Source organism: Anabrus simplex, chromosome 3, assembly GCF_040414725.1.
Source record: "Anabrus simplex isolate iqAnaSimp1 chromosome 3, ASM4041472v1, whole genome shotgun sequence".
NCBI lineage: Eukaryota > Metazoa > Arthropoda > Insecta > Orthoptera > Tettigoniidae > Anabrus > Anabrus simplex.
The window spans coordinates 13,494,068-13,638,246 of record NC_090267.1 but is presented as its reverse complement, the minus strand read 5'-3'; the positions used below and the strand labels follow the sequence as shown (position 1 = coordinate 13,638,246).

General features: G+C 39.9%; 1 protein-coding gene across 3 annotated transcripts; it reads left to right on the top strand.

The window, feature by feature from the left end:
• Positions 1-69,419: 69,419 nt before the first annotated feature.
• On the top strand, positions 69,420-134,531 carry LOC137498983 (gastrula zinc finger protein XlCGF57.1-like). 3 transcript variants are annotated; one of them, XM_068226955.1, is made up of 4 exons: positions 69,420-69,498; positions 81,647-81,771; positions 104,823-104,905; positions 133,377-134,531. In XM_068226955.1, the coding sequence occupies exons 2-4, from the start codon at positions 81,709-81,711 to the stop codon at positions 134,443-134,445; spliced, it is 1,215 nt and encodes a 404-aa protein (XP_068083056.1). In that variant the 5' UTR covers positions 69,420-69,498; positions 81,647-81,708; the 3' UTR covers positions 134,446-134,531. The 3 variants fall into 3 exon arrangements, 2 of the variants coding, with proteins under 2 accessions (XP_068083056.1, XP_068083057.1); XM_068226956.1 differs by having other exon boundaries at positions 69,427-69,498; positions 81,650-81,771; XR_011017957.1 differs by lacking the exons at positions 69,420-69,498; positions 133,377-134,531 and adding an exon at positions 121,283-121,352 and having other exon boundaries at positions 81,649-81,771.
• Positions 134,532-144,179: the final 9,648 nt, after the last annotated feature.

The window sequence follows — 144,179 nt, the reverse complement described above, 5'->3', positions numbered from 1 at the left end:
ATATCAATGGCTGTATTTCATCTCGTAGAATCCGCTACATGTGCGAGCAGCCGTTCTGTCTTTGTGCAATGGAGGTTCGAACTGGAGACTATGTTCGTCTCCATCAAAGATCCTGCAATCAAACCCTAATTTACCCTAATCATGTGAACACTGTCATACAACAGAAACATCTACATTGCTTCGTGGTTCGTGGCTTACGGCATATGTGGTAATTACAGAACTCTACTGTCTTTATTTCTCAAAGGAAAGGCAGACCGTTAGCACGACCAACTTCTTCGCTTGTGCATGGACCTACCCTCACAAGTCTCTCACCTCCTCGCTCATAAATCACGGCGGTCATTCTTTCCACTGTATGGAAGCTGAAGACACCAACCAACCTGCTTACATTAGGACATTGTGTCCATAAAATTTAATTCATTTGAAACTGGCGCAATCTATTCATTGCTCAAGCCAGCCCATACACTCTCAATACACGAGAATTATTTCTCAAATTCAACCGTTAACTCACATCAAATTCTCTCATATCTCTGGAGGTCTGGGGTTCAATCACAATTTCTCTTCGTCGTCCATTTAGCACAATACCGCCAACCGCCCTGTTCTCTGCCTTCTGAGGCGAGATTGTGTACCTGTCATACTCTAGCCTGTTCCTCGAAGTATATCGGTATAAAATCACCGATCAAATTACCTTAAGATAATAATAATAATAATAATAATAATAATAATAATAATAATAATAATAATAATCTAACCTGTTGCTCGAAATATATCGGTATAAAATCACCGATCGATTTACATTAAGAAAATAATAATAATATTAATAATAATAATAATAATAATAATAATAATAATTGTTACCGTGTTTTAGCGGTAGGTAGAGGTGAAAGAAGGTGCGGGTGTGAACGGGTCTCAAGCTTCGAAAGTAAAATTAATTTAAAATTTAACAAGGTTATATTTTCTTTTCAAAAATAAAGAAATAACAAGCATGGCAGATACAAAGTAGCAAGTCCAAAGGGTAGTTACAATATTTACAGGATTTGGGCTTCGCGCCCTGACTTCACAATGCTTGGGCAATCAGCTCAGTTTTACCCCAAACACAAGTTTCAACAGAGGGTCAGAAAACCCCATTCATGCCTAGGAGCCCCTGCTCCAAATTACACTGAAAAGCCTCCACGAGGCATACAACACTCAATTTTCAAAAGAGCCACTCACTCTCAACTTTAAGCCTCTCCCAGGCCACACCAAACTCCACCTTCAAGCTGTCCTCAACGGACATAACCACAGGGGTAAAATACCCAATCTACTGAGGCCTATTAAGTGAGAAAAGGTTAATTATATGGCCTCTAAAATACCAACTTGAAAGGAGGCTCTCCGCACTCCTAATACACTTTATTTAAAACCTACTTGGCACTAGGCCGTTAATGCAAGGGCTAATCCCATACTACAGAGGTGACTTCAGAAAAGAACAATTTACATTATATTAACGAAGAATAGGTTGAGAAAAATAAGTTCACCTCAAAACAATATGATTGGGAGCTCGAGAGGGTTAAGCACTCTCTATCCCGATATGCAGTTTAAAAGATGAAATAGATACAAGTTTCTTTACATTTTAAGAAAGGTTACATAACGGAAAAAGCTTCGGACCCGCCCCGAGAGTTAAACTGCTGAGCTAGCAAAGAAAGAAGTTATTAATTGGCCATTGCCTTGTTGTTGACCGCTGCCGAAGAAAGAGGCGCTTCCCGCCCCCTGCTATGTACTTTACACACAGAAAGATGGAAGAGAAGTGGCGCAGAGACCCTAAAATCAGCAGTTTATATACTCTCGCGGAAGGTTCTAGGCGTTGGGGGAATGAGAACACCCGCCCATAATCACTTTATTGGAGAATAAAGAGAAACCCCTACACAAGATGAAGAAGAAACACATTATTGGTGGAAAATTAAATTCAGAAATTCGGGATTGGCTAGATTTAAAACAATGGGAAAGAAAGGGGTAATATTTCCAACTTAACCAATGACTGAAAGAAATTTAACAAAGAACAAACTTTTGAAATAAAATTTTCTCCAAGGAACAGTTCTTTTTCTTCGCACTAGGGTGCACTATTGTAGTTCTTCAGTAGTGTCCTCTAGAAGAGAAAGTTCACACTTCTTACTTCAAGCAAAACAAAAACATATCAAAAATGACACAGTTCTAAAACTCCAAAATTTACAGGTAGTGACATCTTCTGAGAAGGTAGAAAATTAATACCGTCAATAAAGTTCAGACTTCCTCCAGCAGAGGATTTTCAACTGGCGCACCTTTTAAATTAGCGGCGTGGAGGTGTACCGCCCGGTACAGACCCCCCCAAAAGTTCCTCCAGGGGTGACACATGAAATTTGTTTGAAAACTAGGTCCAAGTTTTGATGTAGATGTGGAGATTAATTGCAGAAGTATTTTTAAGATTTTCTTAATATGGTTTGATTCAGTTTCAAAATTTTGTTGTTGCAGGTGAAGTAAAGTTTTTATGCTTGTAGAAGTTGAATTCAGAAGATAAACTTTAGTTTTTAAAGTTGAGAAAAAAAAATTTCTAAGTCCACCAGGTATTGCAGAAAAATCCAAGAGAAGGTAGTAATGTCGAACTGGAATGTCCATGTAGTTGATGTAGACTAAGTTGAATGGCCAGATCGGCCGTTGCCGCTTGCGTCCAGGAGAGGCCGCTCGGACCCCTCAAGTACCCTGAGATACCGCTCGCCCGCACCATGAGGGGAGCAGAGGTGTTGAAACACGCCGCGCCCGCGGTGAAGATATACAGGCTGCGGGCAAGTAGCAGGTCGTGCGCCGCACGTCAGCCTTGGCCGGGAGGAGAGCTCCGGCTCGCCGTGCACATGTCGTCCTCGCTGGGGTCGAGGGGGCCCATCCTCAAACCCAGTCGCGGCACCGCGCCGCGCGGCTGCGGGGGCACTGAAACATTAAAGTTAGGCGGCAGAATTGTTGGACTATCATCATTTTTTGAGGGCGCAGGCTTGTTGGAGAGGTTGAGGGGCCAGCGGCGTGCAGAAATCCATGGCATTTAATATAAGCAAGCCACAGTGTGTATAGCAGGAGACGGGAGCGTGGTAATGGCCATGGTAAGGACAAAATGGCAGTTTAACGGATCGGGGAAGGTTTTACAAAATGCTTACATATAAAACAAAATATTATAGGAGGAGCAGAATGCCTTAAGAGTGGAAACTCAAAAAAAATATAACCTTCATACTCCTATCAAATTATATGAAGCAAGTTGACACAAAATTTACACCGGTTTCACCTGGGACAGGTGAACCCTAAATATCCTCTCGGTGGCTGGATTGCTTACTAACAATGTAACCGGCGTAAGAAAATCGAGAATGATACAAGGCCCATGAAATCTGGGGGCAAGCTTGCCCGCGGGAACAAAGTTCTTGACCATAATTTGGTCACCTACCTTCAAAGGGGTGGGTCTCCGTCCACGATCATACCTTTCCCTAACCTTTTCATGAGACACTTTAAGATTGGCTTTAGCCTTCTTCCAAAGATCTTTAATGTTGTCCGGATCTATTGTCTCGGGTAGAATGTCACTCAGAGACCAGAGGTTAGAGAGCGGCGTGTTGGGAACAAACTTGAACATCAACGAGGCTGGAGTAAATTTATGTGATTCGTGAACCGCCGAATTCAAAGCAAAAGCTAACCAATGCAGGGACGTGTCCCACCTGGAATGATCTTCATGATGATAGGCAATAAGTGCGGACCTGAGATTACGGTTAACTCGTTCAGCCAGAGATGGTTGAGGGTAATAAGCAGAAGTAGTTACATGAGAGATGGACAAGTCAAAACAGAATTTACGAAATAAATTAGATGTAAAAGCCTTAGCATTATCAGATACAATATATTGGCACGGACCAAAAGAAGCAAAAATAGAATTTAAGCAAGTAATGGTAGACTGAGCGGTAGCCAGCTTAGTCGGAAATAACCAAGAAAATCTAGTAAAGCCATCTACGCATACAAAGATGAACTTGTTAGCATTTCCCTTTGACTGGGGGAAGGGTCCTACATAATCAATATACAGGCGTTCCATGGGGCGCGACGCTTGATGCGAAGACAAAAGGCCTACCTTGGTGGACATGGTGGGTTTACTGAGCAAACAAGCTTTACAAGCTTTTACAAGTTCACGGATTTCACCGTCCATACCTTTCCAGATGAACATTTCACGAATCTTTTCACGAGTTTTAAATATTCCCATATGCCCCCCAATGGGAGCTCATGATAGTATTTGAAGATCATAGGCACAAGAACAGCTGGAACGACAACCTTCATCACCTTGTCATGCCTCGAAGGGCAACATAAAACACCATTCCTCAGAACATAAGGGACGACATGTTCCCCAGAAGAAAGGGTTTCCATTATCGGAGCCAGCGTCGGATCTTCACGTTGGTATTTCTCAATATCCCTAAAAAGCATGGGAGCATCTGTTAAGATGGCATTAACACCAGATAGTATGGACTCGGGAGGTGACGAACTGTCGACCGGTTCATGGGTCTCGACGTCGTTAGAAAACATACGACTGAGTCCATCAGCAACAACATTTTCGGTACCTCTGATATGCCTGACATCGAATTGGAAGGCAGAAATACGGATGGCCCAACGGGCTATACGACCAGTACGACGCGGCCTACCTAAGGCCCAGCTTAAGGCTTGATTATCTGTCTCCAGGTCGAATTTGACGTGTTCCAGATAGAGACGGAACTTTTCTAAGGCGAATAAAACTGCCAAACCTTCGAGCTCATAGATGGAATACTTGGCTTCTTGAGCCGACAAGGTCCTAGATGCATAGGCGATGGGTCGCCTCCCTAGTTCAGTCTCTTGAAGAAGGACTGCAGCTACTGCTGACGACGACGCGTCAGTTTGGACGATGAATTTCTTCGAGAAATCAGGCATAGCAAGTACAGGGGCATTACAGAGAGTTAATTTAAGATCTTCAAAAGCGGCTTGTTGAGAAGGTCCCCACTCGAATTTGATGCCTTTCCTACGAAGAAGGTTCAAGGGCGCCGCTCTATTAGCAAAGTTAGGAATGAACTTTCTGAAGAAATTCACCATACCAATAAACCTGGCGATACCTTTAATGTCCTTGGGAGGTTTAAAATCGCGGATGGCCTGTGTTCTCGAATGATCGACTGCAACACCATCAGGTGACACAATATGCCCTGGGAATGACATAGAGGGCTTAGCAAAGGCAACCTTGGACAACTTGACAGTTAACCCAGCCTTACGAAGGCGATTGAGAACTTCTCGCAGATCTAGATGTTCTTCAAAAGTTTCTGAAAATACGACGACATCATCCAAGTAGTGATATAAGTACTCAAATTTGATGTCGGAGAAGACCCTATCTAGTAGCCTAGTGAGTACAGCTGCTCCCGTGGGGAGCCCGAAAGGCACGCGGTTGTATTCATATAAATTCCAGTCCGTGGCAAACGCTGTAAGGTGTTTAGACTCTTCGGCAAGGGGAATTTGATTATAGGCCTGATTCAAGTCCAAGATAGTAAAGAACTTGGCCTTACGAAACCATGAAAAACAAGAATGAAGGTCAGGAAGGGGCACAGATTGCAACACCACCTTCCGATTGAGAGCCCTATAATCAATGACAGGCCTGAAGCCTCCTTGGGGTTTCGGGACTAGAAAAATAGGTGACGAATACGCCGACTTAGAGGGCCTAATAATACCGTCCTTCAACATCTGATCGATGATTTCTTTCAGAGCCTTCATTTTAGGTGGAGATAGCCTATAAGGTGGAAAACGGACAGGAATCGAATCCGTGACCTCAATTTTGTATTCAATAAGGTCAGTAACACCAAGAGTATCAGAGAACACCTCTGGAAAGGACTGACACAATTTGCGAATACTATCAGCCTGCTCCTCAGGTAGATGTCTAAGGTCTAACAACATCTCATCCTGGGTAGGCGAAATAGATGAACATGATACAGAATTACACTTTAACAAGGGAATGTTACAATTGGACGCAAACTTGAATGTGCACGACTTACTCTGAAGATCGAGCACAAGACCAGTGTGAGAAATGAAGTCCGCTCCCAGTATGATGGGGCAAGACAAGTGCTTAGCCACAAACAGTTTGGTTTTCCATGTAAATTTAAAAATACGAATTTTGACCAGTAAGGAGCCTAGAATTTCTAATGGAGATGAATTAGCCGAAACATATAGAACAGGAGATGAGACATAGTCAGGTAGTTTACAAACAAATTTCAATTTAGAATACCATTCAGCCGAAATAATCGAACAGACACTGCCTGAATCTAATAGAGCGGTTATAGGCTCATTATTTAACTCAATCTTAAGAAAAGGAATAGGTGCGGGGGTATCCGCCGTAATCCTAAGACACTCTTTGGGGCATTCAAAAGATGCATTTGAAAATTGCTCGTTCCCTGAATTTACAACCTGTTTACTAGGGGCTGAGTCTCGGGAAGATGGATTAGTCGACTCAGCCGAAGCCACTAGTCACTTTTTATTATTGGCATAGGTGGAATTTGCACCAGAAGTTGAGCAGGAGGGGGTGCTATTCGAATTTGGGCAATTCTTGGCAATATGTGAGAAAGCCCCACATTTAAAACAGCCTTGTGATGAACCAGCCCCATTCCTTGTCCCACTCGACTTGATCAGTGGACACTTATTGCGCAGGTGGTCAGGCGACCCACAAGCATAACATTTACGAGGGGTGACTGATCGGCGAGGTGGAGGCCGAGTATTACTAAAGGAGGGCGGGGGTTCTTTCGCTACACGCAAAGAATCGGCGTATCTAACTCCTTCCGCTGAGACGGCCAATGCTTCAAGTTCCGAGAAAGTTTGCGGGCACGCCGCGAAACACAAATATGACCTGTAGGGTGGTGAGATCCCTTCCACAATAGCTTGTACAATCTGATCCTCAGGGAAATGAAGAGCAAACACCCTAGTATAAAACTTAATATCTTGGATGAAGTCTGCCAAGTTTTCATCCAAGCGCTGTACCCGATAATAGTACTTCTGAATAAGGGAGGACCTGGCCCTAGCAGGGATGAAGTTAGCTAGCAAGTGGGCATGGAAATCCTCAATAGATGATTGCTCGGCAATGGCTCTTACGATTTTATCAGAGAGAATACCAATAGCATACGGATAGATAATTTGCAAAATTTGACATGGAGAAAGAGAAAAAACAAGGGCATGATCCTGAAATTCAACTAGAAATCTTAAAAATGAAATTACGTCACTGGTGGTATTAACGGAAAACTTAGAGATACCTCTGAGCAACATTGCCAATGGATGAGGCAAGCTACTAAACCCGGGTGACATAGTAGGTAAAGGTTTCAATGGCAAGGTGGTTAATTCAGAACGTACATTATTTAATGAGTTACAGCGTTCAGACTCGTCCAATGGGGCAGAGGTTGTTTGAGCAGCAATGGTTTTCCTATTGACTTCTCCCTTATGAGGCTCTTCCTCGCTACCTACATTCACCGTGACGGGTTGATCAGTTTTGGGAGGAACCTCCCCAGTTAACAATTGAATGACCTTGCTAGATAATTCAGAAATATTTTCAAGCAGCGTACTAGCTTCCTTCCTCTGAACGTCATTCAACTTCAGAGACAACAGATCGTTAACTCTATTTGAAAAATGAAATAGCCTGGCTTGCACACGCTTAATTTGATTAGGAGAAGGATCATTTTCATCAAAAAACTAACTACAGATGCTAGCCCAGTAATATTCTCGATGATCGTGGAAAGAGAGTCGTCAACTTCTTTCTCTCCCAAGGTGGGGATGGAAATGGGCAAATCAAGGGACTCTCTAAGCTTGTTTGTGTCTACCGCAACCGTGCCTCCAGATAGCACATTTCTAATAGTCAATTCATAGATCAACTCCTCCTTGCGCAAATAGTTAAGATGAAGAACATCGCGAGGTCCGGGCATGATGACAGAACAATTTTGAAAAACTCAAAAAAAATTCCAGCAACTGAGAAAATTGTTAGAGTTCGGAACAAAACAATGTTTAGCCGTCAAAAAGGGCTAAATTGAGACCCATTCATCCACGCTCTGCTACCACTTGTTACCGTGTTTTAGCGGTAGGTAGAGGTGAAAGAAGGTGCGGGTGTGAACGGGTCTCAAGCTACGAAAGTAAAATTAATTTAAAATTTAACAAGGTTATATTTTCTTTTCAAAAATAAAGAAATAACAAGCATGGCAGATACAAAGTAGCAAGTCCAAAGGGTAGTTACAATATTTACAGGATTTGGGCTTCGCGCCCTGACTTCACAATGCTTGGGCAATCAGCTCAGTTTTACCCCAAACACAAGTTTCAACAGAGGGTCAGAAAACCCCATTCATGCCTAGGAGCCCCTGCTCCAAATTACACTGAAAAGCCTCCACGAGGCATACAACACTCAATTTTCAAAAGAGCCACTCACTCTCAACTTTAAGCCTCTCCCAGGCCACACCAAACTCCACCTTCAAGCTGTCCTCAACGGACATAAACACAGGGGTAAAATACCCAATCTACTGAGGCCTATTAAGTGAGAAAAGGTTAATTATATGGCCTCTAAAATACCAACTTGAAAGGAGGCTCTCCGCACTCCTAATACACTTTATTTAAAACCTACTTGGCACTAGGTCGTTAATGCAAGGGCTAATCCCATACTACAGAGGTGACTTCAGAAAAGAACAATTTACATTATATTAACGAAGAATAGGTTGAGAAAAATAAGTTCACCTCAAAACAATATGATTGGGAGCTCGAGAGGGTTAAGCACTCTCTATCCCGATATGCAGTTTAAAAGATGAAATAGATACAAGTTTCTTTACATTTTAAGAAAGGTTACATAACGGAAAAATCTTCGGACCCGCCCCGAGAGTTAAACTGCTGAGCTAGCAAAGAAAGAAGTTATTAATTGGCCATTACCTTGTTGTTGACCGCTGCCGAAGAAAGAGGCGCTTCCCGCCCCCTGCTATGTACTTTACACACAGATAGATGGAACAGAAGTGGCGCAGAGACCCTAAAATCAGCAGTTTATATATTCTCGCGGAAGGTTCTAGGCGTTGGGGGAATGAGAACACCCGCCCAAAATCACTTTATTGGAGAATAAAGAGAAACCCCTACACAAGATGAAGAAGAAACACATTATTGGTGGAAAATTAATTTCAGAAATTCGGGATTGGCTAGATTTAAAACAAGGGGAAAGAAAGGGGTAATATTGCCAACTTAACCAATGACTGAAAGAAATTTAACAAAGAACAAACTTTTGAAATAAAATTTTCTCCAAGGAACAGTTCTTTTTCTTCGCACTAGGGTGCACTATTGTAGTTCTTCAGTAGTGTCCTCTAGAAGAGAAAGTTCACACTTCTTACTTCAAGCAAAACAAAAACACATCAAAAATGACACAGTTCTAAAACTCCAAAATTTACAGGTAGTGACATCTTCTGAGAAGGTAGAAAATTAATACCGTCAATAAAGTTCAGACTTCCTCCAGCAGAGGATTTTCAACTGGCGCACCTTTTAAATTAGCGGCGTGGAGGTGTACCGCCCGGTACAATAATAATAATAATAATAATAATAATAATAATAATAATAATAATAATAATAATAATGCTAATAATAAAAATCAGAAATGATCACACTCAACTAATAAATATCTACTTTATTAGCCTAACTAATGTGTAGGGGGGTATTGAACCTCTGCACATACTTTCGCACATCTTCAGTTACAGCCAAACTTATACACTAGCATGCAAAAAGCTACTGTTTCTACTTTTACGAATTTGGTGCTGTCACTATTCCACATTAATTTCTGTACAGGCACACGTTGATGATCCTGTCACCTGATAATCCCTGCTCATCTTATGCAGTCACGCAGATGAGATCTACGGCATTAACCGGCACAATTTTCTACTTATTTTCCCCCTCAACTCTTTCTCAGCACTCATAAAAAATATAGTATAGCATGCACATGCAGGTGCTAAAAGGGGTCCCAAAATCTATACATCTTTCCTGGTTCACTCCCTTCCCATATCTACTTAAATTAATCAAATTGAACAAGGGGTCTTCCGACCACTCCGAGTTACTTAACCTATCAATTTACATAATCACTAACCCTATCTTTACATTAACTCTATTTACAAGGGGAAATACTAACATTGGAAGAAAAATAGCTCGGTACTCAACAGTTTTGGTGCATCTTGGCCCGTCCGAAACTCCGGGGGCCTGCCATCGGTGCTCACTCCATGTCGCTGGCTCGTACAGTCCTGAGTCCTAGGAGTTCGATGGCATTGCTGGAGTAATCCATCTTCCTGGTAAACAGATCACTGAAATTACATTTTCACAATCTTGCGCACTTGTTGATCACTCGACACCATCAAACTTCCCCTCTGTTGTTCTATGACCTATGCAAGTTTCGTGATGCTAATTATGATAAATACCTTAGCTAGTCTATTTCATTTAAATTAGGTGAGTTGAACATTCACGATCTCCTCATTCCCAAGTCTATCGCCTCCTACTTCCGTGATATAAATCAACCGTCCTTCTCCCAATTTTCTGTCTAGATCGTTCAGATCCTGCACTTATCACACCCCGTTACTTAGTGTGATAATTTAGTTCCGAAAATCCTGTTCTCAATTTTACATGGATTTATTTTTACAGTATTTCGTCACACGACTTCTGCTTTTCTTTTGAAACTGTTTCCCATATCCCAGAATTTATACTCCTCGAAAAATGAGCTCCCTCAATGCTACAGACATCAACCTCGCGATGAGCGTTCCCCGTCCGGAGTTTGATCCCCACGGCGTACTCAACTTTAGACAGTCACAACCTACAACGTAATTCCACATATTTAAGTTTACCTCGCGATTGGATGTCGCATAAATATTTTTGTCATACAGTTACATTTCCTACCATCACTGCACACTAGAAGAACATCTTTAGAACTTCACTCCCGCTTTTTGTGTCATTTATTCAGACAGGAATAGGTAGTTACCGCTCGCCAACCGACCGTGATTCCACCTCTGAAGCTCGTCCTCGACTACTGCCGTCCCCTAGGAAGTGCAAAAACTTATAGCAAAGCCAGGGATAGGGGTGGCTAGCGGGCCACGCCCCCACCCTTATTTTGACCTCTCCTGGATAAACCATCCTGTTTGAATCAGCAATACGCTAGATTGTGTGACTCGGTTATTCACAAGTGCGCTATGCCATGCAGAATTGAATATGATCGGTGGATCTGCAATAATTAATTAATAAGATCGGAGGGGAAATGGGGAATCCCCAAAGGCATCTGGCTTCACCCGCCGCGTCAGTACGCCAAGTTGGTTACGTAAACTGTTTTAAGCGCCTTTACCTTGGAGAATCTCTTCTACTATAACCCCTGATTTTAAATTTTTGCCAATATTCTTTCTACCGCTCTGACGGATGCATTTTTGTTAACCAAGCCTTATTTAAGCCGAAAATACATTAAAATTTGCCCGATCGCTTTGGCATCGCTGTACGCCGGCATTTGTTTTCAATATGGAGTCGCTAAAATAGTGTTCTTCTGCTGCTTCTTCTATGATGTGTGGCTAGTTCGGGGGTTCTTTAAGCCACCCACTGGGTGTGTAAGGCGCCGCTCTGGCGGGCGTCCTATTGCACAATCTGATGCTTCTCCCAACATCCACACAAAGAAAGCTTGCTGCCTGCTTCCTTACCAAGCGTATAACTTAAAATAATTATCAATTGTGACGATACGCTCACACAATGAAGATACCATGCCCCGATTAAATTCAAGTTAACACAACAATACAAACAAAAACCCGTCGCTAAGGCAACAACAACAAAGCATGTCCAAAAGGACAAATACCAACCCAGAACTAGCCCGCAAAGGAGAAACATTAATAATAATAGCCAGAATATGCAGAAGGGGAAACAATAATTATTAACTCGAATCCAACCCCAAAAATTTTTTTTTGAAGGTTAACCAAATTTCAAACAGAATCTTGCGGCGGCTTTCCATTTACATAAGATTCTAGAAAAATTTACCAGTTAAAATCATAGTTACACTGAAAATAATATTGATTTTAGTCCGCACCGTACTTTCCTACTAAAAAACAAGGATGAAGCTTCTTGCTGAAATGCATTGCAATGTAACGAACATGCAGTCATTACACAATTTGGAAATGATTATTATTATTATTATTATTATTATTAGTAGTAGTAGTAGTAGTAGTAGTAGTAGTAGTAGTAGTAGTAGAGACCACTTTTCTCACATCAGACGACGAAATTTCTTGAAAATTTTCAGGTTCCTTGAAGACAGTATTCCACATTATTAGTGTTTAATAGAGGAACTTACAGTTTATTAAGTGTAAGTGTAAGTTATAGCGTAAGAATTAATTTTAAATTATTATTTTTGAAAAATAGGATAAGATACGTAGCAATAATGTGTTATAGTCATGGATGGTAGGAATTAATTCACATCGTATGTCAAATGGAGACGTCCACCGGCAGAGTTTGTTTAATGTTTAATATTTAGAGGAGTGCCTATATTCTTCGGAATGCACGATATACTAACATATTAATTACGAGATGTTTTTTTAACCTGAGATTCTACCGGGACTTCATCCATACACCTACTTGGACGCAGGAGGGGTGGATAAAGAATTGGCTCCCAGACGTGCGGCTCTATGAAGAAGATTAAAGATGATTAAATAATAGACGTCCCATACATAAGACAAGGGAAGGATAGTAACAGGAAATGATAGGACGAGAGACATGACAAGAAAATGAGATAAAATTGCTACACGAACATTAAGGCAAGAGAAAGATGGCAATAAGACTGATACTGAAATGTCAAGAGAAGGAAAGTGAAGAAAAGAAGGAATACATTATAAGCTTACCTGATAGAATTTGGATGCATTAATGATAATAATAGGATAGGGTAATTAGATATCAATGCGATTCATAACGAAATATGGATGTGTTAATTCAACATGGAATGAACATAGTTGAAATGGGTTTCGAGTTGATTTTACAAAATTTGGGTCTTCTTATGACATTAAAACCACCTTTTGTGGCCGAGTTATGTTAGTCCTGGGCAATCATTCCCAGTCGAGCAAGAAAGAGAAAAAGAAAGATTTTAAACTAATGAATTAGTATAGATATAAGCTTAGTATATAAATTGATATTGAAACTTAGAGACAGAATTCTTAGAGATTGAAGGAAATTTAGCGAGTTGGGCCTATCGATAATTTATCGCAAATAGCAGAATATAGAGGTCACCATGGAAAATATCTAATTTAACTCAGTTGAGAACACAGTTCGAGGAATACCAAAGAGAAATTGAGGCGGAATCTCAGAACAGAGATGAAGCAATACGAACTAACGCAGAAGAAGTACATAAATCGAAGGAAGAACAAAGAGCAGTTTGGAGATGTTGAAACTGTTGATGGAAGAGCAGCAAGAAATGATTAGCAGATAGGATGAAAACTTCAGGGAGTTATTAAAAAACAGGAGGAGGAGCAGCAGGAAATTATTAAAAAACAGGAGGTGAAGCAGCAACAGATGATTGAGGAATGAAGGAAGCAGAATGAGGAGGCAAGGACAGAATGACAGGAAGACATAAAGAGGCAAAATGAGAAGCAACAGGAAATGATTAACAAACAGCAAGAGAATCAGCTGGAAATTATTAACAAGCTGGAGGAGTAGCAGCAGGATATGATTGAAAAAATAAGGAGGGTGGAGGAAAGACAAAGAGAAGTCGTGTAAATGGAAATTAACGAGAATGGAATTAAAATAACGGAAATCAAGACCGACAGCGTAGATCTACGTACCAAACTCACGGAAATTATGGAAAATAAGAGCAGAGAAGCTTATGAAGAGATAAACAAGGCCCGAGAGGAACTATCAGAGAGTACAAACGTCACGCAATATTTAAAGGAAGATGAAGTAAAAAATCTGACAGAAAACCAAGAGAGGTTGAGAAAAAATTCTACGGAGAAATGGAAACAGTGTCAAGGAAAGATGAATCAATTAAATGAGGGAATCGACATTACGAATAAATCGATGGAAGGAAATTCTATTGTGGCCCGAGATCAGATAGTAGACAAACTGGGCATAATAAAAGAACAGGTAGAGCACAACAAGAGAGAATCCAATGAAAGTATTAACAAAACGGAATGTGAATTACGAATTATTCGTAAGGAGAAACAAGAGCTAAGGACAGAGAACCAGGCCATGAAGTCCAGTCTATTGAGGACCGTGGAAATTCAAGTCAGTGATAGTGAAGCGACACCAAGTGTGACTAAGGAACCAAACAAAATTTCTAATGATATCATGATAGGAAATGAAACTAATAACTATGGAAATCCGGCAGTATTAAATATAATTAAAACGTTTTACGACAGGCCGAAGCATTTTAATAATAACCCGAGCATATCCCCGAAGCAATTTTTGAGGGAAATGGAAGATCATTTTAGAGAAAACTGAATTCCTCACCAGAATAGACTCAGAGTAATTGAGAAACATCTTGACTCCAATCCCAACATATGTTATCAAGCAAACAAGTATAGCTTCCATGATTATAAGGAGTTTAAGACAGCATTTTTAAGGAGATACTGGAATTCAGCAGTCCAACAACTCAGAATGGAGCTCTATTCCCAAAAATATGCTTCTACAGAACAAACGAGGTTTAGCGGCTACTGCGCGTACCAATTTCGCCGTTTCCAAGACCTGGACGCCGCACCAAGCTAATTAGAAGCTATAAAAACCATCCAAAATAATTTCCACTCGACGTACAGAGATTATTACCAGCCGCAAATGTAGAGTCAGCCATCGATATGGAGAACATTCTAGGACAGCTTGATATGACGACGATGCATCCCACGAGTAGGTTGATTCGAAGTTCAGGAACTGAAGAACCCATAAATGTAATAACACAGGGAAACTTGGAAAATAGTACACATAGGGAGCGTAAAGATAACATCTGAAACCAAGAAAGAGAGGGAAGAAGTGGATCGAGCGGATGCCAATGAAGGAAAGGCCACGAATTTCGCGGGAGATATCAGTTAAAAGATAGGCATGTACCGTATTACAGACCGAATGACAGATTTCAAGGGAACGGATGTCGGTATACCTACTGAAGAAAATGTTTTTATGACGGTAGGAGAGAACAGAACTGTAAGGAAACGGAATTTGCGAATAGGAAGTATATCCAAAAACTGAAGGAGAACACGAAAAGTAAAGAAAGATGGGAACAGGCAATATAGGACAAAGACGTTACTGGAGTCATGGATGAACAGGAAATTAAGTTTCCGATTATCAAGTGTATTGGAAAGGAAACAGCTAAAGGAATTAGCATAAGTATCAATATAAAGGACAGGGAACATATGAGGATTGAAGGTCCTGAAATTGATAATAACCAGCAAAAAAGAGTATATTTAGATGAAGGACAAAGCCTGATTAGTAATGAAGAGGAAGAAATGGTTAAAACTATTGAAAAGATTCTAAGTTTGGAAGAAGAGGAGGAGAATCCTGAAATATGGAAGGTCCTCATAGGGACCAAGATCTCATCGAAGGAAAAGATGAACTTGTACGGAGTTTTGAAGAAATATTCTGATGTATTTCGAAATAAACCAGGGAAAATTCCAAAATTGAAATACAAATTACTTGTCAACGATTGGACTCCATATGAAGGAACATTGTATGAGATACCAGAGAAGTATTTTCAAGAAGCAAAGGGGATCATACAAGAAATTTTGAACGATGAAATATCCATTAAAAGAGCCACCCCTATCTCAACCCCTTAATCATTGTAAAGATAATCAACAGAACTTGAGAATATGCTTAAATGCGAGGAAGTTGAATGAAAAGCTGATCCCAGAATACGACCAAGTACCAAGGATAAAGGACATCATTAACATCATTAAGAGATTCAAGAATATGAAGTATTTTACCAGCATGGATTTCACATCATCATTCCATTACATTGTGTTAGAGGAAATGTCAAGACTGTTAACTGGATTCATGGTCGATAACCAGACATACGCATATTGCAGACTTCTGTTTGGTTTGAAAAATAGTTGTGCTGTACTCATTTGGGCCTTGGAGATAAGTTTAACACCAGAAGTAAGGAGCTACGTGCCTTCGTATGTGGACGATTTGGTTCTTGCAACAGAAACTTTTGAAGAGCATTGTGAACGGCTAGAAAAACTGTTAAACAACTTAAAGAATACAGGTTTTAAATTTAACTTCACCAAGTCAAAATTCTGCCAGATGCAAATCCCCTTTGTAGGACACATTATAGATGGAGAAGGGATACGACCAACCCAGTTAAAATAAATGCAATATGTGATTTACCACGACCAACTAGAATGAAACAGCTAAGACAATTCCTCGGTATGACGCAATATTTCGCGGACCACTGCAAGGGATACACTAGAGTAGCAGCAACCTTGCAAGAATTATTTAAAATAAATAATAGATGGAAATGGGATGGAGAAGTGGAGAAGGCATTCTTAGAAATGAAAAAGTTAATGTCAAACAACATCAAGTTGGGCTATCCTGATTATGAGAAGGAATTTATTATACAATCAGATGCGTCCAGTATAGTAGTCGGGGCATGCTTGTATCAAGAGGAAGGAGATGAAGGAAAAAGACGAACGTACTTGGTATTCGCGAGTCAAAAATTAAGAAAACGTGAGAAGCACTATACTACAACGGAGCAGGAGCTGTTAGCGATGGTATATGCAATACAACAGTGGTCTAAGATAATAAGTGGATATCCAATAATCATACGAACGGATCATAAAGCATTGACCTTTAGTTTAAAGGCCTCAATGGCAAGTGAACGCGTAACACGGTGGATCTTGTTTACACAACAGTTTCAATTAAAAACAGAGTATTGCACAGGCAATTCCTAAGTGTTAGCAGAAGCGTTGAGCAGAAATCCTGCGGAAAAAGTGGAATTAATATAACAGATAGAATTAGATGATTGGGATGAAAATCCCTTAAATAAGCTGCAGAATACCAATGCGTTAAAAAGACCAAATGCAGAACTTACTAATATTATAATCAGGTTGAAAAATCAGACCGAAGAATCACAGTTAACACAGACCTATAACATAAGAAATAAAAGCCAGAATAGGTATCTCGACATGAATCGAAGTAAAGCACGAATTGTTGTACCACTGCAACTGCAAAAAGATTTGATATCGCACACCCACTGAATTACTGAACATGGGGGTATTGATAAAGTGTTGCATACCATCCTAGAGAGATTCACTCGGAAGGGTCTTAGAGCAACAATAAAGAAAGTAATCAGGACATGTGATATATGCCATAGGGGAGAACATAATACGAGAATAGCAAGCAACCAACCAATGGCTATATTGCCATCAGGAGAACAAGAAATATTCGCAATAGATATATTGGGACCTCTCCCAGTTGCCAATAAAGGCAGAAAATTTATCGTGGTGGCTATGGGTATATTTTCCAAGTACATAGCCTTGCAACCAAAAAAGGACTAATTCGAAACAAGTCTTGCATGCGCTACTAAAGAACGTAATACCGAGAATGGGAAAGGCAGAGGGAATACTAAACGACCGTAGCACTCAATTCACGTCTGAACAATTCCGTAAGGCCATGGAAGAACTGAATACAAAATATGTATTATGCTCAGTCAGATACCAATTATGTAGTCCTGTAGAGCGGTGTCTGAAAGAAATTTCGAAATTTTGCCGAATTTACTGTGGAAAAAATCACTGGAGATAGATCGATTTAATTCCAATAATTGAGCAGAGAATAAACACCACCGTACACGAATCTAGTGGACAAATTCCATGTATTCTCCATAAGAACGAATATCCAGATAGGCCATGGAACACAGTCCTAGGCGAAGTGGAAGAAAATAGACCGAGTACACAAGAGATAAATAGTATGGTACGAAAAAGATTGGAGGAGCAATCCCAGAAAAGAACAAAAAGTTTCACCCTCCTTTGAAATTAAATGACATAGTGCTGATTAGGAAGTCACTGAATTCAAACGTTACAGAAAGACTGTTCGTAAAGTACACACATTTATATGGTGGACCATATATTATTAAGAAGGCATTCGGAAACAATGCATACCAGGTCGAGAATATGACAGGAACATATGAAGGAATTCACAACGCAGAGAATTTGAAGTTATACTTAAAAAAGAATGATGAGCAGTTGCCAAGTAAAGTGTTGGAAATCTGTGAAGAGGAAGAGTACTCTGACATTGAATACCAAACGGATAGTAGAAGTGAATCAACTTAAGCAAAGAAAAGAAAGATAAAACGAAGAGTGTAAGCTTAAAATATTATTAATCATTTAAATTCAAAGAAAATTGCAAAACGAAAATCAGGAGGAAGAATTCGAATAACGTAAAGGTCCATTAGATGTGAGATCGGAAGGACATTATAAACATATTGTAAGCAATATATTTAAAAGTAACTGGAGGTGAAATGTACCATTACGTTACATTCTAGGCGCTAATGCGCACGGAAATGGAGCGGACGAAATGGCGCGCGGCAGCTTCAAGCAGTACAAATACGTATAAATTCTCACCGAAATTCAGATTATTCTAGGTCTAGAAGGCGCTGGAACATGCAGACCTTGCAAAGGAGCTTCAAGATGGAACAAATATTGTTTTAGAAAGTAATTGGACCCAATTAATTCTTAATACAGGAAGAAAAGACCGTACGGGAAAATCATCTCAGGAGCAAGAAGTAGCAGTATGTCATAAATATCAGGTTAAATAAGAATATTGGAGAAGAATTTCGAGCTACATAATTGCAGAACAACAAGTCAAGTTGTGGAAAGGATCGAAGATCTTTAAATTCAAAATATTAGAGAAGGCATATATTGAAGCCGTCGAAAGAAAACGAGAAAGGGCAAATTTTCGTGCTACAGGCAATCTAAAACACTGAAGAATACTCAAAGTAGCAGTTGGAATCCGTAATTATCCTAAGAGAAAGAAATGTTTATTAAAAGAAGCCGTATTTGAATAATTATACAGACGCAGCTTCAACATAAGACAATAATATGTATATTTATTGAGAGGCTAAAATGAATGACTCAGTTATATATTCTACCAGCATAATGTAATTTTCTGTTTTCATGAGCGACTGCGACATCATGAGATCCGCCTAAACTGTTAGGAGAAGATTGCCTGGGATACCATAACGAGGTCGAGCATTACCATGCCGTGAGACCAGTGATGACGTCTCAAGAGGTTGAATACAGCCACATGGAGATGGCATAACGAGCAAGAAGAAGCCAGCAGTTCCCCAGGGGAGAGGCGAGATATAAGATAAGTTTCCTGTGTAAAATTATTTGTAGTATTTGATAGAAATAATTCATGTCAGTGAAATATTTATTTGATATGAACTATACGTGCCAAAGTCTAAATGTTAATGGTAGGTCTTCATCATATGACCGCGAATACTTATTAATTTAAGTAGCAGATATACTCAAATGTGAAGTGACAGGGTTATGTTGACATATGTAATGAGTGTATATCGATTTAACGTACCAATCTACACGGGAAGTCTAGTCAGCTATGAACTCGGAGATATTGGGAAGAATACATGTATTAGAGAACATAGTCGAGGTTTAAAAGGAAACCAGATCTACAGACATGACCGTACCTACTTGATTAATAAGAAGCAATGGATCCTGCTTGGAATATGAGTATATTATAGAAAATATGTCATCGAGGGAAAGTTGTATCGTAACAAATATGATATTAAAGGGAAGAGTAATGAGATGTTATATATGAAGTAGGATTAATAAGAAGAGATGGATTCTAACTATGTGTTAATAGAGATGTTGAGATGTAATGTTTATTTCGTCGAGAGGTTATATGAAGGAAGTTATTTCGTATTCGCATAATACATGTTGGTAGAGGATCGTATTTGAAAAGAATGTCGCAGGGTTAGGTCATGTTGAGACGAACGTAATAGCCAGAGACCAGCTGATTCAATGTCGATTTATGATATACTGTAACAGAAGTAACTATGATCGGTGGAAAACGGTAAATAAAAATGTAAGCATAAGCAGACTCTGGGATGGGTTCAAAGAAATTGTTGAGGAATGCAAAAACAGGTTTGTATCTTTAGTGTGGTAAGGAATGATAAAGACCAACCTTATTATAATAGAGAAATAAAGAGACTGAGAAGGAGGTGCAGACTGGAAAGAAATAGAGTTAGAAGTGGCTGTGGAAGTAAGGAGAAATTGAAGGATCTTACAAGGAAATAAAATCTAGCAAAGAAGGCAGCTAAGGATAACATGATGGCAAGCATAATTATCAGTCATACAATTTTTAGTGAAAAATAGAAGGGAATGTATAGGTATTTTAAGGCAGAAACAGGTACCAAGAAGGACATTCCGGGAATATTAATGAACAAGAGGAGAGATTGAATTATGACTGATGGTAGGATAATATATAGATATTTGGCACAATTTCTCAGTTGATATATTAATGGAGTGTTTAATGAGAGGTTTATTTGGCGTGTTTATGATTGCCAGTGTTGCAAATAAATTAATATAGCAGTGATAAATTAATATATTAAATTATAACGGTATTTTAAGGGTATGACAATATTTATTGGCCATAATAAGGAAACTAATTGAAAATCTCGGCTCTCATAAATCAAGAATGTCAACAACAAGAAGACTCAACATGAAATTTTCCCCCATAACGAATAAAATTATAGATAAAAAACCTTGTATCGGGACAACCCAATGATCAATCATGAATCTACTTGGAAACTAGTCAATTTGTGTCCATTTAATTTTCAATAAGCACTTTGTTCACATAGTAAAACTTTAACTTTTCGCCAATTGAGTTGAATTACGATTTTATAAGTTGTGTGAAGATATTAATTAATTCAGTAAAGCGACTTTTGGCATTTAATGAATGTATTAGCAGAAGAGACCTCATTTCAGCTGTGTTATCAACAGAAAGCAATGCAGATATGTGTTGGTTGATAATTAAGCATCCGTTTTCTTTTCTCTACAGATTATAATTTAATATCATTTCTTTATCCGGATTGGCATGCTAATAAACTAGCGTAAGCATTATTTTTGAATTATTATTTTTGAAAAATAAGATAAGATACGTAGCAATAAGGTGTTATAGTCATGGATGGTAAGAATTAATTCACATCGTATGTCGAATGGAGACGTCCACCGGCAGACTTTGTTTAACGAGTTTACTCCCTCATCCAAGGGTCAACATAAAACGCGCAAAACGTTAAAAATGAAGCAGAACAAACAGAAATAAAATCTCTCCAGACCTCGTAACATCAAGGTCGTCCTTCCCCCTCTAAACACTGGACAAACCGCAGACAGCTATATTGCCGAGTTCCAAGACTGTAACGTCAGATACTACACCCCTCACGAGCGATTTGAACTACACAGGCGGCGGCCTTCATATTTATGAGCTCAGCTGATGGCTTTGTAGGCTGACTGCAAGGAAAAGTTCACCTTTCATATTACCACACATTATTTGGCTGCTAAAGCGCTCTCTTAAATACACATGGGCTACACGCCATCATATCAATGTCACAAGCAATACAACAAAATCTCATTTCCGCCACCACTGGGCTCATCCTTAATTAGACAAGGGCACAATCCAGTGTGCCATAATCACATAGTCATAATAAGGCATCTCATATGCATCTAATACATTCTTAATCTATGCTGGGGCTTTCTCATATCAATACATACAGTCACCTACGCGCATAATGCCCAAATTTCTCAAACATCAGGACACGCCCACCCAGTCACATAAAACTAGGTGAAATACGGGGTAAATCCTGATCTCCAATACACTACATTCGACCGCAAAGAAATATGCCTAAACGCTACACTATAAACACTACCTGTCTGTCTGACATCCCTAACATGACCAAGAGAATCCAACCTGACCCATGAAGGTAACAAGTACACTAACATAATACTATCGAATAGAAATATAATAACACCAACAAGGAATATACAACCTACTACCTAAGCTAATGTACTGGGTTCGAGCTTGAGGCATAGCTATATATTACTATGACTTTTCCTAATATAAACTAACCTGTTGGCTGACGGCCAACCTAGTTCCTAATTTACACTTTAAATTACATGCTTGCTACAAAATTGGAAATGTCTGACCTTAAATGATTGATGACATGACGAAGCGGCCCTCCATGTGGACCACTGGATTTACCACATAATGATATACTGTGACGCTGGCAGCAGATACAGGCGGACGACTGGAGACATTCTATCTGGCGAGAACCTTTCTTTCAGCTTCTTAGATGGTTGGAAGATGTCATCTTCGACGTCGTGCTGAGCAGGTACGCCAGACGTTCCTGTGTCGATCCCCGATGTCGTGCCGGCTTCAGCTCCCGTTATTGCTTCCTCGCAATGAGTGTGTAGAAGCTCGTACTGGATTGATGCAGGGGCAACTGCAAATAAATTTCTTATTACACACAGTCCATATTCGAAGCCTGTTTCCACTAGGACCATGCCTCACACGTTACCTTGGCCAAGTCTTGTTCTTAATTTAAACTTGGTACACCACTGTCTTCTTCATCAAACTCGGTAACATTATTATCTTATCCTATCACTTGGACAACATCTCGCGGTACCAGAAATACCCTGAGCCTTCATTAATTCTTGCATTACGTTAGTTACAATTGGACCTCAAAGAAATATGAAGCTACTAGTCCAACAGTCTTTTATAGGCAGTACATCATCTGATGACAGCAGATCAACACATGTAATATCAAGAATTCAGCTTAATTATGCAGGTAAATTACTTACTTTCTCCCAGATTCAATAGTGCTAGGAGTATGTGCAGCTCGAAGATAAGACGTTGTTCTCGATGCCGACTCGCAGCGTGACGACCTCGTTCAAGCAGCCTTACGGTCAGAGAATGAGGCTGACGTGCCGGGCGGTCCTGCATTTATAATCACGCTAGCGTTACCACGCCGCTTGATCGCGTATGGGATACGCGCGCCCGCGACTCGAAGTTCTTCCGCACAAGGAACGGCAAGTACCATACTTAACGAATGCATTTATAATTACAACCATGTTGCATATCAAAATTTAGAAGAAATTATGCAGGTTGCAATTCTCTTATCAGATCCAATGCATCTCTTCCGTAGCCAGAGATATTAAATTAATTCCTTCTTCCCTCCAAATGTTTGTTTGCCGCGATCTGGGGCGCGTCCCCGGTCTCAATTAAGAGGCTTTGCTTGGGCAATAAATTCCTTTACTGAGTCTCTGGAACTTTTCATAATGATGCTGTAGCTATCTTCCCACGAGAAACGCTTCCTCTGGAATCTTTTATGAATTGAACTATTATACAATGACTTCCTTAGTGATCTCAGGTAATCCCAATATCTAATGCTAAAATCCAGACTATTTGTACATGAACTGTATGGTTCAATAGAATTTCGACACGTAGTAGATCTAGTGGGAATAATCCAGGAAAACCGAGAGAACGCATCAATGTGTTGAAAAACGGGAGTGTTTCCCGAGGTAGACCTAGGGAGAGAGCCCATGATATCAATGAATAACCTCTCCATATGGCGAGAGGATTGTGAACATGATATTAAATTGACACGATTGCTCAGGTTAGGTTTACTTGTAGCACAAGGTTTGCAAGATTTAACCATGGTTCGGATATCACTGTCCATCTTATTCCATATAAAGAACTGTCTAATTTTCTGCCTAGTTTTGAGAGTATCCAAATGACCGCCAATAGGCAACAGTAATAATACTTGAAGACAATTGGTACTAGAACCTGAGGAACAACAATTTTGAAATCATGGTCCTCCCGACCTTTACGACACAGAACACCCTTAACTAGGGGGTAAGGTTTTACAACACTTCCGTCATTAATTATATAGATGATTTCTTTCCGCTCAGGGTCAGATTTCTGATGATCACCAAATTCATGGTATAGTAAAGGTAGTTCCGAAAGAAGGGCACCAACGCCAACAATATTAGCTTCATCAAGTTTTCCAACATCAGATTTTACATCAGGACCAAAGTCACCATCAAATATTCTACTCAAACTGTTACGGGGATACCCGTGGTGCAGAAAGAGGTTAAAGAAGGTGCCGGGGTGAATTGGTATATCTACAATATCAAGATTAATTTAAAACCTGTACAGACGTTATATTTCTTACAGTTTCAAAAATCAACAAATAATAACATAACAGGTACAATTAGCAAACTTGAAACCAGACTAGGAAAATCCAAATTTAGTGATTTTTACAGATTCTGGGCTTCCAGACCCTAGTGTTACAATTCCAGAAAAACCGGATCCAGTTTACAACTTCAATTAAAACAAGGAATCATTTACGCAAGGGCAGAAATCCCCTAATGCAAGAGCACTTATTTGGCCTCCCAGAGGCACCCATTAATATTACAAAACTTTGAAAAAGAGCAAACCGGCTCTCAGTTTCTTACTGCCTACTCAAGGCAACATTACATCAAATTTACCGTGAGGATCTCTAGATCGTCCAGCCGCAATTTACAATTTGAATTTGTTTTTACACAGGGGTATCCAGTACCCAAGCTACAAGAGCTTTTGCAAAAACAGTTAAAAGAACTGCCCGAACACAAATTGAATGGAGGCTTAAACTGCGCTCCGAGATATTAAAAATTTAGAATCATATGGGGCTCTCGGCCGATGAAACAGGGGCTATTCCCAAACTACTGAGGTGGCTCGCATGGAAAATACTTTACACATTAGAGAAGAACACAGTTACAAAACGTAGTCACCTCAATCCAAGATGAAAGGGAGCTCGAGAGGGTAACTCACTCTCTATCGCCGATTTACATTTACAGATTTTATGAAGTTTTTATATTAGTCGAAAGAAAATTTACAATTCAGAAAGGTGTGGTTACATAATTAAAGATTTGGACTTTCCCCTCGAATAAAGCTGCAGAGGTAGCAAGAAATAATTTACGTGGCCATTACCTTATAGATGTTCTGCTGACGGAAGAAAGTGGCGGCCCCGCCTCCTGCCTTAACACACACCCCGAGGACGGTGAACGATTGATAAGGAAACCAGAAAAGCCGCAACTAATATACCCTCAGGGAAGGTTCGAGATAATTCAAGAATAAACCGGCCACACCCTCTCAATTTTATTGGTTAAGTTCAAAATTACACTCAAAAACGAACAAGAAGCCTGTGATAGGTTGAAAATTAATTACAGAAATTTTTGATTGGCTAGATTCAAAAACTGGCGGAAAGAAAAGGAAGTGTTGCCAACCCAAAAATAAATGATTATAGTTACACTCATGAAAACCTAGGAATACAAAACTTATTTAAGTTAAAAGTTATTTTACCTTCCACCAGAGTGCATGATCAGAGTTTTTAGTAGTGTCATCTATGGAAACATGTCCAAACTTCTTGATGAAACAAAACAAATAGAAATTCAATCAGTTTAGGAAACTTAACAACAACACTATTCCTTAATTTTTCAGTGGTGACATCGTCCGATTAAAGTTCCAACTTGTTGTGTTATCAGTTTCACCTTTTGATCAATAGAGGAGTTAATAAAGCGCTTATTTTAAATATGCGGCATTGAGGTGTACCTCCCGGTACACAAACTATAAGCGATTACATTCTCCGAACCTCTGATATGTTTAACCTGAAACCTTAAAGCTGAAATCCGAAGTACCCATCTGGTAATTCTGCCAAATCTTTAGGGTCGATTCAATATCTATGAGAGAGCCTGATTATCAATTTCAAGGTCGAAATTTACATGCTCTATGAAGGGTATAAATTTCTCAAGTGCAAACAGCACGGCCAGATATTCCAGCTCGTAGATAGAGTATTTACTCTCCAGGTAGGTGAGGATCCTAGATACATAGGCTACAGGTCTATGACCGTCCTCATGTTCCTGTAAGAGCACACCAGCAATAGCTTTCCTACAGGCATCCGTCTGCACGATGAAACGCTCATTGAAATCAGGTATGGCCAACACAGGGGCATTCAATAGCGCAGGTTTCAGGGTTTCAAAGGCTTCTTGCTTGGAAAGGCCCAGGAGAACTTGACGATCTTACGTCTCAGATAATTAAGGGGAGTAGCTACCTCGGCAAAATTTGGAATAAATTTCCAGAAGAATTTTACCATGCCCACAAAGCGTGCAATATCTTTTACATCTTTAGGTGGTTGTTAATTCTCTGACAGCCTGGGGCCTAGAATGATCTACAGAGACTCCATCGGATGACACGACATGCCCAAGAAGAGACATACTTGATTTGGCAAAAGCTACCTTAGACAGTTTCACAATAAGACCAGCCTTCTTCAAGCGCTCCAGAACTTCCCTGACATGATTCATGTGTTCTTCGAAGGTATTTGAGAAGATAACTTGGTCATCAAGGTAGTTGAAAATGAACTTAAATTTGATGTAACCTAGAATCCAATGCAATAACCTGGTAAGGAGTGTAGCTCCACACGAAAGATCGAAGGGCAATCTTAGGAATTCATAAATGTTCCAATCTGTGATGAAGGCAGTCAGGGGAATAGATGACTTAGACAACGGGAGCTGATAATAGGCCTGGTTGAGGTCTAATATATTAAAGAACTTAGCTCCGGAGAACTAACAGAAACAAGTATGTAAGTCTGGTAAAGGGTTGGATTGCAGGATGATCTTGCGGTTCAAAGCCCTACAATCTATAACAGCTCTGAATTCTCCAGAGTGTTTAGGTACCAGGAAAATCGGAGATGCATAGGGAGAAATGGATGGTCTGATGACTCCCTCGGACAGCATTTGGTCGTTAATCTTTTCGAGTTCTGGCATGCGGGGAAGTGAAAGACGTTAAGGAGGAGATCTAACAGGTTGGTTGTCGGACATCTTATCTCGTAATCAAGTACATCAGTTAGACATAACTTACTGGTGAACACCTCTGGAAATAGATGACAGAGATCAGGAACTGGATTAGCTTCTTCAGCACCCAAATGATTAAGATCCAATAGATAAAATTCATTGATTTCTTCTGGTAGAGACCCAGATACACGAGAAATTCTAAAGGCACCCAATGGAGCATCAGTCAGATTAAATTTAGAAGTTGGGGAAAACTTAAAGAAGAATACTCTAGCTTGAAGATCCAGGACCAACCCAGTCTTTGACAAGAACCCAGTTTCCAAAATTACATTGCAGGAGATTTTGGATGCTACTAGGAAGGTGCTTTTCCAAGTGAAATTTCCTATTTTAGCTCTACTCTCACAGTCCCCAAGTAACGGTTCATTCTTTACTTCAACCCTTGTGAAAGAACCATGAGAAGAAACTTTACCATATATTTTATTACGTTCAAGAGGGCAAATTACTTCATCCAAATCAACTGAATTTTCAGTTTCGAAATTTAGAAGTTTTATCATTAAGTTCTAGTTATTTGTCACGTCTAAGGAAGCAATTATGGGAGAAAATTTTAGTATGTTGCCTAGATCCTCATAGGTAACAACAAATATCAGTCTTGCGGGTCCTTGATGGACAAGAATTTCTAAGGTGCTCAAGAGAACCGCACACATAACATTTTTTAGATTCACACCATAGGCAGTTTCAGAAGAAACAGGCCAATTACCATTAATAGGGGGGGGGGGGTTAGGTGTACAGATTCTGACTGGTCTCCGGCTTCGCATCATCTGCGAAAGAATACGCAGCCTCTAACTCTGTGAAATTAGTGGGACACTTCATGAGGGAAATGTAGGATCGGTAGGAAGGGGATATCCCTTTCAGGATACGAGCTACCATTTCCCTGAGTACTTTGCAAAAGATTTTTAAGTCAACAATATATGTTTACAAGTTTTCATATAGGAACTGCGTCCTGAAACAGTGCTGTGGTACCAAACCCTGAAGGACTAAAGAGGATATAAACTTTTCAAGAATCAATTCATGAGATTCGTTAATTTTACTTTTCTGAGATATTGCCTCCGAGATCTCTCTTTTTAGAATACCCTCACAATGAGAGAACACGGCTCTATAAATCTCTAAATTATCAACTGAATATATACTTGCAGATTCTTTCATTTCTTCTAGGAATCTCAGGAACCGAAGGCATCCGTCAGCAGAATTCACTGAGAAATTCTTAACCCCACAGAACAGTTCCTTAAGGGAATCATGGGAGAGAGAAGTATTTAACCTATAAATGAGGCCTTCTAACACAGAATTGGCCGCGCAAGCAGACCCTAGTTCTCATGAATAGGAAACAACTTGGTTAGGAAGGTTATTAGGATCAGGACAAGAGCAATTTCTTTTATCAGCCGCAGATAAATTTTCATGTCTCTGCATACTAACATCAGGTCTAACTCTGCAGAGATACTAGATGCGAGACATAATAATCGTGTCAATTCACTAGTATATTCAGCTGCAGGATTAATTTAAAAGGTCTTGAAAATGGTCACAAAAATGAAACGATCTAACCCAGAGCCTGTCTACTTGGGTCTTAGTAGGTTTTAATTCAATAAATTCATTTCTGAAAGTTTGAATTTGCTCTAAGTTAGTCTTAATTTCAAGTAAGTACTCACCGGGATTGTTTAGCTCTACCTTAGGTAGATCAATAGGGACCTGGAGCTGAGATGATAAGAGAGCAGCGCATTCGGTCACGGTACCGACTGACTCCAGCCCTCGAATCCGGAGCTCGTACAAGAGCTCAGATTTCCTCAAATTCTAGGGGTACAACACGATACGGGACATCATGGATGAACATGAAACGAAAAGGTCAAGTAATTAGGATACTTCTTGTACTTCTTTTCATAAACATCACATACAGTGAATATACTTAACTCTTTTTTTCACATCTCAGCAATTCAACGCTATTACCAGAATGATTAACGAGGAAAACGGGAAGATAAGTGACAGAACATTGATAGCAGCATGCCCCACAAAATTTTCCAGAGCTCCTGCTACAACTGACTGACCTGCCAACCGCGTAACTCACCACAGAACTGGCGGACAGCAACAAATACACTGGCTGGTGTTGAAGATTATGACCATGTACAAATTAGAGAATTTTACTTTTGTATGTTGACAGTTGATATAGATAATGACGAAACAGGTGACAGTAGATTATTATATTGTATGTTCACGAGATGTAATAAAAATCACGATCTGCTAGTTTTGTAATAAACACGCTTTCAATTATCACCCGTAAAACATATCATGGTGCCGAAACCCCGGGAACACGGAATACAGGAGAAAATAACATACAACAATCTTTAATCTTGTGTAATACGTAATAAGGTGTTGATTGAAAAACTTGTCAACCTACGTTTCACCACGACAAGGGAACAGATAAGTACTTACACGGCATTAATACTATTTTGAATGTTGTTAGAGCACTAAAAACTTGCTTTTAGACACGGTTGAGTGCTCCTTGATTTTCAATAATCTCAAAATACTATATTTGATTGCAATATATTTTAGCCGCCATGTTGTTGCTATATAACCTGCAAAGAGGTCATAATCTCTAGGAGACTCTAACAACGACAGGGTGACAACTAGCGCTATCTCCTGAGCATTTCTGTAACTACGAAAGAAAACACATTGTCAGACACGTCACGAGAAAATTCACGGAACATTATTACACTAACCGACTAACAAGAAATAATGTCTCAGTCCTCGCTTGACAAGCTAAAAAGGAAACGCACTACTCAGCGTTCCAACGTTACACGTTTTACTAAACAGATAAATGATTTCAGCGATACTGCGGCGCTGCTGCTTGGAACGCCTTAAAGACACTTTTGAGAGCTTAATCGTTCTAGATGATGCTATACACGATCTGATTGAGAACGACGACTATGATGAGGATATACAAGTCTGTGAAAATTACATAGACAGTGCTAAACGTGCAATGCGGAAGGCTAATAAACTTATAAAGGCAAAGAATTCACAAGACGCACATGCTTGCTCAGCTACTACTACGTCACCCATAGCTACTTCCGAAGTTAAGCTTCCTACTATTAGAATAGAGACCTTTTCAGGAGACATAGAATCATGGCCACCTTTCTGGGAGCAATTTCAGGCTTCGGTGGACAAGAACTCAGCGGTATCGGTGATAAGCAAACATGTATTCCTTCGAGGATATCTCGACGGTGAACCCAAACACCTGGTGGATGGAATATCAGTAACGGCCGATACTTACGAACAGGTGAAGAAGATTCTGGAGTCCCGTTATGGGGATAAAAACGGAATTATTCTATCCCACCTGGATTTTTTGGAGCATCTGCTACCTGCACATTCAGACAGTCCTGAGATTCTCAATGCCACGTATATTGAGTGCCACCGACGGATTCAAGCGCTGACAGCACTAGGTGAAGATGTAGACGTCTATGGAAAACTGCTAGCCCCTAAAATTCTTCGCGCATTTCCTGACGATCTTTGTCGCCGATGGCTACTTAACGCCAAGAGGTTGGAAATACCAGAAAGCAGTATCTCGCGTCTAATGCAGTTTTTGAACGAAGAGGTGGAGTGTGCCTTGACTACGCAGAAGATACGTTGCGACCGGCCATTTTCGACTACTTATACTCCGACGGCAGCGGCTCTCCATGTTAACACCAGACCTAACAAGCCGAAGAGAAAGAATATCAAACAAGTCACAGAACCGTATTGCGTTTTTTGTGAGAATCGAGGTCACTGGGGTCAAGATTGTCAAACAATAACGAACAACCAGGAGAGAACTGAAAAACTGAAGAAAGCGAACAGATGCTTCCTTTGCCTTAGACGAGGCCATCACTCTAAAGACTGTGTGAAGAAGAATAAGGTATCATGCTCCATATGCAAGAAGACACACCACGTGTCAATTTGTGGAGGAGATGAGAGAGAAGCTGTAGCGGTGGGCAAGATAGATGTAAACACGCCCTCCAACTTCACGTATCTTCAAACTGCTCGGGTTTGGATAACTGGCCCGACTGGACTGACCAAACTTACACGGTGTATTTTAGATGCTGGAAGTCAGTCCAGTTTTATCGAAACAAGCCTCGTGGATCAGCTCAAGTTTACTGTTGTCGAAAAAAGGAAACTGTCTGTTACGGCATTTGAGTGTGATCGACACAAAGTTACAATACGTAGGGTTGTCCAGTTTAACATCAGTGGCGTGTTGTCGAAAACTAATATAATGATAACAGCTTTCGAGAGCGAAAACAAGTATTCCCCGCATCCTACTGTTCCACACGATGTCTATTCTTTATCATGCGCCCGAACGTTACAATTAGCAGACCCCAAGGACAATGAAAGCGACCTCCCTATTGAACTTCTCATAGGTGGTGATCACTACTGGAAGGTGATCCGAGATGGCCAACCAATACGCCTTTCTGAGTCCATAGTACTTCTCCCGTCTAACTTGGGTTGGGTTCTTAGCGGAAACAAGTCAGGAATCACAGTCCATCATGTTGCTATAAATCATGTTCACACAAGTCATGAATTTGAACCTAAAGACGACAGCATGCGACAATTCTGGGATTTAGAGACCTTGGAAATAAGAGAGCAGCAAGGTAGAACACTTTCTAGGTAGGACGCTACCATTCTTCAACAGTTTCACGATTCATTTCGTATGAAAGAGGGGCGGAGAGTAGTGTCTCTACCCAGAAAACAGGAAGTTATCTTGCCATCAAACCGCGTCAACGCCAAGAATCGCCTTAGATCACTTGAAAGGAAACTTCACGACAATGCTGAGTTTCGAGAAATGTACTGTTCACAAATGACTGACTATATTGAGAAAGGTCATGTTGAAATGACTGCTGCAGAAGATAATCTAAGCGATGTTTTCTACCTACCACACCACGCTGTCAAGAATGAGAGGAATGGAGCAATCAAATGGAGGATTGTTTTCGACGCTTCGTAACACGAGAGAGACTCGCCATCTCTTAACGACGCTCTGGAAGCAGGACCAAACCTCCTTCCTGAAATTCTGTCAACGCTAATCCGCTTTCGTACATATCCAAAAGCAATGGTCGGGGATGGAACTCAAGCCTTTTTGCAACTGTACCTAGATGAAAAAGACAGAGACTTAACCAGATTTTTCTGGTATCACGTCCAGAAGGGGGAAGATGGTAACTGGCAAACAGCAAGATTTTACGATCCATTGGGGTTATTCTCACCCGTCTCAATTGTTGGAAAGTTAATCTTCCAAGATACTTGGTGTCGAGGCATAGAGTGGGATGAGATTCTTCCACAGGATATAGCCTTAAAATGGCAACTTTGGATCTCGAGCATCAAACAGCTGTCACTTATAAACGTCCCGAGGTGGATTGGAATGTGTAAACAGATGCCAAACGCTACGCATGTCCATGTGTTTTGTGACGCTTCTGAGAGAGCATATGGAACCGCATTGTACACTAGAACGGTAACAGACGATAATATATCAATACACTTGGCCTGCAGTAAAAGCAGATTGTCTCCAGTTAAAAGGATTACACTCCCACGACTAGAATTTCTGGCTACTTTGATAGGTTCCCGCCTCTTGAAACATGTTTGCCAGTCAACAGGATTTGACAGCACGCGAGCTACACTATGGTCGGACTCTATGGTGGCCCTCGGTTGGATACGGAGTGACCCAAATCGCTGGAAGACATTCGTATGCAACCGCGTGACAGAAATTCAAGACTATCTGTCGCCGGTTCAGTGTCAATATTGTCCCAGTGAAGACAACCCCGCAGACCTTCTGACGCGTGGAATGTTAGCGACAGATCTAAATTCCTCTTCATTATGGTGGAATGGACCACAATGGCTTGCTGAGGCTCCCACTTCTTGGCCACAGGAAATCTCACGTCAGAAGGTACCACTACCCGAATCCATGGAGGCAAACCCTCAAGTCCTTTTAATCAGTGCCAATGAATCACTGATAGATATTTTACGATATAGTTCGTATTGGAAGGTAATACATATCACCTGTTGGATTTTAAGTTTCGTGGAGGTGACACGGAGAAGAGTGGAGTATCCACGCCATTTGACAACCACAGAATTAGAAGCTGCAAGGCTCTACTGGATACGCCGAGTTCAGGAGGAATGTTTCTGTACAGAGTTTACTGCCCTGACACGAAAGAAACCGGTACCGGCTACATCCAAGATTGCACGATTCCATCCACTTCTAGAAGACAATCTGATTCGACTTGGTGGTAGGCTCCAGTTTGCAGATCTTTCCGAGAATGAGCGAAACCCCCTACTTCTTGATGGCTCTCATCATTTCACTAAATTATTGATAAAAGAAACGCACGTAAGACTTCATCACATGGGAGTTCGTGTTGTGTTATCAGAATTGCGTCGTGAATTCTGGATTTTGAAAGCTAGGCAAGTAATCAAGAAGGTCATTTACTCATGCCTTCCCTGCAAAATAACACACACCAAGAGATGTGAACAGATAGAAGCTCCTTTGCCAATGGACCGTGTTAAGTTTCAACGGCCATTCACCGTTTGTGGTGTAGATTTTGCAGGCCCGTTGTTCGTGAAGGCTGGAGCTGCAGAGAAGAGATGCTACATCGTGTTGTTTACCTGCGCAACGACAAGAGCCATTCATCTCGAGCTTACAACTAACTTGTCAACTGATAAATTCCTACTTGCCTTTCAGCGCTTCGTAGGAAGACGTGGACTTCCGAACACCATGTATTCAGACAATGCTCGAACGTTTCACGCCGCCAACAAAGAAATATCCGAACTCCAGGAATTATTAGAAAATTCAAGAGTACAAACTCACTTGTCACACCACCATGTTACATGGAAATTTATAGTACCAAGAGCCGCATGGGAAAGGATGGTAGGGTCCACTAAGATGTGCCTCAAGAAGATACTCGGACGAGCTCAAGTAGAGGAGAAAGGGCTAAATACTATTTTGGTGGGGATCGAGGCCACTCTAAACTCCCGCCCTATTACCGTAGATGACAGTAACTCTGATATCCTGACACCTTCACACTTCCTCATAGGAGAAAGGCTGATATCTCTTCCAAGTACACCAGATACTTCCATCTATCAAGATTTGACTAAGGTGTACAGACAGAGACAAAAGCTAATCTTACACTTTGAGCAAAGATGGAAAAGGGAATACCTCCTTCAGTTAAGAAGTTACCACGAAGTGAAGCAGATCAAAAAAGAAACCGAACTACGGATAGGTGATGTAGTACTTTTACAAGAGGATCTGAAACGCAGACTGGCGTGGAAACGAGGCCGAATTTGTGAACTGCACCGAGGACGAGATGACAGAATCCGAACAGTCATTCTTCAGCTCCCGGATCGCTCCATGGTCACAAGACCAGTGCAGCTGGTCGTTCCCTTAGAAATCGACCGACCAGGGTGGGGAGGATGTTGAAGATTATGACCACGTACAAATTAGAGAATTTTACTTTTGTATGTTGACAGTTGATATAGATAATGACGAAACAGTTGACAGTAGATTATTATATTGTATGTTCACGAGACGTAATAAAAAATCACGATCTGCTAGTTTTGTAATAAACACGCTTTCAATTATCACCCGTAAAACATATCAGCTGGTACTACCTTTAAGCCGATGATCAGAAGGACAAGAAAAGGAAAAAAGAAAAATGAACAAGAAAGATTAAAGTGGGAAGCAAAACGAGTACTTACCAATCAAAAGGACCCAATCAACCCAAAGGACATGGAGGAAATATACCCCCTTTTCAGCGATGAATTGCTTAAGACCATGAAAGGAAACTCAATTTTCAGAAAACAAGGTTTTAATTCTTGAAAAAAAAAGAGTAACACATAACACTATGCAACAGGGAAAAAACTTTTTTCACAAAAGTAGGTGTACTTTATGTGTTTCTGCCTCCTGAATTTAAAAATGACACTGAAAATATCGTATCACCCACAGTTTTGGCACAAAACGTATACTTTGTTAATAATGATATCACATATTGAAGTAGTACATACATAGAATACAAGTTTCAACCAACCACATATTGAAGTATGCACACAGTGAACAGATGCATACAGAGAATGTGGTAAAAACATGTACTAACGTAATTCATTTCGTGCTCTCTTAGTTGTCATGGCGTGGCCCCTGCTTTCCCTCTTACGGGGCATTTCTGTGTGCTCATGGTGAAGCATCCAGCAGTAGTCGCCCATCATCCGAACATCCCAAGTTCCCTGGTATCGTCGTTCCATGTCCTTTATATCCTGATGGAACATTTCACCCTGTTCCTCACTTACAGCTCCCAAGTTTGGAGGAAAAAAGTCAAGGTGAGAATTTAAAAATGTAACTTCAAACTCATTGAGCTTCCCAGCATTTTCAACTTCGTCAGCATGTTATTCACTATGTCGACATACTCTGGGCTGCGATTGTTTCCCAGGAAGTTTTGAATCACACACCTAAAGACAGTCCAGGCTTCTGGCTCCGCGGCATTCATTGAATTAAGGAAATCTTCATCTAGCATTACTTTCCGAATATCGCGACCATTCAACACACCCTCCTTCATCTTAGTACCTGACAGTTTGGGGAACTTGTTACATAGATATTTGAAACAGTTGCCACACTTAGGTAATGCTTTGACAAACTGCTTCATTATGCCCAGTTTGAGGTGCAGAGGTGGCAAGAGTATTCTGTCTCTTTCCACTAGAGTGTCACACTTGCTATTTTTGTCCCCTGGAACCAATTCCAACCTTCGGGGCCACTACTATTGCTCCCAATGTGTGTCACGAGCACGACTGCCCCATTCACAGATGAAACAAGGAAACCTGGTATATCCGGTTCGTTGTCCTAGAAGCATACCCAACATTTTCAAATCGCCACACACCATCCAATTGTGATTCTCATAACGAATGGTAGTAAGAAGCACCTTCATGTTGTATGTTTCCTTCAGGTGCACAGAAAGGCCGAGAGGTATTGAGGCATGCATGTTACCATTGTGCAGCAGAACTGCCTTCAGGCTTCTTTTAGATGAATCAATGAACAGTCTCCAGTCGTCGGGTGCGTACGGAATGTTGAACTGACCCATCAAACCTTGTACATCACTGCACTACATTAACACGTCATTTTGAGAAAATATTGCGTGAATGTCAAGTCCCTTTTTCTATAAAATGTAACGGACATTCCGGGTGATAGGAAATGTCTTTCACGCAGTCCTGACCCTAAGAGCTCTGCTTTTTTCTTTGACAGACCCAGATCACGGACTAAATCATTTATATCTGGCTGAGTGATCTGTGCCTACTTCAAAGTCAGTATCATCCGTCTCCTCCACGGCATACATGTCATCACTGTCATCCGTATCTAAAGTCTGCGGAGGCTATGGTATAGGAAAATCTGGGCCATGTGGAATAGAACGAATAGCTGAGCGAATGTTGTTCTGATACTCAATAGACTTCTTGTTTTTCTTGTTTAAACCAGTTACCTTACAAGAGCAGAAGTAGCAGTTGTCGGTATGATTCTGTTGCTTTCGCCAGACCATAGGGATGCCGGACAGTAATGACTTCTTTCCTGCCACCCACCGTCGTAAATCTTCTACACACACAATGCACACGACCTGTGGAGCCCATGGTTTATCGATGTCGCCGAGTTTTACTCCGAAATAGGCATGGTAGACCTTTTTTCACGAAAGTAGTAATATTTCCTCGGTCCTTTTTCACCACACGTTCACCACATATATAACAAAAACTGTTTGGAGAGTTTACACAACCTCGGGCAGACATTCATCACTAAGACTAACTTGAATAGCTTGAAGTTAAAGGAAACTTACAAGAAAGTAGAAACTAAATATTAACTTGAAAAAGGAAAATTATTTGCAAAGCTTCACAAGAGTAAAATATTTATATTCAGTACGTAGCTACACGATCAACTCATGAAAATCAACCAGGCAACGCCTACTTAAAAAAAACACTCGTAATGGCAACCCAACAACACATCACAAAACATGCTAAACGACCAATCACGCAGTAAGATTACAACAAAGGTCAAACAAGCACAAATAAACAAAAGAAAATCAAACCCACCCAAGCATAAGTTTCAAGATGAAATGAAATGTGTGTTAATGAGTACCAGCACCTTTATGCACTTGTGGAACCTCACCTAGTGTTCAGTCGCCATAGGCGAATTTTTTTTAGTTTTAAATTCCATAATCAAGGCAAACCAATTAATTTTGAATAATGGTAATTAGATAATTACCCTACTTTCATTTAGCAATAACTGTGCATTTGACATGTTTCCTTTAGCAAATTTCACGACGTTTCACATCATTTTAGAAAATTATTAATCGTTCAAAAGCCGGCACTAGGAGAAGGTTATGCTCGAAACAGTTTACAGCACTCAGCTTTCTTGAGATAATTTTTAAGAAGTATTTTAGCTCATAATCACTGAAGGTAAAATTTTTCATAGACTTGTAGACTTACTTGTATATCTCCAATAGTCAAGACGGGCAAGTTATATGTACGGTAGCATACTCACAGTTTCATTCTTCTTTTACGTCACCAAGCAAATCAAAAATAATCTAAAAACGACGATAACCAATCTAACTAGTGAAGAAAACAACAGGTTTAAAAACCTGCGACCCAAGACCTTTAACAAGGGTCGATTTTCCAACCAGACAATGGAATTCTTGGAGACAATTTCTTCGCGTCTGTACACAATGGCTTCCTCAGACCAAGTCAACTCACATCATGGCCGGACTGGCTCTCAAGCGATGTGGCCGCGCTCTGATAGGTCGATGAGCGGTAGGAGGGGCGAGCCGTTTAGATATCTAGCGCAAGATGGCAGCACTCTGCAGAAGGCGTAGGAACCAGCCAGTTTAATTAATACAAACATGTGAGAAGCCATAGAGAAGTTTTCTTTCATTCCACAATCAGAAATAAAATTAACGTGTGATGAGTATCTCGAAATAGTGGGTTCGAGCCCCATTGTCGGCAGCCCTGATGATGGTTTTCCGTGGTTTCACATTTTCACACCAGGCAAATGCCGGGGCTGTACCTTAATTAAGGCCACGGTGCCTTCCTTCCAATTCCTAGGCCTTCCCTACGCCATCGTCGCCATAAAACATATCTGTGTCGGTGCGACGTAAAGCAAATAGCAAAAAAAAGAGTATCTCGAAAATCACCTTGCAGTACCAGGTTCATTGAATGACAATATTTTCTACGGCGAGATTGCTAGGTCGAAATTGATTTCTGAGAAAGGATTTAAGGGCGTTGCTCCGTAACAGGTTGGGAATGGCCAAGTGAAAAGTGTCAGAATGCTCATGATAACACTTATTCTGCAGAACTGGTTTGGTGTGGAATCGAGAAAGTGATGAACTCAAAGTTAACATGAGTTGGATTTGAGATTTCCATTATGACACGATTACCGAGAGAACATTCCTGTCGATCTCTCACAAAGTGTTTGACCCTATAGGTGTTAGTTGCCCTATTATATTGTGTCCTAAATTGCTCCTGCAGAAAATGTGGAAGATGGAACTTGATTGGGATACAGAAGTTGACGATACTATCAGGAAATAATAGAAACCGAAAACTAAGATGAAAGTGCTAATTGCTTTGAGACACTCCTTAGTTTTGTCCTGGTCTACAGAGATTTTGTGAAATGACAGTGTCAGTTTGCTCTTTTTTCATGTTCGAAATACAAAAAGGCATACAGCAATACATATTCGAATATATCCAAACACAGTTAAAGAAAAGAAAAACACTACACCATTAAAGAAAAGGAATTAGCGCATACATTAAAAGCCTTGTTTAGGACGAAGTTGGAGCGAGAAATCAGTTTCAGCCACTCGTTAGATTTGTTTTTGGTTGCAGAAAATTTCTGCTGGAAGTACGAAAATGCGCACAATAATGTCACAAATTCCAAGATTTGTAAACAAAATTAGAAAAAATATAATCACCACACTACACAATAAAAAATTAAACTCACTAGCGCATAACTATTAACTCTCAATACCAAGCCAACAAGCACCTCACTGCGAACACATTTCCAACATTTACGACAGCAAAACAATATAAATAAAACTGGATATGCGGCAATTTGCGGTATACAGCTTCCTGTCAGTGACTATGAGGCCAGCGCTCCAGTGGCATTATGGTGAAACTTTCCAATTACAGCTTTATGCGATTGTCAAGGCTGGTATAAGGAACGCAGGGAGGGTTCCAGTCGGACGTGGTCGAAGATAACCGGGATCTACCGATTCAGCACTAGGGTACGTCAGAGGGGCTCATTCCCGACTTCCGTGCTTTGCTTCGAGTGTTGCATCGCCTCATGCTGACGTCACGTGGAGGTCTCCTGTAAGCAGCTGTTGCGGTAAACGATAAGGAACTCGAGTTCAGTATAGGTCTATTTTGCGGTACGGTACGCAGTCTTGTACATTTTCCGTACTGTGTTGATTGTTGGGTTAAGAAAAGAAGTTAATTGTGCTATGGCACAATGTACTAATTGTACACCTGGTGTCTTGACCACAGATTTCCAAAACGTGAGGAGATTAGACGAGTGTCGGTGTTGCGCTGTACGCGAAGTGACAAATTTAATCCTGGTAATGCCAGAGTATGTTCAAAAGGATTATGAACGAGATTTGAGAAATGAACCACTGGGATTACCGCAGAGAAGCATCTTGCGGGCAGATTATTATTATTATTATTATTTGGCGTATGATGAATAATGACAACCCATAAACTATTTACACAACCAGTGAAAGATGAGTACAAAGTAAATACAAATTATCATATCTATACAGTCAAAGAAAGCAATTTACAAAGTTTGAAAGTACAAGAAGAAAACACAATATATTTACATCGCTATCCACCTATCAACTCTGACAGTTCATATATACACACTGAGTGCGAGTGATGTACATGTCACTAAATGTGAATGTCCAAACCCGCCACCCACTTCACTGCTTCGGGTGTTGCTCAGTTGAGGTCTTCCATGGTGCCAGTGAAAGCACGGAGTGGACATTCCTGCACTACATGTTTCATTGTTTGTCGAACCTCCCCACATTCACAGTATGGAGAAACTGACCAGCCCCAGGTGTGTAAAGTAGATGCTGTTCTACCTACTTCACATCTCATGCGGTTTAGTCTACTCCAGGTGCAACGTGGCAGATCAAAGCCTGCCAGCTTTGTGGATGGGTTATTAATATCCACTATTGCCCGAGCTGGGGATAAAGACCACTCTGTTAACCATTTAGAGGTGGGGTTGAATTCACTAGATGTTATCTTCACGGCTGTCTTCCAAGCGGCCTGGCGAGACTTCAGGCGTGTGCATTTCTGTCTGATATCCTCATGAACAGGTAGACGTTCATTCTTTAGCATTCTGGTCCATAGCTGAAAAAGGGCCGTCTGTCTCCTGATATGTGGAGGTAGTATATTGCTGAGAACCGGTAACCGTTGGGTCGGTGTAGCACGATGCTGTTCCGTCTCTGTCCATTGCAAATATGCATGGTGATAAAGCTTCATGTTCAGCCACTTGCACCGTTCCCAGGCAAACAGCAACACTTTTCGTACAATCTTTAATAATATTTAATAAATCGCAATAAATTTGACCAGCTACGTGGAAGTACGAATAAACAGATTCTCTCGTGCTACGGTATTGTATACTGGCTAGGGTAGCTGACTTCCGTTTAAAAGGGTTGGGTTCCATTTCTGGTACTGGAACAACTTTTTGAATCTTTTTTCTGTATTCTGTTGTTTGCCAGGAGAACGTTTTATGTGAGAACACCGAGTTACGACAGTATATTAACCTACAACAATTTACTTCAAACGTTAAGTGGTTAGGCGTATTCGACTTAACTATCGTAGTTTCGAGTTTATATCTGTTTAGAACGTGATCACTCATAAAGGTTGATCTTCATTTTACAGATTTCCAGTGATAGAGATTTGCGTCATGAAGTTAGGAGCGTGAAGAAGCGGGCGCGGTCAACATAAAAGACTTTGTCACGAAAGTAAAGGAAAGTTAACCCGGCGACCAGCACTGAATCGCTTCAAAATGAGGAGATGTTAAAACTCGGCAAGCGGGTGGAGATTTTGGAAAAGAAAAACGTGATTTTAAAACGAAGGGAGTCTTCTCTAAAGAAGCTCAAGGAACCTAGGTATCTAGTCTGCATCAACCGTCTCCGCCGAAAGTAAAGAAGAGTGCACACAGAGAGGAAGTAGTTAAGATTCTGTCCAAATGTTTTATGCCAGGGCAGATTCGATGTCTCTTGGGAGGCAATAAACGAGTGAAATGGTCCTCTGAGGACATAGCAAATGCTTTGTCTTTGAGATCGCTTTCCAGAAAGGCATATGATTATTTGAGGAACCGGAACATTCCTTTACCATGTCGGTCAACCTTACAAAAATGCATTGGGCGCTTTAAATTTAGGCCCGGAATTTTAACAGAGGTGCTATATCTGTTGAAAGCCAGCGCAGTAAATTACAAGGAGTCTGAAAAGATCGCGGTTTTGACATTTGATGAAATGAATATAGACGGACGTATTTCATACGATTCATCTGATGACCTCATACTAGGGCCTCACAGCAACGTCCAGGTAGCGAGGTCTCTTTGCTGCATGGAAGCAAACCAATTTTTATGATTTCGATGTGACAATGACGTCAGAGTTCTTAAGAAGCAATTAGTAAACTTGAGGCTTGTGACATTCATATTGTCGCACTAACTTGTGACATGGAGGCAAAAATGCCAAAGTGTGGAAGGAACTAAACATACACAAGGACAAGAACATTCTTTTCTCATCCAGTGGATGATAAAAGGAAGGTGTGGGTGTTCTGTCATGTACCCCACCAGTTGAAATTATTGAGAAACGACATTTTAGATGAAGGTTTGACGTTAGCTGATCGTTCAGAAATTCAGAAGAAGAAAATAGAACACCTATTACAAACTCAAACTACACATCATATTAATGAGGCTCATCTGAGTGTAACAGGCAGATCCCGTCAGAATGTGACAGCTCTGGCAGTGCGGTATACTTTAAACAAGGACGCTGAAAGCAACTTCATCGAGCTAGTCAATGACACCTTCTACGTGCTGAACTCCAGGGCGCCTAAAGATGAAAAAAACTCCCCTTAGGAATGGATACGGCTTAAACTTAAGTAGCCAGGAAAATACTCGGAAGCACTTTCTCGAGATGATTACACAAGTGAGATTTGGTAAATGAATAACATTACTTCCGTTTCAGAAGGTGTTCATAATATCTATAAACTCCCTCTTAGGACTTTTTGAAGACAAGAAACATGCAAATATGTCTTATATTTTAACTGGCAGATTAAACCAAGACTGCTTGGAGATTTTTTTACGTGTCCGTGGCCTAGGAGTTCTTTTATAGCAGTCCGTCCCCTTTTGAAGTTCGTAACAGAATTTGACTTCTATTAATGACAGGGAGTAACGAAATCCCTCTCTCCTCTAGTGTGTCAGTTGTCGCCGAGTGATAGGGGTAATTTTCATCCTGATGCTGATAATGAGGAAGATTTCTTGAGCTTCACTTATCGGTGTTCGAAATCACTTTGTCTCTTCAACTGTCGAGATGGCTTTCACCAAATCCTTCATACTACATGGTTTAGGTAGATTTCTGCACACGAGAAGGTGTCCATGATCTTGCTTTTCACCACACTCACACAGATGTTGATCACCATACCCCAAACTTTTACATCGTGTCACTCCAGATCTTAATCTGTTAAGTGTCTTCCAGTGTACATATTGAAGATGATGTCCTGCAGCTGGCTTCTCTTTCACTTCCCGTAATCCTACAGGCGACTTCCTTCTACAGAGTTCCTTTCGCCGAGATTCGGCTGATGATGGGATTGACGTTGTTGTTTGTAGGAAGCTCTTCCTCGATTTCAATCTTGATAGGTGGGCGTGAAGTCCAAACATTGGATGTCTTGGATCTGTTTCATGCTTCTTCTTCTCAATCTCTGCTGCAACTTGTCTCCTAACATCTGGAGGTGCTACTCCCATAAGTGGAAAGATCTTATTAACAGGAGTTGGTCGTAAGCAGCCTGTAACAATACGACCTGTCTCATGGAGGATAACATCCACTTCGTTTGTATGAGCGCAATTCCTCCAGACTGGAGCAGCCTACTCTGCAGCAGAGAAACACAGGGCAAGGGCAGATGTACGCAGGACAGTAGGTTGTGCTCCCCATGTTGTCCGTGTGAGTTTGCGAATGAAATTATTCTTGCTGCATACCTTCTGTTTGTTATCTATACAGTGCTGTGTATAAGTTAGGGCACGATCCAACTTTACCCCCTAGATATTTAGGTTGATCACAATGGTTTAATTTGTATCCTTTCCAGGTTACATTCAACTCCTTTCTTGCTTCCTTGTTGCGCAGATGGAATGCACATACCTGAGTTTTCTCCGGATTGGGTTTCAGGTGGTTCTCGTCATAGTAGACAGCTAGTTCTTCAAGAGCAGGTATCAGTTTTAATTCTACTTCTTCAAATGTCACTCCTTGAGCAGCAACAGCTGTGTCATCTGCGTAGATGAAAACCCTAGTTCTGGTGATGAGTGGCTGATCGTTGGTATAGATGTTATATAATATTGGAGCCAACACACTTCCTTGGAGAAGGCCATTCTTTTGACATCTCCACGGGCTTCTCTCGTCCTTCAGTGTGACAAAAACGTCTGTTGTGGAGCAGGCATTGAATAAACTGTGTCAATCGATAGTCTTTGGTTGTTGAATACAGCTTCCTTGTCATTCTCTTATGATTCACTATATCACAAGCAGCCGTTAGATCAATAAAAGCAACTCCTGTTATTTGTTTCCTCTCATATCCATCCTCGATATACTGGGTTAGATTAAGTGTCTGACCAGAACATGACCTTCTCGGTCTGAAACCTGATTGTTCCTTTATAATCTTTGTGTCGATATAATCAGAAATACGACTCAATATCATCCTCTCCAGAATTCAACAACTTCCTAAATCATCAAAACGTGAATTTTAAAAATAATTAAACCAATAACTATTCCATTTGCGCCGTTCCCATGTCCAGGTCGGACCGCAACGAAATTCTGACAAACTAATTTCACCACCAACTATCAATCAAGTATAATTTTCAGGTCGTAGGTCCCGAGAGTAAAGACAACGGGTGAGCTAGACGGCGAAAGTCAGTCTGGTGGACGTCTCCATCTCACTAATTGATCCATAACGCTTCATAAAATTCAATCATACTTAATATAAGGATGTCTATAAGTATTTACTTATCCCAAGATACCATAAAAAGAGTGAAAATGTTTATCTAATATCATTTTATTAAATTAAAATAATCTTGAAATAAAATGGAAATTGAAAAGTTCGTTGAAATCAGACTGTTTTCTCTACTAAATTAGCTAATATAGAAAAATGTCCAAGGATCTTTGACATGAATAAATGTTGACTATATACATTGCTTCCGTTCGAAAGTAGAAATTAATCTTGAGATGCTTCATAATTATGTCATATTAAATTAAAATCACGTTCAAGTTATTCATTTTTGTCTGCTTGAACACAAAACCATACCCTAAAATTCTCTTTCTAAAAATTATTATAACATATTGCAGATCTGTCCAGAAATTATCAGCCTATATGCCTGCATCTAGCTATTAACATTTTGTAATCATGTTTTATATCATCATCATTAATCGTTGGTATAAGAAAAGCATTAATCTTTTTATTTATTTCTCGAGGATTTCAGATTCAATGGCTCTCATGTTCGGAATTACCAGAAAGAAAAGATAAATAATAAGTCATTTAACATTATTTCATTTTAAAATAATCAAAACTTACCATTACTAATCATTCATGTAGATTATTTACCTAAAATAAAACAATAAATTCCAAAATCAAGTTAAGTGTTAATTATTTATATCTCGTGCAACATGGTAGCATGTCACCAATGACTTATAACATCTAATTCAACATCATGCGCCCGTTTCCAATACGAGCTCATTGAAAGCGTATCCTGGCATCAATTATATTTATTCTCTAAAGAACGGACAAGGAAATAAATCTTATACAGCGAACAGAGAAAGAACCCTGGGGTGACGTGCAAGTGTTTTCGACGAGAGGTTAAAATGCCAACCCGGCCATAAATTCTCCCGAGGACTGACCGGGAAGGACAACAGGCGAGTTGGGAGCGAGGAAAGACAATTGACCAGGAGGAAACAATACACTCGATATCCAGCTTCACGGTTAAAAGTAGTGTGACGGAAGTGTCATAAAAACAATTGAAAAGTAACGCAATTGAGACCAAGTGATACATTCACAACAGATCTGAACTAACGTCAAAAATACAAAGTGGAGGCCTAGGAAATATGACCATGCTCGCACAATAGTAGAAAGTCTAACCCTAGTCCGCACAAACAGGGGAAGAATTTAATTCAGTGCAAGGAATCACAACGAACCAGCCAATGAGAAAAAGCGTCACGTAAATTATCCCTGTAGGATTGGTTAAAGGCAAGAGAAAACAAAATGAAGAATATACTGGAGGGAGAAAACCGAGTTGATAAATTTAGCCGCGCAGCGCCTGGAAAGGGACTCTCTGTAATCCTTAGTGGTATCGTCATCGCAGTGGTAGTCCTATCGCCATCAGAATTCTTAGTACTATCGGTCTTAGCATCATGCGTCGAACAGTTTATTTCTCGTTCATAGATTGTCAGACTCTTGTACTTGTGAATCGGCACGCGAGTTCGTGTTACTTTGAACGTCTCACTGGTACACTCTACCTATTGACTGGTGACGTTCGTATTTACAGACAGATGCATGGAGACACTGTTATATCGTATTAATATTTAGATATCACTTTCCCTCGTGTCAGAGAGTTGTCTAGGCACTCTGAATCAAAGTTCGGGATCGCAGTTATCTGAACTTATAAGAAATAATAACCAGAGAAACAGTTATTTTTAATCAGAGTTTTCATTTTACAATCGAGTCCATTGGAACATGCGCGACGGTGGAAGGCTATTGTTCACCGCATAAAGTGACTAACGGGGCTTGACCGACGTCGAAGTCCAAATCGTGTCTCGGAAATACAGAACAGTGTTAATTGGCAGTGCGGGAAATGTTCTGTCGGGCGACCGCGGCGCGAGCGAGAGGGGAGACCCATGAACTGTGAGCAGAGGGAGAGATAGACAGTGTTAGCACCTACATTGATGCCCGAGTGCACCAAGCTCGGTAATTATCAGCCTTTACGAAACCGTGGTAAAACTTTTACCGTGGTATTGTCGTAAAAGTAGTGCACCATTACTATCGCCCGGTTTCGTTACCGCGGTTTCTAGACGCTTGATTTTCTCGCTATTATTCCCCTCGGAAGAAATTCGAAGTAGTATTCAGGAAGCAGTGATCATTTCGATAGTCACTTATCTTTAGTTTATCCAGCCGGCAGTGATCGTTTCGACAGTCACTTGTCCCTCGTGTTTACATTTTGTGACAGCGCAAGCAAGTTATCGACTCCTTAAAATGGAAAGTAATGTTCGACATGTTTTGAATGTTACATCGAAGTCCTAAAGACATGGAAGGGGACCTCCTTTTCCACACACAATATTGTCTCTCGACAACATTCCTTGTGGCAATATGGGCTCTGTTATATCGTTGTTCTGCTGGGGAGGTGGGATTCTGAACAGGTGTAAGGAGGAAGGATTTACATGGGTAACCTCCATCACCCAAAATATAGCCATTAGCTATTTCTCTCGTCTCGAGACGCGCTCTCAGCCGAGAATTGTGAAATATTGTGCTAACATGAGTCGACCCTGGCCATCTTGCTACAATATCTCGTAGCGTGAGGTTCGAATCGCTCACAGTTTGCATGTTTAGCGAGAAATAACCTTTCCTATTTCTAAATACCTCCCCATTTTCACCTCCGGGAGACTGTATTCGCACATGAGTGCAGTCCAGCGCACGCAATACACCAAGGAACCCAGCTATTGTATGAAACCCTTCCATAACCTCTCTTTGTTCTCGCTGCGTACGTGAAAGTTGAATGAACTGTGGCGATAACGACGCAAGTAGATCAGAAACCTTGTGTATTATGCGGCATACAGTTGTTCTGTCAACATCACAGACGTCACCGATCACTCCTTGAAATGTTCCAGTTGCATAGAACCGCAGCGCTATTAAAGGACGATTTCTAGGCGATTTCGGACAGTTTCTCTCAGTCGGGCATTCCAATTGTTCACCATTTAAATTTTCTCTGAAACGAAACATCGCTTAATTCTTCAAATAAATCGCGTCTCTCTTCTATAATTCTCCCTTCATTTCTTTCAAACTGATTAAGATACTGGAGATATAACCTATAGTTGTTAAGCTCCATCTTGGAATCTTTAACCACAGAGCACAAATAAACTTTACCGCGGTTTTCTTAGTTAACCGCTCGCTCACGCGCGGTAAACATTATACCGCGGTAAAATGTCGGTAAACTCGAAGCCGAGCTTGGTGCAACAGAAATACGACTTTACCCTGGTAAAATTGTGAAGTTTACCGCGGTATTCTCTTTACCGAGGTTGGTGCACTCGGGCATGAATACCATTACAAATTCTAGGATGCTATAGTAGTCACACAAACTCAGGAGCTCAGTTACACATAGCTCATAAGGTGACCGTAATTTTATAGTGTCACTAGGCTACCGACAAGACAGCAGTGCACGAGATATTCCGGAGACACAGCCTCAGGAGCAACCTATCCAGGACGAGGGCGCGACAATGGAGAACGGCAGCTGGACCACAGGGAAGACGGAACTGAGATCTGGACATCCGACGCCCACTACAATGATGGCTTAAACAGGATGGGGCCGTCCGATCCGAAGCAAGGAGTGACCTGAAGGCTGAGTAGCACACATACCATTTTAATCATGTAGCACTTTACGTAGATATTTAGAGGGATTTGTAAATAGTAGTTTTAATTTGTAGAATTTTGTATTTCTAAAGAGGCAATCGCCAGTAACGTAAAAGTAAAAGCTAGAAGTGGTAAATGAATCGACCCATTTCATCACATTTCATCTTGTTTTGTGAGGGAACTTAACGTAAGAATGCATGACATTTGGAAATAAAATGTAAATAAGGGGCAAATCAATGTGGAAAATTACATTTCCGTCAGTGACAGTTTTGCTTTCTTAATAAACGCGCAGACAAGCCTCAAATATAATGTCAGGCCTAGTGTAATCTAGTAGTATGCATGCTTTGAAACGAATGAGGACATGCGTGGATATGCGTGATTTTCTACGTATGCTAGAGAATGAATGTGATTGTTACATGCATGTTGTCAATTCTTCGAACCTAATCAAGAGTAGAATCATCGAGAGAATTCAAAGTGTTAAATGAAGTCAGTGAAGTGTTCGGCCGTCAAATGTGTGTTGATGAGTGTTAAAATTCAGCATCTAGGAATGAACCAGGTAGTAAGATGTAAATTCAAGGAATAATTCCTGTTGTTGTAGGAAGAATTCATATTTACAGGTCTTCGTATTAATAGAATGGTCTAACTAAACGTGGATAGAGTCTTCATTGTAATGACACGATAGTCATGTGGAATCAGATTATAGTGTACAGACAGGCCTTGGGAAGGTAATAGTAAGATTGAGAAGTATAATTCCTCAAGTTATAGAGATAGTGAGATTGAGAAGTGTAATTCCTCATGTTAAAGAGATAGTGAGATTGAGGAGTGTATTCCTCAAGTTATAGAGATAGTGAGATTGAGGAGTGTATTCCTCAAGTTATACAGATAGTGAGATTGAGGAGTGTAATTCCTCAAGTTATACAGATAGTGAGATTGAGGAGTGTAATTCCTCAAGTTATAGAGATAGTGAGATTGAGGAGTGTATTCCTCAAGTTATAGAGATAGTGAGATTGAGGAGTGTAATTCCTCAAGTTATAGAGATAGTGAGATTGAGGAGTGTAATTCCTCAAGATAGAGACTAGGGAGCGTGTGTGATCTCCCAGAGTGTGAATTGCCGCCAGGGCTAGTGTGGTCGGGCGAAGCGAAATAGTTAATACCCCAGCGACTGTCATAAACGAAGGCCCATGCGTATTCATCACCCACGGTTTTATTTGATGAGTTAGACAGTGTTTCGGTAAGTGACCTGGGAAGGGCGTATGCTGGGTTCATTTCAGAGATAGTCATCGTTGGTATGAATGACAGGCGAACAGTGTTCATGGCTGAATGTTAATATTATGTATTTTGGTTTGTATGTGAGACTGACATTATGTTTACAGGTGTTGTGCGTGCGTCATGTGTTTACTTTATGTTGTAAATAATGTGTGTCCGTGGGAAATTGAAATCCACGTGAGGGGTGATATAAGTGATTTGATGATATTGTTTGTGCATAAGTAATTGATTATTGCGATTCATTTTACCAAGCTTTAGAGTTACTGTTAGTCATCCCTTAAGTATTTACGTAGAGGTCGGATAGGATTTCACCACAATGTTTTGTGGGCATGAAATTTAGCTACTCACGCCATTCAACGAGAAATAAAATACAAGCACAGTTTTCGTTTTCGTCAACATTAAAGAATTAAATCCACGAGTGTAATATGGTATATTCGTGTTCATTATATAAAGGACTTTGGACGTTTATATTCCCAATGAGTTTTACAGTTATTGAATCCAGGGGTTTAATTTGTTTTGTTTAATTTGCCTTGCTATTTATGTGTTTACTTTGAATAAATTAGGATCTGTTTTAAATCAACTGTTGCCCATTATTCAGTAGATAGCTTCACCCATTATACAATGTCTGTTTATCGAAGTATATGTTCCCAAAATCTGAAATAGCGGTGTGAGTTCGAATTTTTCATAGAGGGTTAGGACCGGACACGCCTGAGTGGCTGGCTAGTTAGGGCATCACCAGATTTTGGTGGCTGTATGGGGACAATCATTTCTGAAAAATATGTGGTCTGTCATCTAAGAAGACTTTAATAACCAGCAACTTCATCGTCTAGTTGTGGGAAACCCCTCCAATAATATTATTGAAATGAGCATTCTAACTCTATTTATTAAAATAAACACGACTGTGGTCGGGTTGATGTGGGCTAATTCTGTTCATCATTTCGATGATCTACCAGTGCCTATCCGACATATTACATGAACTATATTTGATGTTGGATGTGGAATACCGAAGAATTAATATTTATTATGGAATTAAATATATGCTTTATTAACCTTAAATCGCGTCAATTAACTTAATATCACCATTAAAATAATTCCATCTCTTCTTTCTCGATGAAATAGTAATCATCACCATCATTACTATTCTTATTATACAACCATTCTTCACATATATATCATCTGTTTCATATCTTCGCATCATATCTCTTCCTTCATTTCAATGACCTTTATAAATATCCTAACTTGACGCATATGAATTCATAACTATCATCTATGCATTTAAATATTCCATTTCCTTCTCTATTTTCTTCAGATTCACTTGATATTGCTCATATCTCTTCTTAGGATCCAAATATAACTTATATATCTCACCGTATCACCTTTATTTCGTAATATAACAACCAAACATAATCATAACATTAACCACAATGTTGGTATACTACTCGCAATTGAAGTAAATTAACCTTTTACTTATAATAGACAGCATTACGAACGCATAATTAGGTTAACACTGATCAAATACATCCTAGCCAAAGGAGTGTCATTTTCAGTTAGATGACTACCTATTATCCTCCTACGTCGTTACATGTACGTGGTTTCACATATAAGTTCACTTTTCTTGAACTAAATCAATGATAGCACTGCAGAATAATATATTAAACATAATCAGAAAATGGCACTTTTCAAAACAAACTACTTAAGTTACTTACTGTGAAAAATATCAATTGACTTATCTTTTCTTCCCTTTAGCCCATTCCACCCTGAGCCACACGATCGTGCGGGTTGGGTTTTTATTTTATTAAAAGAAAACTAGCCCGTTTCCCTGCGTCACACCGGACTGCAATGATCGTGCGGGTTCCACGCTTCGTATTGCAGTTGTTTTTATGTCGATAGTTGGGCATAAGGAGGCAGCATATATGTTTAAACTTTTATAAACAAAACATATCATGTGGCCTCAAGTTTAATTGTCCCTTTTTATTATCTTTACACATTGATTTCCTTTTGAATCTTTTTAAAACATCCTAGAAACATCATAGAAGGTATACATATCCTTAACAATGCTACTTTTTGAACCTAGCGTTTATAATAAACTGTCAATCTGTAACTAGCACGATGTTTCAGGTTAGGGTTTAATTTGAGGTAATGCTGTGTTTCTAACCTCAAAAGTGATGATTAGTATTCTGGGAAGATTTCTCTAATAGCATTTCTATACTTATGTGAATACAAAATACATGTATTAATATGAATTTTAGCGATATCTGATGAAGAAATAGCGAGGTTAACCTATGCGTCTGATTATGAAGACTTACTCAGTGAAGATAGTGATAATCAAAGGGGAATGCCAACAAATTCATTTTAGTGTGTGTAGATGGTTTCACAAGATTTTCCTGGTTATTTCCGACTAAGCTGGCAACCGCTCAGTCCACTATTTCTTGTTTAAATACCATCTTCGCTTCTTTTGGTCCTTGTCAATATATAGTTGCTGATAATGCTAAGGCATTTACATCCAACCTGTTCCGTAAATTTTGTTTTGATTTGTCTATATCTCATGTAACTACTTCAGCGCATTACCCTCAACCATCTCTGGCGGAGCGGGTCAACCGTAATCTTAGATCGGCTCTCATTGCGTTTCATCATGAAAATCATTCCAGTTGGGATACGTCCCTGCATTGGTTGGCCATTGCTTTGAATTCGGTAGTTCATGAGTCCCACAAGTTCACCCCAGCTTCTCTGATGTTTAAATTTGTGCCTAACACGCCGCTTTCTAACCTTTGGTCACTTAATGATATCTTACCAGAGACAATAGGTCCCGATAATATTAGAGATCTATGCAAGAAGGCTAAGGCCAATCTTAAAGTGTCCCATGAAAAGGTTAGGGAAAGATATGATCGTGGACGGAGGCCCACCAATTTAAGAGTCGGAGATCAAGTCATGGTTAGAAACTTCGTTCCCGCGGGCAAGCTTGCTCCCAGATTTCATGGGCCTTGCATTATATTGGATTTTTTGACACCAGTTACGTTATTGGTAAGCAATCCACCCACACAGAGGATCTTTAGAGTAGACCTCTCCCAGGTCAAAGCTGTTTAATTACAGTACCCTTTTTTGCTGCTAAATTTAGCAGGAGTTGAAGGTTATATTTTTTGGGAGGCCTTCTGCCCCAAATTATTTTGTTATATATATATAAACAGTATGTACGATCTTCCCCTCTGGTTTTCCTGCTGTCCATTCCTGAGTGGCCATTACCAAGCCCCCGTCTCCTGCATAGCCACACCATTGGCAAACAAGTACCTCCCACGCCGCCCGTCCCTCAGCATCATCAATAAAGATCGTACTCTCTCAAATCTCCAACAACACCTTACTGTCGCCGAGATATTACTGTTTCAGTGCCCCCTCAGCCGTTCGCCGCCGTACTGCAGCAGAATTGGGGTACGGGCCCACTCCACTCCCGTAAAGACTCATTGTGTACGGAGCGCCGGAGTCCTTCTCCCGGCAAATGCTGAAGTGCGGCGCCCCTACCGCCAACTCATCTGGCGACTGTATATATACTTCTAATCTGCGGCGTCCTTCAACACGACAACCCCTCTCATAGTACCGGGGGGAGGTGTATCTGAGAGTACTCGGGGGGTCCGGGCGACCTCAATTGGTTATCGGCTACGGCGGCAGGCCGTGCCGTCAAAAATATTCATATGTATTTAATCTTCTATGACTATAAGGACACGTCAAAGCTGGAGTTTAACAAAGTTCTACCTATCAACTTAAAAAAAATTAGAAAATTTTGTTCAACTGGAAATATTTTTTTCATAATTCTTCTGTGTCACCCCTTGGAAGGACATTTGTGGGGGGAGGTCTGTACCGGGAGGTACACCCCAACGCCGCGCTTTTAAATCTAGCGCCTAAATTAACTCCCCTCTTTGGAAAACCATGAAACCGGAACTACACCAAATTAGAAATTTACTCAGAAGATGTCACCACTAAAATATGATATAATTTTGTTATTGTGCAGTTTCCTAACCTGTGTGAATTTCTACTTGTTTTGTTTGACATTCGTCAAGAAGTTTGGACTTTCTCTCATAGGTGACACTACCAAAAAACTATGATCATGCATCCTGGTGCGAAGTGAAAGAACTGTCGATTTAAAGAAATTTTGTATTCATAAATTTTTTAATAATTGATATTCATTTATTTGTGGGTTGACAATATTTATCTTTTCTTTCCGTCAGTTTTGAATTCAACCAATCAAGAAAATCTGTAATTAATTTTCCACCTATCACAAGCTTCTTCTCCGATTCTGAGGGTCACTTTTGAATTTAACCAATAAAATTATGTGGGCGTGCCTTGATTATTCATGAATGATCTCGAACTTTCCCCAAGGGTTTATAAATTGCGGCTTTGCACGTTTCTTGGCCATTTGATCGTCATCTAACTAAGTGTGTGTGTCAAGCAGGAGGCGGGGGCGCCTCTTTCATCAGCCAGCAGTACAGCGACAAGGTAATGGCCACATTGTAGCTAACTCCGCAGTTTAACCCGAGGGAAAGGTCCGACTCATTAACTATGTAACCTACTTTTCTAAAAATATAACTTTCTGCCGGCTAATGTAAAAACTTCATAAAATCTTTAACTGTAAATCGGGCATAGAGAGGGATGGACCCTCTTGAGCTCCCCTTTATGTTGGTTTGAGGTGACGACGTTTTGTAATTTGTTTTCTTCCTTTCCGTAAGGTCTTAATTTATTCTTATACGAGTCACCTCCATAGTTTGGAAATAGCTCCTGTGTCATCGGCCTAGTGCCCTTTAGGTTTTAAGTGTTCATATCTAGGAGTACAAGTACACGCCTCCATTCAGGTTGTGTTTCGGGCCATTTACTTAACCTGTTCTTTTCCGCAACGGCCCAATAGGTTGGGTACTAGATACCCCTGTTTCAAATTTGTAAGTCGTGCCTTGATGGGGAGTGAGTGTAATTTTCGGATATTGCCTTGAATAGGCTTGAAAAACTGAGAGCACGTCAGCTCTTTTCAAGTGTTGTAAAACTGCCTCTGGGAGGCTTGATATTGTAAGATGGGAGCAAGTGCTCCATGTGTTGAGGGATTTCTGCATTTGAGTAAATTTGTACTCTTTCGTAAATATGAGCTAAAAGCTCCAGGATTGTAAAGCGAGGGGCTTGAAGCCCAGATTGTTAAATTGTCACTAAATTTTGAATTTTCTTGTCTTGTCTAAAATTTGTCATTTTACCTGACGTTTCATTGTTATGAAAATTTTGCTAAGGTCGAATTTAAGAAAATATAACCTTCAGTTTAAGTTTTAAATTATTTTCTTGGCATTATAGTTAGACCCATTCATGCCGCACCTTCTTTCACCTCTGCGGTCCACGATAAACCCCGGAAGATTAATTATCGAGGCTACGTCACGGGCGATCAACCAATGAGAGCGCCGTCTCGATCCTCCTATACTGCCTGCCCTATGTGAGCCTTTTTGCGACTACGCTGTGTCAAAATTTCTCCGCTAGATGGCAGACATAGACGCACAATGTTATAAATTTATTCTAATGACGACAGCCTACAAAACGCTATGCAGTATGGTCATATGTTCACTGAAGTTCGTAAATTACATCAGTAATAATAAATATCGGCAATATAACCTGTATGAAGTCGCAGTTGGCCTCTTCATGCACAATTTAAAGATTTTCTTGTACGAATGCTTGGAGTGGTACCGTACTTTTTGTGTTCTTACGAACTTGGTTAGGATAATATCACTAATGTTCTTTGACCACACACTGTAACAAAACACATTCTGAATTTTTTTGCTAATTGTTTTACGTCGCACCGGCACAGACAGGTTTTATAGCGACGATGGGATAGGAAAGGCCTAGGAATGGGAAGGAAGCGGCCGTGGCATTAATTAAGGTACAGCCCCAGCATCTGCCTGTTGTGAAAATGGGAGACCACGGAAAACAATCTTCAGGGCTGCCGACAGTGGGGTTCGAACCCACTATCTCACAGGTGCGCGCTCCTAACCGCACGGTCAACTCGCCCGGTATTCTGAAAGGGAAGACGTCGCAAGTCCTCGTATTGCGCTCGTAAGTTTAAAGGACTTCGACAATAGGCCACAGCAGCTTAAACAAACTCCTGCAGATGCTTCACCAGAGCAACAAAGCAAGGTTTTGGGTATCGAACTCCTCCTCTGACCTAATGCAAAATCAGTTCCATTTAGCGGTGTCTAAGCTCTAGGCAGTGAGATGTTACTGACACTAATGTCACACTCCACCCTCTCTTCAACGATACGAACCTAGTACCAGCAAATTAGGATTTGATTTCCTGTTTCTAGTTTAATTGGAAATATTATTGTCTGGATATCTGAGGTTGTCCAAAATGTTTAAACATGAAGACGTTTGTTTTGTGATTGTTCGTCACAATTCTTATCACAAGGAATCCACTATCCTGCACGGCTTTAATCACCTTCTGAAAAAATTCCGCAGCCTGTATCCAGTCATTTGACCGGGTCAGGAATGGAATGAATGAAGCCCCCATCTATCAGCGAGGATAGGAATTGTGCCGGCTGCCGAAGCCTGTCGCACTCCTCCGGGGGAGTGATTAATGAATGACAGATGAAATGATATTCGAGAGTATTGCTGGAATGAAATATGACAGGGAAAACGGGAATATCCCGAGAGAAACCTGTCCCGCCTCCGCTTTGTCCAGCACAAATCTCACATGGAGTGACCGGGATTTGAACCACGGAACCCAGCGGTGAGAGGCCGGCGCGCTGCCGCCTGAGCCGCGGATGCTCCATCACCTTCTGAAATAAGGTGTAAAGGCACAGATGCAAGAGTAATCTTTTCTCTTAATTCCCTTCTAGACGGTATTTCATGGAGTCGTATCTTTTCTCGCTGCGAACAACCTTGCTGAGATTGGAAAAATTGTACATACCAGTTGAATATTTCGGGGAAAGAATCTGAAGTTTCAGTTCTACGAAAAATATACCTTGCACAGACGGAAAGAAACAAGTACCAACACCTTAAAATCACTTTTGAAATATCTATAAGCATTGCATGGTTAATTCATTTCTCAGTTCTATACAAAATATCTCTTTTACGAACGGAAGTGACCAGACACGTTTACTCATTGTACGAAATAACTCAGGTTTTCACACACATTCATGCACCAATAACACAGCGCTACACCCACACCACCGCCGTCTCGATCCTCCTATACTGCTTGCTCTATGCAGGGTTTTTTGCAACCAGGCTGCGACAAAATTTCTCCGCTAGATGGCAGACATAGACATTCTAATGACGACAGCCTATAAAACACTATGCAGTATGGTCATATATTCACTGAAGCTCGTAAATTACATCAGTAATATTAAATATCGGCAATATAACCTGTATTAAGTCACAGTTTGCCTGTTCATACACAATTTAAAGATTTTCCTGGACGAAGGCTTGGAATGGTACCATACTTTTTGTGTTCTTGCGAACGCAATATCAGTTAATAGAGGTCTTACGAATTTGGTTAGGATAATATCACTAACAGTTTGCTGATGTTCTTTGACCTCACATTGTAACAAAACACATTCTGAAAGGGAAGACGTCGCAAGTCCTCGTATTACGCTCTTACGTTTGAAGGAATTCGACAATAGGGCACAGCAACTTAAATGAAATCCTGCAGATACTTCACCAGAGCAACAAAACAGGGTTTTGGTTTTCGAACTCCTCCTCTGTACTGATACATAATCAGTTCCATTTAGCGGTGTCTAAGCTCTAGGCAGTGAAATGTTGCTGACGCAAATGTCACACTCCACCCTCTCCTCAAAAACACGAACCAAGAACCCGTACCTGCAAATTAGGATTTTTTTCTTGTATCTAGTTTGATTAGGATATTATCGTCTGAATATTCGAGGTTGTCCAAAGTGTCTAAACACGAAGACGTTTGTTTTGTGATTGACCGTCACAATTCTTATCACAAGGAATCCACTATCCTGCACGGCTTTAAGGGGATATAGAATCGGATTTTTGTTGAAATTTTCAAAAAAAATATTATTAACGATATTTTTTCCCTGAAGCCTCCCCTTTAAAATGGTATATTGAACATTGCTCTATCACAATTCTAACTATGCTAAATTTAGTTATTTCTCAGAAGTGGGGTGGCACCATTTTGTTCTCCATCAGTCATGGATGGCTATCTTTCAAAATTTTATGTATGTTGACAATGCGTATAGCTTTTTGAATAATCTTCCACTAGCCCTTGGCATTTAATTACAAACTGAACAATGATACTTTTTAAAACACAACTTACATGTGATGCAAAGAATAATAAGTGGAGACAATCGACCATCGAATTCATGCTGGCCAACAGGGAAACTTACAATATCTCTCTCACTACTACCAATATGTCTCACACTGCGTACATGTCACATTGGAAAGCGAAATGTTTTTAAAGCATACATACTACACTATCAAACACCACAGGAACCCGCTATAGTGATTACTTCACTCCATGTAGGGTTGTCGTCAGGAAGGGCATCCGGTCATAAAACAAGGCCAAAACCACATGTGGTAATGTTGACAACTACGTAGCTAAAAAAGCAAGGCAGACCATTTGGGGTGCCAAAAGAAGACTGCAATATGTCTTCAGATGAGGTGAAGATGATGCAAACTGTGGAGAAGGAATGTTTTAACTTTAAACTCAATTTCCTGAAAATGTACTTTTTTGCATTCAGGGAACATTTTCCCAGCTTCTGCTCAACCTCAAAAATGAAACTTTCAGGGTATGTTTACTTAAATGTTTTCCAAACATGGAAACAATTTTATGTAGAGCTGTAGTTTCTTCAAAAATTTATTGGCCATAATACACTGACTGACAGAGCAAATGCAACACCAAGAAGGAGTGGTCAGAACTTTATGCCAATTACAGGGTAGACTGACGTCACTGAGGTATGCTCATGATGTGAAATGCGCCGCTGTGCTGCGCACGTAGCGAACGATAAATGGGACACGGCGTTAGCGAATGGCCCACTTCGTACCGTGATTTCTCAGCCGACAGTCATTGTAGAACGTGTTGTCGTGTGCCACAGGACACGTGTATAGCTAAGAATGCCAGGCTGCCGTCAACGGAGGCATTTCCAGCAGACAGACGACTTTACGAGGGGTACGGTGATCGGGCTGAGAAGGGCAGCTTGGTCGCTTCGTCAAATCGCAGCCGATACCCATAGGGATGTGTCCACGGTGCAGCGCCTGTGGCGAAGATGGTTGGCGCAGGGACATGTGGCACGTGCGAGGGGTCCAGGCGCAGCCCGAGTGACGTCAGCACGCGAGGATCGGCGCATCCGCCGCCAAGCGGTGGCAGCCCCGCACGCCACGTCAACCGCCATTCTTCAGCATGTGCAAGACACCCTGGCTGTTCCAATATCGACCAGAACAATTTCCCGTCGATTGGTTGAAGGAGGCCTGCACTCCCGGCGTCCGCTCAGAAGACTACCATTGACTCCACAGCATAGACGTGCACGCCTGGCATGGTGCCGGGCTAGAGCGACTTGGATGAGGGAATGGCGGAACGTCGTGTTCTCCGATGAGTCACGCTTCTGTTCTGTCAGTGATAGTCACCGCAGACGAGTGTGGCGTCGGCGTGGAGAAAGGTCAAATCCGGCAGTAACTGTGGAGCGCCCTACCACTAGACAACGCGGCATCATGGTTTGGGGCGCTATTGCGTATGATTCCATGTCACCTCTAGTGCGTATTCAAGGCACGTTAAATGCCCACCGCTACGTGCAGCATGTGCTGCGGCCGGTGGCACTCCCGTACCTTCAGGGGCTGCCCAATGCTCTGTTTCAGCAGGATAATGCCCGCCCACACACTGCTCGCATCTCCCAACAGGCTCTACGAGGTGTACAGATGCTTCCGTGGCCAGCGTACTCTCCGGATCTCTCACCAATCGAACACGTGTGGGATCTCATTGGACGCCGTTTGCAAACTCTGCCCCAGCCTCGTACGGACGACCAACTGTGGCAAATGGTTGACAGAGAATGGAGAACCATCCCTGAGGACACCATCCGCACTCTTATTGACTCTGTACCTCGACGTGTTTCTGCGTGCATCGCCGCTCGCGGTGGTCCTACATCCTACTGAGTCGATGCCGTGCGCATTGTGTAACCTGCATATCGGTTTGAAATAAACATCAATTATTCGTCCGTGCCGTCTCTGTTTTTTCCCCAACTTTCATCCCTTTCGAACCACTCCTTCTTGATGTTGCATTTGCTCTGACAGTCAGTGTATATTGAAAAACGGTGATGAAAAAATTCTTAGGTAAAAAAAATGATATTTCCCCCAATATTCCTCTTTGAAAAATATTATCGTTTCAGTATACATATTATAGGTGTTACCATACAGAGTAAAAATTTGGGTTATGTACCTAACATGGTTCCCAGGAAAATGTTCGTATAAATGAACATTGTGAAGATAGGCGATTCCATATCCCCTTAACAACCTTCTGAAAAAAAATCCGTAGCCTGTTTCCAGTCATTCGACTTGGACAGGAATGGAATGAATGAAGCCACCATCTAGCGGCGAGGATAGGAATTGTGCCGGCTGCCGAAGCCTGTCGCGCTCCTCTGGGGCAATGTTTAATGAATGGCAGGTGAAATGAAATTATATTCAGGAGTGTTGCTCGAATGAAATATGACAGGGAAAGCTGGAGTACCCGGAGAAAAACCTGTCCCGCCTCCGCTTCGTCTAGCACAAATCTCACATGGATTGACCGGGATTTGAACCACGGAACTCAGGTGTGAGGGGCCGGCGCGCTGCCGCCTGAGCCACGGAGGCTCCATCACCTTCTGAAACAAGGTGTAAAGGCACAAATGTGAGAGCAATCTGAGGATATCCAATTACTTCCTTTATTAGGTCCTTGCCTAGATAAAGCCGACAGCCGCTTTTCTCTTAATTCCCTTCTAGACGGTATTTCATAGAGTCGTATATATTCTCGCTGCGAACAACCTTGCCGAGATTGGCAAAATGGTACACAACAGTTGAATATTTCGGGGAAAGAATCTGAAGTTTCAGTTCTACAAAAAATATACCTTGCACAAACGGAAAGAAACAATTACACCTTAAAATTACTTTTGAAGTATCTATGAACATAACATGATTACCGTAATTCATTTCACATTTCTGTATAAAATATCTCTTGTACGAACGGAAGTGACCAGACACGTTTACTCATTAAACGAAAAACTCAGCTTTTCACACACATTCATGCACCAATAACATAGTGATACTCCCACATCGATAGCGAAGATTGTGCGTCTACTACTGCACTCTTACGGCGACTTGAAGAAATATTCGTAGTCGCGCCTTCCTGTGTTAAACTAGTGGCATAGAACAGGCAGTATAAGAGGATCGAGACCAAGGTTGCCACCGTTAGTACTTTAGTACCGGTACTATATCTAGTACTTCGTGGATATTTTTAGTACGTTAGTTCTTTTTATGGAAATCTAGTACTTTTTACTGAGGTAGAGTAAACGTTCTTCCACTGCAGCAGAAGAACAAGAAAGAAATTGATAAGAAGTTTCAGAGCCAAGTGTCTATCTTTTCATGTTGAATTCTGTGAACAAGTTTTTTTAGAGGGTTGTTTTAGTGATCCTATTTTAAGAAATCTCTTCATGTCGAACACAGAGTGCTTATGAAGTTAGATAGGAAATGGTGGGTAGAAAAGTCCACAGAAACTTAAAAGCTTTTAAGTCTCTCGAACATACAGGCTTAATATAACAATTACACTATATCATACCTGCAAAACAACACACTATTAAACAATAGGCACTCTTTATATTGAACTTGTGTGTTGGACAGACTGGAACGGCTTTTAAGTTACATTTAACCGGGTCGACACTGGAAAGTGTGGTTTCCTTCTTAACAAACAAGTCCACAGAATCACAGAAAGGGCACTAAGAATTTATGGAGTTTTGGAACTCTTTTATCGAACTGAAAAATCCTGTAGACGACTACATCTTTTCAAATTTGAACATTTTTTTAAAGCCTTTGCTCTGTTTACCACATTCTCCTGCTGAAAGAGAACAGTTTCTTTTCCTGCTCTTTCTGTTAATAAGACCAGATTGAGAAACAATCTACTATTCCGTAGCGTATGTGAATGGGCTCCTTCTAAAGCACTAGTCTGCCCAAAATGTTCACATTTCAAGACAGTTTACTGCTTTGGCAATATTTTCCAAGGATTAAGAGAAGAGCAAAATATGAAATGCATGTTAATATATTCTAAAAGACAGCCACATTTTGGGCAGTGTATGAAGACAACATGAATGTGTGTGTGTGTGTGTGCGCGCGCGCGCTATTCATAGTGTTCATGTTCTAAACATAAATAAATGACTCTCATCTGGTAGTCAGCTTGGAACTGGAAGTGTTAGGATAGTGGGTATTGAAACTGCAACATTGCTGCTTCCCATCCTAGATATCAAAACCGATAACTTCTGATAATTACGAATTTCTTATTTAATAAAGGTATATTTTTGATAAGTATACTTTTTTCTATACTGCCTTCATAAATAATCCTACTCTATTGTATAAAAATGATTTAGTACCTTTTTCCATAATCTAGTACCTTTTCACGGGAAAATTAAGTAAGAACTTTTTTGCCCGGTGGCAACCCTGATCGAGACGGCGGTAATACTCGAGGGTACGTAGAGGCTGGTTGGAGAGCTGATTCGGTGTTCGGCTGTTGTGCAGTGCACACGTCTCGCTCCGGTCACTGGTGCAGCGGCTTTTTCCCGTCTGTAGATAAGTAGAGTGTTTTATGTTTGTGTTTGTATCCTAGTAATTTTTCTTTTGTGTTTGTTCCGGTGCTAGTATAGTGTAATCCCCTTTTTGGAGTACTATGTCTGTAGATAGTGGCGGTGGCCCTTTAGGACGACCTCCTGATATTGGTAAAGATGCCGTGCGTGAGGACTTACACATGGACGCTAGTAATACTGATACCCAACGAGACAGTTCTCAAGATTCAATACGTGACATGGATCAGCGTCCGCACGTTCCTGTACCTACCTATTCTAACACTCATCTTGGCCCTTACATAGTATTTGTCGAATCGACCGAATCTCAAAATAAAATTAGGACATATTCACCCTATGACTCTGGGTCGGATTTTCTACGAGAGGCAAATTGGTGACGTCAAGGCCATCCATAGGAAGGGAAGAAATAGAATTCAAGTTACTTTCATGTCTAGTAAGGCTGCAAACGCCTTTCTTTCTCATCCCATTCTTACAGAAAAGAAATTGACAGCTTTTATTCCGTCCTCGAATATTCAGCGAGTAGGGGTAATACGGGGAGTAGACACTACTCTTTCCGAATCCGACATTCTCACCTATTTAGACTCACCATATCCTGTAGTGAAAGTACAACGTCTAAATAGACGTTCATCCAAAGAAGGAAACACTGAATATATCCCTACAGGTACTGTGAAGGTTGTATTCGAAAGTCAACAACTTCCGAAAAGTGTGTCCATTTTTAAAGTCATTTTAGAGGTTCAGGCCTTTATATTCTCTCCTTTATTATGCAAACGATGTCAGCGGTATGGACATACCGCTACTAATTGTCGTTCCAGGGAGCCGAGATGTGGAAAATGTTCCCTTACTCATTCTACTGAAGATTGCACTCACCAAGTCGTTAAATGCGCTAACTGTGGCGGAAATCATCCTGCGGGAGCAGAACATTGTGAAATCCACAAACAACAAAAAGAAATTAAACGCATTATGAGTGTTGAAAACATATCATATTTAGAAGTGAAAAACTATTTTGCCCCATTACAGTCCCTATCTAACCCCCTTCTGATGCCCCAACATTTTCCTCCTTTACCCAATAGACCATCTCAATCGGAAGAAACTCTCCCTCGAAAGCGTAAATTTACTATGGTGGTTAGTAACCCTTCCCGCCCACCCGTTAAACCAGGTGATGACAGGGCATCATATCTCAATTTGATAAGTAATCCGAAGACGGTTCCAGAACATTCTGGCACTCCAGTCGTGCGTTTGATACCTGCTACTTCTAACGAGCCTGCATCTACATCACGGACGTCAAGTCCCCTCGGGCAACCTTCGGATTCCCACGCACCACTTTCAGCATCTCCCTCTGTTCCGGCTTTACACGGTAATTCCAATGTTAATTTTATCGACCAATGTCGCACCTTTTCTAAGAAAATTGACGATTTAATATATATACATACATTTATTGAACATAACAGGCGACTTCGCCCCTATACATGTTCACATGCAATAATAATAATAATAATAATAATAATAATAATAATAATAATAATAATAATAATAATAATAATAATTAGAATAATAATAATAATAATAATAATAATAATAATAATAATAATAATAATAATAATAACGATAGAATGAATAATAAATAATAATAATAATAAAATGGATAATAATAATAATAATAATAATAATAATAATAATAATAATAAGGATAATAATAATAAGAATAATTAGCAGTCATTAGCTGAAGCAGTACACTCACTCAGTGTTCATCCAGTGTCCTTATTATGCTCTGTACTTGCGTCACATTCTTGTTACTGACCTACACCTGATCAATAATCAAACAACAACACTCAGCATTTCAGCACTTGCATTCCAGCTAACTTTAAAACAAACAGACCATGCAATCCTGTCCTCTTACCCAACTCCACCTAACTAAGTACTCAGTCCCTATATTCCCTAATCCATTAGAATTTTAACATACTATCCCCTTCCCTTATACAGATAACTATTCCACCCCCCTATTCCCCTGCCCACCCTCTAACTCACTCTCCTTCATTTTACTCTCGCAGGCCTTTTTTGTCGCACAAAAATACCTGTTCAATTCACCCCCTTTTTCCCATTGTTTAATAATCCATCTCAGTATTGCGTTCTCATCCCCTCTCCCCAATATTTCCCGATGCTCGGCACTCAATAATCCATGTCTTAACCCCCTCGTTACCTCACAGTCTCTTAGCAAGTGAAACTCATCATTCACATCTCCACAAAGTACACACCTTGTCTTATCCCTCCCCTGTAACCAGCCTGTATTCCTTGGCAAACCTAAAAGCCACCACATCATCCCATATCGTTTTGACCTATCGACGTATCTAATATTCAACCCTGCTATCTCCTCTATTTTCGTCAAAACAGTCAGCGAATTTCTTAGTCTGCTTTCCCCCAATAATTTCTGCCTATGGATATCTCTAATTCTCCTTTCCAGTATATTCATCCCTCTCACTTCTGTCTTTGACCAAACCTCCCCCCACAGGTGTCCTAATCCTATCCTCTCCAAATAACCCTTTATTTTTTCTAACCATCCACCCTTATACATGCTCTTAAATTGCTGTACATATGCTGCCTGTAATACTCTCCCACCTTCCTGTCTTTTTAAATTCATCCAGTATCTAACTATTCTTTTCACACCCTCTGATTCCAAATCCTCCCCACACATTAATTCCGCCCCTACATTTGCTGTACACCTCGGTAAGCCCATCACTAACTTGGCAAAACTACTAACAATCCTTCTTAGTTCCTCTCTTTTCTCATCCAGCCCCCAAACTTCTGCTCCGTATAATACCCTCCCAACGATTACCGACCTGAACACGAGTCTCAGTGTTTTATAACTGATCCCCGGGTACTTGAGTAGCAAATTTCTGACTGAGGCTAAGGCTGCCAATCCTCTATATTTCACTCTTTTGATCTGGTCACTCCAAGTTCCTTTATCATTAAAAATAACTCCTAGATATTCCAACTTCCTTACCTGTACCAATCTTTCTCCCTGAATTACCCAATTCCCTTCTATCTTTCTTCTTTTGTCCACCTGTACTACCAATATTTTAGACTTATTTCCATTAATTTTCAATCCCCATTTCCTCGCAAATAGCATCACTGACTCTAAGACCCTATTCATCGCCCCTGAAGTTAGCGTCATCAATAACACATCATCCGCAAATATCAGTCCTGGTACTTCCAAACCATTAATTACTGGTACAGCCCAATTTTCTGCCCCCCCAAACCCCTCTAAAATATCGTTGATAAATAAAATAAACAGTATTGGCGATAACTTGCATCCTTGTTTTAAACCCACCTTGGACTCTAATGGTCCACTCATTCTCCCTTCTCCCAATTTTACACAAAACCTGACGTCCCTATATATTCCTTCCACTGCCCTCAACATCTTCTCCGAAATCCCTAACCTACCTAATTTCTCTAGTAGGGCCTCTCTATTCACCTTGTCAAAAGCTTTCTCAAAATCTATTGCTGCTACATAAACCGTACTTCTAGCCATATTCTTATACTTTTCTAAAATAGTCTTTACTATCATTATATTATCCACTGTTCTTTTCTTTTTCCTAAATCCCCCTTGGTAATCTGTCAAAATTTCATTTTCTTCCGCCCACCCGCTTATTCTGTTCGCTAGCACCCCAGTATATATTTTACTCAAAGAATCCAACAGAGATATACCTCTATAACTGTTCACATTGTTCCTACTACCCTTCCCCTTGTATATAGGGCATATAATTCCTGTTTCCCATTCCTTAGGGTAATTTCCTCCCTCAAATATCCTATTGAATAGTTTAACCATGCCCTCTATCATTATCTCATTTTTACTAATTTCCTTCCAAAACTTGTTATTTATACCATTACACCCCCGGCCGACTTCGCTCTGGCTCTGCTTATCACTCTCCGGATTTCCTCTCTTGTGATTTCTTTATCCAGGTCATAAATTGCCACTCCCCTATTCCTCCAAATTACTTCTTCTCCCGAACCTCTCCATCTATCACCCCCCTTTTTTCCTAGTAACTCATCAAAGTGCCTGACCCATTGCACTTCCTCAATACTCGTTCTCTCTATATTCCTTCCACCCTTAATAATTCTATTAATCTTATCCCAAACTCTCTCAAAATTGTTTGTCTTGCAGTCATTATTTATGGCTTCCATTTGTTCCTCTAACCACGTCTTTTTTGTCTCAGAGATTTTCTTTTTATACTCCTTCCTCAATCTACAGAAAAACTCCCTTTCTTGGCTCCCACCTTTCCTTCTATATTCTCCTAACGCGTCCATCACCTTCCTCCGCAATCCTTCACACTCCCTATTAAACCATTCTTCTCCCTCTTTCTTATTTCCTTTTCTAGCTTTCACCTTCTGCGCTATCATCTTTATTGGATGTAGCAACAATTCCAAGGCTTTATCAGTATTATTCTCTTCTAACGCCCCTTCCCACCCATATTTCAGAAGATGTAGCTCCTCCTTTACTACCCTATTCCAATCCCGGCCCACCTTCTCTGTCCATTTATACTTATTATAACCACTCCCTCGTTTATCCTTTGTCTCATCTTCCTTCATTGTACACTTCTCTTCCTCCCTTTTCAGCATAACCCTCACCGGGAAATGGTGTGATTCAATCCAATCTCCTATTTCCATACTTACAACTTCCTCAATCATCCCTTCCGAACTTAAAACCATATCTATCACACTACCCCCCTTCTCCGTAACATATGTCAATTTCCCCGTCCTGTCACCCTCTATCCACCCATTCAGAATATACAAATTTCCCACAGCACACATCTCTAGGAGCTTCTCTCCATAACTATTTGTAATTTTGTCCTCACTCCTTCTACTTTCCAACAAACACATTCCATCCTCCCTACTATAAACTGGGCTCTGTTCTCCTATTCTCGCGTTCCAATCCCCAAATAACAACATATCCTCCTCACCTGGATACATTCCCCTTATCCTACCAATATCCACCAATAACTCTTCAAAAAAATATTTATTTGCATATGCTGAATTACTAGGGTGGCAGTAAACAAAAGCTAGATTTATTTTCTTCCTCCTTCCCTCACTCCCTCCCAAATTCAATCTCAGCCATATGGTTTCCATCATATCGGTCTCTATATCCTCTACTCTTTCACTAATTTCTTCCCTAATTAGAACTATCATCCCTCCTGGTGCTCGTCCCTTATTCCTCTCTTTTCTTCTATATTTATATTTTATCTCAAACCCCTTCCATGAAATCTCCCTCCCTGTTTCCAACCACGTCTCCAAGAGTGCCACAACATCAAAACTTTCAATTACTTCCCGAACTTTCTTGTTTCCTAATTTGTTCCTTAGTCCCTCAATATTCACACATCCTATCTTCCAATATAGTTATAACTTTCCCTCCCTCCCTTCTAGGTCTCCCCCTCTATTCTTACTTCTAGTATTTATCGACCTCTCTTCCTCTGTATCCTCCATTCCTTTACGTACTTTTCCCCATATGTCTTTTAAGCTCTTACTTCTGACTTTACTCATAATTTTTTTACCTTCTTGTCGATCTGTCTCCTCTTGACCTTTCTTGTTCACTACACCACTGCACCCTGTTCTCACCCCTTCTTGCTGCTCACCCCCACTCACCCCCTCACTATTTTGGACTTCTGAATCCACCTTCCTTTGTCCTTTCTTGCTCACTGCACCTCTACACTCTACTCTCCCAGTTTCTTGCTGCTCACTCTCACCGTCCACTTCACTATCTTGATCTTCTGTCTCCCGGCTGCACTGCCCATTCTCTTCCGAGATGCTCTGCTCTCCTGCCACGTCCCTCCTCCTCTTCTTTTCTTCTTTCTTCTTCCCATCTTGAATTGTCCTCTCACCACCCTCAACCCTCTCGTTTTCGTCCATTTCCTTTAGCTTCGTCACTGAATGTACTCTAACCCATCGCCCGTTTGTCACCTCCAACCTCAGACCTCTTATTCGGGCCTTTAGCCCCTGGTTCCTCGCTCTCCATAGGTGCCTATTCAAGATCTTCATATTTTCACTTCCTTCTCTTCCCATGTCTCCTTTCACCCCTATTTTCAGCCCTTGTAAATTCTTGCTGTTACCTAACACAGTTTCTGCCATTAAGGTTGAGAACAATTTAACCCTAATTGGCCTCCGACCTTTGATTTTACCAACTCTCTCTACATCATCTATGTCTATCTCACTAAAGTTTATCTTCATTGCATCACGTATAACTTCCACCACCTTATATATCAGCTCAATCTTGCTCTCTCTCGCCCCTTCCTCAACTCCATATATAAATATGGCTTTTTTCAATCTCTCCTGCCTGTACCCCTCCGCTTCTCTCTTCATCTTCATCACCTCCTCTTTCAGATGTTTCACTTCCCCTCTCAATAACTCGATTTCTTTCTCGTTATTGACCACTCTCCTGCTCGATTCCTCTGTCTTCGTTTCAAGCCATTTCTTCATGTTCCCTATCTCCTTTCTCTGCTCCTCCATCATGTCCTTTATTTCCTGCACCTTATCCCATTGACACTTTTCCTGCATAACTTCACTTACAACCACCCTGAGTGCGGCCAAATCCTCCGTACTATATTTTCCACTGGTATTTGGGCCTGGGTTTACTTCCACCCCCCCCCCCCCCCAATAACCAGTAGCACTGCTATTACTGTCACCACCAGCACCGCTTCACTCATTTTCAATCCGTCCGTACTTATCACCAATCCACTCCTGGTCTCCTTCTTCTGCCTTGCCTGCCATTTCCCAATAGCGGCCCGGTACTGTTCAATGCCGACCATGTTTACAGCACGCACTTCACTACGCAACCTCTCTCCTCGACCGCTCGAGCTAGACTGTGTGACGATTTAATAGCAGACGTGGGACAAAATGTCCGCTTGAAGCATTTGTTAAAGTCATTACAGGAAGATATTCTTTTATATTTACCCTCCCCTCCTTCCAAGTAAAACATACGGCTATTGTAATAGAATTGTAGGAGCACTTTCCACACATTCGCCTCCGCCTCACTCGTGTCTGTAAGCTTACACATTTCTCTTGCCTTACTTTTCTTGACAGTACCTTCTGTCCATGTGGCCGAGTAGTCAGTACTGTAACTCCCTTTTTTTTTTCACTGTCAGACATATGAACATCACCGTTGCGAATGCATGGGTAAGCTTTTTCATGAGGGTTACCAACTGCCGTTAAACGTTTCGTGTTTCGTGTCCTAACCGACTTTTCACGTTGTGGACTTAATCATCAATTTTTTTTGTTGTATGTAACATCCATTTGTAACCTTTTCCTTTCATCTGGGTACGGACTTGCACATACTCACCCTTATATGTGGTCCGGTTTTTGTTTGTTTGTAGTAAGACGTCGTGACAGACCACACAACGTGAAGAATTAGAACCCTGTGTCCCAGTGTTTTTGTGCTCTTCCCTGATCGTTTAGCCTATATATCATTGGTATTTTCCTAAGCTTCATCATTAACCGTTGCAATTCGCTTTTTTACATAGCTCTCCCTCCTCTTTCGTAGTGTACCACTTTTTTCTACTGTTGGCACCTCTCCCCGACATTAATTAACCCGCAAACCAGTGACTGGACGTAGCGTCTTACGACGATGTCCAACAACTAACCAAGAAGAAGAAGAAGGTTGGAGAGCTGTGGCGGATTCTAATCAGAACCAAATCCGAAGAAGGTACCGGTATTGGTAGGATTACACTCACTTGCCGGTAGGTAAGCTAAAAATAAATACACGTGCGGTAATTACAGTGTGATAATCTCTAATGTTGGTGCGATGATTTGGAGGCTTCATTAATATTAAAAGTTCAGTGCATTTCCCGCCAAATGTACAGTAATTTATTTCGGATACACAGTGTGCATTACCGTACTTAGAGTCAATCGTTGTATGGAATATTTCCCATTGGTTAGCTGGTTGGTTACACATTGTTTTTGGTTTCGATTTTGGTTATTTTCTTAAGAATAACCCAAATTCATGCCGAGTATTATTACTATTATTAATTTACGCAATTAGAATCAATGGTATTTTCTTCTGTACTTACTGTATCGTAAATCGTAAAAGTTATAAATACCGAGCTCGATAGCTGCAGTCGCTTAAGTGCGGCCAGTATCCAGTAATCGGGAGATAGTGGGTTCGAGCCCCACTGTCGGCAGCCTTGAAAATGGTTTTCCGTGGTTTCCCATTTTCACACCAGGCAAATGCCGGGGCTGTACCTTAATTAAGGCCACGGCCGCTTCCTTCCACTTCCTAGGCCTTTCCTATCCCATCGTCGCCATAAGACATATCTCTGTCGGTGCGACGTAAAGCAAATAGCAAAAAAAAAAAAAAAAAAAGTTATAAATGTCCAAGAAAAGCGATTAATAACCTACGGTTCGCTTTCGAATCGGCTGGTTTGTTTTTCAAAATTGATATGCTCTCGGGATGTATAGCAAATACAGTAGAGACCAACGACATTAAAAATATAGACTGCTAATCTGATGGCCAATTAGCCATATTTGAATCTACAGTACTTGAACCACTGGCAGCCATGACACTTGTAGGCAAAACATATGCTTATTTCTCTGAATCTTCCATAGAAAGGCTCTGCAGAAGTTGTTGTGTGATGGAGTACGGTCTTTGAGAAAGTGTGCAAGGTTAAAAAAATAAATAAATACGGTAAATAAATAAATAAATGTAGGCTATGAATTCAGTCGAATGAAGTCAGGCGAGTTTTGACCAAGAGAGGTCCGGTAGAAATATTAAAGTGGTAAACCTGGTAGGATACCGTATGGAAGGAATGCTATACTCAACCAGGGGTCAGGTGTTCTCAACTTTAGAATCTGGGGTTACCCCATTTAGTGGCCCCTTACGACAGGCAGAGGTTGCCGTAGAGATATTGTACACCGTAACCAACGGACGTTTGTGCTACATGTCGCACAACAGTTCTTAGAAAGTAGCCATAAGTAGCAAAAAGCATAAAACGTAACAAACCAGACAAAGAAGCAAAATTCAAAAATTATACCAGAATGACACTGAACGTATGTCATGAAAAGGCAGGGTATCTTTCTCTACGCGTGTGAATTCCTCAATGAACTGCTGTACGTATAACATGTCTTTCTGTAGTGAATGACTTTATTGTTAGTGCATGACGCCGAATTATCCATTCTTCTACATACGTAATTCTCGTTTTAACCAAGCAAATGCTCACCATATTCACTGCGCTTATTTCATTATAACATCAATGCAACATTAAGCATGTTTGAAAATGTCGTGTTTATTCTTAAATATACGGTATCTTTAATTTGCAATAACGTATATAATCTCATCGATTCATTGAACTGATAAGGGCTAACTGTCAAGACCAAGATGTGGCAGCCGCCATGACAGTTGTAGGCAAAAGTTAGTTCGCTGTGCTTCAACCAGGGGCGCTGTAACGAGTATGTTTAGCAGTCTATATATCTTTAATGTCGTTGGTAGAGACAATACGCGACACTGAGCTGTGTGAAGTTTTTGGTGTTATTTATGCGTTTTCAGTGAGCTGACACAATTAAATAGTAGCGTGTGTCATTCCTTGATATCTCCTCTCAGCATGAGGGGAAAGGTATTGTCTCTACTGTATTTGGTATAGCCTACTATTACAGTGTCATTCCTTTATAATTATGGTGCACATATGACGTCATACTATTGATGGTCACGACCTGCCCGGGTAGCAGGGTTTCGGTAGGGATTCATACATATTAATTTGCTGGAATCTTGTTTGCTGAGTATAAGTTAACAAGATCATCAATTTTGATATACTGATTTTATTTTTCATCATCGATTCGATTACGACCATGTGAACATCATTTTATATCCACAGCTACAATGTAAGAACGGTTATGTGAACGATGTTGATTTACGAAATATCACTGTAATATTTGTCACAAACGAAAGGTAATCATTGATTTACTCAATTAAAGTCTCAAATCCCAGGTTGATTAAGAAATACCGTCGTTACTAACAAGAAATATGTATATGTATTTACTGGCTGTAAATAGGAGTCCATGGTGTTGCATTCCACTGCTTGCGCCGTCTTTTGTTTCTTTCTGGAGGTCCAGGGCTGGCACCAACGAGCTCTCTTTCTAGCGAATGGGAGTGCGGGTATTTTGTCGAAAAATAGATGATCCCTGGACCAATACATACATACATATATATATATATTATATATATATATATTAAAAGGAAAATAGCATGATCCCTGGACCAATAAATCGTTTAATGAATCAGTTAATGCACATGAAGTGACAGCCCAGCAAATTACATCAAACGAGAAAAGTCAATAAAATGACACCAAAGAACTTCAATGAGCAAAGACATCACAGACAACAGTGTTGGACAAACAGAACACTTACGGAGCGCTGCGACGTAGCAGAAATAGTTGTTGTAAGGCAGTAAAGTATGTATTCTCTAAAATAAAATATTTTGTATTATTTCTTAATCAACCTGGGCTTTGAGACTTTATTTGAGTAAAAGCAATTACTGTCTTCCACTTGTGACAAATATTAGAGTGATATTTCATGGATCAACATCATTCACATAACCCGTATGAATTTTATAACATTCCTCAATTTCAAGTTTATATATATTATTTTAAAACTGCTCAACATTGTACAAATGCACTCCAGTCATCTGTGATGTTCTTTACATTTTAAGGTGTTTTTATGACGTATATAATCCATGTCAACCATTTTAAAGATTTCATGTTGAATGTATGTTACTACCCTGTTGATTTATTTATTTACACTGAACTGATGATGATTCCAAGGGAATCAAAACCAGTATTCATTTAATGAATGTTACATATTACCGTATATAAAGTGTTGAATGGTGGAACATCCTCGATTGATTCCTATTATTATGGGATATAAACTTCATGTTGATTGGTCCATATTGAACTGCGAGTACATAGATGATTAAAAGCGCTTAACAGTTCAGCCTATTTCAATACAAAATCTTTGCAATTCAGTTTACATTACCAATAAAACTTTTAGTTGGTACTAGTTTTGACCTATGGTCAAGGTCATCATCAGCCAATAACACAAATTACAGAATATACCAAATGGTCCATGAACAATGAACATATACTGTAAACATTAATAGGAAACAGGTAAGAGTTAAGATTAGACAGATTTGAATATTGTGGTTTGACACTATAAAGTTGAAAGTTGAAAATGACGAATAGTCATAAAGGTGATAAAAGTTTTAAATAGTGCATAAAATGCATTAAAATAAGGAACTTGACTGCTATTAAAGGATGATTCAAGTTGATTATTCTTAATCTTAATTGACTCTACTTGCCTTATAGTCGAACATCTCGTCTGGTTACTCCCAAGTCTCCCCAGCCCGAAGTTTGCAACATTATAAACACTACTCCTTTGTCAGAAATCACCCAGAACAAATCGTGCTGCTTTCCTTTGACTTTTTCCTGGTCTCATATCAAGTAGTCCTGGTGATGGTCCCATACACTGGAGCCATACACCAACTGTGTTCTTATCCGAGACTTATACGCTCTCTCCTTTATATCTTTACTACAACACTAAATGCTGTCATAACCACGTGAAGAGGTCTGTAAACGTTCTTAACTACTTTGTTAATGTGACTGTGCCAATGAAGATCATTCCTTGTATTAACACCTACTGCCAGGGAAAAAAGTGTAGACACCCAGTTTTATACGTTAATAAAAAGTTTATTCTTTGTCTCACGTAGAAGCAAGCTACATCAAAATTTAGCTTTTTTTATTCTATGTTCAGATATGTGTAGTAGAAAGTTGTGGGGTGTCCAGTTGTAATTGTAACGCAGGTTGAACGAAAAAAGTGCTGGTATTTTTTCCATTTCCAATACAGCGCTCACTTTGAAAATTCATAACATTAAAAGTATTGACCTGATCATTACCAAACTTTAATATATCTTAGAGCAAATTATTCTTGATCTGTATACCAGGTTATTATTTCATCTGATTTTTGTGAAAAAAAGTTGTTGTAAATTTAGTGAAACAACATTTTCTCATGACTGGGTGATCACAGCCGTAAACACTTCAGCTTGTTTCGAAGCTCATGAGAATGTCAGGCTAACATTAAAACTGCTTTTTGTCTGCATGCAGTTGTTGATTTTATATTGATTTATATTGAATAGGGTGGTCGTGAGAGAAAAAAGCAGCCTACCAGTCGGCAAAAACAGTGCATTTGGCCCTGGAATCCCTAGCAACGTTGCCGTGTTGAACATACTGGGCATCCCCTGCTGGATGTTTGTTGTTTTGTCAGTTGTTTAAAACATTTATTGGACTAGTGCTCGATATGTATGAGTGATTGAATTATGTAGCATATCTTGTATTTTGCCGTAAGTTCTGGTTTATGAGAAGAACCTGTTCATTTTGTTTGTGATAAATGCATCAGTCCACTTCGCACAGTTATTGGGAAATTCAATATCCTTAGAAGCAGGGTAGAAGTCATCGTTTCTCCAAAATGTCTCACTTCTACATGAACTTTATTAAGCGGGTACAGATTACACTTTCGCTAACAACTCTGATCAGCTGATTGCATGGAGCACAGTAGCATTTGCTCCACAGGGATATGTCGTTGTGCCCATAAAACTCAATGCGGTAAAAGTCGCAAACAGTGTTTTTTCTAATTCTGTGGTTTTCAGGTACAACAGTCCTAGGTATGATAGCTGATGTGTCTTATTCGAAATGTATCCTCGCTTCAAGGTATCAGTAGTAATTGTGGGATACGCACAACTTTTCAAACATCTTTTATTTAATGTTCCGGGTGATTGGGGACATACCACTTTTCATCATCTAGCTTGTTATCCCCTTATTCCAATTTCTCACCCCAGAACACAACAAATTCATTGCGAAGTCGTTCTACATGACTCAAAGCTGATACAGAACAGTGATAGAGTTCAGTTGGCGCGGCATATGGGCCAACTGCGCAACACCGCTGAGTTGATATACTACTTTCTTCTCTCATAACCACTCGGTTAAATATAAATCAATATAAAATCAGCAATTGCATGCAGGCAAAAAAATCAGTTTGAATTTTAGCCTGATATTCTCATGAGCTTCATAGTAAGCCGAATTGTTTATGGCTATGGTTGCCCAGTAATGAGAAAATGTTGTTTCACAAAATTTACAACATTTTTCCAAAGTATCAGATGAAATAAAAACTTGGTATACAGATCAAGATGTATTAAAGTTTGGCAATGATCAGATCACTACTTTTAAAGCTATGAATTTTCAAGATGAGCGCTCCAATGGAAATGGACAAAATGCTGGCTTTTTTTGCTTGACTTGTGTTAAAATTTTAACTTGGTACCATTAAAATTTCTTCTATACATAATTAAACGTAGAATAAAATAAGCTAAATTTTGATGTAGCTGGTTTCTATGAGGGACAAAGGATAAACCTTTTGTTATCGTATAAACTCAGGTGTGTGTACTTATTTCTATGATAGCAGGTACTTATGTTGTTCTGTATGAGGTTCTATCACCCCATCAACACAATAGATTGTCATTATCAGTGGTTTTCATTCGATCGCAAACTAACCTGTCACTATGAGTGTTGTTTGGTGGATCACAGCCTAACTTGTTACTATGAGTGACTTTTGGTGGTTTATAATGGTGTTGTTAGTAGCCAGTACTGTTGTAGAGGACACTAGAGGCCTGCTGGCTGCTTTGCTGCCCTGATCTGGGGGCTTATGCCCCAAGACCCTTTTACTTGCCCTCAGCCGAATGGTCTCTCCACTAGCCAGACCTAATAAATCCAGATCAATGGTCTTGCCACTAGCTAGACCTATCCAATCCAGATCAATTATTTGGTTACTAGCCAGACGTTTCTCGTATTCTGTCATTTTCTTGTCACTGGCCATGGTCATGGTCCTTTATCATCATATTTGGCATGCTCTAAACCTATTTTTTACAAAGTTGTATTAAGTTTAGTTCCCCCTTGATGTGCTATGCTTGATGTATATTCTTTTTGTACGTTGTCTCAAACAGCCAACGGATATTATGTCACCAGTTTCCTTTCTAATTATCTGCTGTTACTGTGTAACTTACCCTCCCAGTGCCTTCGCCAATGATGTCACAGACTCACATCCCACAGTCACGGTGCCCGTGCTGGCAGATCCAGCAGTTATAACGTTATTTCTCTACTGTTTACACAGAGTTCGATAGCTGCAGTTGCTTAATTGCGACTAGTATCCAGTATTACAGAGATAGTAGGTTCGAACCCCACTGTCGGAAGCCTGAAGGTGGTTTTTCATTGTTTCCCATTTTCGCACCAGGTAAATGCTGGGGCTGTACCGTAATTAAAGTCACAGCTGCTTCCTTTCCACTCCTAGACCTTTCCTGTCCATTCATCACCATAAGGCCTATCTGTTTCGGTGCAACGTCAACCAGCTTGTAAAAAAATAAAAAACTCTATGGTTCACTCTATTAATGAATTGTGGTTTTCTCAATTTGTCACTTACAAACTCTTTAACACATCAAATCAGCTGAGGAATAATGTGCAGACATTCTAATTTAGAGAATTAAGGCTGCCTGAATGGCACTTACTTCTACATGCTGACATGTTATGATGTAATCGTATATACTAGATGTCAGTCTTGAGTAAACTAGTGAACGGAATGGATGTGCTGAGTGAGTGCTGCATTATGGGGAACACTGTCCAACAATATAGAGCTGCGATAGGACGTTGGCAGAGTAGATGGAAGAGTAATGATTTAAACAATAAGAAGATGAAGGATATGAAAGAGGGGTTAATGGCAGCTCTGCTTGTAGCATTGGTGGTTGCAATGTTGCTAATAAATGGGGGGAGTGGAGACGAACCCAGGACCAGGGCAAGGCAATGTGGGTGCTCCTGGATGGGAAGAAATTGAGGCAATAAAGGAGCTGGTGAAGGAGGCTTGTCAGGCATAAACATGTATGGGATATGTTAATGAAACAGACTGAGGATATCAAGCAATGCATCAAGGAGGAGAGGAAAGATCTAAAGGGGAAGGTGAAGAACAACAGAGAAGAGGTAGAAATACTGTGAAAGAAGGTCAAAAATTTGGAGGAGAAGCTGGTGAAGGTGAAGATGGAAAGTGTTAAAGGTGAGCAGGAAAGAAGAAGGAAAAACATTTTTATTTAAGGAATACAAGAAGGGGCCAGAGAAAATAAAGTGGACTTAGTGTATAAGGTGGTGGACGTGGTACAAAATAAAATGAAGTTAAATTTCAGCGAGGTTGACATTGATGATGTTTACAGAGTGGGGAGAAGGAACAAGTGGATCGATCAATAGGGAATGCAAAAGTAAGGAAGGGGAAAATGTATGGGAGAGAATTAACAAAATTAATAGGGGACAGAGGAGGGGGATAGTAAACCTAAAATTGATTACAAAATATGGATGGAATATTTCCATAAACTGTTTTTTTTTTTTGCTAGGGGCTTTACGTCGCACCGACACAGATAGGTCTTATGGCGACGATGGGATAGGAAAGGCCTAGGAGTTGGAAGGAAGCGGCCGTGGCCTTAATTAAGGTACAGCCCCAGCATTTGCCTGGTGTGAAAATGGGAAACCACGGAAAACCATCTTCAGGGCTGCCGATAGTGGGATTCGAACCTACTATCTCCCGGATGCAAGCTCACAGCCGCCATAAACTGTTAGGAGGGAAGGGGGATAGAGGGATGGAGGCAATTGGGTGGGGGTTGGAAGTAGGGAATTATGAGTTGGACAAAGAAGTATCAGGGGAAGAGGTATTGGAAGTGATAGGCAAAGCTAAAAATAGAACAGCTGGTGGTAGGAACGGAATAACAAATGTATTTTGGAAGGAAGCGATAAAGAATGATAGGATGAGGGAGTGTATAGTGAAGTTATTTAATAAGGTGTTCGAAGGTACCAATTTTCCGAAAGAGCGGCAAAAAGGTATCGTATGCACTATATATAAAAAGAAAGGAGCGATGAGCAACCCCAGTAACTATAGGGGTATAACTCTATTAGATGCGTTGAGTAAGGTGTACATGGGTGTATTAGTGATTAGACTGAAGAAATGGGCAGAAGAGTGGTCTATTTTATCGATCTACCGAAGTGGGTTCAGGAAGGGATGTAGAACAATGGATAATTTGATGATAGTGAAGACAATAATTGATAAGTATGTGAGGAAGGAAGGAAGCAAGGTGTATATAGCAGTGGTGGATTTTGAAAAGGCATTCGACACAGTTAGGAAGAAGGCGCTGCTTGAGAGATTGGATAGGGTGGGAATTTCCAAAAAGATGGGACGGGCTATTGAGGCCATATATGAGGAAGTGTACTGTAGTATAAGATTAGAAGAAGGGGTTGTAAGTGGTCTAATCGAATCAAATGTAGGTTTAAAACAGGGCTGCAAATTATCTCCCATTCTATTTTTGATCTTTATCAATGACATATTAGAAGGGCATGGGAGGGAGTGGGCGAGTCCTGTATTGGGTGATATAGAGATCCCTGGTCTGATATTTGCAGATGATGTATTATTCATGACGTTGGACGGGGAGAGGTTTACAGAGAAGTTTAAATAAGGTTGCGGATTATGCCAGGAAGTGGTCGTTGAGAGTAATCGGTACTAAGACAAAGGTAATGGTATGTAGAAAAAGCAGAAATGGGAAGGGAAAGAGGCATTGGATGATAAATGGGGAGGTAATAGAGGAGACAAATAAGTTAGTGTATTTGGGGGTTTGTATAAGTAGGAATGGCAAATGGTCTGAACAAATAAATCAAGCTAAATGGAGGGGGATAGCAGCATTTTCAGTTATAAGAATATTGGAAAATAAATTCCCAGGGGTCGATTACAAAATTCTGAAAATTGTATTTAAAACAGTGGTTCTAAATAGGGTGTTATATGGAGCAGAAATATGGGGAGTTGAAAAGGATTGTATTATATAAAATCAGATTGGTAGTAGATTTGGAAAAATTGTATTGGATTTCCCAAATTGTACAGCTAACACAGTGGTCAGAGTCATGTGTAATGTGTGCTTAGAGGTTGATATCATGAAGAGAGTGTTGGGGTACTGGAGAAGATTGGTAACGGGAGAGGACGGTCTTCTCCTGCAAACGGTCTACCGGCACCAGATGAAGAGTTCTTTTGGAGACTGTTGGGTTGACAAGGTGAAGAATATCATTGGGAGGTTGGGGTTAGGAATTTATTGGGTGAAGGACTGGGAAAGAAGGAATGCAGTTTGCTGGAGGAACACGTTAAAAAGGATTAAAGATATTCACTCGCAGGAGCTGGAGACTGATTGCAGGAGAAGAGCGTCCCTAAAAATGTTTATTAAAATCAAACAAACAGTAAGTGTAAGAACAGATAATGTGAATAGATTAGAGAGAAGAGCAATCATTTGGTGGATGTTGGGTACTCACAGAAATAAAGGGTGGACAAGAATGAACCATAACTCAATTTGTTTATTGTGTGGAGAGGCAAGGGAGGAGTTACATTTGTTAATAGCTTGTAAGCTAACTTGTGCAGAGAGAGAGAAATTCATGAGCAAGGGACAGTTGGAAGCCATGAAAGTGTTGGACAATGACCAGAAGATTAATAAGTGGATAGCACGAGAGTGGAAAGAACCTGGAAACTTAAACAAGTTTTTAGAGGCTATCAAAAAATACTGCATTAAGAAGTTAAAGGAAACTGAAGTTAGTCGAGTGTAGTGTGGTAGATGTATATATTGTTCTTCCTGTTATAGCGAGTGTGTTGCTGAGAGGATAGGTCAGCAGGGAGCGACGAGATAAGCAGCAGAGAATTAAGATCCTCACACTGCTGGATAACAGAGTGGGGGGAGATAATGGGTGTGCACGAGCGACGGCCTATGGCAGGGCTCGGCTGCCTGAATCTGATGGAAGACTCGGTCAGCCGACCAATGTCTCGCCGCTCGGACACACATCCATTGTAGGGACTGTTATAGTTAGTTTCTTGTTTGTTTTCTGCATTGTTTGCCGTGTTGCCAAAGACTTATTCAATAGGGTTTTTTCTTTTTTTGCATTATATAAATCTTGTTTTGATTGTATTGTGGGTTGCTTTCTATATGTTTTGCCTTTTGGGTTGTTCTCTCTTATTTTTCTCCGTAAAGATTGATTTGGTTGAGAAACTGTATAATCTGGAGAAATAAATAAATCTACTACTACTAGATGTGCTCGACACAACCTAATAAACGGAAGGTCTATTTCCGATGTATTAAATATTATTATCTGCAGGAATATAACACTTATTTGTTGTGTTTAAAGGATTGTTTTCTTGAAGGTATTAATTTATGTGATTGTATGAGTAGTTATCCACAGTGCAAACCATCCGGTTTTTATTCTTCTGTGATATGCATATAAAAATTGTTCAGTTTTTCCCTTAGCATGTGGCATCCTCTATGCATGGCAGGTAAACTAAGTATTGTAGTCGGTTTCTCCATAGCAAGGGAAGTGTTTTCTTCTCTTTGCTTAACAAATGTACAGTAGGTGACCACCACAGTCTCAGCATGCCACTAGCAGTGAGTAAACCTTGTAGCTACTAAATAAAGGTCAGGCTGTGGGGTCTGTTTTGTTTCATATTTATGCTACTTTCCAGATTATTCACAAAAGATATAAAAGGACTTGTCATAAGTAAATAAGCTATTCCATTGCTCATTGAGTCACTTATTAGAGTATTCCTTGAACTGATTCAGCGCCACACATTTGTTCTTATGCAAATCCTCAGTTGCCTTTATAGTTCATGCACATTACCTCTATTCTTCATTTCCTACAGTCGATCAACCTGTGGCAAATTCAAAACATCTATTCTTTCTATAGACCAAGTTAATCCATTTTTTCAGAAATCGTATCTCTTTTCAGACCATTGCATGACCATTTGTTCAGTAAGACCCATTCTTGAAGAGTTGTTCATTTAGAGTTCTTTTCCACCAAATGGTATAGTTTTGTACTTTTTACCAGTGTGATTACAAGCTTGTTTACTCTTACGTTCTGTTACTCTGTTTCTTTGTTTTTGTGATCTCTGATATATCTTCTTAACTTCACTTTTGATGTTAAGTATGAGTACCCTAAGGGATGGCATCAAGAGCCTCGGGTATTCTAATAAACACAAACACACAAACAGTGTTTGGACACTGTTAATGAATAGCACTTGATTGGAGCTGGTACCCACTCTTGAAGTGTTTTACTATAGTAATAGTAGATAAGCAGTGCTCAGTGCAATAACTACTTAAATCATCAAGACTTTTTGAACATGTCGCTGTGGAGTATCTACTGTCTGGAACAGAGACAAGGATAACAGCAGACAAAGAACAAAAGAAAGAGAATAAACACATCTGAAATTTGGTGTTACGAAAATGTGTTGAAATTCAGATGGATAGTTCAGGTCACTAAGTTTGATAAGAGGAGGAAGGTTAGGTCTAAGTTGACCTTAGATTGATTGTATTTGTTCTGCTTATTTCAGAGACAAGTGTACGCAGTAGGTATTTGATAGAGCATTGGTACATGTTAGAGTAGATAGACGATACAATTGCTATGTAGAAATGAGGGGTTTAGCTCAGGATACTGTGACATGAAGATCTGTATCAAAGCAGTCTACAGACCTGGAGGATCATCTGAAAATGTTGTGGCATTGGCATTGACAATTATTTCTTACCAAGTTGCCCAGAGTTCAGTCCCAGGCATTTTATGTGGAACACTTGGAATAAAATCCGTGTCCCTGCGAGTTGAAGTCGATGCAAGGCATGAGATTGTGCTGATGTAATAAATAAATTGTCCATAATTGAAAGCTACAGGCCTGCCTGCTTGCTTGTTTACTCCATAAGTCTATTGACTAATAACCAATACAATAGTGTGATTATGTATTTTCTGTTACTTGTTTCAGTAGAAAGTGAGTGGAAATCCCTTGCTTCTCCAGCTCATAGAAATATTTCAGTTGCATAGGAAATGGATCAGAACATCGAGATAAAGGAGGAACCAGTCTGGCTTGGAGGAGCAAGTACATCTTTCGTAAGTATCATTCTTGATCAGTTTGTAGTGATTAGTATTTAACTGTAATTAAATAAAAAAATTCTGATATTTCATGTGAAATCATATAATATACTGATCTGTTAGTTAGTATTCATTCAAAATTGTTAGGCATGGAAATCCACCTATTCAATACAAGAAATAGTGATAATTATAAAGTCATCAGATATTCGTTTTATTTGGGACCGGTTATGGCAATAGGTATGCCATCATCAGCCTAGGAAGTAAGACAAAGGCATTGGACATAGAGTACATTACATTTATTAAAATTAATAAAAATACTTTTTAAAATGTGCATGCTTGAACTGAATTACTTTACATATGTACAAGCGTTTTTGTCATTAAAATTTAATATAGAAAGGTGTACACCAAAATATTTGTACAGCTAACATTACAAAAGAGGAATGAGCTTTTTTCACATTGTAAGAACAATATGGTTTGTAAACTACTTTGTAGTCATAATGGTATATATGAAATTGGGTTTCTTAGTTCAATGTTAACATTTGTAGTTATCATAAGTAGGCTGATGGACTAGTTACAACAATCAGTTGTTTACTTAAAGTTCCTCGTAGATGTTCATAAATTATTCATCTTGGATTAGCAATGTATGAAGTTTAAATAAATGTCTTATATGGCTAAAATATAGAATGGCTTCTGTGTCACAGGTTATTATAGCCACAAAAGTTCAGTAAAACTGAGCTCGATAGCTGCAGACGGTTAAGTGCGGCCAGTATCCCATATTCAGGAGATAGTGGGTTCGAGCCCCACTGTCGGCAGCCCTGAAGATTTTTTTCCATAGTTTCCCATCCTATCCTTTCCTATCCCATCATCGCCATGAGACCTATCTGTGTCGATGTGACGTAAAGCAGCTTGCAAAAAAAAAAAGTTCAGTAAACAAAAAGATTAAATCCATTGTATAACTTGGTCTGCGTGTCTGCAGGTGTTAACTAGTTTCCAGTTCTTGTGGTGTATGTAAAGTTTGGTTTATCTATTTGAACATCTTAATTCAATTTTTAACATTTGTAATCAATATAGATATGCTGATGAGCTAGTTGCTACTACCTGTTATTCAAATGAAAGAAGTTACTCATAAATGTGTACTCATTAAAATTTCTGAGGCATTCAACTTGGGCTTAACATTGTGTGGATTTTGTATAAAAATATCTTATATGGCTAAAATCTAATGATATGACACAGTATTGCGGTTATTATATCCCTAAAAGTTGCGAATTTCCCATATATGCGGTTGATGTGTTACATCCGTTGTACTTTCACCAAAAAATAAATATTCATTGCTCATATTTTCATTTAAGTTATTTATATAAAATTCAAACGCACAGTTATCGATACTCAGAGATGGAAGTAACGAGCGTGGCTGGTTAGAGACTGTTACTAATTATTGCCAAACTACTCCAGAGATGGCAGCACGAGATTTGAACGCTTGTTAGTTGTTGATGTTTTCCGTGGGGTTGAAAGGCTGAACGAACAGCCACATCCGTCAAGAGGGCGGTGCAAGGTGGAATCTTGTAAGTTATCGCATGTGGCCGGGATTTATTTGTTATTTTGTGAAATACTGGAATTCTTGCTTCTGAGCGGTTCTTTTCTTGTGCTATAAATGATGATATATGAAAAATGTGTGTTGTAGTATTATAAATAATTTAGTTTCGTGTGCTTGTAGTGTAAATATCAAAAAAGGAAGATGCGGGATGATGCGATTTTGAAATGTCATCGCACCGATCAGAGAGTAGTTCGTCAGGGATGGATGTAGGAGTACCAGGGTCACACGTTTCTACCACGCAATCCGAATCATTCTAACCATTGTGTAATTGAACGATTATTAAGGGAAACGTGTAGTATGATTTCTTTTAAGGAGAAAAGCAGAATTATAAATGAAGGACAACCGCATCCAACTCTGAATGTAAATGCACAACTTAAGTAGTGTGTTCGTCACTTCAACAGAAATATTTATGAAAGATAACATTGAATTGGTTGATGTGAGATTTTAAGTAAATTTTTTCTGTTGGCCCTGTTTGTTGTTTCTCTTGAAAAATGTGTTTGGAATGACGGTCTGTTTGCGTTGATGTTTCAATTTTTTCTGGTTACATCTGCTAAACCAGAAGTCAGGAGTCGCTGCTGGTTAATAACCTCTTCTCCCCTCTCCGGTGTTAAAATAAGGTTCCACAGTGCTCCACTCGCTCCGCCTTATTTCCCCTTCCCCTCTCCACGGTACAGTATACTGAATTTTAACATCCAATAGGAGGGATCCACAACGCTCCACACGCCTCCTCCCATGCTTCCCCTTCCCTCACCACAAGCAGTATGCTATACCCAAAACTTTCCATTTGCCTTTCGATGACCACAGCCCTGAAATAGTGTTTGGTGACAACGGAATCATCATCGACAGTCTAGATAAGTACAGATGTTTTTCATGATATTAATACACTGCTGTTTGTAGAAAGTGAACCACTCAGAAGCATTGGTCTGAAACACACTAACATCAGAGGACGTGTAGAACAGTGGAGTCATAATAGGTGATTTAAATTGCAGAGAGATGGCATGCACGTAGGCCCAGCAGTGCCTTTCTGTGTGTGACCGGCCAAGGCAGTGTTACGCAATGCTCAGTCAGTGCGGAGCCATCATACGAAGTGGAAACGTGTACCTAAGTGCCACTATCCCTTGCCAACATCACAGGAGGGAGTATCAGCATGTGAGTGCATTCGAACGGGGCAGAATGATAGGGCTCCGGGAGATGGGTCTGTCGTTCCATGACATTGTGGCTCGTACAGGGTACGCTGCTTCAACAGTGAGGCGTATGTGGAATCAGTGGAGAGAAGAGGGCCGTACACAGCGCCGACAGGGTACTGGATGACACAAAGTGACCACAGCGTGAGATGACCACCATCTTGTCTGCTTGGCTGTAACGGACAGAACAGTTTCGTCCACGGTGTTGGCTCGACGTTGGAGCACTGCAACGGATGTGGGGATGTCTGCATCGACGGTTCAGCGCCATCGTCTGAGGGCCGGACTTGTGGCACGCATGCCATTGCGCCGGCTTCCATTGGCCAGCACCCACCAATGCCGTAGACTGCAATGGGCACATGAACAGCAACACTGGCGTGCTGAGTGGCAAAAGTTGTGTTTTCAGACGATTCCCACTCCAACTTGTCCTACTGTGTTGGACGCCGCCGTGGTGAATGCCATCGGGCAGCCTGTATTGTTGAGCGGCATAGCGGACAAATACCAAGTGTGATGGTTTGAGGTGCAATTGCCTGTAACATACGATCTCGCCTCCTACGTCTTGAGGGCAATCTGAACAGCTACCGCTACATCAGGGAGGTTTTACAGCCCGAGGCCCTGCCCCTCCTGCAGGCCGTTCCAGACGCCATATTCCAGCAGGACAATGCCCGGCCGCATGTGGTGAGGAATGTGCAAGCCTTCTTCGAAGAACGACTGATACCACTGCTTCCCTGGCCTGCCTATTCGCCGGATATGTCACCCATTGAATATGTCTGGGATATGGTCGGTCGGCACCTTGCTCGTTCAGGTCCTCCTGCAGCCACTGTTGATGATTTATGGACGCGCCTACAAACAGCGTGGCAGAGTATTCCCCAGCAGCATATTCAGGCGCTCTTTGATCCCATGCAACAATGTCTAGTGGCTCTGATTGCAGCGCGTGGTGGCACTATGCCATACTGAATTTCCACGGTCACCGTGCATGTACAGTTCTGTAATTGTAATCGGTTGTGTCTTTTCATATCCCTAATATGTGGAATAAAATATAATTGTGATCACAGTTCTCAGTCTTGGTGTTTCACTTTCTACAAACAGCAGTGTACTTAAAAATTTTTTTTTGTCAATACTGGGTCATATTATCACTAGACTCTCTATCATTGACAGGTTTACGCAACCTAAAAATTGCTGTACACATACAAGCATGTTTTAAGTGATTGGATAGATTCTGAGGATGTTCTTGTAGAACGAAACATGCCATTCTTTGTATAATAAAGACCATATCTAGGCTAATCAGGAAGTTATGGCAGTTCCTAATTCAATTACAACCCATGATAATAAGAAGAAATTCCAACTATATCTCATATAATTTGAATAAAATAAGATACATCATATATAACTACAAAAATGACATTAAAGAAACACAAAGATGATTTCCAAGTAAAATCGGAAATAAATTTGGAAGGAAATAAACTAAGCCTAGGTTTTTAAAAAACATTTTATACAAGTTAATGAGGATGAAAATAAATATAAGCATTTCATTCATGTAATGTCACAGGGAATGCAAAAATAAGTATGGGCATATTGCCCAAAGAAAGTTTTAAACATTCTGTAACATTAATCAACCAACACGGAATAAAATCATTCACAAACCCATAAACGTTGCAAAGGAATGTAAACAAAATTCAGTTATCATAGGGATTTAGAACAGTGGAAGAAGGTACATAGAAACAGAGTAGTAAGATCATTTATGTTCAAGATCAAGTACCTCACAAACTATTAAAATTATGATAAGCCGTAAATCGCACCTTCTAAAATATTACCATTTTCAATATGTGATTTTTGTTTTATTCTTACGAAAGAAAAATATCACACGAGGACACGTTTACTTCTTTGTGTAACAACTTTGTCACAACGATACATACCATATACTGTTCTCTTCAATCATCCTTTTTTCCTATCCTCGCGCTTGCAATCTTTTTTTTATTCCCTAAAAACAATTGCTCTTTTCTAAAAACAATCTACGAAGAATAAATACATTTTTCATACAAGTGACCTGTTGATGTTTCTTGGCACCATATTGGAAGTTTTTTTGTGTTCCTGTCCACTGGCACCTTATTCATCATAAACTGAGCATGCTAATATCTAAGTAGGATAAGTATATGGCCGTTGAATCTGCTGCTGGTTTCTCACATGCCATTTACCAGGATCCTGCGGTTCCTCTCCTAGTTCATGGATGAAGTTCCAGTCACCAGTTCTCTTGATTGGACGTCCATGGAAAAGTTCTGCAGGTGAGGAACCCATGACACTATTAGCCCACTGTTCTGATGGCCAGAAGGGACTCATGTAGGTGTTGGTCCCAGTTGGTATGTTCCCTGTCCACCAAGTGAATCCGAAATATCTTCTTTAGCTTCTGTTTTCACCATTCAGTGGGATTCTCCTGTGGATGGTAGATCGGTGTTGTCCAGTGTTCAATTCCCCACTCCGACAAAGTTTTCAACCACTGTCTCAAAGTGAACTGACTGCCATTGTCCGTGACTAGACACTGAGTATTCCCATGCCAACTGAAGATTCTGTCCTTAATAGTTGTACAATACGTCCTGATGTAGCTTCAGGGCTGGCAAACGCTTCCACCCATCTGGTGAATACATCAGTCACAACGAGGACCCCTGTTTTCCCCCAGATATCCTAGGCCAGGACCTCACAAGGTGGATGTGGTCGGCGTCCTCTCATGCTGCTATTCGCCTTCTGGTTGTTTACCTTAGTGGGAGCACAGATTGCACAGACTTGAAAGTAGTTCTTGACTTCCTGGCACATGTGTACCCAGAAGAAATGTCACCGAATCAAAGAATAGGTTTCCTCTTGACCAGGATGACCGGTTTCTGGATTATCATGATATTTGTTCAAAATCCTTGCAGTTTGCGACTTCGGAATGACGATGACTGGATTCAGGCAGGTGGGAAGTATACTTAAGTATGCCGTCTTCAAGTGGGAAGTTCTTGTAGCACATCTTAAAGCGAACTGGAATGGATCGACAGTTAGTGCTGCGTTTGCTGATCCAGGATGCCATTATGTTACAGGGCATGTCCTCAATCTGCCACTTCCTTATTAAATCTAAATCGATCTCATTATTTCCTCGCCGGACAGCAAGGAGCACAGGGTCGGTTTGAGACCTTTTAGTTGACCCAGGAATCTCTCTCTCTCTAATAAATTTGTGGCTGATTTCTGTCCATCCTCAGGATTTCTTGATAGACTGTCCACATCTTGATTGGCTACGCCAGGAACATGACAAATTTCAAAGTGAAAATTGGCAAGGATCAAGGCACATCACATCTGTTTGGACTTAGCTCCAGAAACTTGGTTCAACCACAGAAGTGAAGAGTTGTCTGTAAAGAGTCTGAACATCCTTGCTTCTAGATAACCTCTGAACTTCCCGACAGCCCATACAACTGCTAATGCCTCCTCGGCTATACAATAGTTTCTCTCGGGAGCAGAAAGTTTCCTGCTTACTCAATTATATCATTGTCTCCTCTGTCTCTCTCGTGGAACAGTACAGCCCCAAGACCGATGTCACTTGCGTCCGTCTGCAAGCAGACTTCTCGACTTGTATCCAGATAAGCTAGACTTGGAGCATTACAAATATAACTTTTTAGCTCCTGGAAGGCTCTTTCTTCTCTTTGGGTCCATGTAAATGTTATGTTTTTATTGAGGAGGTTCGTTAGCAGAGCGGCTTTCATTTCAAAGTGTGGTACAAAGCTACTGTACCACCCACAGAGGTCTAAAATTTCACATACCTGGTGTTTCGTATGAGGCTTTTCCTGTTCCTGGGTGGCCCTGTTCTTCTCAGTTTGTCTCTCCAAGCCCTTGTCCGTCAATACATGACCTAAGTACTCAACTGAGTATGATGCAAACTGACACTTCTTTACTTGGCAGGTAAGTCCATGAATCCTCAACCTCTCTAAGACTCAGGCTAGGTGTTCCAAATGGCCGAAAACGTCTTGCTGTACACGAGGATGTCGTCCAGATAGACCTGGCAGAATTCTCCTGCGTATTCGGACAAGACTTCGTCCATCAGACGCATAAAGAGGGCTGAGGCATTCTTAAAACCAAATGGCATGACTCTGAATTGATAGAGTCCTCTTGGGGTGGGAAAAGCAGTCATTGGTCGAGACTCTTCTTCAACTTCTACTTGCCAGTAGCCAGAGTTCAAATCGAGGGCACTGAATCCTTTTGCTCCACTCACTTGCTTTATCAGATGGCGGATATCCGGCATGGGGTAGGCATCTGATATAGTCTTGTTATTTACGTGACATAGGTCCACACATAGTCAATAATCACTATTTTTCTTCTTAAGTAGTACTGTTGGAAAAGCCCATGCTGATACTGAAGGTTCAATCAGTCCTTGGTTCTCCATTTCCTTGACTTTGTTTACTATACATTGTTGTTTATCTGGGTTAAGTGCGTAGGACCTTTGTTTAACTGGGGCATTATCCTTACAAATTACTCTATGTTTTACCATTGTGGTAAGTCTGATTCTATCATTAATGACCTCAGGGAACTTATTCAGCAATTTATCAAGGTCTTCCTTCTCCTCCACCCTCAACACTCCTATTTTCAGTTCAGCCAATACATTGGTTTCTAAAGTTTCTGACTCAAAGGCTTTATTTTCAACGCATGAAAACTTAATTCTGTTTCTGTTACCAAAGAATATTTCATTGGCTGTATAATCTATCACTACCCCATATTTAATTAAGAAGTCTTGTCCTAATATTATGTCAGGTATCAAATTCTTGACTACCCTCACTGGTATACCTCTGACTTCAGTAGAGCACTTGGCTTGAAGAAAGAAACAACCCTCAATCTGGTAATGCATGTGATGAGTTGCCCCCTTGACTGTTGCCACCTTAGCACGACGAATAGCTTTTAATAATTTTGCCACATTCATGCACAGAAAGGAGTGTGAAGCTTGAGTGTCAAGGATAGTGATTGAAGGCTTATCATCAATCGTCAAGTTAATACCCAGGTGGGGTGGATTAGGTTAATCATCACTACAGATTTCACCATCTAGCCAGGTGTCCAGTATCTGGAGCTTCTTCATTCTTCTGGAACCCTCCTTACCCCAACTCGAATGGTCCCAACTAGTTTTCCGGGCATTGGCCTTTAAAATGCCCTGTCTGCCCGCATCAGTAGCATTTCCGGGGTTCCTCCGCTGTTGAGGTTTTCGTTTTTGAGGTATGATAACTTGTTTCCTCATCTAATTTTGCTATGATGTGACGGAGCTCTTCAAAGGTTTTTGGTTGTGCCACCTTAACAAGCGATCGAACCGTATCATGTAGCAGTTCAGTTATATAAGGGACGCTCTTATCAGTATTTTCCCTTTCGTGGAATCGCTTAGAGAGCTGGAGTTTTTTAATTACAAAAGCTCCTGCTCTCATGTCACAGGGTTGCGCTTCAGTTACGAAATTTTTGTACCGAAGTTTGGACAGACTCAGTCATATCTCTGGACAATTTCTTTCTTAAATTCTTCTATTCGAGGCTGAGCCCTTTAATGTTCTGCCACCAAGTCCCTGCTGACGCTTTTAGCTACTGGCTGACAATTTGCAAGTATATTTCCTTTGGTATATTTGTCCTACCCAGTGGAGACTCCGATGTTTTTGAAAATGCTTTAGGACACTCTTCGAGTCTCCCATGAAATTCCAGTAGGCTGTCTCTTATTACTCTGGGATCAACTGGTATCCCAAGGGGGAGGTCTGTACCTCTGCTAGATTGACCACTGCCTACAGAAATGTTTTCTCCAGGGTTAAGGTTTTCCTATTAATCTCGGATTCAAACCTCGTAAATTTCTGGCCTACTTTAGTTTTAAAACTATTGGATTCCCGCACAATTTCTCCAATCTTCTCCTCAACTTTGTTTTCCAAGGTGTGCATATCACTTAGTACTTTATCTACACGTACTTCTATGCTGAATTATAATCATTATAAAATATCAAAGCCATTTCTGATTATCATTGCTGATGTAGTTATTTTGTTATGATATTAATCATATACAGTCGTATCAGCACACTCTTTTTTGAAACATAACCGGTTATTGGACACTAAGGTCCATCATCATTGTTAGAATTTAAATTTAATTCCACATGAGTGTGTCGTCACAATTAGTTAAAATGAGTTTAAAATGTAGCCCTGTTGACATTAAAAATAAGGAAAAGAAAAAAACAAGTGTAAAAGTATGCAAATAATGGTCTACATATAAAATTAAAATGATGTTGTAAAATGTATGAACATACCAAAGGAAGGGCTGGCTTTTCTTCGTGCTCAGGCTGTTGGTGGAGTACTAACAAATGTTCAGCTTTAAGTACAGAAGCGAGCTGCAAGCACATGATGTTACATCACCTCAAGGTTACGGTGGAAGCACTTGATGGTACGTCAACTCAACATTGTAAAGAAAATGTTGCTAGTGACTGTTTCATTAAATTTTTTATCTGGATCCCTTGTCTGCGCCAAAAATATCTCAATGTTTTCACGGGTATTTAATTCAAATCCATGATTACCCGTAAAAATTAATTTCATTAATTTCCACATGGTTACCCCATATCCTAACAAATTATTTGATTAGCCCTACTGCTCAGTGAATTGCAAAGTCTCACAATCACACCTGGCTGCACTCAAATTTGATCACATGCTACTTTAATTCATATTGTCATTGATTGTGCATACGTATGCAGAGATGCCAACTTTCAAGAAAGGCAATTCGTAATGCAGCCGCTAAAGCACGGGGGGGGGTAATTTTTTTCTTTTTTAGAGATCTTACGACATTTTGGAGTTCATAGCGCGGGATTCAGTCTTGTTCTTCCTCATCATGCGCATCTGAAATATTGCGGCTACACACACTATAAAACACCTGTGAATTAGATTTTGAGGAACACAGTAAACAGGGCCATTCTTTTGAGTATTCCTCCCTAAAATTTTGAACTATTTTTGGTTTATTACTAGCGTCACTAGTCACGGTAACGTAATCATATGTATTTTCCTGCACAAGAAATTGCTTCATTATTTCAAACCTTTCGCATTTCGTAACACACGATTACCATATATCCCAGAAGAGCAATATATGTAAATTTGGCAACTTAAATAGCAATAAATACTTCTTCAACAGTCACGCACACAGTATTCACAATTAAACGAAGTTTGTCACCACTTGGCCGTCAAAACAGACAAAAGAACTCGCATACTGGCATGGAAGTCTGATCATGCGAGGAACAAAAACAACCACTCCGCAAGATATACCAGTTCACAGGTGCCTATATTTCTGGTACTGGAAGCACACACTGCGTTCGGCGCATGAAAACTTGAAATATTCTTAATCGAGGGACAGGATTACTGATAAATCCGGAAATAATATTCTGAGAATTCAAGCTGTAATGGCATTCCTTGTGTATCTTTTTCAACACTTCATACATTTAGATTTAAAAATCAACAAACAATTGTAATTTGTGGTGTGTGATTCATAAAGGTATAATTACGATGGGTAATTCGTAATTATTACGATTGAATCGTAATAGCTGGCATCTCTGTATATGTCCCCATGGCTAGAAATCCAAAGGACTTGAGTCAGGTATATGGGTGACCCATTCTCCTGGATTTGTTAGACCAATCCATTGCTCATGGAACGTTTTGGTTAGATACTATCGCACGAAGCATAGAAATGTTGGTGGAACCCTGTTATGCATTCTATCAAATCCAGGCGCAGCCTCTCTTGTAACTCCGCCTTGCTTCCAGCCGTCGGTAAACCTCGGGATACCAGCACCTTCCGTAAAATCACCACGGTCATTTGATCAATCTTTATGACTGAGTTTCAAAAGTCCTCTCGCCATCGCCAATTTATCGTTCTCAATATGCATTTTTCTTTCTTTCTTTCTTTCTTTCTTACAAAAGAAAAATATTACACAAGAACATGTTTACTTCTTTGAATAACAACGTTATTCTCTCGAAGATACATGTACTGTTATCTTCAATTGTCCTTTTTTTCTGTCCTCGCACTTGCCATCTTTTTTTATTTCCTAAGAAACAATCACTCTTTTTTTAAACAATCTACAAAGAATATATACATGTTTCACACCAATGACCTATTGGAGATGTTTCTTGGCACCATATTGGAAGTCTTTGTGTGTTAATATATCCATTGCTATGTCACAAGTCTTTAAAAATCCTGTCCACTGGTACCGTATTCATCGTAAAGTGAGCTTGCTAATATATAAGCAGGATAAGTATATGGACGTTAAAGGTCCAGGGACACAAAACATTAATATATTAACACAGTTTATAGATTATCGTAACTCCTATTATTTTATCTATGGTATTATATTAAATAAGATTATGGAAGGTTTTACCACAATTAGGATATCAGACCTATGACAATATTAAGTTTAACGTAATTGGTTACAGAGTTTCAGAACACAATTTTGGATTGGTACATATTATTAAAGCAAAGTAAGGTAGTGAAGAGTTCGGAAGTCTTCTTTCATTACTCCTAGGGCAGTTTCAAGTACAGTACCTTTCCAAATAAGACAAGGTGATGCAAAATTATCTCATAATTGACATATTAAATAATATGGAGTCTTAAAAAGTGCTGTAGTCTGAAATGTTTATTCCCAATTTGCATACCAAAAATTGAATTTGGCTGCTGTCGCATGGCTTCAGAGTGCTCTGTTTTCGATTATACTTTGATATGTACAGTGACCCAAATAAACAGATAAGGTGAATACTTACTGAATGTTCACAAAAATAGTAAAATTCATGCAGGAATATTTTATAGCTAGTACTCACGTCACTCATCTGCACCAGGCGAGTTGGCTGTGCAGTTAACGGCGTGTGGCTGTGAGCTTGTAACTGGGAGGTAGTGGATTCGAACAGCCCTAAGATGGTTTTCTATGGTACATCATTTTGACAGGCAAATGCAAAGAAGGCCATGGCCACTCCCTTCCCACTCCTTGGCCTTTCCTATCCTATAGTCATCATAAAACCTATGTGTACGTAAAGTAAATTGAGCTCAAACTTTACCACCTGTGAGCATCCTTGCTGATGAATTTTAGTATGTTGAGGATTGTAGACATTTAAATTTCATCCCACTCCATATGGATGAAACCTGAAAAATCCAAGCTTCATATTAAAGCTTGAGGAGTGTGCCATTTTTGAGCACAATACTACACCATCTGCACATCAGCAGCTCCAGAGAGAGACAGATGCAGCCTTAGCATAGAGCAGACTCACACGGTGATGGATCGAAACCACCAGCATGCTCCAGTTCCAGTGGTCAGTGCTAGATGGCATCGCCATGTTCTTTGATAAATATTGTAATTGCCACAGGAATGTTTACTTGCCTACAAGTTCCCCACCAGTATCATCGGTAACTGTAATGGAGTTCAAGTACGAGAAGGGTGGAATGACAGTCATTTAATTGACTCACATTTCTAGTTCTCATTTCCTTAGTATGATCCAAAATATAAATGTTCATCATAATTGTAATGCTTGAAGGATTGGACATATCACTAGCAAGTCAGTCCATTTGATCTCCTGAATCTAAGTCCTGTATCTAGCTGCAATGCAACAAGTTGAGCCTCACTGGAATAACCTTTCTTAAAACCGAACCGCCTTCTATCAAACCAATTAGTCGTTTTGCAACAAAAGTGTAATATAATCATAAAGAATGTTTTCAGAGAGTTTACCTGCAACATCTGTTAAGCGGACTGCCCTGTAATTATCGTCTTTATGTGTATCTCCTTTTTCTTTGTACACAGGTGGTACTGTAGCAACTCTCCATTCATTTGGTATAGCTCTTTGTGGAAACAGAAACCAAATAAATTCTTCAGTTATGGTGCTATACCCCAGCACGAAGTCTATAGTAAATCCCGAGAAGTCTTATCCATTCCAGCTGCATTTCTGGTTTTCAAATTTTGTAATTTAAGGTAATATCTTTGTTATCGTAGGTATAATTCAATACTTCATTAGTGTTTATCACCTCGTCTACCTGGACATCATCCTTGTAAGCAAGAATCTGACTGAATATTTCTGCCTACTGTAAATAGTCACATATACACTCCCGTTTTTTTGTTAATCCTTCCTGGAATGTTCTTCTTGGAACCTCTTGCTGCACAAAATACACATATGTACCACTCCATTTTTCACTAAAATTTGTATGATGGCCATAATTTTATACTTAGCTGACTTATTTACTCAATTCAATTTTCTAAATCAGTCCCTTGTATTTCACATTACACCCACAACAATTTCAAAATCTTTTTATTTCCAACGTGCACTTCCTTGTTAATATCTTTATTTTTCAGTTATAATATAGGAGGTTTTTATCATTCCTTACCACATTCCACAGCACTTACCTGTTTTCAAACTCTTCAACAATATCTTTAAACTTGTTGTCTGTTTATATATTTATGATTTTTCATTGATCATTACAAATTTTTAAAACACACCCTTGCCTCTGTTATCAAATATACTATGTTATCTAATGGTCCTACTTTTACAGCTTTACCTTGTATGGCATTTATTTTAGCTACGAAGAACACAGCTTCGAGATCACTTATACCATATATCACTTCAGTTTCTCTATAGAGCTCATTTGGTTTTGTATGCACGAAGTCCAATATATTTTCTCTTCTAGTTGGTGCCATCAGTTTCTGATTCATCTTCCCATCCTATATTAATCAATTCACCTTTAGTTTGGTCATGCAATCTGTCATTCGCTTTGCCCTCCCAGTTAACATCCAGTAAATAGAGATAATGCTCCTTTCTGTGTCTTCGCCCACGTAACTGATATCTTATCAAATAATTCAGCATCATCCCACCCCCGTGCAGGTCGGTACACTCCAGAATGTCATGTTGCCTCTTTTTCTTAAAGTGGGCCTAACATCTACAATTTTATGCTTCAAATCGTTAACTATTTTGTAGCTTAGAAGGTTTTCTTTTCCCAGATTGAATATTCCTGCAACTCCTCCCTTTTTCTTTTTCTTTTTTGTAAATTTATATAGTATAATGAACGCCGTGAAAACGCAAAAGGCCCAGATACGATCTTAATGGTGCTGAATATCGGGCCCCTTCGAAACTGATAGAGAATGGTCAGGAGCTGGATTCGTGCCTCTCTAAACCAACATCATCAAGGTATGAGGCTATCATGTAAAATATCATAATACAAGGAAATGCAGAGGATTATTAGAATTGAACAGGGGGTAAAAGAAAACAAAGAAGGTGACCCTCGTGAATCAAAGGAAACTAAATTTAAAGTGTGCTTATGATTGCAAAGCTCTTAGAACCTATTCAACATTGGTCAAGTCATATCTCAAAATATTACCTTTCTCTCTGCTCAGCACCAATCTTTATCATCAATACAATATTTTGGCTTGACTCTTTTTCTTCACACTTACGATGTGTCACACTTAGACCCTAAATTATGCATGAGTATTTCTATCTCTTCTTAAAACACTGATGTCATATCAAGGTAATATAATCTTCCTCCCATGTGCAAGGAAAGAGTCTCCCCTCTTCTTTTCTTTTTACTTCAATCTCCACAGAACAAAAAGGAACGGAAATGGTCATTGCTGACTTAAAAAGAGGAGGAGTGTCTAAATAAGAAATGATGCATCAAAAGCACAGATCATGAAAATCTTAAATTATCATAATAAATGGGTAGCCATGGCTACCTCCTAATTAAACAGATAACAAAGTAATGCATACTATGCATAAATTAGCAAAAAATAATCCAATGGCAGAAAAAACATGCTACAAGAACAGAGGTCTTATAGGCACAGGAAGGGTTTGAACAGCTGATACATCCCGTTTCCAAGCTAAACTTGCACACATACAGAGAGCAAGGAATATCCAAGCAGTCATCGACCACTTAAGCCAATAAATCAAATGCGCGTTGCCTAGTCCAGAAAATAAACCGATGTGCAAGGTTTGCAATAGGAAGCCTTTTTTCTCCCAAACCTAACATGTCTCGTAGTTATGTGTCCTCGTTGCCAATACTTACTCATACCACACGAATTAGGATCTCATATAGACATGAATTTTTTTCACAGCAAAAGGTCGCAATTACAATCAAGACTTCCAGGCTTGAGCAATGCATTGTAGCCCCATAATACAAACAAAACAACAGTCTTCAACCACACAGAGAAACAGCCATAACACACATAACTCACACCAGGACGTAAAAGCTCCTAACCCTCATCATTTCCGTGATAGAGGAATATTGAAATAATAACAGTAAGTTATTTATTAGACCACCTAATCAATACAAAGTCTAGTCTTGGATGATTTACATAAATTTGTTAACTAACATGTTTCGCCTTCCCTGAAGGCATCATCAGCCATAGTCTTAACCTTAAATTGAAAATAAGCATCTAAATAACATGTAATAATGAAAAGAATTTTAAAATCTTGAGGAGATTTGAAGTAAAATAACATTAAAAATAACAATGATGGTTTAAAAAATACAATGTGATGAGATATAATAGTGGAAGTATTGACAAAATTAACATTAGGAGGCTGCTAAAATTAGTGCAACGGATAAAACAACAGATTGTTATACAACAAGTAGTAAGATTGCTATAAAAATAAAGTTGATAGTCTGGCGGTTATAATTAGACGATGGCAAAAAAATTGTTATATAATCAAAATAAAGAAGAGAGAATAAAAGTCAAAGGTTGGTCGAGAGATCCGAAGTTAATCATAATCTTGAAGATAAAAGACGAAAGTTGGAGGCATATGGTGAAGTTGTAGAACACATTGAGGATATGAAGTTCAAGAACAGTTTTAAATAGGATCTCTATGGACCATCTCAAAATTTGAAGTAATGCTCAAATGTTGCAAGTTGTGAGTTTGTTGATGTTCTAGTTGAAAAGGCATATAATAGTGGAATCTGTAAAAGGAAGCAAGAAACGTAGAGTTAATTGTGTGAAAAGATGTTTGAAAATATTGAAGTAGAATCGTGTGCACTTACCATTTGACGGTGACGAAGATAACTTGTAACGTTATGAGTTAGAAGTATTTGCAACAGTAGACTTCTTGCTATGTGTGTTATAGCTGAAGGTTTGTGTTGGAGGGGGATCTGTTTGCGTTTACGTAACTATTGGCTTGTTTGTAGTATTTGGAGGGGGGCTGTTATTGGTGGGAGGGAAGGAAGAGAGTGTATTACTGCACGTGTTATATCGGTGTAAGGCCATTGGAGGGAGCGATGTTACGGTGGGTCTGGCTATGGGTTCATTGGTTGTATTTGAATTAGAGGTACTAGCGGTGGGGGGAAGGGAGGGGGGTGTATTAGCTGTAGAGGAGGTGGGAACGCTAATTGATGTGAGGTTGAAGATTCTTAAGAATATGTTGGTGAGCGGAGTTGATTCTCGTAATTAAAAAAAAAAATTAAATCCTACTTAGGGCAAGAAAGAAATGCTTCCGATGACTGATCTTGCACAAGGCGTTATCTCCTCGCATTGGTTTCAAGTTTAGTTTACAAGACTTTCAATTGAAAGAGAAGCAGCCATTATTGGGTAATACATACCTGACCATGTCTGTCTGTCTGTCTGTTAGGTCATCAGCCCAGAGGCTGGTTGGATCCTCAAATAGCACCACCAAAGGTTATGCGGTTATAAGGAAACCCCAAAAACCAATGGCAGCACCAAAATGAGGCATACTAGGCAAGATGAGGAGTGAGGTAGTTTGCCATTGCTTTCCTCACTGGGTCAGAAAGTACTATTGCAGCATGACTGACCCTATGAGCAACACCTTTCATAACACTCAGATGCACTAGTCGTGCTCTGAATGTCATTACTCAGCACTACCCATACCCCAGCAACTTCCATATAGTCACAGTCATGGATGAGACTGGGACTTCGGTGGAAGCTACACTTTACTCTGGCCGGTGTCAAGAAATAGATGCAAAAGTACTGTATCCATCAAGAAATGACAGCAGGCAGTACCTGACCATAAATAATGAAAACTTTAGCTGAGGTTACAAGATATTCACAGGGACCACAGGCATGGTTCACTCGCTACAGTGGTGTTCCATAAGAAAATTTCTGCATCTATAATATCACTTCTTAGCCATGTTTCAACAACTGTTTCAGTATATAGGAAATACATATCTGTTAAATTCCTTAATTATCTTCCTTTTCTTATACAGTACTTACACAGTTTAATGCTAAACTTTGTCATCCTTACTTGTGTTCCATACTCGTCACTGCTCCTTAGTCCATACTGTTTTCCTCAAGGTACAAACCAATTACCCTTCTAAACAAAACCCTTAGCTTTTATGTACCATTGTGGTTCCTGTGAAGGCCATCTGAATATAGATTCTGATATCCTACAGACCCACTAAGATCTGCAAATCACACTCCAATTTCCCACAATGTTGATCTTCTGGCCTGAGGCACTACCTCACGGTCAAATTGCTCCTTGTTTTCAAAAATGATGAGTGGAGCTCGAACCAGCCGTAAGATCGCAGTATAAGTCCCTGACCTTGCCGGGAAGTAAACCTCATGGCCTTTAGTAATGAGGTGGACTTGCTATGCCTGGACTGCAGGAACTTCACATATTTCTAAAGCAAATGTTAGAAGTGAATGTTAATAAAACCTTCATATTCTCTAAGAATCAAAGAAAAATTCCAATTGACCATTTGTTAATTGAAGTTGGAGATGGAAGGCAAGTCATTGACCTGGACAGCTTTTTACAGGATGAGGGCTGATGTATGTCTACCCAATGATAAAAATCTAGGAGATAGCGAGGATCAAACAAGTGATGGGACAAGAAAACGTAATACGATGAATAGAAAGACAGGACCTTTTATGAGGATGCTTAGATTGTGCCATGTCTTCCAGTGCTGTCCTCTCATATGATTCATGTTATGCATTCCTCTACGTGTTCATCTTCATTCAACATTGTTCTTTTCCATTTTTATATTTTAACTTTGGGTGATGAAATAATGAATATGATTGTGCAAGTATGAAATTTATTTTGTCAGCTCTGTCCTGTTTATTTATGCATGGTGTTTAAAAAGTGTCCTGTATTCCTTGTCAAAACTAGAATAGTAATTCCTATAATGTTATATCCAGAAGCCAATCACCCATGGAGATGTGGGTCAGTCTGTCCTAAGTTATAAGCAGGAGCTGCTCCATGTGGTTACCCCATATCCTAACACATTATTTGATTAGCTCTACTACTCAGTGAATTGCAAAGTCTCACAATCACACCTGGCTGCACTCAAATTTGATCACATGCTACTTTAATTCATATTGTCATTGGTTGTGCATACGTATGTCCCCACGGCTAGAAATCCAAAGTGAAAATGGTTTTCCGTGGTTTCCCATTTTCACACCAGGCACATGCTGGGGCTGTACCTTAATTAAGGCCATGGCCGCTTCCTTCCAACTCCTAGGCCTTTCCTATGCCATCGTCGCCATAAGACCTATCTCTGTCAGCGCGACGTAAAGCCCCTAGCAAAAAAAAAAAAAAGAAATCCAAGGGACTTAAGGAAGGTATACGGGTGACCCATTCTCCTGGATTTCTTAGACCGATCCTTCACTCTTGAAAAATTTTGGTTAGATACTATCGCACGAAGCATAGAAATGTGGGTGGAACCCTGTTATGCATTAATAACATCTGTTGTCTTTCAGCAAGTGTAAAGTTCTCTAATAGCGCTAGTAGTTTATTGCACAGAAATTGGTGATTCGTAGTATCTGTTAATCTATTGGGTAATGGTAAAGTGTATAGCCTAATGAGACTTGTCACCCTGAGTTCCTTCTGACACATTGATGCTGAAGTGAACCTGAATGCCCCATCTTCAGGATTACTCAGAGATTTGCAGTCTGTCATGGAAGCCATTGGCAGAACTGTACTCTGGCATGGTGGTCCGGTGGCCTAAGATCTTGCACACATCATAAATGACATGGATAGAGTAACTATTCATGCAGATATGACTACACAAGTGTGTGGCAGTAGCAGTTCTTTGCAGGCTTGTTTCAGGATCATGCTCTGCATGTCACAACACCCGTTCCTCATTCTCTGGTGTTTGAACAGAGTGAGGCCTTCCGAATTTGTTCTCCTTTCTGCAAATGATTGTGTGTCTGAAATCACCAGAATAACCAGCTGAAGATTTTTGCAGATGGAATGTGGAATTGTGAATATTGCTTGGTGTATATGCCATGGGTCTGTCAGTTGCTACCATTGTATAACCCATAGCAGAATACCATGTCTGTCGTTGTGTTGTCTGTTAATGTTGTTCACACTGCACTGGCACCCCAACCTCAACTGACCGGCAGTGGCACTACCCTCTGTGCATAACAAAATAAATCATAAATTAACCGTGAACTTCAACAGGAAGGTAGTTTACGAAGGTTATGCCGAAAGTTTTTTGCAGCGAGTAAACCATAATTCTGAGGACAATGGGATTATTTTAATTTGAATGAGCGACGTTTTTTGACCTTGGAACATGCGTCCGCAACCCCTCCTAGCGGTAGTTCCTCCACAGTGAGGGACGAAAGCACAAGCAGTGCTGAGTCAGACACGGTGAAAGATGGATCTGTCGTGCTGCAATTTTTGAGCAATGATTTGTTATGATTATAAAAAGAAATTAAGTGCCAAAGAATGCCATTCTTCTTTGCTGCGCATTTTTGGTGAGGCTGCCCCTTCTAGAGCCACAGTTGGAAATTGGTTTCATGGGTTTTCAAGGGGTCGGAAGTCAATTGAAGATGAACCTCGTCCCGGTCGCCCAGCAACAGCTGTGACTCAAGAAAACATTGATGCTGTGAGGGAAGTGATCAAAGCAGATTCACATCTTACATTTTGTGACATTGAAGGGACCTTAAATATTGAGTCAAGAACAGCGCAGACCATCGTTCACGATTATTTAGGCCTTACCAAGAGATGTGCCCGTTGGGTGCCACAGTCCCTGACAGAAAGCCAAAATGAGGAGTGGGTGGACTGGTGTCATTTCATGCTAGAAGAATTCAATGGAGGGCAGTCCGAAGACACCTACAATATTGTCACAGGTGATGAAACATGGGTCTACCATTATGACCCTGAAACGAAGAGACAGTCTTCTGTGTGGGTGCTTTCCACGGGAGGAACCACCCACAAAAGTTCGAAGTCGGAACTCCGGAAAGAAGATGGTGGCAACTTTTTTTTTTTTTTACGAAAATGGGGCATCTCACCTCTGTGACCTTGGACACATTTCATACAGTCAATGCTGAATGGTATGTGAATGACTGTCTTCCCAAAGTCCTCGCCACTTGGAGGTCACAGCACCCAAAGTCCAATAGTGGGCACCTTCTGCTGCATCACAACAATGCATCTGCACACAGGGCTGCCAGAACAATGGACTTTTTGGAAAGGGAAAAAGTGCGAGTGTTACCTCATCCCCCCTATTCACCTAACCTGGCCCCATGTGACTTCTTTCTGTTCCCTAAGACCAAGGAAAAAATAAGTGGGCAGTGGTTTTTGTCAGATGAAGAGGCCATTGCAGCATACGAGAGTGCACTGAGTGACATCCTGGAAGAAGCTTGGACTGAAACGTTTTCTAAGTGATTTCAGAGAATGGAAAAATGTATACGTGCTAATGGAGAGTATTTTCAAAAGTTGTGATTGTTGTTTTGCAAATAAAAATTTGTTCTCACATTCTGCTAAAAACTTTCGGCATAGCCCTCACACACCATTGAATACTTTGCATAATCGTCAGATGTAAAATGACCTGTAAGTTGACAGGTATTGATTACCAGACATATAGAAGTTCGGAGCAGAGTGGAATATAAATAGGTCATGTCCTAATGAGATAAACGGGACTGGGCCTAAATGTTAGCAACCAAGGATATTAGATATACAGAGGATAAAAATACAAAGTCTATCAAAGTTTAATGCTTGTGTGTATATTCAAAATTTAAGTATTTAGTATGAACTCGAAACAAATGAGAAATCATGCCAGGGTTGGCAACAATACTGACTATATTCTATGTTCAAGTTTAATGATGCAGTACAATTAAGAAAATCAATCTATTGTGGATCACTCTCTCTTTCATCTAACAGTGCTACATTGCTGCAATTGAACATGCAGGACGAGTGTTCGGTTGTGATTCGATGATTACACTTTCAGGTCCCTCTGACCGCAAGTTTGGACAACATTCAATACAGGATGTGCCCACCACGAGCTGCAATACATTGATGAGTTCGTCGAGGCATGGAGTCAATAAGACCCTGGATCACTTCCTGAGGAATTGTGGCCCATGCTTGCTGCACTGCACGGGTCAGTTGTTCCAGAGTTGTGGGTGGCTGAGGACGGTTGACCAGTTGTCGACACATCATGTCCCATACATGCTCAATAGGACTGAGGTCCGGGGATCTGGCGGGCCATTCTAAGGTTGTGATGTCGTGGAGAGCTTCTCTGGAGATCCGTGCAGTGTGAACCCGGGCATTGACCTGCTGAAACATCCCATTAGCAATGTTCGCCATCATAGGGACAACCGCCGGATTGAGCAGTCATAGTGCCCTCAACAAGCACTAACTGTGATTTCACATTAAAGCCAATAGCTCCCCAGACCATAATGCTTGGTGTTGGCCCTGTGTGCCTCTCGACAATAAGAACTGGGCGGCCCCTCTCCCCGGTACGCCGGCGCACACGATTCTGGCGATCACTGCAGGCAAGACAGAAGCGCGATTCATCACTAAAAACGACCCTATGCCATTCGTTGACCCACGTCAATCTTTCTCGACACAAGGCCAGCCTTACACGTCGCTGTCGTGGGGTCAATGAAACACCTTCTGCAGGGACACGGGCTCGTAAGCCAGCTGCACGCAGGCGATTACCAACTGTTTGTTGTGTAACGTGGGGTGCCACAACTGCTCAACTTTGCGCTGCTGTTGCATGTGGTTCCATCCGGGCCATCCGAATGATGCGGGGATCCTCTCTCACAGTTGTCTGGGCCTGTGCCAGGTCTACGAGTGTGGGTACCTTGACCACTGCTGCCATACATGTTGTACCATAGATGCCTGTCGGCCAACACGTGCAGCGACAGTCCTTAGCGATAATCCAGCCTCACACAGCCCAATTATCCAAGCCCTCTCAAACAGCGACGGTTGTTGATAGCGTGCTCTTCTCTGTCGTCGAGGCATGTTTGACGGGGAACACTTCACTGCACAGACTGCAAGTCAACTACACTACACCAGAGTCTGTATACTGGAGTTGATTCATCTGTGACCAATCACGTGGGGAGACCTGTAGCAACAATCCAACGGGTCTGAAACTGTGATCGTTTACATACCTACATGGTATCATTCGATATCTTGAAAATCAACATGAACGACCAATGCCTTCATGGTGTAGCAATTTCTATTTTCTTAAGTGTATTTCATTACTAGCAAAAAAGGCCTTATGTGCCAGCTAAGAGACAAGTATTTGAGTTTGTTATCTGGCACAAACTGCACCTCAGTATTGAAAGCAATTAGTTGAAATATTTACAGTAAATATGACATATTATGTTGATATGCTATGAAGAACAATACATTCCGTAAACCACTAGCCATTATGTTTACATTTCTGGGTATATGCAAAACTGAGGGCGCCTTACATTTTACCTTCCTAAGCTCATGGGCTTATCCAAAGACAATTTTTTTTAAAAAAACAGTGAGATTTACAATCTGTTTGGTTCATAAAGTTTATAGTTTCAGAAAGTAAGTTCACTGCCGCTTAATGATCATGATTAAGACCAGTCCGGACAAGAACACTAGCTTCTCATTACTAGCACTTCCTCCCAAACTCGGCATTCCTGAACTCCATTAGAAAAGAAATGTAAGAGATTGTGCCCCACAATTTCTCACATTAACTTGACAGAATCATGATGAAGCTCATGGAAGTGAGAACCAGGTCTCTCGACAAATAAACACTAACAGTGCAGGACCTTCCAAGGCACTGGTGTAAGTTTTTCCCCAGGAAATGGGTGGGGAGGTGAGTTTATATACGGAAAAGAAGGGGCGACGAGAAGGTTGTAGGGAGTACATGTTATGTGGCGTGACGATACAGCAAGATGGAGGGAGAGGGAGCTAAAGAGAAATGGGCAAAGATGTTAGTTGGAGGAACATAGCAAATCAGGAATGCCATGATTAGAGGGTATGAAGAATATTTTCAGGTAAGATGCTGTAAATAACCTCCCAAAAATTATTGTATGATTATGGGACACTTTTTAAACACCTTGTATGTTTTAATTCTTGTTACCTCTTTACTATTATTAATTGTCTTTGTATGTTTCTTACTTACAGCCTTCAGCAGACGTAAAGGATGAACTAATCATAGAGGAACAAACAGTTAATCAACTGGTCCCGTGTCTCAAAAAAGAGAACAAGTAAGTACAGTTTCAGTTGTACACCCCTGATACTGCACAATATGGAACTTGTTGTTTTTCTATTCTCCAGCTCCCTTTGGTGACCCAGGGGTAGTGTCATCCTCAGGATCTCACCATCGTGGGTTTAAACCTGGATTGTTAAAGGTTGAACTCTCCATGTTGTATGATGTCATATTATTGATTACAGCTCAGAGAGATTCACTTTATACTGCCATCTGGTTGATCTACAGTGAAATAGAATGTTGAAATTGACTAGCAGCCAGCCAGATGCACTGCAGTCTACGGGTAGTGCATCTGCTTCTACTCTGGAGGCTCTATTTTTACTTCCGGGTCTGCTGAGGGATTTTTTGATCCAAGAGATAGTTTAAGTTCCACTCAGCCTACCGATTTAACAATCTGACTGTGAGGTAGCGGATCCAGCCTGGAAAACCAAGAATAATGACCGCGAAGCTGAACCACACCGACCAGGTGTTTGTAATGTGGAAATTTTGGGCTGAGTAGCCGTCATTCTGTAGGCCAAGGTATACACTTCATTGTTGTAGTAATAGGGACTTTGTTTGATTTTTTGTATGTGGCAATTCATTTAAAAATAGGAACAATTTTAACAATGTAACTCCACCTGCTTTCCTAAATAATCCTTCTATAACCTACTGTTATAGTATTCAGTTGCCAACAATTTCATTTGCTATATTCATGGGTTCATTCCCTGCAATTGGGCTGCTGTCGTTGATAATTGAAAACAGTTAATTGACTGACATCTTAGTGTTGCTATCACCTTTGTCTTACATATGAGAAGAACCTGCATCAGCTGTTTGCCTATTGAGCCACACCTCGTAACCTGCTTGTCTTGTTTTGTGATGGTGTGGTGTTTTGTGATGTGGCTTTCGTCTCTTACTGAAGGTATTATAAATGTTCTAAATACACTATCCTGTACTGACACGCCCCCTCCCACAAGTGATATCAAAATGGTGTCCGGCTAATGTCACCATGGGTGAGGTAAGCGTATCACAACAAGGAAGCAAAAAAATCAAAATGCTACCAAAGAAACAGAATAAAAATTTAAAATATATGTGGAAGAGTGAATATTTAACACAAGGGACCCATTTCCCAAGGAACAAAAGGGTGGGATCAACGAGGAACCAGAACAAGCATCTACAAGGAAAATTTGTACACCCTTTTCAAAAAAAATACTATAATTAATTCAAAAATTAATACAAACTACTACATTTTTACCAGCATATAAATAGGTGAAAATAAATCAGTTTTATCTAGTTAGAAGAAATATTGAAGTTTCGAGTAAATAAAAATAAATACATAATAATTCTGGTTTTTTTAAAAAGAAGAGAAATTTGGATATAAATTTAAATTAGAACAAATAATTTATAAGTTCTGAGGTGAGGTTTTTAACAAATAAATGTACCATCTCTTAATTTAAATAAATAAATAATTTATGTAAATAGTAGACATTTTAAAAAATATATAAATTTTTAAAACGAAATACTAACCCTAGCGACCTAACTAAGAAAGGAGCTCCTTGAATAAACCTAAAATGTACCATATAATATGCTATCTACACTTAAAATAAATAAATTGTCTAAGAACCATTCTTAATGGAGGGTTCACAACACCGAACACGCAGCAGGGGAAGATAAATGCAAAATGCGTTGCACGAATCAATCAATAAGACATATCCGACGAAGAATATCAGCCACATAGCGTACCACAAAAAGGAACCATATAGCGTAGTAAAATTAAGCATCACCAATATAAAACCACAAACAGAAAAAAAAAACGAGAAGTCATCGTTCATATGCCGTACACTTCAAGAGAGAACCGGTCAGGAAATACAAAATGTTAGTATTCACATACTCAAATACAAGCTCGTAAGAGAGCAACAACAATTAGATCTAAACACAACGGCATCCAGAGGCAGACTCCAGACGCGATAAGATAATAATAATAACAATACAACTGTTACATAACGACCAGGCAAAGATAAGAACAGATGATCAACAATGGCAGACAGACACGGTTCGTGGAGATAAGGCCACACAACAAAGCAAGAATGATGACACAAACGTATTAAAGCCCTCCATTAACAATGTCCTTACATCCTGCAGAAACACTACACATAAAATGAATAATGCCTAACTTTACAACCACCAAATAGACCAAAATATTACTATCTACCTAAAATAACTTATAATAATAATAATAATTATTATTATTATTATTATTATTTTGGAAAATTTGTGTCTGCAGAGATTGCTCGGTGTATAATTCAAAATGTACAGTTACAGAGGAGAAACTAAATCAACTTAAAATAATGAAATAAATAGAACAAGATGTTACAATAAAATTTAACATCACACACCGGCACAATTAACAAGTACGAGCAGAAATAAATCAAATGAAAACACCGGCATGATGGAAACGTCACGAGAAGCACACACCAAATGTAGCAGAAATAAAATAAATAATATGAAAAATAAAATGGGAGAAGACCAAAATTAACCAAGAGAACATCGGACATCACATTGCACCTACGACGGCTCCAAATACAAGTCCCATGACAAAAATGAACGAACATAAATTACGCCTCGCGAAAATAAATACACCAAAACCGAGGTGCACACACAATTTAGAAAACAAATCAACGAATAAATAAGATGCAGTACTTACATAAATGAAGAACACAAAATTACCAAATAATCCATAATGAATTAAGCAACCGAACAATCACTACCGGTATCACTTACAAGGCAAGACTACATTTTAAAACAAATACCTCACCCTATTCATCTTATACACTAATGCTATACACATTATTTATAATTCACAATCCCTGAAAGGGATATAGAATGCCCAATGCCTGAACTAGGTATGTTTGATATGCCAGCTGGCACCAGCGAGCCAGTTCTCCATCGAGTTCAAATAGCAGACAAGCAGACAGTCGTTTTCAGAGCGCACGGCGCAACAGCCAACAGTTCAGAGAGTCAGGCGCTATCTGTTTAACACCGTTCAAACTCACAACAAGTTCCACTGCAGGCGCATAGATGGCGTTAACATACACATTTCAGGCAGTTGAATACACTATGTTACCAACATAAGAGTGTAAAATGTGCTGTGCATATGGTCCAACAACACATACTGTACCGGTAACGGCGGTACAAACTAAGTCCCCGTCATAGAAATTTTAAAACTTACGTGTTACGCTCCGGGCCGCTTACGAAGGACTGACTGGACGGCGAGCAACAGCTGTGCGCGTGTGACGTAGTGAGCGGGTGACGTCACAGCATGCCTCGCCGCACTACAGAGCCTAGACTGATGTAGAATGTTCTTCGAGTTTCGACGGGTAATAACTTTTCCCACAATAATAATTGAACAAATTCAACAACATCACCATATAACTTGATCCCTTAGCTATGTTCCTGCCGAATTTCACGTGAATCTGACTTGGGACGACAAAGTTATGGAACAACAGATGGAGGCCCGGATCAGATATAAATACGTACTGCTTCGCTCAGCAGACCAGTGTGTGTTCCAGCATGTTAGTGTGTGCTGCAGTGCGCTGCAGTGTGTTACAGCATGTTGCCAGAGTGTGATGCCAGTGTGTGGCCGGAGTATCTATGTGCACGCTAGACTGTAGTGTTCGCACAGTCGGTTCGCGGGCACCGTGATCGAGCGTGAAGCCGCTATTAAGTTTCAAGTCCGTGGACTTTAACCTAATCGTGTTGAATATGGACTTATGCAGATTTCTTTATACTGTGAGAACTTTTTACTCCGATAGGACGTGAGATGAATTGTGTATCGTCTGGACATTATCTATTGACTGTTACTCTATACGAGTGTCTAAGACTCGCAAACGTTTTCGAGTGCTCGAAATTGAAGTTTTATGTTATGGACAGGACTTAGAACTGATTGCTCCTTACCAAGTACTAAATACTTCGAGTTATAAGACTGTGTTTGAATCCAAATTTAATTTACCATTCCATGAACTGTGTCAATATTTTAGGTCATGAATTGTGAACTGTGCATGTGTGAACAGTGCATTTCAATTCTAATAAACAGCACATTTCAATTCTGCGAACATTCAGTTTATGAACAGTCGAACCAAGGACTGTCAATACTCGATTAATTTCGTTTTTTGATTTCATGTTATTTTCGATACGTGAATGAATTCTAATTCACGAGTGGAACATCTTTATTTTCAATGAATTATGTTGAACAGTGCTTCAAAGAACTAAGTCATGCGGCATTACCTTATGTTGTATCAAGTGCCACAAACTTTAAGTGACTCTGTTAAACTCGACGATAAGTTTCGAGTGGACTTTTATTTTATGAGTATTAACTTACATGCTTATTCGAGTCTAGTGGCATTCTTTCACTTAACACGGGACAAAATTGAGTGACATTTCACCTTGTGATAAAGATACATTTTGTGTTTGAACTTTGTTAAAACCATTTATAAACGTTCCTCTCATCTGTGCAGAAGCAGCCTTTACATTAACTCGCCCCAGGGCTTAACGATGTTCATTCATGTTCACCATTCACAAGGACTACCTCGACGCCATTCATTAACGTCGCATGGATCTTCAAGACATCGAATGGATTTTCTAGAACTTCCATCGGGGGACGAATGGTGGTTCGCTGGTATGGAAAATGGAGCTGCCAGAATCCAAGGACATCGCCAGCCATAGGACGAGGAACATTTTCTACTGTATCCGCTGTACAGAGGTGACATTACTTTCAATTTCTTAATAAACTCTGGAAAAAAATGTTTGAGATTTATTTAAACAAACCCTCTCCCTCTGTATGCACTTCAACGAATGGTACACGCCCTGCGTCACATGTCTACCGAAGTACCACATTTACTGTTACAATACGAAAGGTCAAAATATGTATTATGCAGATATACGAAGATGTACACCATCAGATTTCAAGTTTATTTTTAGTTACAATGCCTTAGTACGACTCTTACAGTTTGTAGTCAGACGTATTACTACTTCTTCTCGAGGTAATGTTCATTCCTATCATTCACGGTTTGAAAGGTTTGTTCCTATCATTCTTCGTTTTCCATAGGTAGTAAGCCTGTTGATTAGGAGGTCTCTTGTTATGATATTTCTTTTATATCTTGTTACAGACTCATTTTCCGTTACCTCCCTTCCTTCACCTGTAATGAGAAGGTTTATAATTATAGTTTATATTATAATTATGGTTTGGGAATTGTATAGAACGTACGATATACCAGGGAAACAAGTAAACTCTGAACTAAACTGATAGCAAGATCAAATTGTTATACTGATAAGCCAACAAAAACAGATCCATGCAATAACAACTTTCAACAACCACGTCATACACATTCACAGTCAACAGATTTCATTTGTCGAAAATGAAAATATTTTGTAGTGGTGGTGGATATATCTGTTGGGTAAAATGCAAATTCATCCCTTTAAGTTATTGTCATTATTATCTGTTACCATTTAACAGCCACTCAGATTGCCAGAATCCCTAAATAGGACAGAGACGATGTATCGGTGCCTGAGAGTGTTCTTGCCATAACCTCACACGCTGATAGATCGGCGCTCTGAGTGCAAGAGGGTTAATGACGGACTTTTTTCTGCCTGAAGGAGAGGAGAAGATGACTCCAATTTGAAACGTAGATCCTGCATCATTCTGTGTGTGTCAAAGGTAATTCCGTTTCGAAAGTTTACTCCAAGATATTTGATGGACTCATCTCGCGATATCGCTTTTATATCTACACCGAAAACGGACATTAGACCATCAGTAAGCTGACTTTTAGATATGTTGGTAGACACTGATATAGACATATTGATGTTCAAGCATATCTCTCTGAAGCACTTCATTGCTGTTTCAGTGACATTTAATGCAAAAGCTTTGTCTTTACTAACAATAACAGTGTAATCGGCAAATCCCAGTACTGTGAGATGTTCCGGACCTTCTACAAGTGGAAGCCCATATCCTCTAGCTATTGATTCCTCTGAGAGTTCATTCAGAATTATAGAATTATTAATTATAGCAAAAAGTTCACCAAGTCAGGTGTTTATAGACTCGATTGTAATAATTAGAAAATATCTTATGTCAGTCAAACAGGTAAGAGCTTCCATACAAGATACCTAGAGCATGTTAACGCTCTGAAATATAACTGATTTTCGGCTATGGGACAGCACTTGGGTGATACTCTAACCATAAGTTCACTAATATCAACCAAGTCATGAAAATTCTCAAAGTTATACAAGAAGGCTCCCTGCTCAATATTACAGAAAATTGTTTTATCCATCTGGAACAGTTTTTAAATCCTAACTTCAATCTAAATGAAATTTTGGAGAAATCAAACATTTTATTTGACCTTTTAACTCCTATCTTTAGTAAATATGCCTCAGATAAAAAGAACTCTTTCCCTTATAATCTCCTTAAATTCTGCTCTCAGCAGCAGTCTTTATTTCTTCATCCTTCAGCCCCATCATAGACACCCTTCTCCTCTCCCTCCCTCACCCATTCCTCTCCCTTGTTTACCCCCTCCACTCCCTATCTACTACTTTGTTCACATTGCCTACTTCCTACAGCAAGTCAATGCTTGTTCTATATGAGACATTAGAGGTGAGTCTCAAATAATTTTACTCCACTTTAATTCCTTTTCTCTTTATTTGAAATGAAAATCCACAGCCTGTTTCCAGTTATTTGTCTGGGTCAGGAATGGAATGAATAAAGCTTCCACCCAGGATTATGAATTGTGCTGGCTGCTGAAGCCTGTCGCACTCCTCTGGGGCAATGATTAATGAATGAAAGATGAAATGATATTGTATCGGGTTGCTGGAATGAAATATAACAGAGAAAACCGGAGTACCCTGAGAAAAACCTGTCCCGCCTCTGCTTTGTCCAGCACAAATCTCGCATTCATTCCTAATTCTGGCTATCATTTCCGGATTTACTTCTTTGTCTGAGATCCTATGTCAACTTAAAGACATATTTTGACAAGAAGATCATAACCTTGTTTTTTGTTATTATATATATTATAAAATGTTATAATTATTTCTAAAACATTGTCTTTGTCTGGTATACATATATTTTAGTTATCACATGATTTGTTTAATTTTTATTTGGCTGGGTGACTAAGTGGCTGAAACCAGTCCCAAGACTTATGTAATATCATTCACTAGATATAATGTATTGAAATTGTCAATTTATTCTTAATAATAACATATATCAAAATTTGAAGAATATATATATATATATATATATCCAAAGGGTCACTAATTTTGGGGGCCGATGACCTAGCTGTTAGGCCCCTTTAAACAACAATCATCATCGTCATCATCACTAATTACAGAATTGATTATTTAGAAACAGGAGAAAGCAGCTAAAGTTATCCTACCATGGGAGATCATTTCGACTCTTATGGCCTCGGTTAATAACCTAAGCATCATGGTGACAATTGGTTATAATGCAAACAAACATATTGGACCAAAAATATATAAAAATTGCCACATAACACTCAAGAACTCAACCATATCACATTTAATGTATAAGAAGCACTTAATTTAGTTGTGATGGATGAATATGTTGATTTCCAGTATACATTACAGATGAAATTCTCTTGGTCTCTCATAATGGTGACCTCTAGAAAGTTTATGGAATTATTTACCTCATCCACATCTGTGTATTTGATGTTTTTATGTAACGAATTAAGATATTTAAGAGTATCGTGGCTATTATTTTTCCTTTGGTCAATTACGATAAACGTGTCATCAGCAAATATGAACCATATGTTTTCTATGAAAAAGTAGGTTTGTACTGACTAATATTAAAAGAAATTAATGTTATTTTAATTTAAGAAAAATTGCTAGATTTTAAAGTCATGGATAGGTGGAACTTCTCAAATGTACAAGATGGAATTTGTTGTACTAGGGAGTAAACAAATGAAATATATTTTGGGAGAGCTGCAGGACGAACAATGAGTTGAACCTTTGGGAAGACTTCTACATGCCAGCAAGGTAGTTTGAATTCTAGAATTGAATTCTAAATGAAGCTCATGGTGGTGATGACGCACAACTGTGGCAAGACAAGGAAGGGAATTCCCAACATTGCAGAGGGAGGCGTATGCAAAGTGTCTGGCAGCTGGAGGAGAAAATAGAACACCCCAAATATGTGATGACTAGTTCGGGACAGGGAGGCATATGCAAAGTGTCTGGCAGCTAGAGGAGAAAATAGATCACCTCGGAGATGTGATGACCTGCTCGGGACAGGAAGGCGTATGCAAAGTGTCTGGCAGCTAGAGATGAAAGTAGAACACCCCAGAGATGTGATGACCTGCTCAGGACAGGAAGGCATATGCAAAGTGTCTGGCAGCTAGATGAGAAAATAGAACACCCCAGAGATGTGATGACTTGCTCAATCAGCACCACAGTCCTCATCTTCTAGGTTTATTTTTTCAAATGAGAGTTTTATTGACCACCTGAACAGTAAAATATTTTTTACCAGGACTAGTTTTGGTGAATGTAAACAGCCATCTTCAGCTATTCATAGCAATACCGTTTAAGGAAAGACATAGTGGCATTAAAATTCAGTGTCTTAATACAAAAGTCAAATAGGACTGAATCTTACAAATCTATGGCCAAAAATTTGGTCACAAATCACAGACTTAAATAATTCAAATACTCAGTATGGCCCATATGCAGGAATTTTAATTCAAAATGGCCCATATACAGGAATTTAAAAATTATAATTATGATTCCCTATGTACATTTTTGTATGTTACTGCAGACATTCCTTTTGATTGGAAAAGTACAAGCAAGACCTGCTTAGATGTGTACAGCACTGCAGTTTATTATATTTACCTCTATTGCTATTCATCTCGGTTTATTTTTTCATGCAGTTTATATACAGGGTGAATCCAAACTCCACCCTCAAACTTTCGGAGGTTGTTCAGGGATACCTTCGGAGTATATTGGTACAAGGGTTCCGTGGTCTCCGGTGGTTCGTTACATAGTAATTCTATTACATTTGGTTTGTTGACCAGTTAGCTTTATATGTATATTACACTGAAAATAACATTAATGTTGTTTGTGCTACATCCAAACTAAATGCTAGTTCTTGACAGATGCAGACGTGCCAGAATTTTGTGGTGCAACAATTCATTAATGGGACAGAACAGATTGAACCCACTGTGATAAAAGTGAACATGTTTCTTCTGAGGGTTGTTGAATTACTCTGTGTTTTATGTTGTATGTTTTGGTTATTACATATTACAGGCTTTGCATAATTGCATTTCGTGTTGTATTTTCTGGATATTGGGTGTTACAGGCTTGAACAAATGCAAATGTAAAGGGTCCACCAATTCAATACACTATATTATTACCGGACAGCAAGTACTAGTACATGTTTCGTCCACTGAGTAGACATCTTCAGCTAATACCATCAGTACTAAACCATTAACAGTAAAATATTAAAAAGAACAATAGATTTAAAATCTATGGGAAACTAGCGCATGACTCATTAAAATCTAAAACAAAACATCAAATTAAAATATGACTAGAAAATGCATCTATCAGGTCGTAAAATCACACAAATTCTGGCGAGCTAATTATTGAAGCCTTAAAATTGTTTGTTGATGTGTTGATACACAAGGTCTTAATATGGTGTTAATCACATTCTAACAAGGCTGCAGACCAGCCTGAGAATTTCCAATGGGGCCAGTAGAGAACCTCACACATTTTATGTGTTTTATGCAGTTGTCAGTAGCAAGACCACAATATTCAAAAGGTTCAATGGTTCCCTGTTGAAGTTCTCTGCAACATTAAATAAGACTAATCCATGCTAAAAGAGGGTGTATATCCTTTTTTTTTTAACTTCCACTTTCTAATATGTGACACATAATTTGGATTTCCCACACTTGAGAAATTACTTTCCTGTTTGGAAGAATCTCGCTTATTCAGTTGAGAAAAGACCAGGTTAAGTACTGAGGGAACTTGGCTTTCATTCGAGTGTGGTTAATGCCCATTGGATTAGTTAATGTAAGTACATAATTTGTTTCATTTTATTACAATATTTGATTATTCCTGTGCTACTATTCTCAGGGTTTCCTTTTTTATTCTGACTTATTTTAATTATGGTGATACTATTTATGGAATTCAAGTGTTAATGTTATTATTTTAATTTACTATTATTGAGGAGTGATTACATTTATTGAATTCTCTGTCTGTGCTTAATTTTTACTGCAATTTTTTTTATTATAATTATGCCATTCTTGGAGTGTGGTTAATTTTGACAGGAATATTTTGTTGTTATTTTTCTTGGAGTGTGTTTAATTTCGATTCGATTTGATTTGATTATTATGGTTACTCTGTTCTTGGTTTTCAATATTTTATAGGAAATCTTTGCTTATTTCCATATGCATTTTCATCAGATTAACACAGAATTTGATCTATGCATGTGCAAAATATTTTACGAGTTCACGTTAGTTTATGTTGCATGGTTTAAAATTGGCAGTACTGTCTGAGTAACGTCAGAGCCAGACAGTGGGCATCCCCGCTGTACTCAGACCCTGAACAACCTGAGAAAATTTTGTTGTTGGATTTAGATTTAATCCTCTATATAAAACGGTCATGCGTATCTGAAGTACAATAAATATTGTTCAGAATGACTCCAATTTGCGATGTTTCCCCCATTTATTTAACTCTCGTTCGTTGTCGGTACTGTGAAGTCTAGTGGCGAGTTGCACTATTCTCCCTCCTGTGTCCCCACTTCACATAAAGCCAGCGCCCATACAAACCTCATGCGTATGATAGGTAAGACATTAGCGATACTATATGTGAACTGTCTGTTGAGGAGTTTAGCAGTCAGGAGCCTGGCATGCCCTTATGGGTAAGTAAATTGATTGGTTTGACTGTGTACAACACTTTAATTCCTTTCATAAAGCAAGAATTATTGAAACAAATATTCAACAACAATATGTGTGGGCTTAGGTTATGGGTCATTCTCTAGAAAGTCAATCCAAGCCATCACATTTGTAACAGATGTTTCTTTCATTTTCAATAGAGAAATCATACGTGAAATTATTGCAGAAGTAAAACACTTTATCTTTACCATTTTACAGAGGAAATGCTTTTATGAAATTTCATGTACAATGGAGGTAAAGAAATGTACATTTTTAGGATATTTCAAATGTCCATAAAAATCTAGTTATTCTGTCCAGTATATTTTTAAATATTTCTGCATTAAGTCTTCAAATCTGTGTTGCATTTTTAGCTAATCATTTACAGAATTTTCCTCTACATAGCACCAGTATACTCCATCTTTACTATCCTGTGCCTCACATGTCATATTAAAACATTCTGAAAGTCGGCGGTAGTTTACAAGCTCAGTAAAATTATTTCTAAGTACAGAATAACCCTGAAATCAAACATCGGCTTACTGGTGGTTGCTGTGACTTGGCTTCTCAGCGCACACACCACCAACTCGAAACACACTTTTCTTTTACCATATGCGCTCGGCGGCAGTCAGTCCACAGTGTCACGTTCTTAGAGTGCAAACATGAATTCAACAAAGCGTTTGCGGTCTTTTACTACAAGTGAAGAACTGAATATTATAAAGGAAGCCGAAAATATTGGAAATCATGCCACCGCACAGTGTGTAATTTCAGTTATCTAGCCGGCCAAAAATCATACCTGGGAAGCTAATGGACCTATTTGCATAAAACTTGGTATGTAACTGCTATTGTCGGTGATAATTAAGGGTGCGCTCTATCAAGTGCAGAGAACATATTGCTATGCCAAGTATAGAATTAGTCATTTTAGTCATTTTTCATTATAGCTTCAAGAAATTAAATAGATGTTAATAATGGGACATGCTGTTTAGAATATTTAAAAACAGATACAGGAATACATGTGCTTACCAAACAATTTAGTCATTAGATGAAGTTCCATCAGAATCACTAACTTCACTGTCATTGTCTCGTGCAGCAGAACCAAATACAGGAGGCTCAGACAGTAAATTGAGCACTTCTCTTGAAAGCGGAATCAACTTCCTCTTCCTTGAAATCTCTAAGCTGGTAATATAAGGGTCCGAGGATGTAAGCAGCCTATGATTTCTGCCCTTTCTTCTGAAGGTTTTCCTGGTGAGTACTTCTCTGAAATGCCTTTTATCTTTAATCCTAGTCTCCTGGGCTTCCTCGGAGTGTTGTCCGATAGGTATAATACAGTGCCCAATGACCTCCTCTCCATGAACCAAACGTTTGTGCAAAGTTACAAGCATTTAGTGCTATTTGTATTTTCTTAATTACGATTGTGTAGTTTCCTTTGCTTACATGCCAAATGCCACTTTATTAACGGTATGTCCACACGAAATAACTTCTAAGATGCCAGGTAGACGATTTATTAAATTTAATCTGTTCCACTAATATCCGCAGAAGAGGAAGCCTCTCTGAAGAATCTTCTAGCGGTGTTCCCATCATTAGTATTGCCAGCACTGTGCTTTGGTATATCAACAAATAGACCCATTTCCTCACTGAGCCGAACCTGTATATTCTTCTTTCTTTTTTCAACCAGTTTCTTCTCGGCATCACTTATTTGCCACTTTCTTACGTCAAGTTTGTACACTATGTGTAAAAGGCATTCGACACATTGAATCCATGCATGAAGTGGTGATAACCCAAACCTAAGTGTTGTTGAGTTAATTACTCTCTGTCACTTCCAGAATATTATTTATCTCTCTACGGGACACGCCACATATAAACACTTGTGGAAATACCTATAGAAGACAATGCACTGCAGAATTTTCCATCGACCATAGTGAAATGCAGCTCATGTTCAACCACTATTGCTTTTTCATCATTCAGTATTACCTTAGTATGCAACTACTTCACCTCCTGGGCACTAATACATTGCACCTCATCCCAGATTAATTCGGTTGTTTCTTTCTAGAACTCTAATGTAATAGGCCTGCAGTAATGAGACGATTAAGATTTAGGATGATGCCAAATTGTATCCTGGTTTCCAGTGTTTGGGTGGCCAAAGAAAAGCTGAAGGGGCACAAGTGAAATGCAAGACACAGACTCGTCACCTAATGATCGACCCTGTGAAAATCTGTTTATAACGACTTTGTACTGAAGACTCATCACAGCCCCACTTCGTTACAAATTTATAGTGTTATTTACATTCTTGATCTGCCAGACTCAACTTATTCCCTTGTGTTTGGCAAATTCGGCATGCTGTATGGTCAAGAAGTACTTGTAAACTGAACTCTGCAGATGAATCAGTGATTAAAAGACTACCGAGTTAACATTCGTCTTTACTTTCCCTCACTAGATAATACGGAGGGTACAAGTTTTAGCATTTTCCCTCAATACTTTGTACTGATTAGATGACAATTGCAAATAAGCGAATGTGTGATCAGGTGACATTGTTGTTTCTACAAAAATAAATTGCGTGACCTTTTCGTATTTGTCTCACGTTGAGAAGAGGCAAATGAAAGTTCACCAACAATATCAGCGGCATCCTTTTTCCCAGAAGATGCAAGACTGATCTGTGTGGCAGAAACTCTCTCTTCAAGAAGTGATCTCGTTTTTCTTCTCTTAGACCATTCGCTCAATTCTGCAAACAGTTTACGTGCTACTACTGGCAGGCTCATCTTGACATTGTTGTGATGCAATGGTCACTTTCTGGCCCAACCAACTTTTGTTGTACTTCAGGAATTTATCCCTATTTCTACTATATCTTGTCCAGCGTGATCAAATTTTAGCAGACTTTCCGATTTTCTTATTGACTGGGATATATCATCGGAACAATCCCCATGACCTAAATGTTCTACTACAACATTTACAGTATTATTGTTCCCCTTATATTCCTTGCTGTTCCTTCACAGCTCGAAAACCAGCCTCCAGGTTACCGACTAGCATGGATTCTGAAAAATTAATTACTCTCATGGTTGCGCCTGTTCGCATCAAAAGGTCACAGTTTTCTGTTCATTAAAATATAGACAACTCCTCCAAAATCTTTAATTACAGAAATCAAAGGCAGTCAATTTTGAAGTCAGGTCAAATTTCTATAATTAGATAGTGCTTGGAAACCCTGTACCCGACTTTTAAGCACACCTATAATCACACTTCACGCTAAAGAAATGTTTATTTCTGACATCCTTACTGAGCCCTCACATAAACATAAACTGTGTGTTCGCCTCGCCAGAATATTATCCCCTAACGGAGAAGAGAGACTTAGATTTAAGTGAGATAAGATAACCAGACAGCACGACATTTCAACAGTTACTGTACCCGAGAGTGTTATAAACATGACTCACAGTAAATGTGCACCAAAGACAGGATTGGAAAATAATATTTCTGGCCAGCTGAATGCTAGAAGTTACCCACTGTGCGCCAGTAGGAAATACGATATAAATGACTCTTGTATTGGGGATTGGAGAGAGAAGAAGGACTTTCTTTTAAACAGTAGTGGTAATCGTAGAGTTTTCTGTGGGCAGAGGTGCACAGTTTCCTGAAGTTGAAAGGATTCTGTACAAATATGTTCGAGAAAGGCGGGAGTTGGGATATGGCATGTCTACTGAAATGTGCCAGTTGAAAGCATCACGAAGGAACTTTCTACACCGGCGTTTAAAATAAGTTGTGGTGGATTAGAAATTTCTATAAGAGGAATGTACTGAACATTAGTAGGCGTACCATAATTTTACAGCATGTTGCTACTGCGGACGAGGAAAAATGTTCTCCTTCCAGCGCCATATAATTTTGTTGCAAATGAAAAATTCGTATCTGCTTTCCCAAATTGGAAATGCAAATCAGATGCCCTTCTATTTTGAAATGACATTGTACAATACTGTGAGTGTCCGACCCCTTGGCTGAATGGTCAGTGTTGAAGGGTGCCAGGTGCCAGGTTCGATTTCCGACCAGGTCGGGGATTTTAATCACATCTGATTTGTTCTTCTGGCTTGGTGAATGGGTGTTTGTGTTTGTCTCAACACTGTCCTCTTCATAACACTCTACACACAGTAGTGATCACATCCCTCCATGTAGAGTTTGGCATCAGGAAGTGCACCCGCCCGTAAAACGACACAGTTCGCACTCGCGACCCCACAGATGTAGGGAAGAGCTGTAGAAGAATTAGGTTGTACAGTACTGTAAGTGTTAAGGGGTCAGAAAGTGTTACCATCAGAAATGGTGGTATTGAAAACAGAGGTGTACAGTAATGTTATGTATACTTGTTGATGGAACTAAATTTCCACCGTACGTTGTATGCTGGGTGGTGGCTGCCAATCATGCACTGATACCAACTGGACTTATTAAGCGTTCGGAAGTTCAGCTGCTTTGTTCGTGGGTAAAGACGGTGTGGGATCGTATTTCTGGTGACCTCGTCTGGTAAGTTTCCAGAAGTGCAGTATTTCTAATGCAATGGATGGCTGTGAAGACGATGTGTAGGAAGGTGATGGTCAAACTGATACTGAAAGCTCCGAAGTTGGTATTTCTGATGAATGAAGTGTTCACTATTTCTGTGTGTTTTTTAAATAATTTATTTGGTATTATTTCAGGGCCACTTAAAAAGTCTGAAACTATTTTAAATTCTTGAAACATATATAATGAAATGACATTCTTGTTCTGTAGCAAATACTGTTAATATTTTCAGTGAACTGCTTTTAAATTTTGTCCATTAAAATACAGGGTGTGGGTCTGATTCAGGGGCGAGTGGTACTTGGGATTATACGGTATGTTTTGCTTATATTCCTTTTTTGACAGTGTTGCAACACTGATAACAGGGGCATGGAAATTTATAGGTACCTGTGTTGATCTTTCGCCTTTCATCTCATTGCTTAGTAATACTCGCCATCACACAGTTTGCGACCTTATTTCAAAAGCCTTTCGCTCTGACAGGTCTGAGATATATGAAGAAGTAAACTCTTAGTTGAAAATGGTAGCTCGAGAGGAGTATATATTCTTGCTATCAATGAAAAGACAGATTGTTCTGTAATGTTGGACCCAACAGTATGACTAGAATCAAGCAATTTAGTTTCCAGTATCCAATTACACCCTGGAGACATACAACGTAAACTCGATCATGGTTTATGGATTGTTAGTGGGTGCAAGAGGTACCATACCGAGGATGATGGCTGAGTTGTGAAAGTGATTTGCTCTCAAGGATAGCTATCTAGTCATGATTCCTGTGCGTGGGCCAGTGCTTCCCTTAAGGAACCTTTTATACTATTTAAAAATCCTGCAATACTGTGTCTTACGGCAAACTCACTGGGTTAATTTTCTCGTGTATAGGATTTCTTATACATACTGTATATACTAATTGTTTTCTGTTCCAGAAAAATAATGATATTGTTTTGTATATTTCAGTGTGGATAATGTTACAGGAGGAAGACTGCACTGACTTCAGAACAAGCGCTGATTGGCTGCTGGACAAATGTCTTTACAACTTGCGAGATTTCAGAAGTGTGTGGTGTGATATTAGTACTACATAACCGGGCAGGTACTTTGAAAGTGGGCCTGGCTTGGCTGCCATTCCAGGCTTAACCTCATAGGGTCACTATCTTTACTGACTGAAGTCGATACGCCAGAGTGCAAGATCACATCATCACGTAGCCTACCTTTACCATATTAACGCAAATTTGGACCTGCAGGCTAATTGCATAAGAGTTAGAGCTTAACCATACTGGCATTGATTCGACCCCAGGGCCCTGTTTCATAAAACTAACAATATTACCTAATAATATTAGAACTCATAAAAATTCTGTTTCATAAAGATTTACACATGACTAATAAGATATCTTCACTAATAATATTAGTTCATTAGTCAGCTGATACAAATGGAGGTTAGAATCGCTGTGTTGCATATTTTCTTGGTTTGGGTCTGTTCCTAGCAGTAGGGTAATGCAGGACTGCAACCAACTATTAATCCACATGTTCGAGAGGCTCATTTGATATTTTCGTTGTTGTGACCTTGATACATATGAAAATGGATAAAAGAAGTGAAAATAATGTGAGAGAAGAAAGTTCTTTTGCGGGAAAGTGACTGAGTTACAGCGTCAACTATTCGCAGCCTTTTGCACACTATAACCCTCCTTGTTCCTTTTACTTTTTTATTTCATGTGCTCTTAAAAATCTCTGTTGAGATGAACTAGCAAAATCTTTGTTTACTACCCACTGCTGGTGGGGGCAGTAGAATAACACTCACAGTATCCTCTGCCTGTCGTAAGAAGTGACTGAAAGGGGTCCCAGGGCTCTCAACTTGGGAGCTTGTGTTGGCGTCCACGGGGCCCTAAGCTGAGTCCTGGCATTACTCCTACTTACTTGTGCAAGGCTCCTCACTTTCATGTATCCTATCTGACCTCCCTTGTTCATCTCTTGTTCTATTCTGACCCTGAGAGTATTAGGTTGCGAGGCCGAGAGAGTCTTTCATTTTCACGCCATTCGTGGCCCTTCTCTTTCTTTCATTTTTCAAAGTGTTGGATCGTTTCCATTTTTCAGATTAGTGTTATTATAGATGATGGTTGCCTAGTTGTAGCCCACTTCCTCTTTAAACAATAATCATCACCACCATAATCTTCATTTACTGGTGATATAAGCCAAGATTTTAAAGGATATCTGGAGTGTCTGAACAGAACTGCACTAGAGAATCACAATGATACTGTGTATCACTACCAACCCATGGAGTGCAATGTGAAGTTACTTTTTGAGGTTATGCTTCATTCCTTGCAGTGGAACGTTCTATTACCAAACTTATCAAGCAAATATTCAAACGTTCTGTAATCTAACCTAAATCTCTCATTGTATTCACATGTTTGTTACATGCCAGTACAGGCTGTTTTTGACGTACTGGTAACATTTATTGAACGGTGAATACCTACACTCGTTCTTTATCACTATTTGAATCAGAGTCGACCATTTCAGTGATCTTCACGATTTTGTGCCAAAATATTAAAATACCACTCGCTTTGGATTCACTAATAATATGAATTATGAGTCAAAATACACTCATGGAAATAATCCTAATAATATGAGTAACTTATTAGCCATGTTGTCTATGAAACAATTTACTAATATTATTAGGAATATCTACTAATAATTTTGGCTCATAAACTAATTACTAATATTATTATCTGTGAAACATAATACTTATTACTAGTTAATATTATTGGTTTCTTACTAATAATATTAGTGAAAGTTGTTTTTTGAAACAGGGCCCAGGCTTAACTTCACATGGGTGCTAACCTCATAGACCCAAGTTCGATGCCCAGCTAACTGCATAAGATTGCAGGCTTAAACTTACAAGTTTGGATTCATTCCGAGGCTTACTATAAATATTCTGCTAGACAAGGAGGCTACCAAACTCATATGGGGATAACATGGGAGAGACTTCAGGGACTCACAATTTGCGCCTTAGGACTTATTACTCTTACCGGAATAACTTCGGGGAGCTGACGCTTAGGGTACGAGACAATGCGTCTGCTATATGTTGCTCATTAGAGGCTAACCGAGCAGAACTACCTGAAAGGTTCACAATTTGTTACTTCCAATTTTCTTTCCATTACATTGAGAACTAATGGCATCGGTGGGATAGGAGTAGGAAGGAAGTGACTTTGGTCTTAATTGTGGTACAACCCCAGTATTTGCCTGCTTGATAAAATGTGTCACACCAATTTTGTCCTTGTGTTGCACCATTCTGATGTCGCTCTCGTGGCAATGTCTCGAACGTATCAGTTTGTAATATTTCCAAACATGACGTATATTTAGGTTCTCTTTGACAGATGGCGTCTCATGCCATCAGTATCTGACGAAGCATTTTTCTCTTGTGACACTCTTTGCCTTCCGCTCTCTGTGAGAGACAACAATGTCTGATGCGGGAAATGTGGAAACGTTAAGCTACTAAATGATTGCACTAGATTTTGTGAGGTTTATCAAATGGATTTATCATCCACCCAGTCGACTCTCTGCTCAGTCAGTGATTTTGATTATATAGAATTTGCTGGTTCTATTCTTTGGGACGTAAGGTATTTATTTTGATTCTCCGTTTGCCGTATTTATGCTAATCTCATGTACTGAGACCCTGTTCTGCTGGTTTTTAAGTTTCATTTGCTGGAGATTTTATTTGCATCTCATGTGTGCTTTTGTTTTTCGTACAAATTATTCACTATCTGTGGTATGGAAAATAGCTCTGCCTGAATGATGTATGTTTGCCTGTTGTTCTGAATTGAGACCATATGCTATGTTTTCTTCATGTTTATGACTGGCTGAGCTTGTGTTGGTGCTGATGTTGCGTTAATGCTAATGTTGTGTAATTCATGTCCGCCCTAAAAGAGGCGATATAAATATGTCATCCAGCGTGGATACTGGATAAAGGTCATGATCGTAACTGGATGAGCCTATCTATTATGCAGTGATCCTTGGGTTACGACCTGGTAGGTTTTAATCAAGCTCGTCGGACAGTGATCTTATTTATTATGCAGTATGAGTTTTCTCGTAACGTGTCGTGATAGAAGTATTCATTTTGTCCTGCACATATTTAGTCTACTCCGTGCGTGAGTTGGTGTGTATTTGTTTGAATATATGTTGTTTTTCTGTATCTCATATGTGTCTATTTAACACCACCCTTATTTTCCTTGTTATTTGCTTGTATTCTCGGCTTACACGTCGGTTTGATTGTTTATTTTAAAGATTTGTACGCCATTTTACCTTTTTCATTGCTGAATACATTTAACGATCTCGTAACTACGGCAACCTCTCATCTTTCATATATTTTTTTCTTGCCGGGCCATCTTCTCGGTGTTCTGTTGTTTATTGGCCGTGGATGCTGATCCTTACAGGTGATTGTTGTGAACTGCGTCTTTTAAAATGTGATATGATTTTAATTCGCGTCTGGTATTACCGAATGCTTGTTTGTGTGATTTAAGAAAGTAAATGTTTGTTTTCGTTGCACGTATCCTACTTCTCGCTTTGATGAAAGAGATGCTTCGTTCCAAATAATTAATAATAATAATTAATTACTTCACCAAGAAAGAGGTATGTTCTAATTCTAGTTGTAATTGCAATTCACAAAGTTTCCTTACAATTTTGTTAATATCTACTGCGCCCTGGTGGGGGTGTAATAGGCGTCATTCAATTGTAATTAATTATTGAGGAACATATAGTTCAGTTTCAGAAGCAAGAATATCTTACTTGACATATAGTAAGTACAGAACAGGCCGAGATGGGATTGTGAAACCGACCACAGACTGTTGTCTCCACTAAGATTAAGGAATACAATGGCAAGCAGAATTAGACTTCTCAGAAATGGTGACGAAGGGAAAGAGAGAGGCGAGAGTTGCTGACAAGTTGATGAATAGTTTCATCGCCCCGAGCGAAATTGGTAGTGGCAACAGCATATAGAGCCGTGTGCAAAATTCCGAGAAAAGATGTCAAAGGAGCTCCAAGTTACTAGCAGGAGCTGAGCGCAAGGTTGGCACTTGAAGAATAAAATATGAAACTTCTCTGTCCCGCGCTAGCTTGGACCAATCGTAAAATTCATAGACTGGTAGTAGGTACGCCAACTTCGTATTGTAAGAAGCACCGTCGACCTTAAATGCACGGATTAAATTTATAGAAGGGAGTGAGTTACAGATTCGAGATAAGGTGAATTTTAGAAGCCTAACCAAGTAATAAAAGTTATTAAAAGTCACTAACTGAGGGAGATTGATTGGCGTAATTCTGAGAATTCATGGATGCTATCCCTTGATTGGCTGCAGGCAAAGGACGCGGTAAAAGAGCGAGAAATCCCAGGCCGGGATACAAGAGCTAAATTCGTAATTATATCAATTACCACCGAACGATATTAGTTGAGAATTGGCGTGGAGCCTTTGAGAACATAATTACATCATTGGATCCCATATTTAAGCCACTGGCAAAGGTGCAAATAATCGGATGAGAATATCGGAACTGCATGCCATAAGATGACCTCCCATGAACTCGGAGGAGAGGGGAGTCGAATATAAATATAGGGTTGTGGAGACGGACTTACTTCTGATAAAGTGTTCGAGCTGTTACCACGCCAGAGGTGCGTAACTTACTTGTGAATATTCCGTGCCGTTACTACGCCAGGGAACATGTGTGTATTTACTCGTGGAGTAGTGTTCGAAGTGTTAGAATGTTTCTTGAATCAGAGTGATTCGTGACGTTAAGTAGTTCATATTACAGTCTTGAACAGTCTACTAGCAGGAGGAGTTCCAATATTTACAGAACTCGTTAAATTAAAACCTACGGATAGGAGTGTGAGATTCTACAAAATAAATTAAGGATTACGTGGTGTGAGAACGATCACGGGTGTTCGACGTATTTCACCCAGTAAACAGTCAATCATCAATTGATACCTGGTCGGCTGCGCGAACATGCGACGGGAAATCAAGTGCGCGTCCGGGCCGTTGTAAAAGGGGATCCCGAGGTATCCCATGTTCCTGGTGTCCGAGAAAGGAATGAAGAATGTATATTTACATTAAGTGGGCTAGATAAAGGGCCATAAGTGTAACGTTTCAGTTCAATATTAGTGTTTGTAAATTTATTAAAATGTTAAAGTTTTAAAACTTGAAAATTAATATGTGTAAATCTGAAAAGTGCATTGGATTACATCTTTAAGCTGGCATGAAAACCAGTAGAATGCAGGCCTAGACTGGAACGGGGCCTGTGCTCCTCGTCCAGTTTAGCAAACTACAGGCTGAGATGAGTACCCTTTAATCTACACTGACTGACAGAGCAAATGCAACACCAAGAAGGAGTGGTTCGAAAGGGATGAAAGTTGGGGAAAAAACAGAGACGGCACGGGCGAATAATTGATGTTTATTTCAAACCGATATGCAGGTTACACAATGCGCACGGCATCGACTCAGTAGGATGTAGGACCACGGCGAGCGGCGATGCACGCAGAAACACGTCGAGGTACAGAGTCAATAAGAGTGCGGATGGTGTCCTGAGGGATGGTCCTCCATTCTCTGTCAACCATTTGCCACAGTTGGTCGTCCGTACGAGGCTGGGGCAGAGTTTGCAAACGGCGTCCAATGAGATCCCACACTTGTTCGATTGGTGAGAGATCCGGAGAGTACGCTGGCCACGAAAGCATCTGTACACCTCGTAGAGCCTGTTGGGAGATGCGAGCAGTGTGTGGGCGGGCATTATCCTGCTGAAACAGAGCATTGGGCAGCCCCTGAAGGTACGGGAGTGCCACCGGCCGCAGCACATGCTGCACGTAGCGGTGGGCATTTAACGTGCCTTGAATACGCACTAGAGGTGACGTGGAATCATACGCAATAGCGCCCCAAACCATGATGCCGCGTTGTCTAGCGGTAGGGCGCTCCACAGTTACTGCCGGATTTGACCTTTCTCCACGCCGACGCCACACTCGTCTGCGGTGACTATCACTGACAGAACAGAAGCGTGACTCATCGGAGAACACGACGTTCCGCCATTCCCTCATCCAAGTCGCTCTAGCCCGGCACCATGCCAGGCGTGCACGTCTATGCTGTGGAGTCAATGGTAGTCTTCTGAGCGGACGCCGGGAGTGCAGGCCTCCTTCAACCAATCGACGGGAAATTGTTCTGGTCGATATTGGAACAGCCAGGGTGTCTTGCACATGCTGAAGAATGGCGGTTGACGTGGCGTGCGGGGCTGCCACCGCTTGGCGGCGGATGCGCCGATCCTCGCGTGCTGACGTCACTCGGGCTGCGCCTGGACCCCTCGCACGTGCCACATGTCCCTGCGCCAACCATCTTCGCCACAGGCGCTGCACCGTGGACACATCCCTATGGTATCGGCTGCGATTTGACGAAGCGACCAAGCTGCCCTTCTCAGCCCGATCACCATACCCCTCGTAAAGTCGCCTGTCTGCTGGAAATGCCTCCGTTGACGGCGGCCTGGCATTCTTAGCTATACATGTGTCCTGTGGCACACGACAACACGTTCTACAATGACTGTCGGCTGAGAAATCACGGTACGAAGTGGGCCATTCGCCAACGCCGTGTCCCATTTATCGTTCGCTACGTGCGCAGCACAGCGGCGCATTTCACACCATGAGCATACCTCAGTGACGTCAGTCTACCCTGCAATTGGCATAACGTTCTGACCACTCCTTCTTGGTGTTGCATTTGCTCTGTCAGTCAGTGTATTTGTAGATTGCTATCGTTAGCGGGAGGAAATCATATTCCTTCATTATGGTAACTTGATTGTGAAACAAGCTGTTTCCGGCTCGTATAAATTCAAAGATAGACAAAGAGACATATTAATATGTACATTGTTAGATCAAGCACTCATCATAATTTTGATTATTTAATAGAGTAGGGTTGATTTGTTTATTCAAGTGCTTGAATTGTTTGAAACGTAAAGATAAGATTAATATTCATTTCATAAGCGCTCAAATGTGTTTTCCGTTATCGGAAACGTTATAGATATTAAGGCATGTTGTAAGAGTATCCAGAGGTAGAGGGTTGCTGAGTTATTTTTGTTCTTGTGGGACGGAATGAAGTCCATTGAATTGTCTGTAAATATCGATGATTATTCGTGCAGCGAAGTCCGCCAGTGGACAGAAACATAATAATCACTAGAAGTATCGGTGTGATAAATGAACATGGGTAATGTGTAAATGCATGTTTATTGCAATGCTTTGTGAATAATGGCACGGGCTTAAGTTATTGTATGATTGCAAGTTAAAGTAATTTTGATGTGGAGATAACATGTGGGGTGAATATTTTGATTCGGGCAATAAATTTGATTTTAACCTTAATTGTTGATTTAACTTTTTTGGACTCCATAATAATCATAAATATTTGTTTAGAAGTGATAGCAGCACATGTGTAGGGTGGTCACGATATGTTGAAAGCCCAGAGTGGTTTGAGCACATTTTTGAGATCGGAAGTCGTGCGGGACGAAAATGCGGCATGAGGTGAAAATTGAGCCGTACTGTTTTTGATGATGAAATAGATAAATTTCAATGCCTACGTCGATATAATATGAAGATTCGGTGTCATGAGTGGCAGGAGTCCACGCACCGAAGATTAATGAATGAATTGAATGTTTGAAGAGTTCCAGTGAAAAAATGGACTTCAAAACGAAAATGGAAGGAGTAATTTAGCACTTGCAGAGATTGGGTGTATTTTCTCAACTGCGAGGTGCCATGGGATTTGATATTTGTCCTGAGAGGACATGGTGTTCCCCTGAGTTAACGACAGTACGAAAATAAGGTTGCGGGTTCGAATACCGTTATGATGGCCCGACCGATGTGAAATCGGATCTGGGTGGCTCGTATTTGGAAGTTAACATATGTGACCAAGTTCTAAAGATGGGAAATAAAAATATAAATTTTCGAAATAACAATAATAATAATAATAATAATATTTCATGTAAGTCATGTCTTAATTGATTAAGTGCCAAACTAGACCGGAATTGTAAAGGGGGTTGTGCGTTAAACATAATAATAGTCAACTGCCACGTATCAATTGAAATTAAAATATAAATTTTCGAAATAATAATAATAATAATATTCCAAGGAAATCATAAATCAATAGCTTAGTGCCAAAGTAGACCAAAATTGTAAAAGCTTATGCATTAACCATGAATATCGCTAGCGGTGGTGAAACACGTGAAATTAATTTACCATAAAAATAATAAAATTTGAAGAATCAGAAGAAGAATTTCTACTTTAATAATAATAATAATAATAATAATAATAATAATAATAATAATATTTGAAGTATCAGAAGAAGAAAAAGCTACTTTTTTATTTCAGATGAGAATAATAAGAGCGAGAAGTTGACGTATTAGAGCGAGGATGATTACGGGTTACGATAATCACGATCTCCACTATTAATAATAATGTTGATAATGATAATAATAATAATATGTTTTATTTTTTATTATTATTTCGGATGGCGATGATGAATGATACTAGGGAAGTCAGCTGGCGAAATAACGTAATAATGTCACGTTGTTGTAAATATTAAGTTATTAATATTTGTAATATTAAGGTAAATCCCTACATCTGGACCATTAGGTTAGAGTCCCTTTGTTGTTTCCTTCATTTAACGATTAGCATATCTTGGTTAGGAACCCGGAGAGAGTTTGTAGTTTCCCGGGTTGGTCTCATCTCAATAAAAGTGGAGGCGATGACAGGGGTCATGTGATCGCGCCCACTTGGCCAACAGGTAATTCGTCCGTGACCATCAATGGTCATTGTGTTAACGAGGGTAAATCTGATACCTTCAGATATCTACGGTTCCACCACCCAAATGGATGGGTGGTCAAAAGTGTCAAATATTGTGTAAAAAGTTTCAGGAATACTTTGCCAATCCCGGCAAATTAAGGATCAACAGATTTTGGTTGTGTTTAAAAATATATTTTGTTTACTTAAATAAAATGCTCCTTTAGCATTTGCAAGGAAACAGTTCCAGGTTCATGTTCTTGTAGCATAGTAAACCCTTGGTGACCGTTTAAATATCCGTCCCCATTCCTAGGACGGAGCCTTCATATTCTTCCCTTTGATCTGATTTGATATATTTTTATGTGGTTTTATAATGAGCCTTAAAGTTAATGATTAGTGTCCCGTTCAACCCTGTAGTACTGATTGGATGGCGCCCATATATTTAATTGAAGATCTTATATCATAATTTTTGTTATTGTTTATTAGTTGTGATAGATTCGGACCATAACACTCCCTGAGATAAATGCTGGTTGGGACTCAGGCTTTGAGCGGGTACACTACCAAATGGCACTTATTATGGGAAACACGAATGCGCGTTTTAAAGTCCTTACGTTTGTGATACGTCAGTAATCTCTTTTCCGTATCCCCTCTTAATTTTTGTTCACTCTACATTTTTATTTGAATTCGTACTTCTGTTAATAAATTAATATTTGTGATCCCATTCTTTTATTTGGGGTGCGGCTTATCACCTTTCTGCTTTCTATCATTGATTGATGAGGTACGGGTCAGCTCCGGGATGTTTTTAGCCTGTTCTGACCAGTCCACGAGGTAAGTATTTGTTTTGGTATGTGTGTGTGCGGTGAGGGGAACACAAGGCCAACACCTCAACCATCTGAGGCACTCTACTTTGATGATACTGTATGTAGATACATGTTTCCTTTCTCTCCTTGAATGGGCTCTAACCGAAGTGTTCTGCAGCGGACAAAAAAGAAGTGTTCACATACCAGTATGAGAGGTGACTTTGCTTAGCGTGTACTGCCAATTTTTAATAATATAAATTTTTGTTTTTTGTATATGTGTTGAGAGGTAAACTAAATAGTCTGATGACTTTCATTAAACCATGTTGTGTACGGGCAGAAGTTGCTTGAGTTACTGAGGTGAAATTTGAAAAAGAAATATGCCAAGAAGGATATAAAATTTAGGTAATTGTTGCTAAGTGCAGCATATATTTGAAAGTAGAGGAATTAAGTCGTTATAATTAGCGAGATTTTCATTCATGTGTTAGGAAGTTTTGCACTGCAGCTTGTGATTCCTTCATGACATAATTTCCCCTTGGTGATTAATTTTGAATCATGCAGTGATTACCAAAAGGTGTTTCATTTTCATCTATAGAACGTTTGATCAGCAGATTTCACTAAATAGAGCATATTCAGATAAATTTGAATCAGTATTTGTATCGTACCAGTGTGTCAGTTTATCTGATGGCGTATTTAAGTTTACAGTGATTGATGTTGCTTGGAGTAAATTTGCAGACTTCAAGAAAGTAAGTGATTAAATGAAGCACAACATTTGCGGGAAAGTGTACATGAAAATTCATTACCATTGTAAGAAAGAATCAAGCTGAATATGCATTCACTAAGTAGAAATGAATCTGACAGTGCTGCATGTTTCTAGAAACTGTGCACTGAGAAGCGTTCAAAGAGGCGAGGGATGCTACAACACAATACGTACAACTGAATAACTGATATTTAAACATGGACATGTCTTTTAAGTCAGGTATATTTTAAAAGTGAAAATTTGAGTCGCCTGTGTGCATTATTCCCTTTTTACTGTGATTACCCTTATTACTTATTCCCTGTTCCAAATGTTGGCAAGTCTGGGATGGCACATGCACTAGTTATCTTGTGCAAAGTCCTCATTGCAATGAAAGGCAAATTCGAAGTCACAAGTGGAGAGCCTTTGAGGGAGCTCTTGCTAGTTTTCCCCGTAAGAAAAATGTAACTGAGCAAGTGGTCGTATTCTGGTAGTAGTGACTTCAACCCCACTGTTTTCCGTGGTTTACCATTTACATACGAAGCAAATGCGCGGGTTGTACGTTAATTAAAGCGAATTACAATTCCCTCGCACTCGTAGCCATTGCCTATCCTATTTTCGCTATAGGAGCTATCTGTTTTGGTGCAAATAAAGCAACTTGTACAAGGAAGAGCAATGTATAGCAGGCATACTGTTAGTAGCCACTGAGTTATCTCCCCAGAATAAGTCCGATAAGAGATGTGTTGTGAGCCCCTGAAGCAGTCAATCTTAGAAGAGCCATATTGCGTAGTAGCCCTCCGAAACGGAAGTTCAATAATACCAAAAGGTCCTAAGTACAAGTTGTGAGCCCCAGAGTTACCTCTGAATGTTAGCCCCAAATGAGTAATGTATAGCAGGCATCTTGCCCAATAGCCTTTACATCAGCTGCCCAGTGTTAGCCTGGTAAAGCAATATGTACTTTCAGTTTTCAGTTACGTTTTCCTGAGGTAGTTCTCGAGAGCCCCATGATAGAAACGTATCGATGCCATCTTGTCTAGTAGGACAGTCAGATTAAGCCATGGATCGTATCCAACAAGCTTGTACTCTTATGCAGTTTGCTCATGCATCAGCCTTTGATTTGTAAGGTTAAGGTGGGTTACGTGAAGACTAGCTGTTTGTTGAGCTTTCACACTTGGGCATTGAACTTGTGTCTGCAGGGTTTACTGACCCTGTGAGATTAAGTCCGGTGTTAAACCAGAGTCACGTCTCAATTTCGAATGGCCCATCGGGTGACCTTACACTCCGATATCGCCGCACAAAATTCAAATCTTCCACGATTTGGCTCACATGCCAAAGAGTCCGAGTGTGCTTGGGGGTAGTCTTTGTGGCCTACCTACTTGTTGAAATACTGTCAAGCGGTACGAAGAAACGTATGTGTCTATTGTTTTCAATCTCGATGGCTAAATGGTTAGCGTGCTGGTCTTTGTCACAGGGGTCCCGGGTTCGATTCCCGGCAGGGTCGGGAATTTTAACTATCATTGGTTAATTTATCTGGTACGGGGACTGGGTATATGTGTCGTCTTCATCATCATTTCATCCTTATGATGCGCAGGTCGCCTACGGTGTCAATTTGAAAGACCTGTACCTGGCGAGCCGAACATGTCCTCATACACTCCCGGCACTAAAAGCCATACGCCATTTCATTTCATTTATCAATTTCAATTGATTTTCTACTAAATGTTTTCTTTTTCTGAGAAGTTATGTTTTTTTATATTTTTCAGTGAGGAGAATATTGATGTAAGGACAAGACGTCCTTTGCGTTCTTCTGGTGGTTGCACTAAGGCTGTAACTGGAAGAAGTCGTCTGAAGAAGAATACGTTTACTGACACGCGGTTACGACGTTTCTGCTGCAAGAAATGCGGTAGGAAATTTCATTACCTCTATCGTCTTAAAGAACACATTTTAACTCACACTAAGGAAAAGCCATACCGGTGCGCGTTATGTGGGGTGACTTTAAAGTCAAAGGCAACAGTTAAAGCGCATATGCGTTTTCACTCCCGTAATAATCCCTTCCATTGCACTCATTGCAATTCTACTTTTCCCTGGGAGAATAAACTCCGTATTCATATGTTATCTCATTCTGGTGTAAGGCCATATAAGTGTAAAGTATGCTCGGCGTCGTTTGCTCGTTCAAGTTCCCTTTATTCTCACAAGCTTACTCACACAAAGATTAAGCCGCATTCATGTGTTGAATGCAAAAAGACGTTCTTCTTTCCCAGGGATTTGAAAAATCACATGTTCATTCACTCGAAGGAGAGACCAAGACCGTACAAATGTGCGCATTGTGAGAAGGCTTTTACCAATAAACTTAATCTTCGAGATCACCTGCATGTGCACTTTGGTGATAAACCATACAGTTGTAATGAATGCAATATGTCCTTCCCTCAACGTGGTAGTCTGAAATATCACTTGTTAAGTCACTCTTCAGAAAGGCTTCGCTGTAATGAATGCCATGGTACTTTTCCTGACAAAGGTTCACTCAGATCCCATTTAGTAACTCATTCAGCATTACGACCCTATGTTTGTACAGTGTGCAAGTTAGCTTTTGCACGTAAACAGACACTTGGGTACCACATGTTGGCACACTCTGGAGACAGGCTCTACTGCTGCCATGAATGCAATCGTTCTTTTTCTCGCAAGGGTACCCTGAGAAATCACATGTTAACCCATTCCCGGGAAAGGCCATACTCTTGTAATGAATGCGGTAGTACTTTTTCTCAGAAGGGTTCTCTGAATACGCACATCTTAGCTCACTTCAGAAAAGATGGCGGAAGATTGTCACTGTCGTAGCAACCGTAGGATTTTGTAGACAGACGTATTATAAATGAATCTGAATCAAATCTATTTTTTCCTTTATTAAATTTTTTATTCTGTAAAACTGACCACGACTTACCCACAAATTAAGCTTAAACTGATTTCAGGACTCAATACACTGCCTTCTTCTATATGAATATGAGTGTGATATATATTGAGCCTTACCTTGAAGCGATACTTCATGAAAACTGTGTTTCTGAATTTTGATTTGTTATCTCAATTGAAACCTTTAACTTAACTGTAATTTACAGTATATAGGAATAATAAAAGACCACACTGCAGCCGTTACTGATGGGAAGTATCAACAGTAATAAACAATGTTGATAAAGAGATTCAGCCTTAACAAACATTTAACGATGTGTTCTTTACCCCCTCACAATTATCCGTTCACTTGCAATAAGTCGTTGCTGACATGGCACTAATTTATTCATAGTAAGATAAATTTCTTTCATACAGTAACATATTTACAGGTATGGACACCTTTCAGAAATTTTCTTTAAAGCATGTAGCTGAAATGACTTATTTCTTCTCGTTTTCTCCCAAACTTAGTTGTTGCATTCAGGTACAAGTAAGCACATATTGTGCCCTTTTCAAGGCAACAACTGCGGTGAACTCTTGCTTCTTCTGTGCGCCGGCTGCTCCTGTAATAAATGACATGTAAATGATACCGCTGCATGTAGACTCTTCTTCCTCAGTCGTGACCGTCCGTGTATCCCCGAAGAGAGGCCACCCGTCGATCAAGGAGTGAGGAAATGAAAAGTAGGGGTAAACTAACTATAAATGACGGTACCCAAAGACTGAATTAAAATTTAAATAAAAGACTAATTTATTGAAATAAATGCAAAATGCCAAATAAATGTAAATGAACTAGACTGGTGAAAATGTAAACAAAATGAAATAAATGAGATTAAGAAAAATTAAAGATTGAGGATCTGCCTTACAGTAACACCATTATCTGCCTAATAAACTGACTGAAGGTCAATCAAATTAATTAAGATATGCCAGACTATGTTGACACTGTCTCCAAGACGATAACGTAAATACATACGAAAACTCTGGTCAGAAATACCACCTCACTTGAAATACAGAATTATATTACGTAGAAAAATATCTCTCAAATAAAATTAAAATAGTTGAATCATAAAAAAAGTAATTAGTTACGTCATCAAATCCACTGACTCAGAGGAGTTATCAAAATCTTTAACACATGTGGCTCATTTGGGAAACACCCAACTTAAAATAATCTTGGACTGCACTAACCAAGTGTAACACATAAGGAATAATTCGAAGAAAACAGCCATGAACATCACACTTCATTTGCCACGTGATTAAACAAAATAAGTTATTGAAACATGAATCTGAGTGTTACAACCACTCATCTAATTATTAAACTTCACTTGCTTGACTGTGATAGACTGGACTTCCAAAAGTAATCCAAATGATTAGGCCAAGCGCCTCATGTGAACATTTCAAATGACAGCGATCCTTGTACATTAAAAATTTCCATTGAAATTGCCGCTAACTGCATTTCATTATGAATTCATTATTTGTGGTACCACCACTAGATGGAGGCAGATGCCATCTTATTTACCTCATTCATTGCGGCAGTTTTTATACAATTGGTGTATTAAAGATCGCTTCATTTCTTAAATAAAATGTAGTGGATTTAAAAAGGTTTGGTAATTACTAAATGCCTGGTATGAGCATACTACCACTATGGTTTTGACCGTGACCTAATCGGTGATCCATTAACCTAACATCTGAAATCTTATTTACATCATTAAATCTGTTAACGGAGAAACACTGCTCCGACAAAGAAAATACAGAAATCAAAACTAGCCTATCTACACCTATCTATTTACATCAGATCAAATATAAATAATTCACATACGATTACGTCCTACAAATAAACGGTAGTAAAGTACACTCAGAAAGAAAACAAATAAGCAAAACTAGATCCCACCATCGCGGCCTACTGTAAATTAATAAGGATGGAATGCGCAAAATAAAATCAGAGTCTCCAGAAAAAATATACCCCGCTGCGAGTAGCAAGAATATTGTGAATTTGACGGCAATCTCTAACCGCAGACGACAAATGTCTGGCCATGATACTATTTAACCTTTATGGACAATAATTACTGTTATTTCATGTCATCCATGACTTTACATGACTATTAAAAAAAACACATTGACTCGTCGCTCTGCTCACATGTACAATGGCTAGCATATTTGCCGAGCATCTACTTTCCCTGGAATTATTTAAACAAATACAGGCTTCTGCCTACAATCATAACCCATGTCGTAAGACATTTAACACTCTTGGTTAAATTATTCATTTCTCAATTCTATTTACTCATTAATTCTCGACGTCATTATTATTCATTATTCTCACAATACGGCCTCGCTCGTATCCGGCGGGCGAAATATCTGTCGTGCACATTACGATTTCTTACGACAGTTCATGACATGGTCCAAATATCATATTTCCATTATCAACGTAGATCATCAGGGATATCACTCATCTAGCTCGACCTCTCGATCATTCTCTGCTTCACATATCACAAAATATCAGAACTGACTCATCAATGGCTTCCTGGCACTCACTGTTTCTATAAAAAAATGACGAGATTGCCTCTCAAAACACAGATATTGAAAGATGTATAACCGCAACTACACAGAAATAAATACTCGCGTCTACCAAAATCGTCGCAAAAATACACGGGATAAGTACTACCAGAAACGGTCATCTGAAGGATGATTCACAACATAAAACAAGCTGCATGCGCATAATAGCAAAGAATAAGCATTAAAATCAACGAGGCGGCGTCTACAAAATCAAAACTCAAACAGAACATGTGACTCAAAACCAACGATCTAATAACACGATGAATATTATAATATATTAAAAATCGGCATTGCACTCAAAGATCAAATAACATAGCTTCCTAAATTGTCAGAGTGACATACTACAGAATAATCCATAACAGATACGCAAACACATTTACCTAAAACGAAATGCACAAATAATCCTAGCTGAAAGTGCAACATTATTATTATTATTATTATTATTATCATTATTATTATTATTATAGTAGTTATGATTATTACAAATGTGAACTATTTACAATCCTACCTAACAGTCTAAGCTACATTGATCATCGATTAGGCACGGTCCTACATATTTATTTACATTATTCTATTGATGCTCATACCTGGGTGATGGAGGCATGCTGGCTCACCCTCCGGGCTCGGTCATGGTGAATTAGAATTCCATCTTGAAGCTGCTGTGGTATTCCAAATTTTCACACACGCAAATTTGACACATTTTTATCGTGCCGTTACACACGCTTACATTAACATAAAACACTCGCATTTCTCGCACTCCAGTGAAGGTTAGACGATAACACTGCAGACTCCTGTCGTGAAGTTGGAAAGTCGTCTCCGCTACCTGCCTGAAAATCACCTGTTGGTCTGCACACCGGTCTCTCAGCTTTTGTTTACCTACAGCTTACCGAACATTAACCCCAACGGAACGTAACAGTTTGCTCAAGGTCTACCACTGCGGCCTTCATTAAAGAAAAGTCATTCTCCTCCCTGTCTGCCTTTACAAGTTTCTCCCCGCAAACGTCTCGCTTGCCAAACAGTTTATTAAGTGGTAAAAGCAAGCTAAAATACAGTTTCCAAAGTTGTGGAGAAATTTACGCTGATTTGTCCTCCCAAAATAAAGAATGAAATAGCTTCCAAACAAATGTGAAACTACCCGTGGGTTAGAGAGGTTTTATGCAATTATGCTGAAAACATGGACTTGTTCCTCTCGACTCGTGATGCGAGTTCATTTAGGCCAAGTGTTGAAAGTGTAGCTCTTGCCTGTTATTTCTGCATAAATAGTAAAAGTTTGTCAAAGTGTTCATTTCTGAAACGTTACTCTCCCAAGTAAAATAATACATGGCTTTCTCAAAATACCAACAAATGTCTCTAATCGCTTTCTTACCAGCCAAAAGTAAAGCTGACTAACTGAATTAGCTGTCACCCTCTGTCACACTGTCGCTCTGATTCACACTGTCAAACTGAAGATTCACCGAGGATACTGAAGTTTCACTGAGAATACTCAAGAATCACTGAGAATTCAACACCCTGGTCGCTGGGTTTTTGTAATGAGTTCTCCCCCCACCTTGAAAATAGTTCCGTGGAAGGGATGTGGCGTAGTGATCTAGCCCGCGGGAGCGCTTTATCGTACATCCGTAGGTTAAAGTTTTCAAAATTTATGTACAAAACTTCCTAATTTCGGTCTGACTTACATGTTATATTGCGCCGTGGAAAATGATCACAGGATAATCCACACGACGGCGCGCGTCACCGGCGTTATTTTCTTCCAGCGAATGGCTCCTTCCCGCCATGACAGTTCATTCTCCTGGACAATACTGCTCTTCCGTGTGGAGTTAAATTTTATTAATTAGGCACTAATTAACCACAGATTCGCACTGATAATTTTCCAAATATTATAAAGAAATCAGGACACTGTTTTTCACCACCACACCGGGCTTCAGATAGCGAAATACTGACTGTAGATTCCCGCTATGACAGTTCATTCAAATTTAGAATTTTGTGATTGGCTGAGACTTTCGCGCTCTTCGTAGCGTGGATGCTTGCATTTCCTCCCAAGGGTTGGCGGGTATTGTCGTTGTCCCTTTGTCCTAGCTAAGTAGGTCAGGCCTCAACGCGTGATTTTCTCGTGAGAACCAAAGAGAAAGTCGCCACTCCTAGGCGGTACCATAAAATTTATTGGATGGAGTACTCAAGGCGGTGTACAAGTTGGTCGTGCTCTAAGAAGAGTTTCGTGGATTTTACTTGCCGTCAGACTGGCGCCAGAAAGTTCCCTTGTGACTGCTAAATTCACGGCCTACTGTAGTGTCCCATATGCGAAATATTCAACTTTTAATTTGTAGATTAATTACGTAAATTCGCTTATGGGTGCAATATTCTCCCTAATAGCAGATAAGTTTTCTTTTTAATCAAGCTGAAATTTTTTTTAGTCATTCACCTACAAATAGTAATGCACTTTGCAGTAGTAAGATGTATTCCTTTCGGAAATGTTTAAAATTTTGTTTTTAATTTTAAGATGAATTTTCACCCAGCACTGAACTTCGAAATTCATACCAAAATTGAAATGATTTTAAAGCCCGTCAAGAATTGAATCAGAAGGAGCATTTTGTGCAGAGCAAAATACTGATGTATTCTAAAGCAGGAAAAAAGAATATTTCCAAGCAGTTATGCTGCTGTGATCTTGCACCTGTGAGATAGAAGGTTCGCGCCCCACTGTCAGCAGCCCTGTAGATTGTTTTTCGTGGTTTCCCATTTTACGCCATGCAAATGCATGGGCTGTACCTTAATTAAGACGATGGTTGATTTTTTTCAGCTCTCACATAAATTGGTAAGAGCTTCAACCATTGCACTGATTATCTTTATTTTTTCCTCATCTATCAATATTTGGAGGTATTTTACAAAAGATTTTGCACTTACTGAATTCATTAACATAACAGGAGAAAAATTTTCAGCTCTCACCTAAATTGGTAAATGTTTCAACCATTGCACTGTTGACATGGAAGCCTGATCTTCGAGAGTTCTCATCTTTCATTTGAGGAGAATTATATTCGTTACCGGAGACAATCACAGTTTTGCATGTAACTATAATTTCATAGGAAAAGCCATGTATTTGCCTAAATTCAACAAAAACAACTGTCCTTACGCTCAACGTACTGTAGTAATTTTGCAGGGTTTTGCAACACATCCCTATGAACATGGTGTTATTTTCATCTACAATGTCTCGTTTTGCAGTGAAGTCACTAAATACATAGTTCAAAAAATTAGGGGAACATGATTTTTAACATCTGGTATGTGAACATTAATTTGGCAGATGGGGTTCCAATGGTTGTATAGCATACCTTAAGACTTTATACTCCATCTGTAGGCATAGTCTTGCATGAAATTGTCAGGTGGCTCCTCAAAACAAAGTGGTTAGCGGTGCGTCCGTGTGTCGTCGTGAGGTACACAGACTGTCGCGGTCCTTTGAGCACATACGTCAACCGGATCATCCCATGGCATATCCTATCAAGGTTTAATTCGCAAGGGCTGTCACTTTTACTGAGGAATGATTGACATTTCATCTTGTTGCTGTGGATCTTAATGTCACCCCGTCAGTTATTCACCGCTTTTGGAAACGCTGCATTGAGTGTTGGACAAGGTCGTGGACGCATGACAACCCCACAAGATGACCGTCTATTCATTGCTGCATCATTCAGCAACTGCCAGAGAACTGCAACAAGACCATAGAAGGGTCACTAGAGTCACGGTATGTGAATAGACAGTAAGGAACAGGTTAAGAGTATTGTCCTTAACGACCCATGCGTCATGTTTGAGTTACCCGTTTAATGGCAGCAACATCGCGCAGTTTGCCTTTTGTTTTCCCGTACCCACGTGAACTCGCAACTTCGCCAATGGAGACCTGTGTTGTTCAGAGAGGATTCCAGATCCCTGACACAGTGTGATGGACGTTAACATGTATGGACACGCCGTGGTGAGTAGTACATGCTAAATATTGTGCAGGAAGGCGACCGATTCGAACAAAGTTCTGTGATAGTATGGGGTGGCATCAGTATTCCTGGCCGAGCAGATCTTGTCGTCATCCGTGGTAATCTTACCGCTGCGGGGAATATCAAGCTGATACTCCTAATGCATGTGTTCGTTTGCTGTATACGGTGTTGTCCCTGACTTCATACTCTTGCACGACAATGCCAGGGCTCATGTAGCATGCATCACCAGAGCTGTTTGCGAGAACTGGACTTTCAACAGATGGAATGGACTGACGTGAGTCCCATCGAGCATGTGTGGGATAGGCTTTATAGAAGTGTTCGTGCGCTTCCTGTTCCACCTCAATCTCTCCAAAACCTCGAATAGGCTCTCACTTAAGAATGGGACCTGATACCACCATGTGACGTCCGTCAACTTATACGGAGCATAACACGTGGGAGCCAAGCTGTGATAAATGCTCGTGGAGGCAATACACCATACTGATGCTCTCAAACTGTGATAAAATTCCACCCTGGAGCACTGCTACTACTTTGTTTTTGCCCCTATTTGGACATTTCCATTTGTGATCTAAAAATTAACACAAATCTATCGATGTCGAGTATTATAAAAGTTATAAGGGTAGATAGTACCCGAGTTCTAGACACTTCCATGCGAACGTGTATAAAAGGAGGACCGCCCGACCTAAGAAGTCAGTGTCTGTCACTCCGCCGTTTCTGTGACACGGGTGACAGGAGAAGTATTGTGTGTGTCGAACTTCTGGTTGACAGTCTGCGAAATCCAAGTATTGGAACTTCGGTATTTTCTCTAAGTGTTGTATCGGGACTTTATCATATTCTTGAAGTGCCTGATTGGGACTTTATTTTCTTCGAGCATCGTGTTGGAACTTTGTCATATTGACACATTGGAACTTTATTATTTTTCGTGTGTCGTGATTGGACTTTGATAATTTTCTTAAAGTGCCATATAGGAACTTCGTTATTTTTCGGAAGCGTTTCATTGGAACTTTGTTATTTTCGCGAAGTGTCGCGATAAGACTTTATTATTTTCTTAAGGTGACATATTGGAACATTGTCATCGGAACTTTATTTTCTTCGAGTGTCGTGTTGGGACTTTAATATTTCGATACGTTGGAACTTTATTTTCTTCGAGTGTCATGTTGGGACTTTAATATTTTGACATATCGGAACTTTGTTATTTCTACACATTGGAACTTTGTTATTTTTTGAAGTGCCACATAGGGCTTACTTATTCGACGACGATTGCTAGGGGCTTTACGTCGCACCGACACAGATAGGTTTTATGGCGACGATGGGATAGGAAAGGCCTAGGAGTTGGAAGGAAGCGGCCGTGGCCTTAATTAAGGTACAGCCCCAGCATTTGCCTGGTGTGAAAATGGGAAACCACGGAAAACCACCTTCAGGGCTGCTGATAGTGGGATTCGAACCTACTATCTCCCGGATGCAAGCTCACAGCTGCGCGCCTCTACGCGCACGGCCAACTCGCCCGGTCGACGACGATTGAAAGGACTTCGAATTTTCACGAGTGTTGTGTATCGCATTGAACTTACGTTTCGAACTTATTCGAACTTGTATTTTTTGTATCAATTTCTGGAACATTGAAATTTTCCGAGCGTGTAAGATGAACTTGTCACCTACCAACATAAACTTTCGTCTGAACGATATGACTTGTTTTCTCAAGTACCTCATTGAATTTACGCCTTGTAAAGACTATGAAACTTAGGGGACGTTCAACATTACGTTTAATTGTGAAATATGCAATACTTTACAAGTGCTGCACAGGGACTTATGTTTTGATTCTTAAAGACTGTGACAATTCAGAATACGCATATCGCGTTCCCAGAAAGCCTAGAACTTTCCAGTATTTTGAGTGATCCATAATTTATGAAGTCAGACTATTTCTTTCAAATATTACTTTGTTTAATGGCTATTAACTTCGCCTGTTGACGGAACAGGACAGTTTCCGAGTGCTACGTATTCAGTTCATTGGCAATATGTTTTAAATCTTCAGAACTATGCATTTAGGACTGCAGTGACAGTAATCCTCTAGAACATTCTGACTTACAGTGGGCTTGCATTATGAACTTGCATTTCTGCCAGTACTTGTTCTTCGAGTGATTATTCCAGAACATTTTGATTTAATATCTAGAGTGCAGTAACCATAATTAAAAGGTCATATCTGTTCAGACAGTGCCATGAATGTGTGGAGTGCCGTGCAGGAAATTCAAGTGTGAATTACGTCTCGAATCGAACCCAGGAACGTATGCCAATCTTCGAGACATTCCAGAACCTCAAGACATTCCAGAACTCCTCATCCAAGCAGGTGTGGTCCCTGCCCAGGGGATGTCCAGCGCCATCCCAGGACTTGGAGGTACCAACCAGCCACGACACTTCCACGCTGCTGTACGAAGGTGATATGAACTTGCTTTTGATGATCAATAAACTCAATTTATCAAAAGAATCTCTAAAATTGATAACTATACCTCTCTCTGTACCTGCTCCAATGACAAAGTCAATCCCTAGGTTAAGAATCATGCTCGTTAATTTAATATCAAGCGCCTTAAAGATATGAACACATTTTTACGGGTACAATATGAAATAAGAGTTTTGCCTTTGCATTGTTCAGAAGTTAAAAAGGTTGGTATTTCTTATCATTTGTGTCCACAGTAACAAGGAAATGCACTTTTTAATTTTCTGTAATTTCTGTCTGTCTGTATGTAAGTAAGTACACGCATCGCGAGAAAATGGCTGAAGAGAATTTAATGAAAATCGGTATGTGAAGTCGGGAAATAAGTCGCTACAATCTAGGTTATAAAAATGTTATTCACGCAGAGTGAAAATTTAGTTTAGGGGAAGTCCTAAAATTTTAATCTCAAATATTTATGTTATTAGTGGTCGTATCTTAATAAAAATCGATATACAACGTTGGGGCATAAGTCGTCATAATTTAGGCCATAAATAATTGTATTCACGCTGGAAAAAATGGTAGTTTAGGTGAAGGCCTATAACTTTATTCTCAAACAGTTATGTTATTAGTGGTCCTATCTTAATGAAAATCGGTATGTAAGTTGGGGAATAAGTCGCTATAATCTAGGCATAAATAAT

What these genes read in the sequence shown, in the direction of transcription:
- LOC137498983 (XM_068226955.1), top strand. Translation starts at nt 81,709, where the DNA reads ATGGATCAGAACATCGAGATAAAGGAGGAACCAGTCTGGCTTGGAGGA. An exon ending in GAGGAGCAAGTACATCTTTC is followed by an intron (nt 81,772 to 104,822) that starts GTAAGTATCATT and finishes TCTTACTTACAG; the next exon opens with CCTTCAGCAGACGTAAAGGA. An exon ending in TGTCTCAAAAAAGAGAACAA is followed by an intron (nt 104,906 to 133,376) that starts GTAAGTACAGTT and finishes TATATTTTTCAG; the next exon opens with TGAGGAGAATATTGATGTAA.